We start from the raw sequence: 144,179 nt of genomic DNA, 5'->3' as shown, positions 1-144,179 counted from the left end.
CATGTAGCATCGTTAGATGACATTCGGTTGGAAGGAATTTCGAAGCGCCCGTGTAGCAGGGGTATAAGTGGTGATCACCTTCCTGCTAGAAGTTACCATAAACGAAAGGATGACAAGAAAGGGAAAGTTTTCACTCTTCGCTGAAACGTCATTTCGAGCCCTCGATTGTTCCACGGTAGCTTGAAGTGTAATGCAAATATGTTTACGCGGACAACCCATTTGTTAGAATTTAAATATACTTCAGACGGATTAATTGCGTATTTACGAAAGTACACTTTAAATAGATGGCCAGCACCAAAATGCGATCCCGAAACTCGACTTTGAGCATTAGATTGTTCAACGACAGCTTGTAGTGCGCTGCAAACATGCTAACGCGGACTGCCAATTTGCTAGAATTTCAGTGTTATTTGGACGAATTAACTGCGTATTTACGGAAGTACACTTCAAATACATTGACGACACGCAAATGCCATTTCCCGAAACGCGATTTCGAGCACTCGACTGTTCAACGGCAGCTAGAAGTGTGCAAAGACGTTTAAAAGGACTGCCCGTTTGTTAGAATTGAAGTATATTTCGGATGAATTAATTTCATATTTACGAAAGTTCACTTTTAATACATTGACAAGATGCTAAAACTGCATACATATACGTTTACAAGGGCTGCCCGTTTTCTAGAATTGAAGTATACTTTCGATCAATTAATTTCATATTTCCGAAAATACACTTTTAATACACTGACAAGATGCTAAAACTGCATACATATTTTTTCACGTATTTGAAAAGTGCTCGAAGTATGCTTGAAGTGAGGTATTTTTGGCACATTTTAAAAATATATTTCGAATACCAATCATGAAATTTCAGGAACGTATTTCCTACATATTTTTAGTGCATTCATGAATACAAAATATGTTTAAAATACAATTTAAATAGCCCACCGTATATTCCAAACGTATTAGTTTTTGCTAAGGGCATGGAAGTCCAAATCTAGAAGATCGGTTAAATGTAAGGTCACCTTGAGTGAGGTTGGATGAAAGTTAAGTGTTCATTTGTGAACTGCTCTCTATAATACTATTGCCCTCATATGCAATTTGTCTATAAGACAGGAGGCCGTGGTGCTTTCTTTCTCGCCCTTAAATTGTCCGCCACCGCTTAGACAAGGACGAAATTATTGGAATGCTGCAATTTCCTCAGCGACCTGGGGATAAGCGTGCAGTGATGGGCGCCGTGTGGACGTAAATGACTTTAGCATGGTTAATTTTTTCTTGATTACGTTTAGGATGTGCACTTTTTCATGGTATCAAAAATTAATCGGCATCATAACTTTTACTACCATTTGCAATGTACCTCTCAAGTGGATTTGACTGTAACCCCAATTATTCTGTCTGCACAAGAACTAGTTTTTTTGCAGTGGCTACTTTGTATTTCAAATTTTCCATATCCTGCTAGATTTCCATGCTCCGGATTAAACAAGTCTCCATTTCTCCAATTACGTTTCTTGTAATAGAATTTTTGTGATTTTGGGCTGCGCTCAAAGGCTACCACAGGCAAGCTGTTATAAAGCTCTTGTATTCATTGGAACACTTCCACTGCTTTGTCTAATTTCAGAGCGAACTACGTTTGCGATGCCTGATGTTACGGTATATTGCAACTGGAAAAAGCTACTGTGTTATACTGAAGCGGAAATCTTGATCTTCTACCCCAAATCTGCTGTAGTGTGCCTTAAATGCCAAGGTGATAGCTCACATGTATCGATTTAAATGAGTACACCGAAAATTAAGAATATCGCCCTCTCAAAGCAGTTTTGCGCTGTGCACGAATAACTCTCCACATGACCCTTTTCCGTGCAGCCCATTTATTTCCTCAGAATGAGAGTATCGGTAATTGCGATAAAATATTCTCGAGATGAGTTCAGCAAGGCGATTCATTGTTTAGCATCATGATCGAGGCCGCGTGCATCATGTTGCTGCCCAGCTACAATATGTTGATTTCATTTGTATTCTATTACCTTTATCTTAACAAATTTGAGACAAAAAATTCACGAATATATTCAGTATGGCACATTAAATATTAGACAGTACGCACCAAATCGACCTTCCACGTCACCTTTTTGAATTGGGGTAAAATATGACCATGGAGAGCCGCACTTTTATGCGAAGAATTTTATTTACCAATCTTGCCTTGTTGAAAAATTGCGAGGAAGGCACCTCTTCCAAAACTTCACTGTTGAAAAATAATTGCTGTGGTTCTCAGGGATTCTCTAATTGCTGAAAGCGTAACCTTATACACCTCTGCCTGAGAACGTGCATTGGGACATCGTTTATTATGCGTAATTCTTTCGGAATTTGCATACGAAGCCAATAGTTTCCTATCAGACGGATATCCGAGTGACGTAGCAGTTGAATGCTAAGCCATCAGATTTCATACGCGGCCACTGCACGTCTCAAGAGACACCTGTGCCCTGCCCTCCAGCTCCCTAAATATGGGAGCTGTACACAGCTGGCGCATTTCGTCAGCCGGTGGCCAACCTGGGCTTCCACAGACAACGGCAGCACTCCTTTGAATATGCTGCCTGCCATTCGCTTCGAGCTGCTCTTAACAACTCTGATATGTCATGGTTGCTTTAGCACATGTTTACAGCTAAATATACGTGCAAGTTGGCTTGGTGTTAGATAAAGAAAAGACAAAATTTGGCCTGATATTTACTACTGATGGCGTAAATACTTCAACACGACATAAGTAAATAGAATGCTCACGCAAAAAATGCAGTCCTTTGAAACTAGAGTTAGAATGTGGGTACCATTTTCAAGAGCCCCACAGTTTGCACTACTCGGTGCGATAACTAGGCTCAGTGTGCGACGACATGTAACAGGACGGCGGACAAATAATGCTGCTTATGCAGACGATGATTCCTGTCAAGTATATATAAGACGATCATATGGGAAGGCTGAAGATTGGTATGGTTAAGAGATTATTATTATTCTTAAAAATTTTCCGAGCGCACTTACGCTACACCTTAAGTGTATGATGCTGACGTTTAATGGGTTTAGTCAATCTCTGCTCTACTTTCATAAGCTCTGGATGTCCTCGTACAACTCCTGGCGCTATGGTGCAGCGGTTAATCGGTGCGCCACTGACCTGTGGTGGCAGGCGCTGCCGTAGGGTGTGCCTTTGTGACCCAGGTTGCCCTTGCCGAGCAGCCTCCTGCGAAGTGTCATGAATTTAATTGTGTACAGTGGGCGACGCGGTCACCGTCATGTGTCTAACATTTATGCGCCACACTTTTGTGCTGTCAAGGCGGCCTATCTGACTTTTAGGTTGCTTGTCTGGGGGTGTTTGTGGATATTTTTTGCTCCCGCACCAAGGCGCTGGCACAGTACTTTTGCGACATTAACTTCCTAATTTGCTGACCTCAAATTCATTGCGCTATGCACAAAAGAAGTGGGTGGGGTCCACAGAAGGAAATAGAATCCTGGCAAACTATTTCATTACAAGAACGACTAGGTCACGAGGTGCTAAAGTATGAAACCTCGAAAAAGGGTAGACAGGTTAAAAGTCGCAGCTATCTGAACTGGTAATTATAAGGATGGTTTGGTTTTGTTTATATTGGTTTACCGTACCAAAGCGACTCAGATTATTCTCGACGCAGTAGTGAAGGGCGCCGGAAGTTTCGACCACCTGGGGTTCTTTAACGCGCACTGACATCGCACCGTAAACAAGCCTCTTGAATTTCGCCTCCATCAAAATTCGAAGAATGTAAATGATGCAAACATATCATCGAGATGATCGATTAGTCGCTAAAGCGAGGGACATCAGAGGCCACTCGAACTACTAATCTATTCAAGGCATCCATGGCATATGCTGGCAAAACGGCATAGATGGGGAAGAATGAACTGGTATGATGCATGCTCTAATGTCGGCCACTCGATCTAAGATCGGCATACCACTACCGCTGTTGAAAAGCATCTGGAATGAGTAAGCATGGAAGTCCAAATCTAGAAGATCGGTTAAATGTAAGGTCACCTTGAGTGAGAGTGGATGAAAGTTAAGTGTTCATTTGTGAACTGCTCTCTATAATACTATTGCCCTCATATGCAATTTGTCTATAAGACAGCAGGCCGTGGTGCTTTCTTTCTCGCCCTTAAACTGTCCGCCACCGCTTAGACAAGGACGAAATTATTGGAATGCTGTAATTTCCTCAGCGACCTGGGGATAAGCGTGCAGTGATCGGCGCCGTGTGGACGTAAATGACTTTAGCATGGCTAATTTTTTCTTGATTACGTTTAGGATGTGCACTTTTTCATGGTATCAAAAATTAATCGGCATCATAACTTTTACTACCATTTGCAATGTACCTCTCAAGTGGATTTGACTGTAACCCCAATTATTCTGTCTGCACAAGAACTAGTTTTTTTGCAGTGGCTACTTTGTATTTCAAATTTTCCATATCCTGCTAGATTTCCATGCTCCGGATTAAACAAGTCTCCATTTCTCCAATTACGCTTCTTGTAATAGAATTTTTGTGAATTTGGGCTGCGCTCAAAGGCTACCACAGGCAAGCTGTTATAAAGCTCTTGTATTCATTGGAACACTTCCACTGCTTTGTCTAATTTCAGAGCGAACTACGTTTGCGATGCCTGATGTTCCGGTATATTGCAACTGGAAAAAGCTACTGTGTTATACTGAAGCGGAAATCTTGATCTTCTACCCCACATCTGCTGTACTGTGCCTTAAATGCCAAAGTGATAGCTCATATGTATCGATTTAAATGAGTACACCGAAAATTAAGAATATCGCCCTCTCAAAGCAGTTTTGCGCTGTGCACGAATAACTCTCCACATGACCCTTTTCCGTGCAGCCCATTTATTTCCTCAGAATCAGAGTATCGGTAATTGCGATAAAATACTCTCGAGATGAGTTCAGCAAGGCGATTCTTTGTTTAGCATCATGATCGAGGCCGCGTGCATCATGTTGCTGCCCAGCTACAATATGTTGATTTCATTTGTATTCTATTACCTTTATCTTAACAAATTTGAGACAAAAAATTCACGAATATATTCAGTATGGCACATTAATTATTAGACAGTACGCACCAAATCGACGTTCCACGTCACCTTTTTCAATTGGGGTAAAATATGACCATGGAGAGCCGCACTTTTATGCGAAGAATTTTATTTACCAATCTTGCCTTGTTGAAAAATTGCGAGGAAGGCACCTCTTCCAAAACTTCACTGTTGAAAAATAATTGCTGTGGTTCTCAGGGATTCTCTAATTGCTGAAAGCGTAACCTTATACACCTCTGCCTGAGAACGTGCATTGGGACATCGTTTATTATGCGTAATTCTTTCGGAATTTGCATACGAAGCCAATAGTTTCCTATCAGACGGATATCCGAGTGACGTAGCAGTTGAATGCTAAGCCATCAGATTTCACACGCGGCCACTGCACGTTTCAAGAGACACCTGTGCCCTGCCCTCCAGCTCCCTAAATATGGGAGCTGTACACAGCTGGCGCATTTCGTCAGCCGGTGGCCAACCTGGGCTTCCACAGACAACGGCAGCACTCCTTTGAGTATGCTGCCTGCCATTCGCTTCGAGCTGCTCTTAACAACTCTGATATGTCATGGTTGCTTTAGCACATGTTTACAGCTAAATATACGTGCAAGTTGGCTTGGTGTTAGATAAAGAAAAGACAAAATTTGGCCTGATATTTACTACTGATGGCGTAAATACTTCAACACGACATAAGTAAATAGAATGCTCACGCAAAAAATGCAGTCCTTTGAAACTAGAGTTAGAATGTGGGTACTTTTTTCAAGAGCCCCTAAGTTTGCACTACTCGGTGCGATAACTAGGCTCAGTGTGCGACGACATGTAACAGGACGGCGGCCAAATAATGCTGCTTATGCAGACGGTGATTCCTGTCAAGTATATATAAGACGATCATATGGGAAGGCCGAAGATTGGTATGGTTAAGAGCTTATTATTATTCTTAAAAATTTTCAGAGCGCACTTACGCTACACCTTAAGTGTATGATGCTGACGTTTAATGGGTTTAGTCAATCTCTGCTCTACTTTCATAAGCTCTGGATCTCCTCGTACAACTCCTGGCGCTATGGTGCAGCGGTTAATCGGTGCGCCACTGACCTGTGGTGGCAGGCGCTGCCGTAGGGTGTGCCTTTGTGACCCAGGTTGCCCTTGCCGAGCAGCCTCCTGCGAAGTGTCATGAATTTAATTGTGTACAGTGGGCGACGCGGTCACCGTCATGTGTCTAACATTTATGCGCCACACTTTTGTGCTGTCAAGGCGGCCTATCTGACTTTTAGGTTGCTTGTCTGGTTGTGTTTGTGGATATTTTTTGCTCCCGCACCAAGGCGCTGGCACAGTACTTTTGCGACATTAACTTCCTAATTTGCTGACCTCAAATTCATTGCGCTATGCACAAAAGAAGTGGGTGGGGTCCACAGAAGGAAATAGAATCCTGGCAAACTATTTCATTACAAGAACGACTAGGTCACGAGGTGCTAAAGTATGAAAGCTCGAAAAAGGGTAGACAGGTTAAAAGTCGCAGCTATCTGAACTGGTAATTATAAGGATGGTTTGGTTTTGTTTATATCAGTTTACCGTACCAAAGCGACTCAGGTTATTATCGACGCAGTAGTGAAGGGCGCCGGAAGTTTCGACCACCTGGGGCTCTTTAACCCGCACTGACATCGCACCGTAAACAAGACTCTTGAATTTCGCCTCCATTAAAATTCGAAGAATGGAAATGATGCAAACATATCATCGAGATGATCGATTAGTCGCTAAAGCGAGGGACATCAGAGGCCACTCGAACTACTAATCTAATCAAGGCATCCATGGCATATGCTGGCAAAACGGCATAGATGGGGAAGAATGAACTGGGATGATGCATGCTCTAATGTCGGCCACTCGATCTAAGATCGGCATACCACTACCGCTGTTGAAAAGCATCTGGAATGAGTAAGCATGGAAGTCCAAATCTAGAAGATCGGTTAAATGTAAGGTCACCTTGAGTGAGGGTGGATGAAAGTTAAGTGTTCATTTGTGAACTGCTCTCTATAATACTATTGCCCTCATATGCAATTTGTCTATAAGACAGCAGGCCGTGGTGCTTTCTTTCTCGCCCTTAAATTGTCCGCCACCGCTTAGACAAGGACGAAATTATTGGAATGCGGTAGTTTCCTCAGCGACCTGGGGATAAGCGTGCAGTGATCGGCGCCGTGTGGACGTAAATGACTTTAGCATGGCTAATTTTTTCTTGATGACGTTTAGGATGTGCACTTTTTCATGGTATCAAAAATTAATCGGCATCATAACTTTTACTACCATTTGCAATGTACCTCTCAAGTGGATTTGACTGTAACCCCAATTATTCTGTCTGCACAAGAACTAGTTTTTTTGCAGTGGCTACTTTGTATTTCAAATTTTCCATATCCTGCTAGATTTCCATGCTCCGGATTAAACAAGTCTCCATTTCTCCAATTACGCTTCTTGTAATAGACTTTTTGTGATTTTGGGCTGCGCTCAAAGGCTACCACAGGCAAGCTGTTATAAAGCTCTTGTATTCATTGGAACACTTCCACTGCTTTGTCTAACTTCAGAGCGAACTACGTTTGCGATGCCTGATGTTACGGTAGATTGCAACTGGAAAAAGCTACTGTGTTATACTGAAGCGGAAATCTTGATCTTCTACCCCAAATCTGCTGTACTGTGCCTTAAATGCCAAAGTGATAGCTCATATGTATCGATTTAAATGAGTACACCGAAAATTAAGAATATCGCCCTCTCAAAGCAGTTTTGCGCTGTGCGCGAATAACTCTCCACATGACCCTTTTCCGTGCAGCCCATTTATTTCCTCGGAATGAGAGTATCGGCAATTGCGATAAAATACTCTCGAGATGAGTTCGGCAAGGCGATTCTTTGTTTAGCATCATGATCAAGGCCGCGTGCATCATGTTGCTGCCCAGCTACAATATTGCCACGCGCCTAACGCGCCGCGCTGCCTCCGCGCTGAGTCGAAGACGACGACGAAGCGGCGGTGGGCTCTCGTGGCGCGCTGTTCTGTTCTGTGTCGTGGAAGCTGGCTCCATAATTAAAAGAAGGCTCCCGGTCTTGGGTTCTTCCCGACGTCTACCTTCACGGCTCCTCTGGTCGTGACAATGGTGGAGTTGCGGCCGATGCTCCCTACTCCTGAGGACGACTCGACGCGTCCGCCTCTTGTGACCGCCCCTGTCCAGCGTGCCAGCCGGAGGATCCGCGGCCTGTCCCCCGAGGCCCTTCCTATTGTCAACGCGCCTTCAACTACCACTCCACTCATGGCGACGCCACTGCCCGCCCTGCCTACGACTGTCCCTGCAGCCAGCCCCACCTATCTCACCCTTCAGACTCCACGCACGCCTAAGCCCTTTCACGGCGACCTGTTTGAAGATGCCAACGACTGGTTGGCTCAATACGAACGGGTCGCGACCTTTAACTGCTGGGACGACGCTACAAAGCTGCGTAACGTTTACTTCAGCCTTGAAGACTCTGCACGAACGTGGTTCGAAAACCATGAGACTACTTTCTCTACGTGGCCGGACTTCCGACGTCAGCTCCTGAGTACGTACGCCAACAGCGACCGCCGGGAGAACGCAGAGCGTGCACTGTCCTCTCGAATTCAGCTTCCCAATGAGGGTGTTGCCATGTACGTCGAGGATGTGAAGCGTCTTTGCGATCGCGCCGATCCGGCCATGCCTGAAGAAAAAAAGCTGCGGCACCTGTTGCGCGGCGTAAAAGACCAGCTCTTTTCCGGCCTCGTGCGGAACCCGCCCAACACCGTCGCGGAGTTCCTGGCCGACGCCGTGCACATGGAGAAATTGCTGCGGCAAAGATCCCATCAGTACGACCGGGAACTACGCCAAACATCGACTCTATCAACGTTGGACCGGTTCGACCATGATCCCAGGACGAATCCGGACTCCCTTCGCGAACTCATCCGTTCCGTGGTCCGCGAGGAGCTGCAGCACCTTCAAGCCACCTTTGCCCCTCGCGTCGATTCCGTCACCAGCGTCATCCGCGAGGAAGTCCGACAGGCACTCAGGGCACAAGACGCTGCAGCTGTGCCGGCGCCGCAACCGACCCCATACGATCCCGCGCCGTACCCGACTCCTGTCCAGCCAGTGTAGTGCCGCAGCTCCCATTTCGCTGGCTGGCCCCCCTGGAAACAAGCGCTGCGCGCTCGCCGACGCTCAAAGCAGGCCCAGACTTTCTCGGACAAGTCGCGACATGCAGCGTGACTCACCCCGACGCCGCGGCGCCGACACGGACCCTTCCTCCTCTCCTCCTCTCCGTCGGTGCGAACTCCTCCGCCGCTCGCCGGCTCTCGACCATTGGTCTAATTTGAACGGTGGCCAGTGATTGGAGGATTTGAACGGCTGGCTGCCGTAACCGTTACCAGCGGCTATAAAAACGGAGCCGCGCTGAACCCGAGCAGCAGACGGGCAGCAGAAGAGCCATCACGCCGGAGCTACGCTCGCCGCCGGGGCCGCCCTTCTCCTGTGTGCCTGCCCGTGGTGCTCTTGTCCCTTGTATCATGTAAAAGCCCTTGTACATACTGTACATAAAAGTCCTTTTTCTCACCGTCGCCTCGACCGTTTCCTGGCTCGGATGACTCCCAGTCCCAACAGTGGTGGCAGAAGTGGGATGCCAAAAACCCAACAGTGGTGGCAGCGGTGGGATCGACCGGCGTCAGCTACCTCGGCGCGGTGAGTGCCTGATGTTTTCCCCTCAATTCGCCAGACTGCTCTAGCACACGTGATTGTAGTTTAGAGTAGGGCTGTGTGGTGCACTGGAGAGAGCTTTGCTGTTTCGAGCCAAGTCGGAGCGCTTTGAAACGAAAGCTGGTGCAGAGGGCGTAAACGAGGCGTTGTTGGAAAGAATTACTTGCGCGTGTCGTACTAGTAGCGCTATAGTAGTGAACGGCAAGGGAATTCTAAGAAAAGGGCAAACTACAAGAGGTTATTGTGCGCGATGGAGAACTTCAAAGTGAAGGAACTCATCGAAATTTGTGAAGAGTTGGGCATTGATTTGGGCCCCGCAAAACGAAAGCATGCGATTCTTGAGATCATGCGGAAAGAGGAGGTAACGGCTGAGGAAGCCAATGAGGCCTGGGAAGAGATCATAGAACGCCGTCAGCACGAAGAGGCTGAAAAACAGAAGCAGCTTGAGCGCGAAGAGGCAGAAAAACGGAGGCAGCTTGAGATAAAACGGCATGCTCGCGCTAAGAAACTGATGGACCTGGAGCTTGAAGCACACGAGATCTTTTATGAGAGAGATAGAACATTGTTCGCTCTGCGTGAGACCAACGGTCATCAGCTGAGAGACAGGCCGCAGCCCTTCGTGATCGCCGAAGATATGGCGAAATATTTGGCGGAGTTCGAGCGCGTCTGCGAGAGAAAGCGCGTTGAGCGGAATGGTTGGGCACAGAAGTTGCTAGCCCTGCTTTCCAGCGAAGCGTATGACGTTGTCAAGCGCCTGTTGAACAGCGGCTTGGCGGACTACGATGAGCTGAAAAGCTTCTTACTGGCGAGATATAACGTGTCACCGCTGCACCTTCGCCAAAGGTACCTGCGAGAGAATAGCACCCCATCGTTTAACGATTTTCCGTACCAGTTTAAAGCCGACATTTTAGAGTGGCTCGAAAATGCTGAAGGGTCGGAAGATCGTGACGCAGAGGTAGAGTGCGTAGCTGTAGAGCAGAGCTGCCAGTGCGGCACAGAGGAAGGTAGTCCGTACGTGGCAGATGTAACTGCTGCTGTAACATTGGGAATTGCCCCGCATTCGCCAACTGAAAAAACCTCTACACCATCGGATAAGGTAGTCACAGCATCGGACGATGCACTAACAGAGGTCTCGCCCTTTGAGATTGTGGCGGAGTTACCGGAAAGCGAATCTCCTAGCGTGTCGAAAGCAGGAGAAGTTGCCGAACAGGGCAGAGAGGACGTCCGTCTGGACATTAATGAAAACGCCTGCGCCGACGCAAGCGAAGTAGATGAGGTCGGCATACCGTGTTGTGCAGCGCGTTCGGCAGAAATGCAGAAACCCGACACTTCCGATCAACGGATGCGGACGCATATAGAGTTTGCGGACGCTGAGTTGTGCGCTAGTGTTTGCAGCGAGCGATTCGAAACGAGTCCCGTGCTTTCGCACTGCTCTGAGCTTTGCGACTTTCCAGAAAGCAGCTGCAGTAGCGGGAACACCGCGACTGAGTGCAGAGCCGACCCTCATCCGAAATTGGCTGAAACGCGTCAGGAGCATGACGAGAGCTGCGTGTCAGCAGTAATGTCAGTAGAAAATACTGGTTCGTCTGCGCCTGAAGAAACTAAGGTGCTGGACGACAGTGCAGAATAGAACGTTCCATACGACATAGGGGCGGTAGACGTCAGCCCGTCCGAGAAATATGAGGACGAATGCGCACTCAGAGACGCTGACAAGGAAGAACGCAGTTTGGAGGAGGCTAGTAAAGGCGCCAAAGACAGGCCTGATCTAGGTAGCACATATGAATCAGCTGACAATCAAAGCGACGTTGTCAGAGAGCAGAAACTTAGGCGACGGAAGCAGAATGTGCTTTCACAGGCGAAAGTGAAAGGAAAGCTCACGATAAAAAGTTGCAACCGGAAGGAAAGGCACCGCCAGTTCAGGAATGTGAGCTATCGCCACAAGGTGATAGCGAAACAAGAGAAACAGTGCTGCCGTCGAAAGGACAGTAAAGGCAAGCTCAAGAGAGAGAGCTGTCACTGAAAGACGATGAAAGGCAGGCAAAAGAAAGAGTGGTGCCGCCGAAAGATGGAAGGCAGGCAGAAGAAAGACGGGCGCCGCCGAAAGATGAAAGGCAGGCATAAGAAAGACAGGCGCCGCCGAAAAGAGAGAAAGGGCAAACGCGCGAAAACGGGTTTCCACCATCGGAAGCGCCAGCGTTGCCGGCAAAATGACTTCAGTAAAGTCAGTCACGTTGTCAGCCCTGAAACTAGCGTCAGAACCAGAGCTAAAGAAATGTGCGAGGCATTACTATCGCGCAAAGCGAAGCGTGTAAGTGTGTCGCGGCACATAGGTCTGGGCAGTAGAATAAACTGCAAAAAGAAATCATACCAGAATTCGCGCGGGAAAGAGTATCCAGGGATGAAACCGAGATGCAAGAGAGCGCTGCTCAAGAAGCTCAAAATAAAGGAGCGAGGCAGGGGTGAATCTTGCCCCTAGCACAGAGAGAGCAAGAGGCGCAAAGTCATATGCTCTCATGCGGGCTCTCTTTCCGCTGCAGTCACGGGAGCAACCGCGCTCCCACAGAAAGCGGCACGCGCGCGCAAGGAAAACACGAGAACGGCTCAAAAAGCGAGAGATAGTACGAGGCCGCAGTGACAGGGGCAAGAAAATTGCCAAGAAGAAACCGTCGAAGCGCTCGGCCAAGCACAGTTATCGCGATAGAAAGCCGCGATTCGAGATGACGCCACTTAGTAGGCGCAAAATCAAAAGGCCGTGTAGAGGCGAACTACACACCGAGCGGAAAGGCAAACGGATGCGCGAGAAAGTCAAGACTCGTGCAAGGTCTGACTTGCCCCCACGAACAGAGAGAAAGAAAGAACGGTCCCATCGGAAGCGTTGCGCACTCGCTATGGGACGTCGCGACTGGCGCGCGAAGCGCAAAGAAAGGGACAAGTCGCAAGTCCGTGAAAGCGAACCTTTCTCGTTTTGTATCGCCGGTAGAAACTGGAAAGACAAGTACAGAGAGAACGAAAAGCGCGTCTACCGCGAAAGAGGCAGAGACATTAGCTTCCACGGTAGTAGAGAGAGAGAGAAAAGCGCAGCACAGCGAAAGAGGGGGTCATTAGTTTCCGCTGTAGCGGGTGTCGTTTACCGTCCGTTAGAAGCGAGGAAAACGCGAACGTAGACGCACTAAGCCGTGTGTTCTAAGCAAGTCTGCCTTCGCCTCCTCGTGACCTACATTTTGTCTCTTCCCGAACAGCTTTTAAGTTCGCTCGTAGATCGGGGAAAAATTTATGTCCTCATTTGTGGCCTCAGCTGTGTGTTCTGGCCGAGTGATCTCAAGAGAGCGAATTTATTTTGCATTCATTTCATTCCGAGTGTTTCATGTGTTTGACACTTTGTTTGAGTTTATTACTTTCAAGTTCTCGTATCCCACATGTGTCTCTTGTTGGAGAGGGAACAAAAAGGGGACAGAAATGTAGCCAACAGAGTTTTGTGACATTGAAGTCTGGTGTTTTGACGGGTGACGGAGGGCACTTGCTCGTGTTGGGTGTTGCCTGTTGTCGGTCGGTTCTTCGCAACATGCAGAACGATCAACGATCGATGCTGAGAAGCAAGCTCTTCCGAAGGACCGAGCGAAGCTGATCCAGTCACCTGGGCGACTAAGCTGCGGAGCAGTGATCCTGTCCTGACGAGAGGGACCCGTTCTCGGGAAGGAGCCTGGAGCTGCCTGCGGCTGAACACCGGACGAGAACTTGGAGGAGCCTGGCGTACGAGCGCGCCCCGCATCCGAGCCACGCGGAAGTAGCTCGTCTTCGTGGCGCATTGTCTGGCGGCGGTGGTGCTGTAGTGCCGGAGCTCCCATTTTGCTGGCTGGCCCCCCTGGAAACAAGCGCTGCGCGCTCGCCGACGCTCAAAGCAGGCCCAGACGTTCTCGGACAAGTCGCGACATGCAGCGTGACTCACCCCGACGCCGCGGCGCCGACACGGACCCTTCCTCCTCTCCTCCTCTCCGTCGGTGCGAACTCCTCCGCCGCTCGCCGGCTCTCGACCATTGGTCTAATTTGAACGGTGGCCAGTGATTGGAGGATTTGAACGGCTGGCTGCCGTAACCGTTACCAGCGGCTATAAAAACGGAGCCGCGCTGAACCCGAGCAGCAGACGGGCAGCAGAAGAGCCATCACGCCGGAGCTACGCTCGCCGCCGGGGCCGCCCTTCTCCTGTGTGCCTGCCCGTGGTGCTCTTGTCCCTTGTATCATGTAAAAGCCCTTGTACATACGGTACATAAAAGTCCTTTTTCTCACCGTCGCCTCGACCGTTTCCTGGCTCGGATGACTCCCAGTCCCAACAGTGGTGGCAGAAGTGGGATGCTAAAAACCCAACACCAGTCACGTACGCGGACGTCGTGCGCCGCGCGGCCCCATCTCCTGGGCCTTCGCCTTACACCGCACCATTGGTCGCGGTGCACTCTGCCCAGCCGACTCCTTACTGGGCGGATCGGCGCCAGGCACCGCGGAAGACTGACCTCTGGCGCACTCCGGATCACCGCCCGCTCTGCTACCACTGTGGTGAGGCCGGCCATCTCTACCGGCGGTGCCCCTATCGCGAAATGGGACTACGCGGTTTTTCTGTCGACAGCCCCCGTCCACGCCCTGGAGAGCGCCCTCAAGACATCGCCGAGTATGTCACCCGCCAGCGTAGTTCACCATCTCCTCCGCGCCGCGAGTCGCGATCGCCCTCTCCACGCCGGTCTTCGCCCTCTGGGTCCCGTTTCGCCTCGGGACAACGTGGTTCCTCGAGCCCTCGTCGGGAAAACTAGCTCCGGCGGCCTTTGGAGGCGAGGCCGCCGAACGCCGTTCCGACGCAAAGCATCCACCGCCGCAGCAACTGAATCGCCCCGACGTCGCACGCCGCATCGCTGCACAGTTTTCCCCGACGCGCCTTTCGTATCGCCGCGATGCCGCAACCCCAATCGCCGACCCGCTTCCGCCGCCGCACCGACCCAATCGCCCCGACGCCGCATCGCCGAAGAGCTTCCCCCAACGCGCTGCTTGAATCGCTCCGACAGCGCAACCCCAGTCGCCGACCAGGTTCTGCCGCCGCACCAACTGAATCCTCCACAACAGCCATCGACGGGCCGTGCTGAAGGCAGGGTCTCCTTGGATATCCCTGTTCTCGTCGACACAAAGGAGGTCAGCGCGTTGGTTGATACGGGCGCAGATTACTCTATCCTTAGCGGACGGCTTGCGACGGCCCTGAAAAAAGTGACGACACCCTGGGACGGTCCCGACATACGCACGGCAGGCGGACATCTTGTCGCACCACTCGGCATGTGTGCGGCCCGGGTTACGGTTCGAGGCTGCACATTCGTTGCCACTTTTCTCGTTCTCCGCGAATGTTCTCGCGATGTCATCCTTGGCATCTACTTTCTTCGCGAGCACGGTGCGATCATAGACCTCCCGAACCGCTTGGTGATGTTTTCTACCGCAATGGCCACAGAAGAGCCTGCGCACCAGGGTTCTCGGTCCGCCCTGCGAGTCGCCGACGATAACGTTACGGTGCCACCACGTGCCAGCATTCTCACGAGAGTTACCTGCGACGAGCCACATAGGGGACTCCGGGTTGTCGAGCCTAATGTCTCCCTCGTACTCACTAAGGGGGTTGCGGTGGCACGGGGCCTTGGATCCTTTCATGACGGTTGTACAGAGGTCCTTGTCACCAACTTCTGCAACGAACATCGACATCTGTTCCGTGGCACAGCTATCGCTTACGTCGACCATGTTCAGGAAGTGGCCGAATGCTTTTCTTGTGCGGAGGACACACCTGGAGCTGACGCCGAAGCGGTCACCAGCGTAGACATAAATCCTGGCCTTCCACCCACTGAAAAGAGGTAACTCCAGGACCTCTTGCGGGAGTTTGGTGCGTGTTTCACGTCGTCGTCCAAAGTGCGCCAAACGTCGATAGTTAAACACCGCATTATCACGCATGAAGGAGCCCGACCAATCCATCAGCAGCCCTATCGTGTGTCCCCTCGTGAGCGAGATGCTATTCAAACACAGGTCGAAGAGATGCTCACAGACGGCGTCATCCAACCGTCAAGCAGTCCGTGGTCGTCTCCTGTCGTCCTCGTGAAAAAGAAAGACGGGACCCTACGGTTCTACGTCGATTACAGGAAGCTGAACAGTGTGACCAAGAAAGATGTGTACCCGCTCCCGCGTATCGACGACTCCCTCGACCGACTTCGTCAAGCCAAATCTGCCACCGTTAGAAAACCGCCTTCATTACACCAGACGGGCTGTATGAATTTCGCGTCCTCCCATTCGGGCTCTGCTGTGCTCCTGCCACGTTCCAAAGAATGATGGACACCGTTCTCACCGGTTTGAAGTGGCAGACCTGTCTTGTTTATCTTGACGATGTCATCATTTTTTCCGCAACGTTCACGGAACATCTGCACCGCCTCAGGACTGTCCTCAAAGCCGTTCGATCCACCAACCTCTCCCTCAAACCAGAAAAATGCCACTTTGGGTTCACCGAATTGAAGTTCCTCGGGCACGCCATTAGTGCTGACGGAATCCGCGCTGACCCAGAGAAGCTTGCTGCCGTTGCTGCCTTTCCGGTCCCCTCCCACAAAAAAGCAGTCCGACGTTTTCTGGGCCTGTGCTCCTATTATCGCCGCTTCATTAGAAACTTCGCCCAGCTCGCCAGCCCTCTGACGCTGCTAACCCGTGATGACACGTCATTTTCCTGGGGCAACGAACAACAGACTGCCTTCGACGAGTTACGACGCCTACTCCAATCACCGCCCATCCTGGCACATTTCGACGAAGATGCCGATACGGAGGTGCACACGGATGCGAGCAACGTCGGTCTTGCCGCCGTTCTAGTTCAGCGGCAAAACGGTGTCGACAAAGTAATTGCCTACGCCAGCCGCGCACTGTCGCGTGCTGAGTTGAACTACTCTACCACGGAAAAAGAATGTTTAGCGGTAGTCTGGGCCGCCGCCAAGTTCCGCCCATACCTCTATGGCAGACCGTTTCGTATCGTCACCGACCACCACTCGCTGTGCTGGCTGAAAAATTTAAAGGACCCTTGCGGCCGCCTAGCACGTTGGGCATTACGCCTGCAGGAATTCGATTTCACCGTCACCTACAAGTCAGGCCGGAAACACACCGACGCTGACAGCTTGTCCCGCGCTCCCGTCGACCCTCCTCCACAAGACACCACCGACGATGATAGCTTCCTTGGAACGGTCAGCACGTCTGAGCTCGTTTCCAGACAGCGTGCCGACGCCGAGCTGCGTCTGCTCATCGATCATCTCGAAGGTGGGTGCCCTGAAATACCACGAAACCTAGCTCGTGGACTATCGTCGTTCTGCCTGCGGAGAGGGGTGCTTTATAAAAAGAACTCTACTTCAAGTCCGACTACTTACCTGCTCGTCATACCGTCTGATCTGCGGGATGAAGTCCTCCTTGCCTGCCATGATGAACCGACTTCCGGCCACCTTGGAGTTACCCGCACCTTATCCCGAATCCGGCAGAACTATTACTGGCCCAACCTAACTTCAAGTGTCAAGCATTATGTCCGGACATGCCGGCAATGCCAGCGGCGGAAAAAACCCGCGCTCAAGCCTCCTGGACTGCTTCAGTGCATCGAGCCGCCACAAATACCATTCGACAAAGTCGGCATGAACCTTCTGGGGCCATTTCCTCTCTCGTCGTCCGGCCACAAGTGGATCGTAGTCGCCACAGACTACTTGACCCGCTACGCTGAAACGAAGGCCCTTGCGCGAGGTACTGCCGCCGAAGTTGCCCACTTCTTTATGCACGACATCGTGCTTAGACACGGCGCCCCATCGGCCATCATTACTGACCGAGGCAAGGCGTTTACAGCCCGACTCCTACGTGACATCTTAGCGCTTAGCCATACTGCTCATCGACCAACAACAGCTTATCATCCCCAAACCAATGGTCTAACGGAACGGCTCAGCAAAACATTGGCGGACATGATCTCGATGTACGTCGACGTTGAACACAAAACCTGGGATGAGGTCTTGCCGTACGTCACCTTCGCATACAATACCGCGACGCAGGAAACCACCCAGTTCACCCCGTTCCGTCTCGTGTATGGCAGAGAGGTCCGCATGGTGCTAGACGCCATGCTGCCGTACGGCGACGCAGAGCTTCCCCCTGAAGCTGGCCACTTCGTGGAGCAAGCAGAGCAGGCCCGTCAGCTGGCCCGCTTGCACATCAAGGACCAGCAATCCGCCGATGCCCGACACTATAACCTTCGGCACAGGGACGTGCACTACGAGCCGGGCGACCACGTGTGGGTGTGGACACCAGTGCGCCACAAGGGATTGTGCGAAAAGCTTTTAAATAGGTATTTTGGCCCGTACAGAGTCCTGCGCCGCCTGAACAGCGTCAACTACGAGGTTGTCCCCCATGGAACTGTGGTCGCCGGCCCTCAGCGTACTGCGGCCTGAAATCGTTCATGTAGTGCGCTTAAAGCCGTACTTTTCGCGTGACTGAGCCCTGTGTTCACGCTGTTTCGTGCCTTTTCCCCTTACCCCACGTGTGAACTTGACTCTCCCTGCATGTCATCTAGCGCGCACTGTATAGTTCACCTCACCCCCAGTCTTTTTTTTGTTCCTCCTCCCCTCACTGTACATACCCCATTCCACATCGAGACGATGTTTGCTTTCGCGGGGGGGGGGGGGGGGGGGGGGGGAATAATGCCACGCGCCTAACGCGCCGCGCGGCCTCCGCGCTGAGTCGAAGACGACGACGGAGCGGCGGTGGACTCTCGTGGCGCGCTGTTCTGTTCTGTGTCGTGGAAGCTGGCTCCATAATTAAAAGAAGGCTGCCGGTCTTGGGTTCTTCCCGACGTCTACCTTCACGGCTCCTCTGGTCGTGACAATATGTTGATTTCATTTGTATTCTATTACCTTTATCTTAACAGATTTGAGACAAAAAATTCACGAATATATTCAGTATGGCACATTAATTATTAGACAGTACGCACCAAATCGACGTTCCACGTCACCTTTTTCAATTGGGGTAAAATATGACCATGGAGAGCCGCACTTTTATGCGAAGAATTTTATTTACCAATCTTGCCTTGTTGCAAAATTGCGAGGAAGGCACCTCTTCCAAAACTTCACTGTTGAAAAATAATTGCTGTGGTTCTCAGGGATTCTCTAATTGCTGAAAGCGTAACCTTATACACCTCAGCCTGATAACGTGCATTGGGACATCGTTTATTATGCGTAATTCTTTCGGAATTTGCATACGAATCCCATAGTTTCCTATCAGACGGATATCCGAGTGACGTAGCAGTTGAATGCTAAGCCATCAGATTCATACGCGGCCACTGCACGTCTCAAGAGACACCTGTGCCCTGCCCTCCAGCTCCCTAAATATGGGAGCTGTACACAGCTGGCGCATTTCGTCAGCCGGTGGCCAACCTGGGCTTCCACAGACAACGGCAGCACTCTTTTGAGTATGCTGCCTGCCATTCGCTTCGAGCTGCTCTTAACAACTCTGATATGTCATGGTTGCTTTAGCACATGTTTACAGCTAAATATACGTGCAAGTTGGCTTGGTGTTAGATAAAGAAAAGACAAAATTTGGCCTGATATTTACTACTGATGGCGTAAATACTTCAACACGACATAAGTAAATAGAATGCTCACGCAAAAAATGCAGTCCTTTGAAACTAGAGTTAGAATGTGGGTACCTTTTTCACGAGCCCCTCAGTTTGCACTACTCGGTGCGATAACTAGGCTCAGTGTGCGACGACATGTAACAGGACGGCGGCCAAATAATGCTGCTTATGCAGACGGTGATTCCTGTCAAGTATATATAAGACGATCATATGGGAAGGCCGAAGATTGGTATGGTTAAGAGATTATTATTATTCTTAAAAATTTTCAGAGCGCACTTACGCTACACCTTAAGTGTATGATGCTGACGTTTAAAGGGTTTAGTCAATCTCTGCTCTACTTTCATAAGCTCTGCATGTCCTCGTACAACTCCTGGCGCTATGGTGCAGCGGTTAATCGGTACGCCATTGACCTGCGGTGGCAGGCGCTGCCGTAGGGTGTGCCTTTGTGACCCAGGTTGCCCTTGCCGAGCAGCCTCCTGCGAAGTGTCATGAATTTAATTGTGTACAGTGGGCGACGCGGTCACCGTCATGTGTCTAACATTTATGCGCCACACTTTTGTGCTGTCAAGGCGGCCTATCTGACTTTTAGGTTGCTTGTCTGGGGGTGTTTGTGGATATCTTTTGCTCCCGCACCAAGGCGCTGGCACAGTACTTTTGCGACATTAACTTCCTAATTTGCTGACCTCAAATTCATTGCGCTATGCACAAAAGAAGTGGGTGGGGTCCACAGAAGGAAATAGAATCCTGGCAAACTATTTCATTACAAGAACGACTAGGTCACGAGCTGCTAAAGTATGAAAGCTCGAAAAAGGGTAGACAGGTTAAAAGTCGCAGCTATCTGAACTGGTAATTATAAGGATGGTTTGGTTTGTTTATATTGGTTTACCGTACCCAAGCGACTCAGAATATTATCGACGCAGTAGTGAAGGGCGCCGGAAGTTTCGACCACCTGGGGTTCTTTAACGCGCACTGACATCGCACCGTAAACAAGCCTCTTGAATTTCGCCTCCATCAAAATTCGAAGAATGGAAATGATGCAAACATATCATCGAGATGATCGATTAGTCGCTAAAGCGAGGGACATCAGAGGCCACTCGATCTAAGATCGGCATACCACTACCGCTGTTGAAAAGCATCTGGAATGAGTAAGCATGGAAGTCCAAATCTAGAAGATCGGTTAAATGTAAGGTCAACTTGAGTGAGGGTGGATGAAAGTTAAGTGTTCATTTGTGAACTGCTCTCTATAATACTATTGCCCTCATATGCAATTTGTCTATAAGACAGCAGGCCGTGGTGCTTTGTTTCTCGCCCTTAAATTGTCCGCCACCGCTTAGACAAGGACGAAATTATCGGAATACTGTAATTTCCTCAGCGACGTGGAGATAAGCGTGCAGTGATCGGCGCCGTGTGGACGTAAATGACTTTAGCATGGCTAATTTTTTCTTGATTACGTTTAGGATGTGCACTTTTTCATGGTGTCAAAAATTAATCGGCATCATAACTTTTACTATCATTTGCAATGTACCTCTCAAGTGGATTTGAATGTAACCCCAATTATTCTGTCTGCACAAGAACTAGTTTTTTTGCAGTGGCTACTTTGTATTTCAAATTTTCCATATCCTGCTAGATTTCCATGCTCCGGATTAAACAAGTCTCCATTTCTCCAATTACGTTTCTTGTAATAGAATTTTTGTGATTTTGGGCTGCGCTCAAAGGCTACCACAGGCAAGCTGTTATAAAGCTCTTGTATTCATTGGAACACTTCCACTGCTTTGTCTAATTTAAGAGCGAACTACGTTTGCAATGCCAGATGTTCCGGCATATTGCAACTGGAAAAAGCTACTGTGTTATACTGAAGCGGAAATCGTGATCTTCTACCCCAAATCTGCTGTACTGTGCCTTAAATGCCAAAGTGATAGCTCATGTGTATCGATTTAAATGAGTACACCGAAAAGTAAGAATATCGCCCTCTCAAAGCAGTTTTGCGTTGGGCACGATTAACTCTCCACATGACCCTTTTCCGTGCAGCCCATTTGTTTCCTCAGAATGAGAGTATCGGTAATTGCGATAAAATACTCTCGAGATGAGTCCAGAAACGCGATTCTTTATTTAGCATCATGATCGAGACCGCCTGCATCATGTTGCTGCCCAGCTACAATATGTTCATTTCATTTATATTCTATTATCTTTATCTTAACAAATTTGAGACAAAAAATTCACGAATATATTCAGTATGGCACATTAATTATCAGACAGTACGCACCAAATCGACGTTCCGTGTCACCTTTTTCAATTGGGGTAAAATAGTACCATGGAGAGCCGCACTTTTATGCGAGGAATTTTATTTACCAATCTTGCCTTGTTGAAAAATTGCGAGGAAGGCATCTCTTCCAAAACTTCACTGTTGAAAAATAATTGCCGTGGTTCTCAGGGATTCTCTAATTGCTGAAAGCGTAACCTTATACACCTCAGCCTGAGAACGTGCATTGGGACGTCGTTTATTATGCGTAATTCTCTCGGAATTTACATACGAAGCCAATATTTTCCTATCAGACCGATATCCGAGTGACGTAGCAGTTGAATGCTAAGCCATCAGATTTCATACGCGGCCACTGCACGTCTCAACTGCATGTGCCCTGCCCTCCAGCTCCCTAAATATGGGAGCTGTACACAGCTGGCGCATCTCGTCAGCCGGTGGCCAACCTGGGCTTCCACAGACATCGGCAGCACTCTTTTGAGTATACTGCCTGCCATTCGCTTCGAGCTGCTCTTAACAACTCTGATATGTCATGGTTGCTTTAGCACATGTTTACAGCTAAATATACGGGCAAGTTGGCTTGGTGTTAGATAAAGAAAAGACATAATTTGGCCTGATATTTACTACTCATGGCGTATATACTTCAACACGACATAAGTAAATAGAATGCTCAGGCAAAAAATGCAGTCCTTTGAAACTAGAGTTAGAATGTGGGTACCTTTTTCAGGAGCCCCTCAGTTTGCACTACTCGGTGCGATAACTAGGCTCAGTGTGCGACGACATGTAATAGGACGGCGGCCCAATTATGCTGCTTAAGCAGACGGTCATTACTGTCAAGTATATATAAGACGATCATATTCTGACGGACTAGAAGACGACGAAGCGGGAAGTGGCATGGGCAGGAGCGCTCGTGCTAGGCTCGCAGACATTAAATCATATCATCGCCATCGGTCATGGAGTCCTTTCTTCATCGCTTGCCGTCACGTAACATTTGGTGTAAGGTGCGGGGTACCTTCTTCATCCCGGTCCCGGAGCTTAGGAGCCTGCTGTACACCGAGGTCTTCTGTGGAGAGCTCACGACTTCGCACCTCCCGGCGCTTCCCCAGCCTGCCAGGTATGCCCCTACGCCGCCGCTCTTCACCGCCCCGCCCCAAGCCCCGACCAGAAGACACGACGACACAACGACCGCCGCAACTGCCCTGTGACCCCACTCACCGCCCACATGAGAACCCACATGAGAACCTAGAAGACCCAACGACCTAAGACCCCACTGAACCGAGACCGCCGCCACTGTCCAGAGAACCCATTGACCACCGACACTCACACGAGAAACAAGTACCCCAGCCCCTGCAGTTGGGTGTGCCACGTGCCTCGACGTTGACTTCCAGAAACAGGTGGTTCCTCAGTCTTCGTGGACCTGGCTTCCCGCTCATCATCTCTTTCATCGTGACGGCAAGCCCTTCATCTTCTCTTCTCTGTTCATATGTTCTGCCACGCCCATCGTCACGTCCTGCTTGTCATCGTGTGTGGCATTCTTCTAGTTCGCGCGATCGGGACGATCGCTTCGTGGCCCCGAGTCATGTGACGGACTAGAAGACGTCGAAGCGGGCAGTGGCATGGGCAGGAGCGCTCGTGCTAGGCTCGCAGACGATTAAATCATATAATCGCCATCAGTCATGGAGTCCTTTCTTCATCGCTTTCCGTCACGTAACAATATGGGAAGGCCGAAGATTGGTATAGTTAAGAGATTATTATGATTCTTACAAATTTTCAGAGCGCACTTACGCTTCACCTTAAGTGTACGATGCTGACGTTTAATGGGTTTAGTCAATCTCTGCTTTACTTTCATAAGCCCTGGATGTCCTCGTACAACTGTTGGCGCTATGGTGGAGCGGTTAATCGGTGCGCCACTGACCTGCGGTGGCAGGCGCTGCCGTAAGGTATGCCTTTGTGACCCAGGTTGCCCTTGCCGAGCAGCCTCCTGCGAAGTGTCATAAATTTAATTGTGTACAGTGGGCGACGCGGTCACCGTCATGTGTCTAACATTTATGCGCCACACTTTTGTGCTGTCAAGGCGGCCTATCTGACTTTTAGGTTGCTTGTCTGGGGGTGTTTGTGGATATTTTTTGCTCACGCACCAAGGCGCTGGCACAGTACTTTTGCGACATTAACTTCCTAATTTGCTGACCTCGAATTCATTGCGCTATGCACAAAAGAAGTGGGTGGGGTCCACAGAGGGAAATAGAATCCTGGCAAACTATTTCATTACAAGAACGACTAGGTCACGAGGTGCTAAAGTATGAAAGCTCGAAAAAGGGTAGACAGGTTAAAAGTCGCAGCTATCTGAACTGGTAATTATAAGGATGGTTTGGTTTTGTTTATATTGGTTTACCGTACCAAAGCGACTCAGGTTATTATCAACGCAGTAGTGAAGGGCGCCGGAAGTTTCGACCACCTGGGGTTCTTTAACGCGCACTGACATCGCACCGTAAACAAGCCTCTTGAATTTCGCCTCCATCAAAATTCGAAGAATGGAAATGATGCAAACATATCATCGAGATGATCGATTAGTCGCTAAAGCGAGGGACATCAGAGGCCACTCGAACTACTAATCTAATCAAGGCATCCATGGCATATGCTGGCAAAATTGGGCATAGATGGGGAAGAATGAACTGGGATGATGCATGCTCTAATGTCGGCCACTCGATCTAAGATCGGCATACCACTACCGCTGTTGAAAAGCATCTGGAATGAGTAAGCATGGAAGTCCAAATCTAGAACATCGGTTAAATGTAAGGTCACCTTGAGAGAGGGTGGATGAAAGTTAAGTGTTCATTTGTGAACTGCTCTCTCCAATACTATTGCCCTCATATGCAATTTGTCTATAAGACAGCAGGCCGTGGTGCTTTGTTTCTCGCCCTTAAATTGTCCGCCACCGCTTAGACAAGGACGAAATTATTGGAATGCTGTAATTTCCTCAGCGACGTGGAGATAAGCGTGCAGTGATCGGCGCCGTGTGGACGTAAATGACTTTAGCATGGCTAATTTTTTCTTGATTACGTTTAGGATGTGCACTTTTTCATGGTGTCAAAAATTAATCGGCATCATAACTTTTACTACCATTTCCAATGTACCTCTCAAGTGGATTTGAATGTAACCCCAATTATTCTGTCTGCACAAGAACTAGTTTTTTTGCAGTGGCTACTTTGTATTTCAAATTTTCCATATCCTGCTAGATTTCCATGCTCCGGATTAAACAAGTCTCCATTTCTCCAATTACGCTTCTTGTAATAGACTTTTTGTGATTTTGGGCTGCGCTCAAAGGCTACCACAGGCAAGCTGTTATAAAGCTCTTGTATTCATTGGAACACTTCCACTGCTTTGTCTAATTTAAGAGCGAACTACGTTTGCGATGCCTGATGTTACGGTATATTGCAACTGGAAAAAGCTACTGTGTTATACTGAAGCGGAAATCTTGATCTTCTACCCCAAATCTGCTGTACTGTGCCTTAAATGCCAAAGTGATAGCTCATGTGTATCGATTCTACTTGAGTACACCGAAATTTAAAAAAATCGCCCTCTCAAAGCAGTTTTGCGTTGGGCACGATTAACTCTCCACATGACCCTTTTCCGTGCAGCCCATTTATTTCCTCAGAATGAGAGTATCGGTAATTGCGATAAAATACTCTCGAGATGAGTCCAGAAAGGCGATTCTTTATTTAGCATCATGATCGAGACCGCGTGCATCATGTTGCTGCCCAGCTACAATATTGCCACGCGCCTAACGCGCCGCGCGGCCTCCGCGCTGAATCGAAGACGACGACGAAGCGGCGGTAGACTCTCGCGGCGCGCTTGTTCTGTTTGGTGTCGTGGAAGCTGGCTCTATAATTAAAAGAAGGCTCCCAGTCTTAAGTTCTTGCATACGCCTACCTTCGCGGCACCTCTGGTCGTGACACTGGTGGAGGTGCGACCGATGCTCCCTACTCCTGAGGACGACTCGACGCGTCCGCCTCTTGTGACCACCCCCGTCCATCGTGCCAGCCGGAGGATCCGAGGCCTGTCCCCCGAGGCCCTCCCTGTTGTCAGCGCGCCTTCAACTACCATTCCACTCATGGCGACGCCACTGCCCGCCCTGCCTACGACCGTCCCTGCAGCCAGCCCCACCTATCTGACCCTTCAGACTCCACGCACGCCTAAGCCCTTTCACGGTGACCTGTTTGAAGATGCCGAAGACTGGTTGGCTCACTACGAACGGGTCGCGACCTTTAACTGCTGGGACGACGCTACAAAGCTGCGTAACGTGTACTTCAGCCTTGAAGACTCTGCACGAACGTGGTTCGAAAACCATGAGACTACTTTCTCTACGTGGCCGGACTTTCGACGTCAGCTCCTGAGTACGTACGCCAACAGCGACCGCCGGGAGAGCGCAGAGCGTACACTGTCCTCTCGAATTCAGCTTCCCAATGAGGGTGTTGCCATGTACGTCGAGGATGTGACGCGTCTTTGCCATCGCGCCGATCCGGCCATGCCTGAAGAAAAAAAGCTGCGGCACCTGATGCGCGGCGTCAAAGAACAGCTCTTTTCCGGCCTCGTGCGGAACCCGCCCAACACCGTCGCGGAGTTTCTGGCCGACGCCGTGCACATGGAGAAGTTGCTGCCGCAGAGATCCCATCAGTACGACCGGCAACTGCGTCAAACTCCGACTCTATCAACGTTGGACCGGTTCGACCATGAACCCAGGCCGAATCCGGACTCCCTTCGCGAACTCATCCGTTCCGTGGTCCGCGAGGAGCTGCAGCACCTTCAAGCCACCTTTGCCCCTCGCGTCGATTCCGTCACCAGCGTCATCCGCGAGGAAGTCCGGCAGGCACTCAGGGCACAAGACGCTGCAGCTGTGCCGGCGCCGCAACCGACCCCATACGATCCCGCGCCGTACCCGACTCCTGTCCAGCCAGTCACGTACGCGGACGTCGTGCGCCGCGCGGCCCCACCTCCTGGGCCTTCGCCTTACACCGCACCATTGGTCGCAGTGCACTCTGCCCAGCAGACTCCTTACTGGGCGGATCGGCGCCAGGCACCGCGGAAGACTGACCTCTGGCGGACTCCGGATCAACGCCCGCTCTGTTACCACTGTGGTGAGGCCGGCCATCTCTACCGGCGGTGCCCCTATCGTGAAATGGGACTACGCGGTTTTTCCATCGACAGCCCCCGTCCACGCCCTGGAGAGCGCCCTCAAGACATCGCTGAGTATGTCACCCGCCAGCGTAGTTCACCGTCTCCCCCGCGCCGCGAGTCGCGATCGCCCTCTCCACGCCGGTCTTCGCCCTCTGGGTCCCGTTTCGCCCCAGGACAACATGGTTCCTCGAGACCTCGTCGGGAAAACTAGCTCCGGCGGCCTTTGGAGGCGAGGCCGCCGAACGCCGTTCCGACGCAAAGCTTCCACCGCCGCAGCAACTGAATCGCCCCGACGTCGCACGCCGCATCGCTGCACAGTTTTCCCCGACGCGCCTTTCGTATCGCCGCGATGCCGCAGCCCCGATCGCCGACCCGCTTCCGCCGCCGCACCGACCCAATCGCCCCGACGCCGAACGCCGCATCGCCGAAGAGTTTCCCCCAACGCACCACTTGAATCGCTCCGACAGCGCAACCCCAGTCGCCGACCAGGTTCCGCCACCGCACCGACTGAGTCCTCCACAACAGCCATCGACGGGCCGTGCTGAAGGCAGGGTCTCTTTGGGTATCCCCGTTCTCGTCGACACAAAGGAGGTCAGTGCGTTGGTCGATACGGGCGCAGATTACTCTATCCTTAGCGGACGGCTTGCGACGGCCCTGAAAAAAGTGACAACACCCTGGGACGGCCCTGACATACGCACGGCAGGCGGACATCTTGTCGCACCACTCGGCATGTGTGCGGCCCGGGTTACGGTTCGAGGCTACACATTCGTTGCCACTTTTCTCGTTCTCCGCGAATGTTCTCGCGATGTCATCCTTGGCATCGACTTTCTTCGCGAGCACGGTGCTATCATAGACCTGCCCAACCGCTTGGTGACGTTTTCTACCGCAATGGCCACAGAAGAACCTGCGCACCAGGGTTCTCGGTCCGCCCTGCGAGTCGCCGACGATAACGTTACGGTGCCACCACGTGCCAGCATTCTCACGAGAGTTACCTGCGACGAGCCACATAGGGGACTCCGGGTTGTCGAGCCTAATGTCTCCCTCGTACTCACTAAGGGGGTTGCGGTGGCACGGGGCCTTGGATCCCTTCATGACGGTTGTACAGAGGTCCTTGTCACCAACTTCTGCAATGAGCATCGACATCTGTTCCGTGGCACAGCCATCGCTTACGTCGACCATGTTCAGGAAGTGGCGGAATGCTTTGCTTGTGCGGAGGACACGCCTGGAGTTGACGCCGAAGCGGTCACCAACGTAGACATAAATCCAGGCCTTCCACCGACGGAAAAGAGGCAACTCCAGGACCTCTTGCGGGAGTTTGGTGCGTGTTTCACGTCGTCGTCTAAAGTGCGCCAAACGTCGATAGTTAAACACCGCATTATCACGCATGAAGGAGCCCGACCCATCCATCAGCAGCCCTATCGTGTGTCCCCTCGTGAGCGAGATGCTATTCAAACACAGGTCGAAGAGATGCTCACAGACGGCGTCATCCAACCGTCAAGCAGTCCGTGGTCGTCTCCTGTCGTCCTCGTGAAAAAGAAAGACGGGACACTACGGTTCTGCGTAGACTACAGGAAGCTGAACAGTGTGACCAAGAAAGATGTGTACCCGCTGCCGCGTATCGACGACTCCCTCGACCGACTTCGTCAAGCCAAGTACTTCTCTTCGGTCGACCTCAGAAGTGGTTATTGGCAGATAGAAGTTGATGAGAGGGACCGCGAGAAAACCGCCTTCATCACACCGGACGGGCTGTATGAATTTCGTGTCCTCCCATTCGGGCTCTGCTGTGCTCCTGCCACGTTCCAAAGAATGATGGACACCGTTCTCACCGGTTTGAAGTGGCAGACCTGTGTTGTTTATCTTGACGATGTCATCATTTTTTCCGCAACGTTCACGGAACATCTGCACCGCCTCAGGACTGTCCTCGAAGCCGTTCGATCCGCCAACCTCTCCCTCAAACCAGAAAAATGCCACTTTGGGTTCACCGAATTCAAGTTCCTCGGGCACGTCATTAGTGCTGACGGAATCCGCGCCGACCCAGAGAAGCTTGCTGCCGTTGCTGCCTTTCCGGTTCCCGCCCACAAAAAAGCAGTCCGACGCTTCCTGGGCCTGTGCTCCTACTATCGCCGCTTCATTAGAAACGTCGCCCAGCTCGCCAGCCCCCTGACACTCCTAACCCGTGATGACACGTCATTTTCCTGGGGCAACGAACAGCAGACTGCCTTCGACGAGTTACGACGCCGACTCCAATCGCCGCCCATCCTGGCACATTTCGACGAAGATGCTGACACGGAGGTGCACACGGATGCAAGCAACGTCGGTCTTGGCGCTTTTCTAGTACAGCGGCAAAATGGCGTCGACAAAGTAATTGCCTACGGCAGCCGCACACTGTCGCGCGCTGAGTTGAACTACTATACTACGGAAAAAGAATGTTTGGCGGTAGTCTGGGCCGCCGCTAAGTTCCGCCCATACCTGTATGGTAGACCGTTTCGTATCGTCACCGACCACCACTCGCTGTGCTGGTTGAAAAATTTAAAGGACCCTTGCGGCCGCCTAGCACGTTGGGCATTACGCCTGCAGGAATTCGATTTCACCGTCACCTACAAGTCAGGCCGGAAGCACACCGACGCTGACAGCTTGTCACGCGCTCCCGTCGAACCTCCTCCAGAAGGCACCACCGATGATGATAGCTTTCTTGGAGCGGTCAGCACGTCTGAGCTCGTTTCCAGACAGCGTGCCGACGCCGAGCTGGGACAGCTCATCGAACATCTCGAAGGCGGGCGCCCTGCAATACCACGATACCTAGCTCGTGGACTGTCATCGTTCTGCCTGCGGAGAGGGGTGCTTTATAAAAAGAACTCTACTTCAAGTCCGACAACTTACTTGCTCGTCATACCGTCCGATCTCCGGGATGAAATCCTCCTTGCCTGCCATGATGAACCGACTTCCGGCCACCTTGGAGTTACACGCACCTTATCCCGAATCCGGAAGAAATATTACTGGCCCAACCTAACTTCAAGTGTCAAGCATTATGTCCGGACATGCCGGCAATGCCAGCGGCGGAAAAAACCCGCGCTCAAGCCTCCTGGACTGCTTCAGTGCATTGAGCCACCACAAATACCATTCGACAAAGTCGGCATGGACCTTCTGGGGCCATTTCCTCTCTCGTCGTCCGGCCACAAGTGGATCGTAGTCGCCACAGACTACTTGACCCGCTACGCTGAAACAAAGGCCCTTGCTCGAGGTACTGCCGCCGAAGTTGCCCACTTCTTTATGCACGACATCGTGCTTAGACACGGCGCCCCATCGTCCATCATTACTGACCGAGGCAAGGCGTTTACAGCCCGACTTCTACGAGACGTCTTAACGCTTAGCCATACTGCGCATCGACCAACAACAGCGTATCATCCCCAAACTAATGGTCTAACTGAACGGCTCAACAAAACATTGACGGACATTATCTCGATGTACGTCGACGTTGAACACAAAACCTGGGATGAGGTCTTGCCGTACGTCACCTTCGCATATAATACCGCGACGCAGGAAACCACCCAGTTCACCCCGTTCCGTCTCGTGTATGGCAGAGAGGTCCGCATGATGCTAGACGCCATGCTGCCGTATGGCGACGCAGAGCTCCCCCCTGAAGCAGGCCACTTCGTGGAACAAGCAGAGCAGGCCCGTCAGCTGGCCCGCTTGCACATCAAGGACCAGCAACCCGCCGATGCCCGACACTATAACCTTCGGCACAGGGACGTGCACTACGAGCCCGGCGACCACGTGTGGGTGTGGACACCCGTGCGCCGCAAGGGATTGTGCGAAAAGTTTATAAATAGGTACTTTGGCCCGTACAGAGTCCTGCGCCGCCTGAACGGCGTCAACTACGAAGTTGTACCCCATGGAACTGTGATCGTCGGCCCTCAGCGTCAACGGCCTGAAATTGTGCATGTAGTGCGCTTAAAGCCCTACTTTTCGCGTGACTGAGCGCTGCGTTCACGCTGTGTTTCTTACCTTTTTCCCCTTACCCCACGTGTGACCTTGACTCTCGCCGCATTTCATTCAGCGCACGTTGTATAGTTCACCTCACCCCTATTCTTCTTGTTTTTGCTCCTCCTCCTCTCACTGTACATACCCCATTCCACATCGAGACGATGTTTTCTTTCGCGGGGGGGAATAATGCCACGCGCCTAACGCGCCGCGCGGCCTCCGCGCTGAATCGAAGACGACGACGAAGCGGCGGTACACTCTCGCGGAGCGCTTGTTCTGTTTGGTGTCGTGGAAGCTGGCTCTATAATTAAAAGAAGGCTCCCAGCCTTGGGTTCTTGCCGACGCCTACCTTCGCGGCTCCTCTGGTCGTCACAATATGTTCATTTCATTTATATTCTATTATCTTTATCTTAACAAATTTGAGACAAAAAATTCACGAATATATTCAGTATGGCACATTAATTATCAGACAGTACGCACCAAATCGACGTTCCGTGTCACCTTTTTCAATTGGGGTAAAATAGTGCCATGGAGAGCCGCACTTTTATGCGAGGAATTTTATTTACCAATCTTGCCTTGTTGAAAAATTGCGAGGAAGGCATCTCTTCCAAAACTTCACTGTTGAAAAATAATTGCCGTGGTTCTCAGGGATTCTCTAATTGCTGAAAGCGTAACCTTATACACCTCAGCCTGAGAACGTGCATTGGGACGTCGTTTATTATGCGTAATTCTCTCGGAATTTACATACGAAGCCAATATTTTCCTATCAGACCGATATCCGAGTGACGTAGCAGTTGAATGCTAAGCCATCAGATTTCATATGCGGCCACTGCACGTCTCAACTGCATGTGCCCTGCCCTCCAGCTCCCTAAATATGGGAGCTTTACACAGCTGGCGCATGTCGTCAGCCGGTGGCCAACCTGGGCTTCCACAGACATCGGCAGCACTCTTTTGAGTATACTGCCTGCCATTCGCTTCGAGCTGCTCTTAACAACTCTGATATGTCATGGTTGCTTTAGCACATGTTTACAGCTAAATATACGGGCAAGTTGGCTTGGTGTTAGATAAAGAAAAGACATAATTTGGCCTGATATTTACTACTCATGGCGTATATACTTCAACGCGACATAAGTAAATAGAATGCTCAGGCAAAAAATGCAGTCCTTTGAAACTAGAGTTAGAATGTGGGTACCTTTTTCAGGAGCCCCTCAGTTTGCACTACTCGGTGCGATAACTAGGCTCAGTGTGCGACGACATGTAATAGGACGGCGGCCCAATAATGCTCTTAAGCAGACGGTCATTCCTGTCAAGTATATATAAGACGATCATATTCTGACGGACTAGAAGACGACGAAGCGGGAAGTGGCATGGGCAGGAGCGCTCGTGCTAGGCTCGCAGACATTAAATTATATAATCGCCATCGGTCATGGAGTCCTTTCTTCATCGCTTGCCGTCACGTAACATTTGGTGTAAGGTGCGGGGTACCTTCTTCATCCCGGTCCCGGAGCTTAGGAGCCTGCTGTACACCGAGGTCTTCTGTGGAGAGCTCACGACTTCGCACCTCCCGGCGCTTCCCCAGCCTGGCAGGTACGCCCCTACGCCGCCGCTCTTCACCGCCCCGCCCCAAGCCCCGACCAGAAGACACGACGACACAACGACCGCCGCAACTGCCCTGTGACCCCACTCACCGCCCACATGAGAACCCACATGAGACCCTAGAAGACCCAACGACCTACGACCCCACTGAACCGAGACCGCCGCCACTGTCCAGAGAACCCATTGACCACCGACACTCACACGAGAAACACGTACCCCAGCCCCTGCAGTTGGGTGTGCCACGTGCCTCGACGTTGACTTCCAGAAACAGGTGGTTCCTCAGTCTTCGCGGACCTGGCTTCCCGCTCATCATCTCTTTCATCGTGACGGCAAGCCCTTCATCTTCTCATCTCTGTTCATATGTTCTGCCACGCCCATCGTCACGTCCTGCTTGTCATCGTGTGTGGCATTCTTCTAGTTCGCGCGATCGGGACGATCGCTTCGTGGCCCCGAGTCATGTGACGGACTAGAAGACGTCGAAGCGGGCAGTGGCATGGGCAGGAGCGCTCGTGCTAGGCTCGCAGACGATTAAATCATATAATCGCCATCGGTCATGGAGTCCTTTCTTCATCGCTTTCCGTCACGTAACAATATGGGAAGGCCGAAGATTGGTATGGTTAAGAGATTATTATGATTCTTACAAATTTTCAGAGCGCACTTACGCTTCACCTTAACTGTACGATGCTGACGTTTAATGGGTTTAGTCAATCTCTGCTTTACTTTCATAAGCCCTGGATGTCCTCGTACAACTGTTGGCGCTATGGTGCAGCGGTTAATCGGTGCGCCACTGATCTGCGGTGGCAGGCGCTGCCGTAAGGTATGCCTTTGTGACCCACAGTTGCCCTTGCCGAGCAGCCTCCTGCGAAGTGTCATAAATTTAACCGTGTACAGTGGGCGACGCGGTCACCGTCATGTGTCTAACATTTATGCGCCGCACTTTTGTGCGATCAAGGCGGCCTATCTGGGTGGCGCTGATGAACACTCTCAAGGTTAGGTTACTTGTAAATATAATTACCCCCGAAAGCAGAAGGTTTGACCGCCGTCGCCGTAGCTCAGAGGTAGAGCACCGGACGCGTAATTCGGAGGTCGTGGGTTCGGATCCCACCGGCGGCATGCGGTTGTTTTTTCTTCTGCTTTTCTAATCAATTAGCTTTAAGCGATAACATATTCAGTAATATTCTAAATTGATCAACACCACGAAATAAATAAATTAATTAAAAAAAATCCCCTGTGCCCCTTCGTTTCTGTGGCTGTTGGCTTCTGTCATATTTATAACGAGCCCCTCACCCCTTCTCTTGTTTGCTTAATTGCTTAGCGAGGGCCTCGGTTCTGGCAGCCTTGATGCCATAGGATGCATAAGAGGGTTCTCACGCAGCTCCCGCCCTCTCCGTTCGATGAGGTTCTACGTCACACCTGCGGTAACTCAGGACGTTCTACGTCCGCCGCTTATGAACGTGGGTGGCGCTGATGAACACTCTCAAGGTTAGGTTACTTGTAAATATAAATACCCCCTTAAGCAGAAGGTTTGACAGCCGTCGCCGTAGGTCAGAGGTGGAGCACCGGACGCGTAATTCGGAGGTCGTGGGTTCGGATCCCACCGGCGGCATGTGGTTGTTTTTTCTTCTGCTTTTCTACTCAATTAGCTTTAAGCGATAACATATTCAGTAATATTCTAAATTGATCAACACCACAAAATAAATGAATTAATTAAAAAAAATCCCCTGTGCCCCTTGGTTTCTGTGGCTGTTGTCTTCTGTCATATCTGATTTTAGGTTGCTTGTCTGGGGTGTTTGTGGATATTTTTTGCTCCCGTACCAAGGAGCTAGCACTGTACTTTTGCGACATGAGCTTCCTAATTTGCTGACCTCAAATTCATTGCGCTATGCACAAAAGAAGTGGGTGGGGTCCATAGAAGGAAATAGAATCCTGGCAAACTATTTCATTACAAGAACGACGAGGTCATGAGGTGCTAAAGTATGAAAGCTCGAAAAAGGGTAGACAGGTTAAAAGTCGCACCTATCTGAACTGGTAATTATAAGAATGGTTTGGTTTTATTTACATTGGTTTACCGTACCAAAGCGACTCAGGCTATTATCGACGCCGTAGTGAAGGGCGCAGGAAGTTTCGACCACCTGGGGGTCTTCAACGCGCACTGACATCGCACAGTAAACAAGCCTCTTGAATTTCGCCTCCATCAAAATTCGAAAATGGAAATGATCAAAACGTATCATCGAGATGATCGATTAGCCGCTAAAGCGAGGGACATCAGAGGCCACTCGAACTACTAATCTAATCAAGGCATCCATGGAATATGCTGGTAAGAGTGGGCTTAGATGGCTAAGAATGAACTGGGATGATGCATGCTATAATGTCGGCCACTCGATCTAAGCGCGGCATACCACTGCCGCTGTTGAAGAGCATCTGGAATGAGTAAGCATGGAAGTCCAAATCTAGAACATCGGTTAAATGTAAAGTCACCTTGAGTGAGTGTGGATGAAAGTTAAGTGTTCATTTGTGAACTGCTATCTCCAATACTATTGCCCTCATATGCAATTTGTCTATAAGACAGCAGGCGGTGGTGCTTTCTTTCTCGCCCTTAAAATGTCCGCCACCGCTTAGACAAGGACGAAATTATTGGAATGCTGTAATTTCCTCAGCGACCTGGAGATAAGCGTGCAGGGATCTTCGCCGTGTGGAGTTTATTGACTTTGGCTTGGTTAATTTTTTGTTGATTACGTTTAGGATGCGCACTTCTTTTATGGCATCAAAAAATTAATCGGCATCATAACTTTTCCTACCATTTGCAATGTACCTCTCAAGTACATTCGACTGTAACCCCAATTATTCTATCTGGGCAAGGACTAGTTTTTGTGCAGTGGCTTCTTTCGATTTCATATTTTCCATATCCTGGTAGATTGGCACGTTCCGGTTTAAAAAACCTCTCCATTTTCCCAATTACATTTCCTGTAATGGAATTTTTGTGATTTTGGCCGTCGCTCGACGACTACCAAAGGCAAGCTCTTATCGTGCTCTTGTATTCATTAGAACACTTCCACTACTTTGTCCAATTTCAGAGCGATCTACGTTTGGGATGCCTGATGTTACGATATATTGCAACTTGAAAAAGCTACTGCGGTATACTGAAGCGGAAATCTTGATCTGCTACCCCAAATCTGCTACACTGTGCCTTAAATGCCAGAGTGATAGCTCATATGTATCGATTTTAATTGAGTACACCAAAATTTAAGAAAATCGCCCTCTCAAAGCAGTTTTGCGTTGGGCACGAATAACTCTCCACATCACCCTTTTCCGTGCAGCCCATTTTATTCCTCAGAATGAGAGTATCGGTAATTGCGATAAAATACTCTCGAGATGAGTTCGGCAAGGCGATTCTTTATTTAGCATCATGATCGAGGCCGCGTTCATCATGTTGCTGCCCACCTACAATATGTTGATTTCATTTATATTATATTACCTTTATGTTAACAAATTTGAGACAAAAAATTCACGAATATATTCAGTATGGCACATTAACTATCAGACACTGCGCACCAAATCGACGTTCCATGTCACCTTTTTCAATTGGGGTAAAATATCACCATGGAGAGCCGCACTTTTATGCGAGGAATTTTATTTAGCCATCTTGCCTTGTTGAAAAATTGCGAGGAAGGCATCTCTTCCAACACTTCACTGTTGAAAAATAATTGCCGTGGTTCTCAGGGATTCTCTAATTGCTGAAAAGCGTAACCTTATACACCTCAGCCTGAGAACGTGCATTCGGACGTCGTTTATTATGCGTAATTCTTTCGGAATTTACATACGAAGCCAATAGTTTACTATCAGACGGATATCCGAGTGACGTAGCAGTTGAATGCTAAGCCATCAGATTTCATACCCGGCCACTGCATGTCTCAAGAGACACCTGTGCCCTGCCCTCCAGCTCCCTAAACATGAGAGCTGTACACAGCTGGCGCATTTCGTCAGCCGGTGGCCAACCTGGCCTTCCACAGACATCGGCAGCACTCTTTTGAGTGTACTGCCTGCCATTCGCTTCGAGCTGCTCTTAACAACTCTGATATGTCATGGTTGCTTTAGCACATGTTTACAGCTAAATATTGGTGCAAGTTGGCTTGGTGTTAGATAAAGAAAAGACAAAATTTGGCCTGATATTTACTACTCATAGCGTAAATACTTCAACGCGACATAAGTAAATAGAATGCTCACGCAAAAAATGCACTCCTTTGAAACTAGACTTAGAATGTGGGTACGTTTCTCATGAGCCTCTCAGTTTGCACTACTCGGTGGGATAACTAGGCTCAGTGTGCGACGACATGTAATAGGACGGCGGCCCAATAATGCTGCTTAAGCAGACGGTCATTCCTGTCAAGTATATATAAGACGATCATATTGTGACGGACTAGAAGACGACGAAGCGGGCAGTGGCATGGGCAGGAGCGCTCGTGCTAGGCTCGCAGACATTAAATCATATCATCGCCATCGGTCATGGAGTCCTTTCTTCATCGCTTTCCGTCACGTAACAATATGGGAAGGCCGAAGATTGGTATGGTTAAGAGATTATTATGATTCTTACAAATTTTCAGAGCGCACTTACGCTTCACCTTAAGTGTACGATGCTGACGTTTAATGGGTTTAGTCAATCTCTGCTTTACTTTCATAAGCCCTGGATGTCCTCGTACAACTGTTGGCGCTATGGTGCAGCGGTTAATCGGTGCGCCACTGACCTGCGGTGGCAGGCGCTGCCGTAAGGTATGCCTTTGTGACCCAGGTTGCCCTTGCCGAGCAGCCTCCTGCTAAGTGTCATAAATTTAACCGTGTACAGTGGGCGACGCGGTCACCGTCATGTGTCTAACATTTATGCGCCGCACTTTTGTGCGATCAAGGCGGCCTATCTGGGTGGCGCTGATGAACACTCTCAAGGTTAGGTTACTTGTAAATATAAATGCCCCCGAAAGCAGAAGGTTTGACCGCCGTCGCCGTAGCTCAGAGGTAGAGCACCGGACGCGTAATTCGGAGGTCGTGGGTTCGGATCCCTCCGGCGGCATGCGGTTGTTTTTTCTTCTGCTTTTCTAATCAATTAGCTTTAAGCGATAACATATTCAGTAATATTCTAAATTGATCAACACCACGAAATAAATAAATTAATTAAAAAAAATCCCCTGTGCCCCTTCGTTTCTGTGGCTGTTGGCTTCTGTCATATTTATAACGAGCCCCTCACCCCTTCTCTTGTTTGCTTAATTGCTTAGCGAGGGCCTCGGTTCTGGCAGCCTTGATGCCATAGGATGCATAAGAGGGTTCTCACGCAGCTTCCGCCCTCTCCGTTCGATGACGTTCTACGTCACACCTGCGGTAACTCAGGACCTTCTACGTCCGCCGCTTATGAACGTGGGTGGCGCTGATGAACACTCTCAAGGTTAGGTTACTTGTAAATATAAATACCCCCTTAAGCAGAAGGTTTGACAGCCGTCGCCGTAGGTCAGAGGTGGAGCACCGGACGCGTAATTCGGAGGTCGTGGGTTCGTATCCCACCGGCGGCATGTGGTTGTTTTTTCTTCTGCTTTTCTACTCAATTAGCTTTAAGCGATAACATATTCAGTAATATTCTAAATTGATCAACACCACAAAATAAATTAATGAATTTTAAAAAAAATTCCCTGTGCCCCTTTGTTTCTGTGGCTGTTGGCTTCTGTCATATTTATAACGAGCCCCTCATTCCCCTTCTCTTCTTTGCTTAATTGCTTAGCGAGGGCCTCGGTTCTGGCAGCCTTGATGCCATAGGATGCATAAGAGGGTTCTCACGCAGCTTCCACTATCTCCGTTCGATGACGTTCTACGTCACACCTGCGGTAACTCAGGACGTTCTACGTCCGCCGCTTATGAACGTGGGTGGCGCTGATGAACACTCTCAAGGTTAGGTTACTTGTAAATATAATTACCCCCGAAAGCAGAAGGTTTGACAGCCGTCGGCGTAGCTCAGAGGTAGAGCACCGGACGCGTAATTCGGAGGTCGTGGGTTCGGATCCCACCGGCGGCAAGTGGTTGTCTTTTCTTCTGCTTTTCTAATCAATTAGCATTAAGCGATAACATATTCAGTAATATTCTAAATTGATCAACACCACAAAATAAATAAATTAATTAAAAAAAATCCCCTGTGCCCCTTGGTTTCTGTGGCTGTTGTCTTCTGTCATATCTGATTTTAGGTTGCTTGTCTGGGGTGTTTGTGGATATTTTTTGCTCCCGTACCAAGGAGCTAGCACTGTACTTTTGCGACATGAGCTTCCTAATTTGCTGGCCTCAAATTCATTGCGCTATGCACAAAAGAAGTGGGTGGGGTCCATAGAAGGAAATAGAATCCTGGCAAACTATTTCATTACAAGAACGACGAGGTCATGAGGTGCTAAAGTATGAAAGCTCGAAAAAGGGTAGACAGGTTAAAAGTCGCACCTATCTGAACTGGTAATTATAAGAATGGTTTGGTTTTATTTACATTGGTTTACCGTACCAAAGCGACTCAGGCTATTATCGACGCCGTAGTGAAGGGCGCAGGAAGTTTCGACCACCTGGGGGTCTTCAACGCGCACTGACATCGCACAGTAAACAAGCCTCTTGAATTTCGCCTCCATCAAAATTCGAAAATGGAAATGATCAAAACGTATCATCGAGATGATCGATTAGCCGCTAAAGCGAGGGACATCAGAGGCCACTCGAACTACTAATCTAATCAAGGCATCCATGGAATATGCTGGTAAGAGTGGGCTTAGATGGCTAAGAATGAACTGGGATGATGCATGCTATAATGTCGGCCACTCGATCTAAGCGCGGCATACCACTACCGCTGTTGAAGAGCATCTGGAATGAGTAAGCATGGAAGTCCAAATCTAGAACATCGGTTAAATGTAAAGTCACCTTGAGTGAGTGTGGATGAAAGTTAAGTGTTCATTTGTGAACTGCTATCTCCAATACTATTGTCCTCATATGCAATTTGTCTATAAGACAGCAGGCGGTGGTGCTTTCTTTCTCGCCCTTAAAATGTCCGCCACCGCTTAGACAAGGACGAAATTATTGGAATGCTGTAATTTCCTCAGCGACCTGGAGATAAGCGTGCAGGGATCTTCGCCGTGTGGAGTTTATTGACTTTGGCTTGGTTAATTTTTTGTTGATTACGTTTAGGATGCGCACTTCTTTTATGGCATCAAAAAATTAATCGGCATCATAACTTTTCCTACCATTTGCAATGTACCTCTCAAGTACATTCGACTGTAACCCCAATTATTCTATCTGGGCAAGGACTAGTTTTTGTGCAGTGGCTTCTTTCGATTTCATATTTTCCATATCCTGGTAGATTGGCACGTTCCGGTTTAAAAAACCTCTCCATTTTCCCAATTACATTTCCTGTAATGGAATTTTTGTGATTTTGGCCGTCGCTCGACGACTACCAAAGGCAAGCTCTTATCGTGCTCTTGTATTCATTAGAACACTTCCACTACTTTGTCCAATTTCAGAGCGATCTACGTTTGGGATGCCTGATGTTACGATATATTGCAACTTGAAAAAGCTACTGCGGTATACTGAAGCGGAAATCTTGATCTGCTACCCCAAATCTGCTACACTGTGCCTTAAATGCCAGAGTGATAGCTCATATGTATCGATTTTAATTGAGTACACCAAAATTTAAGAAAATCGCCCTCTCAAAGCAGTTTTGCGTTGGGCACGAATAACTCTCCACATCACCCTTTTCCGTGCAGCCCATTTTATTCCTCAGAATGAGAGTATCGGTAATTGCAATAAAATACTCTCGAGATGAGTTCGGCAAGGCGATTCTTTATTTAGCATCATGATCGAGGCCGCGTACATCATGTTGCTGCCCACCTACAATATGTTGATTTCATTTATATCATATTACCTTTATGTTAACAAATTTGAGACAAAAAATTCACGAATATATTCAGTATGGCACATTAACTATCAGACACTGCGCACCAAATCGACGTTCCATGTCACCTTTTTCAATTGGGGTAAAATATCACCATGGAGAGCCGCACTTTTATGCGAGGAATTTTATTTAGCCATCTTGCCTTGTTGAAAAATTGCGAGGAAGGCATCTCTTCCAACACTTCACTGTTGAAAAATAATTGCCGTGGTTCTCAGGGATTCTCTAATTGCTGAAAAGCGTAACCTTATACACCTCAGCCTGAGAACGTGCATTCGGACGTCGTTTATTATGCGTAATTCTTTCGGAATTTACATACGAAGCCAATAGTTTACTATCAGACGGATATCCGAGTGACGTAGCAGTTGAATGCTAAGCCATCAGATTTCATACGCGGCCACTGCATGTCACAAGAGACACCTGTGCCCTGCCCTCCAGCTCCCTAAACATGGGAGCTGTACACAGCTGGCGCATTTCGTCAGCCGGTGGCCAACCTGGCCTTCCACAGACATCGGCAGCACTCTTTTGAGTGTACTGCCTGCCATTCGCTTCGAGCTGCTCTTAACAACTCTGATATGTCATGGTTGCTTTAGCACATGTTTACAGCTAAATATGCGTGCAAGTTGGCTTGGTGTTAGATAAAGAAAAGACAAAATTTGGCCTGATATTTACTACTCATAGCGTAAATACTTCAACGCGACATAAGTAAATAGAATGCTCACGCAAAAAATGCACTCCTTTGAAACTAGACTTAGAATGTGGGTACCTTTCTCATGAGCCTCTCAGTTTGCACTACTCGGTGCGATAACTAGGCTCAGTGTGCGACGACATGTAATAGGACGGCGGCCCAATAATGCTGCTTAAGCAGACGGTCATTCCTGTCAAGTATATATAAGACGATCATATTGTGACGGACTAGAAGACGACGAAGCGGGCAGTGGCATGGGCAGGAGCGCTCGTGCTAGGCTCGCAGACATTAAATCATATCATCGCCATCGGTCATGGAGTCCTTTCTTCATCGCTTGCCGTCACGTAACATTTGGTGTAAGGTGCGGGGTACCTTCTTCATCCCGGTCCCGGAGCTTAGGAGCCTGCTGTACACCGAGGTCTTCTGTGGAGAGCTCACGACTTCGCACCTCCCGGCGCTTCCCCAGCCTGCCAGGTATGCCCCTACGCCGCCGCTCTTCACCGCCCCGCCCCAAGCCCCGACCAGAAGACACGACGACACAACGACCACGGCAACTGCCCTGTGACCCCACTCACCGCCCACATGAGAACCCTCATGAGAACCTAGAAGACGCAACGACCTACGACCCCACTGAACCGAGACCGCCCCCACTGACCAGAGAACCCATTGACCACCGACACTCACACGAGAAACAATTACCCCAGCCCCTGCCGTTGGGTGTGTCCACGGGCCTCGACGTTGACTTCCAGAAACAGGTGGTTCCTCAGTCTTCGTGGACTTGGCTTCCCGCTCATCATCTCTTTCATCGTGACGGCAAGCCCTTCATCTTCTCTTCTCTGTTCATATGTTCTGTCACGCCCATCGTCACGTCCTGCTTGTCATCGTGTGTGGCATTCTTCTAGTTCGCGCGATCGGGACGATCGCTTCGTGGCCCCGAGTCATGTGACGGACTAGAAGTCGTCGAAGCGGGCAGTGGCATGGGCAGGAGCGCTCGCGCTAGGCTCGCAGACATTAAATCATATAATCGCCATCGGTCATGAAGTCCTTTCTTCATCGCTTGCTGTCACGTAACAATATGGGAAGGCCGAAGATTGGTATGGTTAAGAGATTATTATTATTCTTACAAATTTTCAGAGCGCACTTACGCTTCACCTTAAGTGTATGATGCTGACGTTTAATGGGTTTAGTCAATCTCTGCTTTACTTTCATAAGCCCTGGATGTCCTCGTACAACTCCTGGCGCTATGGTGCAGCGGTTAATCGGTGCGCCACTGACCTGCGGTGGCAGGCGCTGCCGTAAGGTATGCCTTTGTGACCCAGGTTGCCCTTGCCGACCAGCCTCCTGCGAAGTGTCATAAATTTAACCGTGTACAGTGGGCGAGCGGTCACCGTCATGTGTCTAACATTTATGCGCCACACTTTTGTGCGATCAAGGCGGCCTATCTGACTTTTAGGTTGCTTGTCTGCTTCCTGAGGGGACGCCAAACCCTGACCAACTCGCCAGGGAGGTAGGTGACTCGGCGATGATGGTCGTCGTAGCGGGTTTTGGAGCGGTTCTGTGAGGTGAGAGTTTTTAGGCGGGCTAGTTGGCGGGCTTCCTCAGCATTGCAGAGGATCTCAGCCAGTCCAGGGTCATCGTCGGTGGAGAACGGAAGTATAGTATCCAGGGTGTGTCGTGGAGAGCGGGCATAGAGGAGGAAGAACGGACTGTAACCCGTAGTTTCGTGTTGAGCGGTGTTGTATGCGTATGTGATAAAAGGTGGGATGGAGTCCCAGTCTTTGTGGTCAGGAGCGACGTACATGGAAAGCATGTTGGTGAGTGTCCGGCTGGTTCGCTCCGTTAAACCATTGGTTTGTGGATGATAGGGAGTAGAATGTCTGAACTGCACTGTGCACAATCGAAGGAGTTCTTCAACAATATCGGCGGTGAACTGGCGGCCACGGTCGCTGATTGCGATTCGCGGGGGTCCATGGCGCAGGATCACAGAATGCAGCAGAAAGACAGAGACGTTAAATGCAGTAGCCGAGGAGAGAGCAGCTGTCTCACAGTAACGAGTGTTGTAATCTGTACAGACGACAATCCAACGGTTGCAGCCATGGGACTTGGGAAAAGGTCCCAAGAGGTCTACCGCAACCTTCTCAAAAGGAGATCTGGGAGGCGTCACTGGGTAAAGAAGACCAGGAGGAGGACCGGTAGAACGTTTGTGACTCGCACACTGAGCGCAACTATCCACATACTCCTCAGTCGTATCACGCATACGTGGCCAGTAAAAGCGCTCTTGGATGCGGTGGAGTGTCCTCGCAGAACCCAGGTGTCCCGAAGTGGGATTCTCATGCATGACACGAAAAACAGTGGAGCGTAGACTGTCAGGCACAACCAGAAGGAAATGGAGACCAGTGGCGGAGTAGACCTTCTTGTAGAGAAGACCATCGCGTACACAGAATGCACAGGAGGTTGTAGGAGCCTGCGCAGCGGTAAAGAATGGCGTGAGATGCTGATGCTTCTGTTGCTTCTCGTGGAATGTACGGGGATTAGGGAATTTAGGTTCTACGGAAGCGATGTAGTGGTCAAAGTCGTCAGCGTCACATTCCGTCGTTGCAAGCGGCAACCGAGAGAGACAGTCCGCGTCAGCGTGTCGGCGTCCACTCTTTTACGACACGGTATAGTCAAACTCTTGCAAACGGATTTCCCACCGTGCAAGACGGCCAGATGGGTCACGGAGGTTGATCAGCCAACAGAGCGAATGGTGGTCGGTAACCACTGTGAAAGGTCGCCCATAGAGGTAGCAGCGAAACCGCTGAACGGCAAAAAATACCGCAAGGCACTCCTGTTCAGTAATGGTATAGTTACGATCAGATTTGCTCAGGCAACGGCTGGCATAAGCAATGACGTGTTCCTTGTCGCCATAACGCTGAATTAGCACGGCACCAATGCCAACACCACTGGCATCAGTATGCACTTCTGTTGGGGCAGAAGGATTGAAATGGCGGAGAATTGGATGCGATGTGAGGAGAAACTTAAGGTGACGAAAAGAAGAATCGCACTCAGATGTCCAATCATAGGTAGCGTCTTTGTGGAGCAGGCTCGTGAGCGGGTGAGCGATGTCAGCGAAACGGGGAATAAAGCGGCAAAAATACGAACAAAGTCCGAGGAAGCTGCGAAGTTCCTTTGCAGTCTGAGGTGTTGGAAAGGATGCTACAGCCGCGGTCTTCTGCGGGTCAGGGCGGACACCTTCACAGTCGACGAGGTGTCCGAGCACCAACGTCTGACGTTCTCCGAAACGACATTTCTTCGAATTAAGCACCAGACCAGCGGTGCTCGGACACCTCGTCGACTGTGAAGGTGTCCGCCCTGACCCGCAGAAGACCGCGGCTGTAGCATCCTTTCCAACACCTCAGACTGCAAAGGAACTTCGCAGCTTCCTAGGACTTTGTTCGTATTTTTGCCGCTTTATTCCCCGTTTCGCTGACATCGCTCACCCGCTCACGAGCCTGCGTTTCAGGCAATCCAGCACAAGGGTGAGGCGTGCGTTGTGCTCATTGAATGTCCGGCCAAAAATGACGACATCATCGAGGTAGCACATACAAATATGCCATTTCAAGCCCCGTAAGATCGCGTCCATAAATCGCTCAAAAGTTGCAGGAGCATTGCAGAGCCCGAAAGGCATTACGTTAAATTCAAAAAGGCCGTCCGGTGTGATAAAAGCGGTCTTCTCTTTGTCCTCGGGATGCATAGGGATCTGCCAGTAGCCCGACCGTAGGTCAACGGATGAGAAGTACGATACAGAGAACAAGCAGTCAATGGCATCATCAATCCGAGGAAGCGGGTACACGTCTTTCTTTGTTACAGCATTCAGGCGGCGATAGTCCACACAAAAGCGCCATGTACCATCTTTTTTTTTTGACCAGAATGACAGGAGCGGCCCAAGGACTGCAGGACTCTTGTATAACATCTTTTTGCAACATAACCCGAACCTGTTGATTGATGACCTGGCGTTCTGTTGGGGACACTCTGTACGGCTTCTTGTCGAATGGGGTGTGAGTAACCGGTGTCAATCCTATGCCGTGTACGTGACACGGGAATGCTATGGGAACCACTGGGCTCTGAGAAGTCAAAGATAGACGAGTATTTGACCAGCAAGGCTTCTAAGGCATCACGCTGGACACTGTTCAGAGACTTGCTGATCATCCGACGCAGCTGTGAGTCAGGGGCTGGAGTAGCAGCTACTGCGTCTGGTGCGTCAGCAACCAAAGCCACCTAGTCAGGGCCATCTTGATTACACGTGGCGATCTTCATGTGAACTGGTAAAACCACTGGTTGCAAACAATAGTTGATGGCCCACAACTGTGCCCTGCCCTGGAACACCGACACCAGGCAATGCGGAACCAGAATGAGTTTCTTGGCGCAGTTAGAATAGAGAGGCGCCACTGTGGCATCGAAGGTATCGGAAGCACGGCTGGGGCATGAAACTGGGACGCACTTGATAGAAAGCGTGGCCACACTGGTATCCTCGGATACGCAAAACACATCTTCCCGAGCTGGCGTCTCCTCGAAGAGTCCAGATGGAAGGGAACCAGCAACGCAGAGTTCCCCAGAGCGACAGTTGACAGTTGCGCCACACATTCGTAAAAAGTCAATACCTAAGATAACGTCACGCGTACATCTCGGAAGCACTGCAAACTCCGCTGTAAAAACGGCTCCGCCGAGGTACACCACAGCACTGCATATCCCCAAGGGGCACAACAACTCAACGCCCGCGCCATGAAAGTTAACACTGCGGTCCCAAAGAAACATAACTTTGCGGCCTAACTGGATCTTGAATGACAAACTCATAATTGAGACAGTTGCACCCGTATCCACTAACGCCATTGTGGGCGCACCATCTACAAGCACATGAACTGTGTTCTTCAGCATAACAATTGAGGGAGGAATTTCTAAACGCAGCGCACAGTCTCCAGCGGCCTCACCTACCGCGGCCGCGCTGACTAGTTTCCCGGCGAAGGCGATGGGGAACGTCGCCGGGGTGACGGAGAACGGCGCACAGAAGAGGAAGGGGGTGGTGAGAAACTTCTGTCGGAGACGGGAGAGTGGCTGCGTTGTCCGTCGGGCAGAGGATAGTCGCTCGAGGTCAAGGGCCGTTGCCGAGCAGAGTCGTACGAATTGTTAACCGACGGAGGAGGATGGACGGGCCGCTCGTATCGAAGTGGTGGACGGCGGCGGCAATAGCGAGCAATGTGCCCCTCGATGCCGCAGCGGCGGCACACGGGAGCGGTGCGACGAAGAGCTTGTTCTCTTGAAGACTCTGACGAGGCAGGAAGCAATGAATACCCACGCGCGTCTTCAGGCCTTCTGAATGGGCGCCGGAAGGAGGGTGCAGGCGGTCTTGAACGATGTTCATAATCTGGATCGTAGTTCAATTCGAAGTCCGCCGAGCGTGGGTAGGAGTGATAGGGATGACTAGGTCCACCGAACCTGGACGTGTGTGCAGTGTTTACTGAACCCAGCCCAGGCATCGAGGGGACTACTAATGGAGAACATTGATAAACGGGAACATCAGACGGCCCAGATGGTGGACACCGTGCATGGGGCTCGACTCTCAGAAGTTCCTCGCGAACGATCTAGCGGATCGTCGTTGAGAGATCCGTAAAACGCTCTTCGACGCTGGCCACAGTCGGAACGTTAGCCAGCTGCCCACATTTAGGCGTAATACGACGAGTCTTCAACGTCTCGAATGTGCGGACGTGCCGAATGACGTCTGAGACGGCCCCCACGTCATCTTTGGTGATTAGAAAATTATACACATCTTCTGCAATTCCCTTCAGAAGATGTCCTACTTTGTCGTCCTCGGTCATATTAGCGTTCGCTGTTTTGCATAACTTAAGTATTTCTTCTATATAGGTCGTGCAAGTTTCGCCCGGCAACTGAGCCCTGTGTGCCAGCGTTTGTTCGGCCCGCTTGTGGCGCGCGAGGCAATCGCCAAAACACTGTCGCAGTTCGGTTACGAAGCGGTCCCAGGTGGTGAGGGAGTCCTCGTGGTTCTCAAACCACACCAAAGCTGTATGGGTCAGGAAGAAAACCACCTTGGCAAGCTGAGTGGCGGCGTCCCAGCGGTTATAGCGGCCCACCCTTTTATAATGGGTCAGCCATTCCTCCCCGTCCTCGCCTGCTGCTCCGGCGAACCTGCGAGGCTCCCGATAGTGCTGCGTTGAACCGGTCGTTGTGGCCACACGCTGGTCTGCAACTTGGAACGCAGCGTCACTTCGTGCTGCGGATGGCTCTTCGGGAGACTGCATGGTTTCGGTCAGCGGTTCCAGGCCGGCAAGGCGACGACGCCGGCGGGGCTCCAGTTGTTGCTGCGCCGTTTTGTTGCTAAGATCGTTACCCAGCACCTCCATCACAATGTTACGGCTATAATCTTTACAGCCGGGGTGTTCTAGCTGGTTCAACAGGCCAGCGGCGAGAGGTTGGATCGGCGAGCGGGAAACAGCGTCCAACGGGGCACAACACTCTCAACCTCTTCTACTTTTGTTCTCCGGCCTTGCCCTTCCTGCGTTTCTCCAATCCCGTAACAATATGACCGTGGAGAGCCGCACTTTTATGCGAGGAATTTTATTTACCAATCTTGCCTTGTTGAAAAATTGCGAGGAAGGCATCTGTTCCAAAACTTCACTGTTGAAAAATAATTGCCGCGCTTCTCAGGGATTCTCTAATTGCTGAAAAGCGTAACCTTATACACCTCAGCCTGAGAACGTGCATTGGGACGTCGTTTATTATGCGTAATTATTTCGGAATTTGCATACGAAGCCAATAGTTTCCTATCAGACGGATATCCGAGTGACGTAGCAGTTGAATGCTAAGCCATCAGATTTCATACGCGGCCACTGCACGTCTCAAGAGACACCTGTGCCCTGCCCTCCAGCTCCCTAAATATGGGAGCTGTACACAGCTGGCGCTATTCGTCAGCCGGTGGCCAAGTTGGGCTTCCACAGACAACGGCAGCACTCTTTTGAGTATGCTGCCTGCCAATCGCTTCGAGCTGCTCTTATCAACTCTGATATGTCATGGTTGCTTTAGCACATGTTTACAGCTAAATATACGTGCAAGTTGGCTTGGTGTTAGATAAAGAAAAACAAAATTTGGCCTGATATTTACTACTGATGGCGTAAAAACTTCAACACGACATAAGTAAATAGAATGCTCACGCAAAAAATACAGTCCTTTGAAACTAGAGTTAGAATGTGGGTACCTTTTTCAGGAGCCCCTCAGTTTGCACTAATCGGTGCGATAACTAGGCTCAGTGTGCGACGACATGTAATAGGACGGCGGCCCAATAATGCTGCTTATGCAGACGGTGATTCCTGTCAAGTATATATAAGACGATCATATGGGAAGGCCGAAGATTGGTATGGTTTAGAGATTATTAATATTCTTACAAATTTTCAGAGCGCACTTACGCTACACCTTAAGTGTATGATGCGGACGTTTAATGGGTTTAGTCAATCTCTGCTTTACTTTCATAAGCTCTGGGTGTCCTCGTACAACTCCTGGCGCTAGGGTGCAGGGGTTAATCGGTGCGCCACTGACCGGCGGTCGCAGACGCTGCCGTAAGTTATGCCTTTGTGACCCAGGTTGCCCTTGCCGAGCAGCCTCCTCCGAAGTGTCATGAATTTAACCGTGTACAGTGGGCGACGCGGTCACCGTCATGTGTCTAACATTTATGCGCCACAATTTTGTGCGATCAAGGCGGCCTATCTGACTTTTAGGTTGCTTGTCTGGGGTTGTTTGTGGATATTTTTTGCTCCCGCACCAAGGAGCTGGCAGAGTACTTTTGCGACATGAGCTTCCTAATTTGCTGACCTCAAATTCATTGCGCTATGCACAAAAGAAGTGGGTGGGGTCCACAGAAGGAAATAGAATCCTCGCAAACTATTTTATTACAAGAACGACGAGGTCACGAGGTGCTAAAGTATGAAAGCTCGAAAAAGGGTAGACAGGTTAAAAGTCGCAGCTATCTGAACTGGTAATTATAAGAATGGTTTGGTTTTGTTTATATTGGTTTACCGTACTAAAGCGACTCAGGCTATTATCGACGCCGTATTGAAGGGCGCCGGAAGTTTGGACCACCTGGGAGTCTTTAACGTGCACTGACATCGCACAGTAAACAAGCCTCTTGAATTTCGCCTCCATCAAAATTCGAAGAATGGAAATGATGTAAACATATCATCGAGATGATCGATTAGTCGCTAAAGCGAGGGACATCAGAGGCCACTCGAACTACTAATCTAATCAAGGCATCCATGGCATATGCTGGTAAGAATGGGCTTAGATTGGGAAGAATGAACTGGGATGATGCATGCTATAATGTCGGCCACTCGATCTAAGCGCGGCATACCACTACCGCTGTTGAAAAGCATCTGGAATGAGTAAGCATGGAAGTCCAAATCTAGAACATCGGTTAAATGTAAGGTCACCTTGAGTGAGGGTGGATGAAAGTTAAGTGCTCATTTGTGAACTGCTCTCTCCAATACTATTGCCCTCATATGCAATTTGTCTATAAGACAGCAAGCGGTGGTGCTTTCTTTCTCGCCCTTAAAATGTCCGCCACCGCTTAGACACGGACGAAATTATTGGAATGCTGTAATTTCCTCAGCGACCTGGGGATAAGCGTGCAGGGATGGGCACCATGTTGAGGTAATTGACTTTGGCATGGTTCATTTTTTGTTGATTACGTTTAGGATGTGCACTTCTTTTATGGCATCAAAAAATTAATCGGCATCATAACTTTTCCTACCATTTGCAATGTACCTCTCAAGTAGATTCGACTGTATCCCCAATTATTCTGTCTGGGCAAGGACTAGTTTTTGTGCAGTGGCTTCTTTCTATTTCAAATTTTCCATATCCTGGTTTTGGCAAGTTCCGGTTTAAACAACCTCTCCAATTTCCCAATTACATTTCCTGTAATGGAATATTTGTGACTTTGGCCGTCGCTCGACGACTTCAAAAGGCAAGCTCTTATCAAGCTCTTGTATTCATTAGAACACTTCCGTTGCTTTGTCTAATTTCAGAGCGAACTACGTTTGCGATGCCTGATGTTACGATATATTGCATCTTGAAAAAGCTACTGCGGTATACTGAAGCGGAAATCTTGATCTTCTATCCCAAATCTGCTACACTGTGCCTTAAATGCCAAAGTGATAGCTCATATGTATCGATTTTACTTGTGTACACCAAAAATTAAGAAAATCGCCCTCTCAAAGCAGTTTTGCGCTGGGCACGAATAACTCTCCACATGACCCTTTTCCGTGCAGCCCATTTATTTCCTCAGAATAAGAGTATCGGTAATGGCGATAAAATTCTCTGCAGATGAGTGCAGTAAGGCGATTATTTAGCATCAAGATCGAGGCCGCGTGCATCATGTTGCTCTCCACGTACAATATGTTGATTTCATTTATATTCTTTTACCTTTATCTTAACAAATCTGAGAGAAAAAATTCAGCAGTTAATTCAGCACGCACTTTAATTATCAGACAGTACGCACCAAATCGACGTTCCATCTCACCTTTTTCAATTGGGGTATTATATTACCATGGAGAGCCGTACTTTTATGCGAGGAATTTTTTTGACCAATCTGCCCTTGTTGATTCATTGCGAGGAAGGCATCTCTTCCAAAACTGCACTGTTGAAAAATAATTGCCGTGGTTCTCAGGGATTCTCTAAGTGCTGAGGGCGTAATCTTATGCCCTTCAGCCTGAGAACGTACATGGGGACGTCGATTTATGCGTAATTCTTTCGGAATTTACATAACCAGCCAATAGTTTCCTATCGGACGGATATCCGAGTGACGTAGCATTTGAATGCTAAGCCATCAGATTTCATACGCGGCCACTGCACGTCCCAAGAGACACATGTGTTACCTGCCCTCTAGCTCCCTAAATACCGGAGCTGTACACAGCTGGCGCATTTCGTCAGCCGGTGGCCAACCTGGGCTGCCACAGACAACGGCAGCACTCTTTTGAGTATGCTGCCTGCCATTCGCTTCGAGCTGCTCTTAACAACTCTGATAAGTCATGGCTGCTTTAGCACATGTTTATAGCTAAATATACGTGCAAGTTGGCCTGGTGTTAGATAAAGAAAAGACAAAATTTGGCCTGATATTTACTACTCATGGCGTAAATACTTCAACGTGACATAAGGAAATAGAATTCTCGCACAAAAAATGCAGTCCTTTGAAGCTAGTGTTAGAAGGTGGGCACCTTTTTCCAAGAGCCCCTCAGTTTGCACTACTCGGTTCGATAACTAGGCTCAGTGTGCGACGATATGAAATAGGACGGCGGTCAAATAATGCTGCTTATGCAGACGTTGATTCCTGTCAAGTATATATAATGCCAACTTATGCGAAGGTCGAAGATTGGTATGGTTAAGAGAGAATTATTATTCTTACAAAGTTTCAGAGCAGGCTTACGCTACAAATTAAGTGTACGATACTGACATTAAATGGGATTAATCCAATATAAGCATATTTTGTCAATCTCTGCTTTACTTTCATAAGCTCCGGATGTAATCGTACAACTCCTGACGCTATGGTGCAGCGGTTAATCGGTGCGCCACAGACCTGCGGCGGCAGGCGCTGCCGTAAGGTATGCTTTTGTGACCCAGGTTGCTCTTGCCGAACAGCCTCCTGCGAAGTGTCATGAATTTAACCGTGACAAGTGGGCGAAGCGGTCACCGTCATGTGGCCAACATTTATGCGCCATACTTGTGTGCGATCTAGGCGGCCTACCTGACTCCTAGGTTGCTCTTCTGGGGGTGTTTGTTGATATTTATTGCTCCCGCACCAAGGAGGGGGCACAGTACTTTTGCGGCATGAGCTGCCTAATTTGCTCACCTCAAATTCATTGCGCTATGCACAACAGAAGTGGGTGGGGTCCACAGAAGGAAATAGAATCCTGGCAAACTATTTCATTGCAAGAACGACGAGGTCATGATGTGCTAAAGTATGAAAGTTCGAAAAAGGGTATATAGGTTAAAATTCGCAACTATCTCAACTGGTAATCAGAAGAATGGTTTGCTTTTGTTTATTGTGGTTTACCGTCCCAAAGTGACTCAGGCTATGAGAGACGACGTAGTGAAGGGCTCCGGAAGTTTCGACCACCTGTGGTTCTTTAACGCGCACTGACATTGCACAGTAAACAGGCCTCTTGAATTTCGCCTAAATCAAAATTCGAAGAATGGAAATGATGTAAACATATCATCGAGATGATCGATAAGTCTCTAAAGCGAGGGACATCAGAGATCACTCCAACTACTAATCTAATCGAGGCATCCGCGGCATATGCTGGTAAGAATGGGCTTAGATGGGAAAGAAGGAATTGGGATGATGCATGCTATAATGTCGGCCACTTCATCTAAGCTTGACATACCAGTACCTCTGTTGAAAAGCATCTGGAAAGAGTAAGCATGCAAAGGCTCTGGTTTGTTTTCGAAATCCGCACAAAAAGGTCACATTAAAGGAATCTGTTATTGTGCACGGTACTTTCTGCCCTAGGTGTCAATGTGTTTCACTGCCCTTGTCTGAAAGAGTCAAATATCTAGGTATTCATCTCGACGCCAACATGTCTTGGTCTTTTCATGTTGAGCATCTCATCAAACGACTCCGTGTAACTTCTATGTATCTTTACAGAATGAAATTCAATACTTCTGTTAGGTTGCGTCAGCTTGTGTTTAAGGCTATAGGAGAGTCTATATTAAGGTATGGTGTCACTGTTTATGGCTCATGTGCGTTGTCTAGAAGGAGCCAAATCGATAGATTACTACACAGAATTTCCGCAAACATTTTGTATGGCACGTCTAAGGAGACCTTAGATAGTGCTGAAAGAATGATTGCAGCTGATGTGTACTTCATTCAAGATTTATTTACACATGTAGTAATTAGTAGAAACTACTTTTCTAATAACTTTAAGCTTCCTGTGAACAAACCTAAAATACTAAGAAAAGTAGAGTCGTTTAAGGTTCCCAAGATATATACACACTATGGAAAAAGGTGCCGAATGTTCTACATCCCATTCCTTTTTAACCAGCTTCCAACAAAAATACTATCATTGCAGACTATCAAAGAGGTCAAATCACAAGTAAAATCCTGGCTAGTTACGTCTAGAACCTTTAAAACGGTACACTGACATAATGGCTCGAAACACTTTGAAGGTCTTGTTGATATGTGTTACGAAGCACGGTTGCTTTTTTGTTGTTGTTGTTGTTGTTGCATCCTCATAATCTATGTATTTAACCTACTTTTTCAGTGTGTACAAGTGTGATTGTTGTTCCTATCAATATATGTTTTTTTTTTCTTTTTTTTTCTCTCTTTTATATTGCAAACCATGTAATTTTGTCTGTACTGAGTCTGCACTTTGTTTGATTGCCGTGGCCCGCCCACAAGCGCCCTGTCTTGCGCTTCCGCGGGCACACATACTTCCATGTGTAAATATGACAAAATAAATATGTATGTATGTATGTATGTATGTCGAAATCTAGAACATCGGTTCAATTTGAAGGTCACCTTGATTGAGGGTGGATGAATGTTAAGTGTTCTTTTGTGAACAACGTTTCCAATAATATTGCTCTTACATGCAATTTTTCTATAAAATTAGCAGGCGTGGTGCTTTCTTTCTCGCCCTTAACCGTCCACCGGCGCATACATAAGTAAAATTACTGGACTGCTGTAATTTCCTCAGCGAGTTGGAGATAAGCATGCAGCGATCGACGCCGTGTGGGGGTAAATGGCTTTGGCATAGCTAATTTTTTGTCGATTACGTTTAGTATGTGCACTTTTTTGTGGCATCAAAAATTAATCGGCATTATAAATTTTTGTACCATTTGCAATGGACCTCTCAAGTAGATTTTACTGTAACCCCAATTATTCTATCTGGGCAAGAACTAGTTTTTTGTACTGGCTACATTGTATTTCAAATTTTTCATATCCTGCTAGATTGCCTTGCTGCGGCTTAAACGAGCTCTCCATTTTTCTAATTACGTTTCCTGTAATAGAATTTTTGTAATTTTGGGCGTCGCTCGAAGGCTACCACAGGCAATCTGTTATAAAGCTCTTGTATTCATTAGAACACTTTCACTGCTTTGTCTAATTTCTGGGCGGACTACCTTTGCGATTCCTGATGATACACTTTATTGCAAGTGTAAAAAGCTACTCCAATATACTGAAGAGGAAATCTTGATCCTCTACCCCAAATCCGCTAAACTGTGCCTTAAATTCCAAAGTGATAGCTCATATGAGCTATCACTATATATGCACCGTCTTTACTTGAGTGCACTGAAAATTTAGAAAAGTGTCCACTCAAAGCAGTATTGCGCTGGGCACGAACAACTCTCCACATGACCCTTTTCCGTGCAGCCCATTTATTTCCTCAGAATGCGAGGATCAGAAATTGCGATAAAATACTGTCCAGATGAAGGCAGAAATGCGATTCTTTATTTAGCATCACGATCGAGGGCGCGTACATCATGTTGCTCTCAACCTACAATATGTTGATTTCATTTATATTATTTTACCTTTATCTCAACAGATGTGACCAAAAGAATTCACGCACATATTCAGTATGGCAAATTAAATATCAGACCGTAAGCACCAAATCGACGTTCCATCTCACCTTTTTGCATTGGGGTAAAATATGACCATGCAGAGCCGTGCTTTTTTGCGAGGAATTTTATTTACCTATCTGGACTTGTTGAATTATTGCGAGGAAGGCATCTCTTCCAAAACTGCACTGTTGAAAAATAATTGCCGTGGTTCTCAGGGATTCTCTAAGTGCTGAGGGCGTAACCGTATACACCACAGCCTGAGAACGTGCATTTGGACGTCGATTTATGCGTAGTTCTTTCGGAATTTACATAAGCAGCCAATAGTTTCCTATCAGACGGATATCTGAGTGACGTAGCAGTTGAATGCTAAGCCATCAGATTTCATACGCGGCCACTACACGTCTCAAGAGACACCTGTGCCCTGCCCTCCAGCTCCCTAAATACCGGAGCTGTACACAGCTGGCGCTATTCGTGAGCCTGTGGCCAAGCTGGGGTTTCACAGACAACGGCAACACTCTTGAGTAGGCTGCCTGCCATTCGCTTCGAGCTGCTCATAAAAACTCTCAAACGTCATGGTTGCTTTAGCACATGTTTGCAGCTAAATATACGTGCAAGTTGGCTTGGTGTTCACAAAAGAGGACATAAAGAAAAGACAAAATTTGCCTGATATTTACTACTGATGGCGTAAATAATTCGACGCGACATAGGTAAATGGAATCCTCACACAAAGAATGTAGTCCTTTGAAACTTGTGTTAGAACGCGGGTACCTTTTTTCAGGAGCCCCTTAGTTTACGCTACTCCGTGCCATAACTAGGCTCAATGTGCGACGAGAGTAAATAGGACGACAGCCAAATAACGCTGCTTACGCAGACATTGATTATTGTCAAGTATATATGAGACGATCATATGGGAAGACTAAAGATTGGTATGCTTAAATTATTATTATTATTCTTAAAAATTTTCAGAGGGCACTTATGCTACACCGTGAACAGAGATACACCACTGCCTTTTTTGTACTACTCGTGTCTTTATTTTTTCACTGCGGGCATGTAGAATCATTTAATTTTTCTGCCGGTCCTGCCATCCCTGTTTGCCGGACAACGGCAGAGGCATTTGCGGGGAGTGTACAGGCATAGTTTGCGTTTTTTCCTGCTGTGCATTCTGCATCAGAGCACAGATGTGCGCCACTTCAACCGCGGCATTTTGGTGTAGCTCTTTACGGATGTTGAATTGCGTCCTACTTGCGGACACTCACCTTTCTAGTAGTTGGTTTTGGCTTGTGTGCAAATTGCGATGCTCCTCCTGAATACGGTATTGGGCGGGAAAATGTCGTTCAGAAAGAAAAATTATGCAGGTTCTGGTACGAGCTGGTCTGTGTTTGTGCAGTCTTTCGCGGGGACCCTCAGATAAATCTCTGTATTAATATTCTGTGACTGTGTATAAGAAACTTCTTAAAACAAGCAGTGCTTTTTTTTGGCTGAAACAATGAATGCTGCCACATTGTTGCAGTTTTCATTTTCTTCAGTTGAATCGTAATATGAGCCTAAAAAAATGAAGTCAAAGCACTGGAATAAGTGGCAGTCAAATGTAGACCTTCCAAAATTATCGCCTTTCCGTAACCAAGCCCCTGTACTTCTGCGTATGCCGCACCTAATCGTATTCTGACGCGTCGCAAACTGGAGTCGCGCGAAATCGTGAAGGATTCCCGTGTCTTGCGCAATGACTGATGCTCTGCGTATCCATAAACACGAAGAAGCAGCGACTGTTGCGTCTTTCTGTAGCCCAAGGCACCAAAAAAGGAGACAGCTACTAATGCTGTCGCGGCTTTCGAGGTGTCTCGCCTGCACCTAGTAACGACGCTGGGGTCCGCAAAAGCGCCATAAGTCTTTCCAGACTACGCGGTCGATCAGCAGCAGCGTAAGCGTATAACAGCTACTCATTAAGCAGACTTTTTTTCGCTCCTACAAGGAAAGGAACAAGAAGGCGCGCTGCAAATCACATGCTCTCAGGGACATACAGCCCACGCACGAGAGTCCTACCATTTATCTGGAGCCAAACTGCAGGACCCTATTAAAGCCACACCGTGGTGCCATGTATTTAGTGCAGGCGTTCGTAGAAGTAGCGCATAGTGCAAGTTCCCTCACTAGCTCACTGACCGCAAACGCTTACCTGGAAGTTTCATGAATACAATGAGAAGCAAAGAGATAACCAAAATGCTGTGAAGCGGTGATAAAACGCGGAAGTATTTGTTTGTCTAGTGGCATTAGTTTGGCATGCACGTGGTAGAAGCCTCCAAAGCTGGTGTGTTAATACGTGAAGGACGACAGGACGTGGAAAGATAGTCACGGAGGTAAGCAGCACTTCTTGTTATGATAGGTGGACCTGAGCTGCACTCTAACTCGATCGAAATTGGAATTTTCACCGGAACAGCGCGCACTAAGACACGGACACGAAGGGAGACACGACACACACGAGCGCTGACTTTCAACTGGTGTTTATTGTTTGGAACGAGACATATATACAGCTCCAACAACACAAGGAAAACAACCATCCATTCATAGATTTATAGTCAATTCATGCATGTCGCACTTAACAAGGACGATAACAACATTATCATTTTCCCTTCGCTAAAAATATCAATTCTTTAGAACCGACCGATAAAGAGGGGCTGCTGACGCATACGTCTTTAGACCAGGCGATGTGAGCTGCTTCGATTATTTCGCGTGTTAATTGGTCACTGTGTTTACTTAAAATTTGTGTGCGAGTGATGTCAGGGTGGCAAGTTTTGCTTTCATAGTCTCTACAATGGATCCCGAGATGCCTTTTACTGTGTTATGAACGTTATTATTGTGCTACTTCAGGCGTTCATTGAGGCATCTCCCCGTCTGACCCACGTACAGCTTGCCGCATGACAAGGGAATGGCATACACTACACCTTCTTCACATGACACAAATCGATTTTCATGCTTGATGTGGCAATCTCTGGGAACGAAATCAGTGTTAACCACTGATTTCGAAGCCACTGTTTGGACCTCTTCCCACCGCAATCGCTACACTGCTCCGTCCCCGTCGCCAGCTCGTGCATCATGAATGCGCCTGAACAGGCAAGTACCTACAAATAGCATTCGCTTCCCCTCTCCTTTATAGCGGGCACATCAAATAGACTCCCCTCTATTAGACAACAAACACGACGTACTGCTTTTCGAAGTAACAGAAAAGCACTAACATGGCAGCTTCTTTTTCCTGTTAAAGATCAGCGCAGAACAATGATTTCTGTTGTGAGCTAGAAGAACAAGTTTTCCTTCTTTTTCTTTTCATTTCAATTGCGTTATCTTTAGCCGCTTAGGTAATTTGAACACAACCCATGATCGTTGATCAACCACCGCAAAAAGAGAATTAACTAGAGTAGAAAGCGGTCAGCCGTGAAGTTTCATTTTTGACAAAATGGGGACCACATTAATGTACAGTCTTCTAACAGGACCAATAAGGCATAAAGCTAGGCAAGTACCATTTGATATGAAGACTTAATAGGAGATACCAAAACAGAAAAAACCTCGTGACAACTTGGACCAAATTTTTTAATCGAGAAAAGAGAGAGAGGCACAAGCCTCAAAAATCTGAAAAGCTCTTTCGTATTGAGCATCAAGGAAAAAAACTAAAGGTTGCAAAGAAGAAAGGCCAAAACAGCTAAAACAACGCTTCCCTCCAAGCCGTCCTGGTTCTTATCCAGTCTGCAGTATTTTGGCCCTGATTGATCAAAGATCATGGAAGACCAACTTGCTCAACAGCAACTGTTGCTCAAATACACTATCCATACCAGATAATTACGGTGGTTGCACCTAAAGTAGTTCTATAGGTGCATGGCTTCTTTATTACCTCATTTATGCTGTTCAAAATGTACGTATTTGTATATAAACTCTTCTTCTATAATCATTAACGTTTCGTTTCTGCAGGTAACTCACGCAGTTTTTGCAGATAACTAATCCGCTTTTTTACTTAATGTGAAAAACATATTCCAAGGAGCAACAGACCATCATTGAACATTTGAAAAAGGAGAGATGCAAGCTGTCTGACTTCCACAAAAGGCTGCTGAATGCTTTTGAACATAACACTATAAACAATAACAATGCGGTCCGATGGATTAAGAAGTTAAAGGAAAGGGTACCAGTGTTGAAGGCATATCATTGAGTAGAAGGGCATCAACTGCGACCGCTGACATGAGTCATCTTGGGGTAGACAAGTTGACGGCCGCCCAAATGCGCCATTTGGGCTGGAGAATAGATTGATTAGTATATTTGCATTGAGTTAGAGTTGATCTACATGTCACTAGAATTTGGACAATATAGGTCAGTTAAAATAGGCTATACCAAATTTTAGATTACGTTCGGTACAACCGTCGTGCAAATGTGAAGCGTAAGCGACCTGATTTAGACACTCTTCGTACGAGTCCTACAGCACCAGGAAGTTTTTCGCCACCTTGTGAATGTATGTCGCGGTTTAATTCGCAGCAAAATAAAGCATGGGAAATAGTCTATTTCACTACAGGCAGAATAGACCATGGGTTGAATGCCGAGCTGCAGCAAGTAGCCGGAATTCTTGCTCGTTAAAGGCGACCGACCCTGTGTGCAATGATGATTGTTGCATGCTAAAGACGTGCTTCTTTTGTCGAAACGTAGTCCTAGTACTCCAGCAGGTAGTTTGTCAAATTCCCGTAAAGTGCTTCACTACTTGTATTCACCGTTATTTCACAGACTACTATCAATATCATTATGTGTTCCTCATGCCCATCAGGCGCTAAACCATTAGAGGGAAGAAAATTAAATTGTATTTAAGTATCTCGAAAGGATGATGTATTTTACACTCATTCTGACTGATTCCAATGAGAAGAAGGTGTGCTGTGAACGAACACATTTTAACCGTTTTAAACATGTCTTGTTTGAAAAAGAAGGGACACAAATATATATTCATGTAGTTGTATCGGCAGATATCCAGAAACAGAAAGAAGCAGGCTTGCGTCCAGTTCTAAGAGTGTTTAATGGGAGTTTTTACAATGTTGCACAGAAAGCAACCTGGTGGCGGCCACAACAGGAAGCGCGCTTGACGCATTTCGGTATAAAGAATAGGTGTCGCGTTCAGCTGCGAACATTTTAATGTGACAGAGAGGCAAGACAACCTTCCCATAAAACCCATTACAATCTCGAGCATAACACGCAGAGTTGGGTGCGGTTTTAGTATTATGAGAGAGACGGGGGCTGCATTTTTAGCTATTTTCTTTCCATTTCATTTTACACGCGCGTAAATTGTGACACCGCCAACAGCAGGTAGGGAAGCAAATGACCAGGCCTAATTTTGCATGCGGGAGTGAGTTGGCTGGCATTTCTGCATAAATATACTTGTTTCTGAAATTTTTAAACATTGAGCCTTGTATAGAACCTTTCCACAGCTTGGAGTTCACGCCAACCAGTGCAGTGCCGGAAGAGTCCAGTATGAAATGGAAAGCTCTAAAGCAGAAATTTGTCCAGTGAGAAGATTATGTAAGCGGCAAGCATGTATTTGTTTCACTTAAGCGTTGACGGGTTTCTACATTCGTGTAAGGAACTGAGAAGTGTAACGAAACCACAGCCAAAGTTATTACGGCTTCAGCTCCTTATGAACTTATTCCCGTACATATCAAGGCATGCACTAAAAAGGTGCTGACTCATCGCAATGATCCAGAATGCTCGAAATAATTATTTTATATTTTCTGCGCGAAATTCAAATGGTATTAAAGCCTTGCTCGAGCCTTTTATCGTGCTGTCGTCTTTCTCGTCTTCAATAGAGTCCCTAACTCCGGCGCTCATTATTTAAATGGCAGAATGTTAACTCGTTCGGCTCCTCATCTGCTTTGAACTCAGTCTCAGGAGATGCGTCCTCCTTGGTCCTCAATACTATACAGTTCACGCTTAAAGGAACGCTTTCAAGCTTGCCTGGATAGGCCTCTTTATAAAATTGTTTGAGTTAAGATTTTAAAAGCGAAGTCTTTTGATAGTGCCACCAAAATATTGTCAGACACTGATTGCGAAGCGATATTTTCGTGTGCGTTTTTGTAGTCACTTTATTCCACCACATCATTAGATAGGGTTTATTTCAACAAAAATAGCCTGGTTTCAATGCGTACGACATGTCATCCCGGCTACGTTCAATGCGCGGCAAGTTGATCGCAGATCAAATGATTTACCCGGTGAATAGAACATTCTTAGGCCGCCAAGAAACACTCGAATTTCAGGCTCTAGTTCCGGGCTTCCTAATGGCCAAAAGTCATTTCGCAAAGGACATCTGCCGCCTTCAAAGCTCACTAAAGAAGCCACGAGGGCTCCTGCTTCTGCTGAACCGCATATGCTATGGCGATGTTTTATCGAACGCCGTGGCACCAATGTATTCAAAGGCGCGCATTCCTGGTTTCAATGCGAGAACTGATCACGCCGACTCCGTCCAATGCGTGGCAAGTTAAAGGATTAAAGCATTTAGCCACTGAACATAACATTCTCAGGCAGCGAAGACACGCTCGAAGTTTAAGCTCTCATTGCTTTCTTCTGAATGGTAAAACGTAGTTTCGCAAATAGGGCATCTGTCGCCTTCAACACTCACTGCAGATGTCACAAGCGCTTTGCCTTGAGGGGAACCGCATCCGCTGTGCCGAAAGTTTGCCAAGCGCAGTGGCACCAACTTGCACAAAAGCGGTCATTCAGCTTCGTGCCGACATTTATATTCCCCCTTTTCCTTCGTGTCTTGCGTGCAGTCGATGCGAATGCGTTCTATCCCTCTACAGCAGCGTAAACTTCGGGAGAGCCGCCACCCATCCACCATACTACGGGCACTGCTTCAGTGTACGTCAGCGTCCGACTCCACTGGTCAAGAGCTCACAGCGTGGCTAGCCGTCATATCCATTCACTGAAACATTTCGCAGCCTGGGATGGTCACTCTGAGCGCGAAGAAATGAGATCCGTATGCCACCAGTGGGTAAGCACGCACAACGTCCGCAGGTTGCATACGATCGCACGGACGGATGGATGGATGGATGGATGGATGGATGGATGGATGGATGGACGGACGGACGGACGGACGGATGGATATGGATGGATATGGATGGATGGATGGATGGATGGATGGATGGATGGACGGACGGACGGACGGACGGACGGACGGATGGATGGATGGATGGACGGATGGACGGATGGATGGATGGATGGATGGATGGACGGATGGATGGATGGATGGATGGATGGATGGATGGATGGACGGATGGACGGATGGACGGATGGACGGATGGACGGATGGACGGATGGATGGATGGATGGATGGATGGATGGATGGATGGATGGATGGATGGATGGATGGATGGATGGATGGATGGATGGATGGATGGACGGACGGATGGATGGATGGATGGACGGATGGACGGATGGATGGATGGATGGATGGATGGATGGATGGATGGACGGATGGATGGATGGATGGATGGATGGATGGATGGATGGATGGATGGATGGATGGATGGATGGATGGATGGATGGACGGATGGACGGATGGATGGATGGATGGATGGATGGATGGATGGATGGATGGATGGATGGATGGACGGACGGACGGACGGACGGACGGACGGACGGACGGACGGACGGACGCCTTTATTTTTTTATATTATACCTGAGTCAGGTTGGTGCCGTAATTGTAAGCGAAAAATGCAAAAACTTTTCTACATACAGTACACAAAGTATGCCAACAAAAACATATGTCCACCATTGCTAAATTAAGCACTCAATGCGTGGAAAAATTCGCTGTCTGATTTGGTTGAAATATTTTTAGATGATTGAATGGTTTATCAGAACTAATCGCCATTTACATTTTGGGAAGTCAGCATTAAGGTGTCAGATTTGTTTTATTATAGAAATCTAGACGTGACGTTGGGATAACCGCCAATAGATCGTCTTGAACCAGCGTAGAGTATTACGGATCCAGTGCAGAAGCGCGTGCTGTCGGGCTAGTTAGTAGTGCAGTATGTAAAGAAATCAGCGCGATAAAACATATACTTATTCTACTCCTTCATTGCCTCTGCGCTGCTTCGCAATAAGGCTGTTTATAGTATCTGTAGTAGCACTTGTTAATCGTGTGATGTACCTCCTGTGTTGTATACAGCCATTATTTTCCTTCTAATTTCTTTACATAATAGCAGAAGGTCTGTCAAGAAAATACAGCGTTATTATCTACAAAGTTTATTTACTGACAGCTTCGGCAGGTGTCGTTTAGTGGGTGACATGAAATTTTAGCAGTCTAGCTTCCACCAACGTTTCTTTGGGATGAGCGCGTCCACTGCGCGGTTGTCCCTAGCTTGCAGACGGAGAAAGCTGCTAATGCACCACTAAAGACTAATACGATCTGCCGGGCTAATTGGTTGCGATCCATATGTGTCAGCAGCCCGAACACAATCAGGAAGAAGATGCAGATAGGAAAGAGCGCTGAACGTCTGCCTTTCGGTGCTACAATGCGTGACCAGGTCCACTCCGTCCGCGGTACAAAGATTCGCTTCTCCCGCTGATGGGAGGCGAGAAACCTGGTCAACATTTCTGGCGATGTCTTTCTAGTCTCCACGGCGAACTTGCGTCCGTGACTAAAGAAACGCTGGGCCTCCTCTGGGATGCTCCTGACACTTCCTACGAGGTGGACGGGATTTCCAGTTTTTTTCTTCTTTGGTGGCACGAGAGCACACAGGCCTGGGAGTACCTGCTTTCAAAGGCACTCTGTCGTCCAGTTGGCTTGCGTTACAACCTGACGCCATTTCCTTGCTGCTGGTGTTGACGACAATACGAGCATCATTAGCCGCATGTGTTCCCTACGGAGGCTCGCCTGGTGCTGCCATTCCGAACGTAAAGTTTTGCACAGGTGGGTAGCATGACCGACATAGGGCTGGAAGCCGCCAAGCAGCATCAGAAGTTCGGGAGGGAGTACCTTGCGACAAATCTAAAAGCCGACCATTCTTTTCTGGCAGGAGGATGCTGTGGCGAGGTATACTACGTAGCAGAGATTACCTTAAGAATAAAGGAAGTGGCCTGTAGAACAATAAATGAACCTGACCTGCCGGATTAGTTGGTTGTGGCCCATATGTGTAAGCAGCGCCAACCCAGTCAGTAAAAAGATGCAGATAGGATAGAGCACTGAACTTTTGCATTTCGGCGCTACAATGTGTGACCAGGTCCACTTCGTCCGCGGTACAACGAGCCTCTTCCGCCGCCAAGGCGACGCGAGGAACTTGCCTGACCAAGGACAACATTTCCGGCTACGTAGGATACCTCGCCCCGGCATCATCCTGCCAGACAAGACTTCTTGGCTTCTGAATTCAGCGCAAAGAAAAAAAAGACTGCAAATCCCGTCCACCTCGCGGGAGGTGTCAGGAGCACCCCAGAAGAGGTCCAGCGTTTCCTTAATCACGGGTCAAGTTCACAGTGGAGCCTAGGAGGACAGCGCCGGAAATGTTTACCATGATCAGGCATTTTCCTCTTCCCCCTGCGGTGGAAGACGATCGCTGTACCGCAGACGAGGTGGACCTGGTCACGTGCTGTACCTTCGAAAGGAAGGCATAGGCTCGGCGCTCAGTCTTATCTGCACCTTTATCCTGATTGTGTTCACGCTGCTGAAACATATGGAGCACTAGAGAGCAGGCGGCGCGTGGTGTGTACCACTGTGCTGACGATGCCGACCAACAGGAATGTTCCCCGAGGGCTCGAAAAGTATAGGCTCGAAAAAGCTGACGAAAGACTGACGGCCTGCTTTGGTCGCTTCTATTAGCATTGTGTTTTACGAGCCGTAGTTGATTTTTAACACTCCATCAGGAAAGAAGGAAGGAAAAAAAGGAAGAGGGTTGGCTTCTTCTAGCTTTTCTTTTTTTTCTAATTTCGAAGATTTGTCGTGTGGCATAACAATACGATGTCGAAAAGCTGGAGTAGGCCATGGAGATTATGGTCTTCAAGAAAAGTTTAGCAGGCTCCGGCTATTAGTTGTGTCCTTTTGCCAGAAGGACATGTGTTCAGTTTCCGTTTTCAATTCCAGCCGAACGTCGTGTAGGAACAACTTGTCTTTCTCATGTCAGGAATATTTTACTTCGCCGGACTACAGCACCAATAGGAACAATAGTCTCGGAAAGCTTGCGAATACAACACGCTAGGCCGAGCCAGTATCGCCGAGGCGGATTCTGGAATGAAAGGTGGCGGCAAGCTGGGCGACTCAGGCCAAAGACTGATGGCCCACGACGACGACTGACACAGGACGCCAATAGAGGACGCCGATGTCAGTGCACGTTAAAGAATCCTAGGTGGTCCAAATTTCCGGAGCCGTTCACTGCGGTGTCTGTCATAATAGCCTGAGTCGCATTGGGACGTTAAACCCCATAAACCAAACCAAATCAAAGAGGAAGCCGATGATCTAGGACCAGAATGCCAGTGATTACCCAGCGCCTCCGCCAAAAGTTACGTGGCGGCGAGCCAAAGATTGAGGCTCGATGAAAGATAAACAAGAGATGGTTTATATGGCCGCTGGCCCAGCGCGAGCGCTCCGTCCCGCGCCACTGCCAGCTTTGTCACCTTCGTCACAATACTGAGGCACGCGTGTTCACCGCCCACCTTACGCTACTTTGTTTAGTCTTGTGTGAACTCTTAAATATTGCTGATCCGACGAGTTTTTTTTCGCTTTGTGTCATCTTCGTTTTTCTTTGCTCCGGCCAGCGGCCGAGTGTTTTTTTTTTTTTTCAGAATCTAATGGAGTCAACTTCGCAACCTATACCTTTTTTTCTTGTCTTTACTGTGCTCCTACCAGACTTAGCAACGTAAAACTACGACGCGACACTGAAACCAGCACAGTGAGAGGTGAGATACCACTAGAAAGTGTGATTTTTATGTCTACTACATCTTCTGCTTTGATTGGAAATCATGCTTGGAGCGTAACATATCTGAATTGTCATTGTGCGGCAGTTTACCGCTTCTCGCTGCCTAGGTAGATTTTATTTTTGCTTTGAGGTGGCCGCAGAAATTGACTCCTACTCTTTTGCACTGTTGATTCGAGGCATCCCAAGATGAGCAGAGGACGAAAGGCGAACGAACGACAGAGCTGTCCAGTTCAGAATTTGCTTTTGTAGTGCATATGATATCCAACGTGATCAACACTAATGGCCAGAAATTAACTCTGGCTCAAGAAATATCTTAAAGCGTGTACTTCAGATCCAAATCCGCAAGACCTGCCTCATTTGTGACATGAATCGTGAACAAAATTTCTGCACTAGGCACGAACGTTTGCACACTCTCCGGTTCCAGCAGTCGAAGAAAGCCGGCAGAGCGGAAAATTGACAAGATTATTTATTAATCATGTGATGGGCATATAAACAAATTTTGCACGAATGCATAATGCGCAGAAAATTTTCTCGAAGAGAAAAGGAAACGGAATGCTGTAAAAGCCGTATGAAAATATTTTTTCATCTCATCTAGAAAATGTACCCGTGATTATTTTTCACAGCTCTTTACTGTAGCGAGTCAAGGCATTCATACTGCGTTCATCTCAAAGTTGCGCCCTATTTGTAACGTTCTTTTTTTCGTGGTTTCAAATATCAGTAGTGGCATTTTTGCATTCCTCGAATGTTTTCACGATTAATAAAATATTTATTTATGCTTGATACTTTTAACAAGTACACATCTTTTTGTAGTTTTATTATTAGTTAATTGTTTTGCAGTGAATTTTCAACTGCTTTTAGCTTCTTACGCACCTTGAGCAGGAAGTCCCAATTCAGTTTATGGCAATTGGGACTTGTTTCAGGAAATGATTATTATGTAATATATTTCCCCAATAATGAAACAGATATGTTTGAAATCAACACCACGCACTCATCATATTCTGCATGTGAAAGCGATTTTCTAAATGCAGAGTTTTCGCCTGAAAGGAAGACGAATTATCTCGCTGTGTTTGTACTTGTACTTCCTCGCTACGTTATACAAAACACATGAACTGAGCTACTATTTGCTGGACATTTCAAACGATAATTCGTCCCCTATCTGGACGTTGCAAGGGTGCAGAACTTTCAAGTTAATGGCTGCAAATAGTTTCCATCAGATAATACCAAAAGTTGAAGAACCAAGCCATAGGAAAGCTTCCATGCTATTCCTACTGGCCGAAGAATAAAGGAGGGAGAGTCCATGACGTAGAAATCGGGGCGGGCGGCAGTTTGGGAGGAGCAGCCACGTGTACGCAGGAAATTACGGAGAGCAACTAATGGTGAAAATTACATTCATTACTGCCGCTGGGGCTTCGGCTAAGCAGGGATACACTATGGGAGTGACTCTTTCTCAGGTTGCGATTGAGTTGGTAAACTGTGGTTATGGTGTACAAATCAACGTGAGGTTTTCACGACAGACAGCTATCAGGGCGCGGAATTAAAAATAATTATGTCTATTTCGGCTTGGAATATTGGTAGAATAAATTATTCGTTCTGATAAGACGATTAAAATGAATCGTCGTAAATAGATATTGACATAACATTCTCAGTCTATATACGTTCAAGTACCACTCCGAAGACAGAGTACAACTTTCATACTCGTCATTTCACTTATCTTGAAGGGACGGTACGCTGGTTTACCTTACCGATGTTGCACCGAGGCTTTCAAGGACAGCAATGTAGAGGCATCCGGATTTATTTCTTACACCGGGTTTTCTTGTACATGCTCCTTTACCATGCTTCACGCGGGTGCTTTTCGAATTCGAGCGCCCGAAAACGTGGCCAGGTTTTGTTTTTGCGGCCTTGGTCCCAGCGGCCTAATTCCAACGCCACTAAGCCAGCGCGGCGGGCTTTTATTTAGAAAGGTTGACAACAAATGCGTATTGAGTCCTCCCATCTATTTAGGCTTTCAATTATTTTTTGCACAACAAAATTTAGCAAAAAGCTCAAAATAAGTAGGGCATAGTTCTTTGCTTTGCTTATGCAAATATTAATGGTGGAGGGGCGACTCCAGTACAAAATTGCATGCATTATAAAAAAGGCACACTCCACGCGAGCTGTGCAAATGAAAGGATATTATCGCAATCAGTCTCTCTCTTTCCACAAAAGGTACTGCTGCAAATAGACAAATTCTAACGTGCACGAAGCCGGTAAAAGAATATCAAATTTGGATTTCACCCAAAACTGGTAGGTGAAGAAATTAGTGCATGTACGAATGAAAACATCAAGACTATGAAAACTAAAATGCCCACAGTTATTCCAGTTTCTCTTTCCGCCGTTGGATGTGACGACAGCAGTTGGACGACGAACTTTGCCATCTGCCCGTGGTAAATTCTTAATGCGTTAATTCACCTAATGCTTTCATCTTTCTCTCGCGGTGTCCGCGGATTTTGTCAGCCCGGCTGTCGACACCATTACAAATCTCGCGACTGCAAAAATAAATCCTACAAAATTTTGTCACTGCATTATTGGCAAGCCCAATATTGGATCAAGGTTTTCCTATGCAATGATTTACATAATAATAATTCGACCGCTTTAGAGCGAAATATGAATTCGTACGTTACTTCCCAGGTTTCTGGAAACAGACAGAATGAAACGTCTTTGAGCACAACGAAAACAGCGCAAACTTCACGAAGGACGCAGAAAGTGGGGAGACGAGACAGAGTGAAGTTTGCGCGGGTTTCGTTGTGATGGAAAACCAGCTAGCTCGTGATGTGTTCTTCAAGTCTTTGAGCAAGAAATACTTCAAAAAAGTAATTTACATGGGCCCAAGTGTTGGACTGCAGTGAAGAAGTAGCATTTTCAGCCCTTGAGTAATGAATCAAAACTTCAGGTTTCCGTTTATCGTCCTCGGGTAATTGCAAGATGTAGAAATGAAAACATCACAACTATGCTATGAAAAGAGAAGCACTCAAAAATCAGCACTGGAGCGCCGTCCCTGTCTTGTGTTTGTCTCTCCTGGCATCTTCGCGCAATTTTTTCTTATTATTTCGGATGAGCAATAAAAGAAGTGGAAAGATGACGAGAGATATATAGCATTACGTTATCACTGGCTTATTTTCATTGTAGTTTCAAGAAGATATGGTTCACAGTAAGATCCGCTCTGTCTTTTCTTCCCACGCAGAAACCAGCAGCTATATGCTGTCGAAGGCGGGAATGGTGAATTCCAGTGTTGTCGGACACCTACCAGAAACCAGGTTAGGTTGCTAGGCACAATCTCATGATAAACCGTGTGCAATCGAATGCTCAGAAATTAGCTGCTGCGCTGCTTGCCTTTTTTGTCAAACTGCAATTTTTGTAGCATGCTGCCTACTGAAGGACGAAGTGCAGCAGAACTGGTTTTAGGATATGTATAGTACAGAGAGTATCGATCAACTGAGCATAGGTCACGAGAAGGGAGGAGTTCAGGGGAAAAATAAAATAACAATGCTGCTCGTGTGGCAGAAACAGATCTGTAGCTACATTCTTGATTTTCCGGAAGGGGCGTTACGCCGGTGTCTACCGTTGTCAGGACATGCGGCTCGTAGATCTTCCTCTCCTATCAGACCACCCTGAAAAAGCTTTTTTTTCGGTTAGTATCGGCGCCATTACCTGGCTCAAATAAGCTCGGTCATGTTGGAATAAAGCGTTTCAACTCTGATCCTTTCTAGTGTTCGAAAACACACAAACTGGATGATACCGTACTTTGCGCAACGGAGTGTGGGAAACCTGCGCTGTAGTTTCCCCTAGATCATTAGCGCTGCTTAGTGGCCATCGCCTCACTTAGTGTGCAGCATAAATGTTTTATTACCGCGGATAGAAGCTTTGTAGAGCAAGTGAAATATGACGCAGACATACTGCAGTGTTTCCAAGTGCTCTATTAAGGAGTACCAGGAGGAAAATGCGGTAGAAATTGATTTAACATGTCGGACGAGTATACATATGCGCGTGAGACTGTTTAGTGCACCAGTTTAGCTTCGAAGTGTTTATTTCTTCAATTCGATGCCGCTTCGTCAGTCGTATCGCACATGAACTAAGCTGCGCAGACCAAATGACAAACCTTGGCAACCAACGGTCAATGCCAGAACATAAACGAAGAAATATCTGGCCAGCACGGTTTGACAGAAGCATACCTCTTCGATAATTTATGCTCCACAAAACAGGTGTTCTGTACCCTTAAAAAATTCAGCGGAAAATAATTGTTCGCTCTTTACTTCAACATCACTTCCACATCAATAAAGTGGATTCGTTTTTCAGTTGCTTCAGCATTAGTACTTGGTTGCGGGCACACTGCGAGGACTTAGGTGCGATATTTGTTTCACCATACATGCTAATCTTTGTCACTTTTCACTTCGCGCATTCTTAATAGCTCAATAATCATCATTATCATCATCATCATCATCAGCCTGACTACACCCACTGCAGGGCAAAGGCCTCTCCCATGTCTCTCCAATTAACCCTGTCCTTTGTCAGTTGCCGCCACTGTCTCCCCGCAAACTTCTTAATCTCATCCGCCCACCTAACTTTCTGCCGTCCCCTGCTACGTTTGCTTTCTCTTGGAATCCACTCCGTTACCCTTAAGGACCAGCGGTTATCTTGCCTTCGCATTACATGCCCTGCCCAAGCCCATTTCTTCCTCTTGATTTCAACTAAGATGTCATTAACCCGCGTTTGTTCCCTCACCCACTCCGCCCGCTTTCGATCTCTTAACGTTACACCTATTATTTTCCTTTCCATAGCTCGCTGCGTTGTTCTTACCTTAAGCTGAACCCTCTTTGTTAGCCTCCACGTTTCTGCCCCATAGGTGAGTACCGGTAGGATACAGCTGTTGTATACTTTTCTCTTCAGGGATTTGGTAAGCTACCATTCATGATCTGAGAGAACCTGCCATATGCGCTCCACCCCATTCTTATTCTTCTATTTATTTCCCTCTCATGATCCGGATCTGCGGTCACTACCTGCCCTAAGGAGACATATTCTCTTACTACTTCCAGCACCTCCCTACAAATGGCGAACTGCTGTTCCCTTGCTAGGCTGTTGAACATTACTTTGGTTTTCTGCATGTTAATTCTTAGCCCCACCGTTCTGCTCTGCCTGTCTAACTGATTGATCATGCTTTGCAGTTCTTGTCCTGAGTGGCTTAGCAAGGCAATGCCATCAGCGAATCGCAAATTACTCAGGTATTCTCCATTAACTCTTAACCCCAACTGTTCCCATTCCAGTCCCCGGAATACCTCCTGTAAGCAGGCAGTGAAGAGCATTGGCGAGATCGTGTCTCCCTGCCTGACACCTTTCCGTATTGGAATTTTATTGCTGACTTTATGGAGAACTATAGTAGCTGTGTAATCGTTATAAATATCTTCCAATATTTTCATATAGCACTCTTCTACACCCTGATTCCGCAATGCCTCCATGACAGCTCAATAATAGCTTATATTAATATTAATAATAATACCTTAATAGCACAAGTAAAACACGCAGAAGTTAAAAACTGCATTAGTGCAACGCAAGAGAAGCAGAGTGTAGAACTATACCGAATTTGAAAAGGGCGGATCAGGAAAGCATTGTTCTATGAAAATTCAAGGAGCAGGGACGTACTATTTAAAGCTATATCAGCGTGCATTGCAACGTGCGGCTACAAAGAGAAATATAACCAAGAAGAAGGCACACCTGCTGTGTATGGTAAAACTGTATAAAAAAGTTGAACACCTTATTCGCAAATGTGATGGCATCCATCCGGAGGTTGATGCAGGTACCGTCACTCTACCTGACGCCCTAGGTTTTAGAGATAGGAATGGTCATGTAAGTGGATCTGCGATGGAAGTAAGCAAAAAGCGATTGGAAGATTGTAGGCTTAGAAGCCGAGAGGTGACATAAGGTTAGAAGTGTAGGACTGAAAACGTATTTAAAGAAAATGACGAAATTGTAGTCCAATTTATGACACAGGTAAATAATAATAATAAAAAGGGTGGGCAACGCAGGTTTCCTGTGAAGCAATTCTTGGTCGTAAAAAGAAGTACTGTAGCGAACCACGACGGCCGCGCCTGTTACCGCCAGGGCAGATCACTCACGACTCGCTGACGATGACGAAGCACCGATGAAAGACGAAGAGCGACCGTGCTGCACGAGATCGGTTCGGGTGAACTAGCCATCATCTGAGCTGCCCGCTGTTTTGCTCGACCATGTTGTGTCACTCACTGTGAACTCCATCCCCGTGCTACCTGTGCAGAAACCCCCTTCCAGTATGATTACTTTCTTTCACTCAGATTTACAGTGAGATCTAAAGTCTAGCGAAACAAAAAACGACAACAGCGTTACCAAGTAAGCAAGGGACGGTGCGCGAGGGAGCTTGACGCACATAGTGGAGATAGACGCAGGTGAAGGGCCGATGCATTTAGTTTTGGCGGTACTACAGTATACCAGCAGCTGAAGTAATCATCAAATGTTGCCATCCAACACAGAAACTGAGAAGAGCACTCGACTGGATTTATTTCTGTGTAACATGGTATTTACGACCAATACAGAGCAAGTGCGCTTTCGGTACGCAAGGCTGTTCAAGCTTTGCATTTTCTCCCATGTGAAACTCTTGTATAGGGCCCTGTTGAGCAAGAGCCCACAGAACAGCGTTTGTAGTCGCAGGCACGGCAGGGTGACCGTGCAGGGAGCGGTATCCTCGGCCTTATAACGCAAATGGCAGCAGCGTAAGCGCTAAGCGTGTTCTTTTCAAGTCTTAAGCTGTGGTCGGAGGGCATTCATTTTAGCTGCTAACACGTGGCCTGCACAATATTAGGTTTCTTTTTTTTTTAATGCGATGTTTATTGCCTCAGGGCATAAAACGGCATGTAATGATAAATGAGGATGCCTAAATAAATGAGTAAAGGTTCGCTGATCTAATGAAATCGAGCAGTGAACGATGATGAGGTCATTGTGTCCAAGCAGTGTATGAAGCACTGTTATCGGGCGAAAGACCCACTGCCGCCAGGTGCCGAATTCTTGTCGGCTACAGCGCCGGGCAAACCCACAACAGGTGGTGAATGTCGGCTTCAAGATTTCTGTTCTTGCAGACTGGACACCCGGGGCGGGGAAATACACCTTCGATTTGCGGCCACTTTCGTGTAACGGCCGGAGTTAGGGCAACCCCGACCCGGATCCTCCGAAGCGCAACCTCCTCTGCACGGGTAAGACCACGGGGGAGGGTTACCGCACACGGAGGGATTAGAGCACGTGTGCGGCGCCGGAGGTGTTCCTTTTTTGTTAAAAGGAGGGTGGTGTCATCCAGTGTTAGGACTCGAGGCGAAGACGAAGTTGGGGTCACAAGGTGGGTCGCAGAATCTGCACGGCTTTGCGAACTCAGGAGGTCTCGTGGGACCCACTGAATCCGGATTGGCTGCGGGATGCGTGCCGCGAGACGATGGATGTCCTGGCAAATGCCTGGGGTGCGACTGACGCGTCGTAGTAGGCGAATGACTTGAAGAGCGTCGGTGCGGATGACAATGCGAGCCGTAGGTAGTAGGGGAACGGCGGCCACTGAGCATAGTGCCTCTTGAACGGCAAGCATCTCCCCACAGAAGGAGGAAGGAGGTTCTGGGAAGCGAAACCTGGACGTTTTGTTGAGGGCAGGCTTGCAAGGGCAGTAAATTGCAGTAGTGGTTTCGCAAGCCTGGATGCCTGCGTCAACGTATAAAACGATGGAGCCATGCGGCAGATGGGCGTCTTCTTGTGTAATTCGTTCGCGAAACGACGCCGCCGCGAGGGTAGATGATGGCCGACGTAGATCTGTTGGTTTGTTATCGCTTAGCTGCACAAAATGCCAAGGAGGGAGAACTGGCGGAGGCGGCTGTCGAATGGAGTGCGAGGAAGCATACGCCCTGAGTGCACACGTTGTGTGTGTAAGGTTAGACTTAAGCCGGCGAGCATCACGTCTTTGCTGCACCAGCCCATCTAGAGTATTCAGCTGCGCATGTTCTTGGAGCGCCACGATCGGGGTTATGCGGGGAAGGCAAGTGATGACCCTCATTGCCTCTCGAATAACGGCTTCAAGGCGATCCCACTGAGCCCTCGTCAAATGCTGGAATTGGGCTTGGTACACGAGGCGCGGTTGCACAACCGCCCGCACCAACTGCCTTGCAACATGAGAGCGGGCGCCGCCTGTTTTAGGAGCAATTCGTATAATAAGACCTAACGCCTGAATCGCTTGCTTTTTAGCTTGAGAAAGCCAAGCAGTCCCTGTTCCTGACTCGTGAATCGTCAAGCCCAATATTTTGACTATCGAACTTTCTTGAAGTGGAGCTGAAGTGGAGCGTGGTGCGAAAGGTGTCCCAATTGACCACAGAACACCTACGGCGTAATCGGCGGGCTCGTAACGGATGAAGACCGATGATGATAGGGTGGTGGTCACTACCCCAGCAGTCAGGCTCCAGGTGCCACGAGGGAGTGCCGGGACCGGACCACCACGTAAGGTCCGGAGCATACGTTGGACTGCGAGCATGGCACACAGCCCGCGTTGCTGAATCGGGATGGTTGAGTAATACAAGTAACGCATCCGCGAAGGCGTCCCGCACACGCCTACCACGGGGGCAAGAAGTGGGGTATCCCCAGTCTGGGTGAGGGGCGTTAAAGTCACCACCGACTAAGATAGGGCACCCTGGGTGTTGTCGTCGCAGAGTTAATAACCACCCCAGATTAATGCGGGAGGATGCTCCACCGGCGGGCCTTACATAGCATGACACGACTACAACAGTTGCCTTGGGAAACTTCACGGCCACTGCAACTACCTCCTGATATGAGGTGCACCATTTTTCTAGGGAGAGGCGAACTTGAGGAAAGCGCGTATCGACATATACCGCCGCCTTTCCTGGAGGAGCTGCAGTGTGCACACGGCGGTCGGTCATTGATGGAGACATGTATCCATTAAAGCCCGGAATGGATGGCAAGGCATTTGTCTCCTGCAGTAGCAGGGCCCACACCTGGAGCTTGTTCATGCGAAGTCGATATTTGAGCTCTCCCAGCTTTGTGGAGAGGCCTCTGCAGTTCCACTGGAGCACGCCACAACAACGTGTACTCGCCATTTTCGATTAAGCGTCCAAGCGTTGTAAGAGAACGGATGTCAGGTTAGATAACTGGGTTACCATAAATCGGAGGAGGGATGTTGTAGAATTATCCCGCAGTGCAGCAGAAGACCTGGTAGAGTCAGCAAACAACGCGTGAGGGCTGGACGTAGTCGACGGTGCGGCAGCACTCAGTGGCGCGGCGTTGGATTCCGCTGTTGTTCTTCGACGAGCAAGCAGCTCATGGCGCTGTCGTAGCTTAGAAACCTCGGCTAAAAGGCGTGCGATTTGGTCGTCAACTGCTGCCATGTCCTCAGGCAGTGGCTCCAGCATGCTAGTATTGTTTGTAGCCTGAAGGCGACGGCGATCCTTGCGCACTTTATCTCTGTAAGACAGTTGAACAGAGGCTGCAGGCGGATTGGACTCGGAAAGCTCTGGCCAGTCGTCGTCATCCCACTGGAGGGCCGCAAACCTGTTGGATGTCTGTATCGGTGCTGCATTTTCAGGTGGAGGCACGAGTTTATGTATCCTACGCCGAACCTTTTCAGTTGCCTTTTGTTTTGTTGGGCAGGTTGGAGAGGTGATCTCATGGTCGTCGGTCTTGCAAAGTCCGCAACGGTAAGACGGCGTGCCTTGTGGCGTAGCCTGATCTTGAGTTGTAAAAGGGCATGATCGGCGCATGTGGCCAGATCTGGAGCAACTGTAGCAATAGACAGCGCTCGGTTTGTATGGCCGAGGTCGCAGAATACAGCCATAATAGTAAAGGCGTTCTGGAGGAGTTGGTGGACCTTGCAGTGTAACGATACAGGAGCGCCCTTTGCCCATATATCGCGCTTGGATAACACGGTGCGAAGGGCAGTATAGCTCACGCTGCAGGGTTGCCTGGTCTTCGGCGACGTCGACGTTGTACACAACACACCGTTGTAGGTCCGAACCTTCTACAAGGTACACCTGGACGGGCACCGAGATCTCGCTTGTAATCGATATACACTTGAGCGTTTGCAGACGCTCGACGGCAGCCAGAGTCGGGAGCCACACAGCGATGGTATTGGATTTCGTTCTAGCCGTGAAGCCACGAAAACCTTTGGTTCCAAGACAAGCGTCCAGGTTTGCCTGAAGGATCCTGTTCGGGATGTCTGTGAGGCTTGTGTTTGCCAGAGCTTTAATGGCCACTTTATACGATGCCGATCCAGGCGTCGATACAACGGGGCTGGCATTCGCTAAACAGGAACGCTTGCCTTGTGAGCTGTTCTTGGCCGAAGATGAATCCTGTGCAGTGTCCCCTGATGGACGCTATTGAGAACCGCGAGAAGCCGGAGTCATGGGTGCAGGTGCTGAAGTCATGTCCATTGGAGAGCTCTCCTCCTCACGCAGCGCGGTTGAGGCCCCGTCCAAAAGTGGAGGCTGGGTAGCCATTGCCGTGTTCCGCCCAGAGGGCAGATCGCTCACGGGCTGAGAAACATTAGGAGAAGGCGGGATGTGCGTTGCCGCTGATGGACCGGGAGCGGGAACCAGGAGCTGGGACCCAGGCTCAGTTGTCAGAAGAGGTGCTGCTGAAGCCGTCGCGGCAAGCGACACCGGCGGAGTTACCCCCGCCAGCGCGTCACCGGAGGCCCTAGGCCTAGTCTCGGAGCCCAGTCCAGTTGCTGGGATGACTCTGGGACATTCCGTCAATGCCACACAGCCAGACGGCGCATGAGCTTCGGAAGCTTCTTCAGATGGTATGAAGTCAGTTCTCTTGGTATAAGGAACGTATTTACGCGGATGGCGAGATTTTTCACTGGAGCGATGTGCAGCCACCGTAGCAGGGACACTTCGTCTTCTTTGTCTCCATATTAGGTTTCGAAAGGCGCATTATATCGAACAGCTGAAACGAGCGCCACTTTCTGCGGCTAGTCTGTTTTATGAAAGCAGAGAAGGTGATGGGAAGTGACAGAAGCACTTATCGGTTTCTGTTGCATAAGAAATGCGCCAAAGATTTAAAACAGAAGGACCCGACAAGATAGCACGCACCACCAAAGCAGCTAAACAAAAAAACTCTGCCTCTCTCGTAACCGAGAGTAGAGTAAGCATGAAATGCTTACGGGCATAATGCGAAGCGCACGCGGACACGACGAGACGCAGGCCTGACAAGAATGTATATGCAGCGCGTTCGAAACTGTCCGAAGTACGTAGAGGCGAAAGCGTTTTCAGCACCACTTTGCGTATGTGACAATGGTGATGTTACCACTGGATTACGTCACACATAATTCATGACGAAGTAATGACAAATTACTGATTAGTGTGTAATGACTGATTAATGACTAAATACTAATAAACTGCAAATTAATGACGCTTAAGCTTCGCCTTTGGGAGTGGAACGCGACAGCGTGTTGTAGCGCTGCCAGGTAGTCCGCGGAACGCCACCACCCGTTCGGCGTGATGCCTCGTCCTTTGAACGCGACGCTTTTTGAGGAAAGGAAATTACGCAGTAATTCTCTGCCATCTCGGTGGACACCCGAGCCGCACCTTACAGGAAGGTAGGAACGCCACCACCCGTTGGGCGCGATGCCTTGCCCTTTGAACGCAACGTTTTTTGAGGACAGGAAATGGAGCAGCAATTCTCTGTCATCGCGGTGGACACCCGAACCGCACCGTAAAGCATTTCATGCTTAAATATTGTGGCATGTATGTGCTTTTTTCTCGCGTTATTAGAAATTGGAAATTATTCCGTGCATTATCAAACCCACAGCTCGACTGATATCTTGATAAACATTGAGAAGGCACTGGCAGCAGTTATTTTTTGTGACTCGTTTGAAGACCAACCGGCGCTTGCATGCCGGTCGCGTAGGAGGGCTTAGAGAGTCTCGTTAAATCTCGTTAAGTCTCGTACGGTGCCCGGATGTTCTCGTTTCAGAGCCTGGATGATGGCTCTCGGTCTCGGCGTGACGTCACCACACTGCCGACAACGGGAGCTAAAAGCATTTCATGCTTAATAATGTTACACTTTGCTTTTTCTCCCAAGAACCACTGTGCGGATTTGTTTCTATGCTTGACATTGAAGAATGAAATTGCACCTACTGCACCTCCGAGTTTGTGTAAACAAAGTGAAGACCCCTGGATATGCTAACCGAGTCCTACTCCTGGCACTTACACACATTAACCCGTTTTGTTAAACTGACAGTGACAGCAACACAGGGACATACAAATCACGTGTTCGTACACCATTGAAACACGTGCAGCGCTAAAAACTCTCTTGAAGCACCTCATGGCCATCACAAGTATACGAAGGATATGCTCTGCCTCTTTCTGAGTGGCTGTCTTTTGTAGAAGCAAACAAGAGTTCGTGGTAATTCGAAGTTAGAAGTGCGTGAACAAGACCACTGTCAATTTTTCTTACACTCTTCTTTTCCTTGTACACGTTTGATTTCTTATGTGTTTATTGTAGTTCTATGAGGTTATTGGCTATTTGTAGCCTCCTCGCACAATAAAAAGTCCACATGTAAATCAGCGCTTGTTTTAATCCTTAAGAAGTATCGCCGCTAGTAAGTATGAACTGAGCGGTTTTCTATAAATCAGTTTCTTTGTGTAGACGGACAGTGCACCGTCTAGAAACGTAGGAATTTGCACACAAAATTGTTTCCCTCGCGCACTTAATCTAACACGTGCATATTGTGCTCTAAACTTATGTAAGTATGCTTGGACAGCAAGCATCCAAGAGCATTTTTGTTTTCAAGTGAATGCAGTAACTTGTCAAAGTAAGAAGCACCTTTATAGATGTTTTAGCATCAAATAGAAACAAAAAAGCAGTATACTTCCACAACGCGTAGAATTACAAAAGTTTATTTAGAATATTCTATTACAACTTCCAAATTTGAACGAATATTGTTGTCAGACAAATCTGCCACTCTAAAGAAATATATAGAGGAATGTAAAGAAGGTTCAAGGTGTAAGAGATGAAAAGAAAAGGGAAATTTTTCTCTAACACTTCCAAAAGCGGTGGTCGTTGTGACAGCGAATGCTAAATAGGCATGTTCACATTTAAGCGAAAGTTTATTCCAGAATGTAGAAACAGTCAGCCATACGCACGTAGAACGGTAGATGCAGTGCCGGTCAAAAACTTTTATACCACCTGGTTTGGCTATGGTCTTAGAGGAGAGGAATTCCTACTAGTCAAAATCACTGTACAGTTCAAAGAGCTTCTACGCTCATCTGCAGTTCTTGCTGGTAAACGTATTTATTTTACCAAAAAAAAACAAAAATATGGCTTGCTTGCTACATCAGCCAGGCGTTGGGTATGATGAAGCGCCGCGGTTTGCATGGCTGAAGGTTATGACTTGAGAAAAAATTATTCTACTTGGGCCGTCATGCGCTCCGAAGAATCGGTGAAAGGGCTTCCACAGGCAATGAACGCTATTTGGTTTCCAGACGCGCGTAGGGGCAGCACTGTAAGGCGCAAGAGTAGATTTCGCCGATTTCTGTTATTTTTAAATTTCCTCCGCTACCAATCAGAGGGGCTGGAGAAATTGCAAAGAGAGTTGTCGAAACAGCGCGATGCCTTTACGCTCACCCGCTGTCGAATGTGCCGACACACGATTTCCATGCGTCATGCGGGGCATTTTTTTTTTGTTCTACGACGCCACGTAGCCGTGATGATGAATTGAGCGACGTCGCATCCGCCAATTTTCCTCGCGTGCGTCTGCTTTGAAAGTCAATGCCGTCACGGACAATTTTGAAAGACGTTGCTCGGGTAAGACGGCATGCGATGTCGTGGGCGTTTCAATTCAGCGCTGGAGCTACCGTCGCCAGCTTGTGTAGAAATGAAGAAGACAACTAACACTGCATGAGTACGCCCAACATTCCCAATTCTCGGAAGGGTAAAATCAATTGCATCCCGCAGAGACTGAGATATATTATGCGTGGTGAGCGACGCCCAGTGCTTTCTGCTCTCACTCATATGTAATCTTTCACTTATATGGAAGCAGTGACAACAGCGAAAATGATAAATATTACTACAGATTACAAGAAGTCAGTTTACGTTCGGAGAGCATGAGGGAACGGAGAAAAAAAGATAAGTCAGACACATAATAAAACAAAACTAAACTATACCTGTACATGTGTGAAGTGTGATATTTGTCACTACAAACCCGTCTTGCTGATGTAGTTGAAAGAACGTAGAATGGAAGGCATGTGAGCGCAGAATTCTGGGCCAAGCAGTAACCTGAAACCTTCCGATGCAGTATATTTTATGCTTACGAAAGAGATGCTGCTCTTGAAGACACAGCTGTTTCATTTTTTACGCATATTTCCAGTAACTTCACGGAATCAAGCACGCCTCGCTAACGGTGAAAAATGAGTAGGAAGGGTTCTGTACGTCCAAAACAGAAGCAGAGTGTATGACGCTCTTGAATGCTTTTGAGGTTAACAAATATTTCAGCAGATGCAAGCAAAAAAGAGAGAAAGGAGTTGCACCTAAGCTCCAGAGAGCAAACGCGCATTCATCACTCCTTTGGTTGATCGAATGGAGGCGAATACCAAATTCTAGCCTATCAGCCATGCGTCGCTTTGGTACGAAGAGGAACAGCAAAGAATTCGCAGCGCACCACGAACATCCCTGTCAGCCTATCCAGCGGCCCTCACAAAAGCAGTTTGGAGGCTGGGCAGACAAAAGTAAGCCACACAGCATGTCTGAAGGCGAGTCTTTCGCTTCCCCAGTACAGGGCTCCCCGTTGGGATACGAGCGCTGGCCACGCGAATACCAAGGGACGCAGGTGCCGCGTAGGCAGCGGAAAGAGTAGATAAAGTAGCGAGCCGAGTAGGAAGACATGTTTTAAAAAGAAGAAGAAGGAAGACACGACATGCACTCACTTAGTTTTCTCATTAATTCTGGCCTCGCTTTGTTTGGCAACTGACTTTCCTGCTCACTGTGCATGCGTTCAGTTTCTACGGTGTCTGCTCGACGTACAGTTCAAGGGTAAAGTTAATGCAGTGCTCGGGAGTTGAAATCAAATACTCTGCGATGAATCCTCTTCTTAGTGTCTTGGTTGTTTCTTTATTGTCGTGGCACACCGAAGGAAATACTGTGCCTTGCTCGTAACGCGAGGAAGATATTCTAGGAAGCCTAATGTACAAGTGTATGAAGAAAAGGAAAAGAACCACGTGTGCACCTACGCACACGTTCTGGAGGTATAATGTTGCTTGCGCAACGTTCTTACGTCCTCGTCTTTTTGCTAGCTAGCATGAGATATTGGCTACACTGTGCAACTTTTTTTCCCATTTTTTCCCCTTTGCCTAATTCATCTTTTCGGAGCTGGTTGCTGCTGCCCTTTGTTGGCTGAGCGATTCGGCGGCAGAAAATTTTCGATCGTGCTATTTATTCAGATATGACGTAAGTTTGACGCTTGTCTGTATCTGTGCTTTCCTGCTGCGTGGAAGTGTGCATGACGTCATAGGCTCGCCGAGGTCACACTGAATAATTTGGCAGCATACATAATGGTGACTTTCTCCTTGGCAAAGGCGTGCTGGCTAGGGAACTTGAGCAGCTGGCAGAGCGCAGTTAAACTTGCACGGCCGGTGCGCACATGGAGGCTGTATATCACGGTTAGTTCCTCTCATTTGCATCAGAGCTGCAAGACTGAGCAAGGTATGCAGTAAAAACGGGAGGCAAAAGACGGAACATTATGCAATTACGAACTTGAACAGAAGCAGAGAAAATAAAAAGAAACGGTGAAAAACGTGAATGCATATTGTTACCAAGAAGATGAAGAAGCAGGCAGTGGTGCGGCATGGAGCGCTCGCACTAGGCCCACGCACATTAAAAATGAGATTTCATCGGTCCTCATGTCGTCCTGTTCCTTGGCTTGCCACCTCGCATCAAAATATTGTGGACAGGGGTTAGATTTTGCCGTTCAAGCAGAACAAGCGAAAAAGATACGCCGAATTCAGTTTCAGTTTTAACTGACGAAGGTCTATCTTCGTGGCATGTAGATCAGAGATAATTTTATAGTTGCAGGAAGTTACCCAACCAAGGGGGGGGGGGGGATTATTCATGTACGCCAGCCAAGGGCGTGGTGAGTTGGTTGTATACCTCTGGATTCAGCAGCGCAGTCCTGCATTTTACGGCATTGCTCCGTTACCTTGCCCGCCTATGCCTACAAAGAGACTCCACGTTTATACACGCAGAGTGTCGAATGGTATCGTAGCGTTGTTCGCTGTCATTGAACCATAGGCCAGATACTAAATTAAGTAGTTTCCTCCACTCCATATAATGCTCTGACGCTAAACAATGCTTAAATATGGCGAAAAAGTGTCATGCTCTAGCTACTATGACTGTGGCAGTTTCATCGCGTTAGTCAACACGCTGATTAAGCGATGTCCCGTCGTCCTCTTCCTCAAATCAGTGTAACATTTCAGGGCTAATATGACATTCTGCATTTACTAAGTCAAATCCCACTTAACATGCTATGTGATGGTTAAATCATTTACGTTCTGTAACTTCCTGCAATATAAGTGGCATATTCTGGAATAACAACAGTTCTAAATGCGATTATTTCTTCGTCATTTGTTGGTAAATTGAATGCTTGAGCTGACAAAAAAGTTGAGATGAACTTGTGAATTTTGACACCACAGTACAATGCCGCATAATAGCATCGAAAATTGAGTAATTCATCTTAAGTAAAACATTTTCGCAGAAAAAAAGGAAACAAAAATTCAATTGAATAGTCCGCGCATTCCTTCGAAGTAAAAACCAGAAAGCACAAACCCGAACTGCAGTCGACCGTTACGGCACTCAGGAAAGTGAGTCAGTAAGTACAGGTCCGGAGGCTGAGCAGGGGCAAGAACCAGACGAAGCTGTCGCGGCAGATTCCAAGAGTGATCCTTCTGATCGTTTTCTTGCTCATCGCCGGCTCGATTCGAGTAAGCAGCAGCAAGTCGAGGAAACACAGACGACAGGCTCCACTCATCACATGGTGAGCGTCAAGGCACAACTAAAGCGTGAAAACGTTTGTAGAGTGAAGAGAATTAGGGGATGCGGTGCTATAGGTCAAGATTCTTAATTGCGCCGAACCCCATGAACGACTCCAGAATAAGGAATAGTCCGAACAGTCACGTTGCAGTCGAGCCTCTCGCATTCTAAAACTCCAATACGGCAAACCACCTTCTACGTTCAAATGCGGCGTGTCAGTACCTTCTCAGTAAGACTGCGGCGGTGAAGTAGAGTCCACACCGATACTATAAATTATAAATTAATGCCATGATGCCGGAGATTGCACCTGCCTGCATTGAAGTTCTGGCGAGCTTGGATACTTTGTTTTGCCAGATGTCAACCGCTGGGCGACAAGATGAGCGTTGTCGTAGTTGCAGACATATGACTCCTAGGGTAACATAGCGTCACACTTTACAATCACTTGTTTCGCATGCTCCAGGCGGCACCGTAAAAACTCAGTTGCTTCTTCAATCGCATCCTTTGTGCTCAGTGTTCACATGCATAGAGATCATGTCAGCCATGGGCGTTAAGGTTTTTTGCGGTAGTTCTGCTCTGGTCAGTGTGGGTTAATCTCAAGGCCTCAGACATAAGTTGTGACAGAAACTCGGCGCCTCGGTCAGAGATCAGGGGCGCTATGCCGGAAGGCCCGAGTTTGGCGCTCGCCCGAGTTTCATCCGAGTTTGCGATGACGGCAGTCAGTGAACGAAGATAGCGCGGAACGTGCGCAGGCAGCGGACAACAAAATGTAGAGATAAAGCCACGTAAAGGCGATACAAGCGCACCCTGCGCGCCTGTTTCACACTTCAAACCCAATACACTGCGCAATACCAGGCCGCAGCGCTACCTGAAGTTATCAGCGCCATATCAGCAATCGCGAAATCGTGACTTCTCTGCTATCTATCTGCACACTCGCCGCTAGCTGTTTGACACGCCTTTTCGGGCGCGTCAAAGGCGTGTCTTCTCTTTCAGGCTCTATCTGTCTCTCCATTTCCGAAGACGAACAGTGCGCACTAGGTGCACTCTTGTATCAACCCTTTCTCTTCTCTCGAATACGTTAAAAGACAACAGATAATGTTATGAACAATTTGTTCATTTCCAAATTTGTTTTAAAATCTGAATCCAATGAAGCGTTGTTGAAAAGCACAGCTTTAGGAAATTAACAAAGATTTGACACTTTCTGCCGCTAGTGGCGATAGTGAGGCCATTGCTTGCAGCGTGGCTTGCATACGAACTAGAGCGGCAGCCCACCGTGTCGAAAACGAGAGAGCTCCTGTGCTGACACGCCGCCGGTAGCGCTGCCTTCGACTGGAAAGACTGGGCAACTACTACACGCTGAATCTGTCTTATTTTTCGGCCATTGCGATAATATATTTTATTGTGTCGTATATCAAAATATAACAGTCATGCATCTTCTGGCTTGCATAATAAACAAAAGCAAAAACCTGAACTTCACTGCACCCCCGCGTCACTGCTGCTCTCTGCAGTGACCTCAGGTGGAGCTCTCCTCTGCTACGGCCGCTGCCGCACCCCGCTAAGGCCAACCATTGCTTTTAGTACACTCTTGGCGAATCTCAGCGGTAGAAATTCGCCGTGCGAGCGGCTGTGATGCGGTGTGAGAAAAAAAATTGCTGTTTGGCTGTATTCAATGATTCATTACGTATGCCTGTTGTGTGTGACGCCTCTTTAGTGCACTGCGGATGCGAAGAGCGTGCTACCCAGCGACACAACTCATCCTATGTCATCAGACGCTGACTAAAAGCTGTGAAGGGGGTGGCGCGCGTATCTGCGTAATATTTGTTAACGTCGCGCACTTCAAGGTTTTGCGGACTGGTTTGGTCACTAACGTCGATCGCCGTTGTATACCGCAGGGGCATCGCATTAATATCATTCGGGCAGGTGAGCGATCCTGTTTGTAATAATGGAATCGGACTTATAACAGAGAAAGGTGTTACGGTTGTGAAGTACGCATGCAGTGCTTGCGTGCTGGAAATTACAAACACTTTATTGCACTGGGTCTGGAGCAGCGATCGTTCGTCGATCCCAGATGTGTTTGACGCATTGATGCTGAACTTTATCACCGATGAAAGGACGGCCAAGCCAAACACCTGTGAAGCGATGTTGTTGGAGTATATAGGACGTGCTCCAAGCACCGGTTCGTCGTCGTGCTCCGTGTTTGACTCCTTGCAAGCAGGTGTGACGCGCCGTCAGCGTTGTGCTGTGTCTTACGTGGTTGCAACAGGCTATAGGGTTGTGCAATTTTGGTACGCGAGCGAAGAAATCGGCGGCTTTCGCCACGTTGCGTGTCCTTCGCAGAGGTGCTTAGATTTATCAGCGATGACGTCCGTTTTGCCTGTTATATTTCGATGGTCAACATCGTCGATGTCTGTCAGCAATCAGCACAGCCGCGCAGCGTACCTGTAGCCGGCAGGGATGTTGGGAGTGGCCCACCCATAGCGCGTACGCCTATAATTTATGTACGGCACGCCGGGGGCGTGACCAATGGTTTTGATTGACAGGTGAACTCGGAGCTAAACTCGTGAACTGTGAAGTGCCCCGAATTCATCTCGGGACTGTCATGGCGGCAGCAGCAGCAGCCTGGGTAATCGCTTCCTTTGACGGCAAATGTCAGTACGGCCGGCTGGACCCATTTACTGCCTTGGCCGACGACGAATTCCAGCGACATTTTCGCCTGTCCAAAAAATCGGTACGATGGTTGTGTAAATAGTTAGGCGACGACCCACGCCTGCGGAGAGTGCGTACCGGGCTTCATTCGCTTTCGGTCGAAGAGCAAGTCCTCTGCACCCTCCGGTTCTTTGCGACCGGGAGCTTCCAGGGGAGCGTCGGCGCAGACCGCTCTATTGGACGCTAATAAAGTACTGTGAGCCGCTGTGTGAGGGACGTCTCCGACGCGCTTATCGACGCGGCTGTGCAGAAGCGGTGGCTCGCTTTGCCCACGACTGCGGCCGAGCGTGCGTATGTTGAGGAGCGTTTCCTTCTGCGCGGCGGCATCACAGACGTCGTGGGATGCGTCCACGGGACCTACATTGCGTAAAGGCCCCTTCGAAGTCCAGCCCTGACATGGTGAAGGCCAACTATTTAACGAGGAAGGCACATTATGCATTGAACATTGCAATCAGTAAAAAATAATTGTTCTCGCCAAGTCCTTTGTGCTACTCTACAGCACAGTGCCAAAGTCGGTCCCAGACTCTTTTGGCGAAGACTGGATCAGCCGCTAACCGGTTCCACAGAACAATTCATAACATGCCAGGTACCTTAAGAGAGGCCCACAAAAAAAAGTGGGCTCCTCGGCAAGGGCGAAATCGAAAGTTGCAGATGGCCACTTGTTAATCGGGCCACTGCAGAGCACTCACCACTGTGCTAATTAATTAAATCCGACGAATGAATATCATCTTTCGCACAAACCTCTCACTTGCATCTAAAAAGTATAGTCACAATGCTGCAGAATCGGGAAGATAACCGCCACTGCTGACCAAAAGCCGGTGCGAGCTCATTGACAATGAATTTCGGACAGCTCACATTAACGCGGTATGCATGAAATCAACAGATGCATGCAGTTCATTTCAGAACACGGCATAATATTCAAGTGATTCTGAACAAAACGAGCTTTCTGATTCAAGTCACGCGAAATTCAACTTGCGATGAAAAAAAATGTGAGATAAAAAAGTTTCACCATGCGGGATTTGAACCCACGCGCTACCATTGCCTGTCGACTCTCCGGAGCGACGCGTTAGACCACACGGCCACAGAACAGCGCTGAGCGCGGAGTGATACACCTCTCTTTATTTTTTTTTTGCGGACTACTTCCGTAGCCTTCACAGCGTTGCACATATACCTCGTTGCCATTGGCGGTCAGCTGATGACGGGCGTTGGCAGCGTTCCCTCGCGGTACAAAGCAAAATTTATAATGCATAAATCACTCCAAAGCGCTTTAAATCCAAATCTTGCACGCTATAAAATGCTTATAAAGGTGTATTAAGTGCATTATAAAATTCAACAAACCTCGTTTGTCTAATTGCACACGCAGTGCACTTGGTGGAGCGACACACAAATGAAAAGTGCACCGGCGGTTGGCTCACGTGACGCGTTGTTTGTAGACCGCCCAAGAAGCCGATGAGGGGGCGCCGATGTGATGATAAAACACGGAATACATCCAGATAACCCAATGAAGTTTGAGGCGTGTCGAGGGTGGGATTTTGTCTTGCTACGATTAGTTCACTCATCTGAGGGTGTCGCCAGAGCTCGGGAAGATTCCGAGTTTCAGCAAACTCGGGCCTTCCAGCATAGCGCCCCAGGAGTTCTGGGACACCGTGGTGATGGTGGGACTAGATAAAAACTTCATTATATCTGCATCTGCTTATGTAGGCAATATTCGAGATTTTGCATAACGTGTGAGGGAGTCCTCTGCCACAGCGATGCATCTGTTCCCCGACTTCGACCTAGGGAAAGCTCCCAACATACCCACGCCTATTTCTTCGAACAAAGGCGCCAGCTGCGTGATGAGGTTAAGACGTCCTACAGGCTGCACGGCCGGAGTGTTCACATTTCACGCTCACGGCAGGCCCTCGTTTAATAATGAATGGTCTTAGCCAATTGTGACCAGTCAATTTTTAGTGTTTCACTGACTCCCAAATGCCTTCTGGCTGCATAAACAAGGCAGCCTTCCATAATTTCCTTGAGCAGGTTGGCGAGCACAACAAGGAGCCATGACTACGGACAAGCTGCGAAGTTCTTGTAGAGAAGATTGTGCTGGAGGTTTAATGTGGGTAGTACGCGTACGTAGAAGGGCTTAACTGTGCCTCCTTGACCCTCCAAATGTGCGACCACTTTGCAGAGTTGTCCAAACACGCCTGCGCTGTCATATCGACGGTACCCGTTCCTCCCAGAAAGACCACTTGACTGCCGTCGTTCGCATATGAAGATGCTTAATCGACACGATGTCCTAGAAGCAGTCTGCATCTTACGTGCAAATATAACGAATAAAAAGTGAAACAGGCACCGAACGGATGCAGACAACTACACAGGGCAGTACTTTCAACAACAGCCCTAAGTTATCTGTTGCCTTCGTCCCGTGTCTGTTGCCCTTTTCAGTCGTTGTGTCTCACCAACTGCCCAACACCTTTAACCTCCTAAGTTACATGAAATTCTTACATGCATTTCGGGCGTCGCTTCGTGCGACTTGCGGCTCTGATATGACAAAGTGAAGTTCTTCTGTATAATCGCGACTCTGTCTCAACCATCGCCCTCTATAACTACATTCTCCCTTCTACGTCGTCGCATGGCAAAGTTTCGAGAGCGGTAATCATCACACAGTCCGTTCTATTTGTTTTTGCAAATGAACGTCCGCCTAGCCGCCGCGGTGGCTCAGCGGTTATGGTGCTCGGCTGCTGACCCGAAAGACGCGGGTTCGATCCCGGCCGCGGCGGCTGGAATTTCTTTGGAGGAGAAATTCTAGAGGCCCGTGTACTGTGCGATGTGAGAGCACGTTAAAGAACCCCAGGTGGTCGAAATTTCCGGAGCCCTCCACTACGGCGTCTCTCATAGCCTTAGTCGCTTTGGGACGTTAAACCCCATAAACCAACCATAAACCAACCAACCAACGTCCGCCTGTCTCTCGTCATCACGCATTCAAAGGCGTTGGGATTATGCGGATGAATTTGACATGACTTAAAGCGCAACACGTTTTGCTGCCTCTTATATCACAGCAACCTTGTAGGACACAGTGGGATAAACGCGACATATAATTGGAAATTGCAGCATTTATTTTTATTCATACGCTTGTACTGACTTATATCTCGCAAAATATTGCCCACTCTCCTGGCATCAACCTCATCAAATATGAAAACGCCGTGTTAAGTGAAACACAGTAAAATTATTGACCAGAACCGGCGTATTCAGCACGGCATGGCGGTGGCTCAGTGGTTGTGGCACTCGTCTGCAGACCCGAAAGACGCGGATTTGATCCCGGTCTCTGCGGTCGAATTCCTATGAAGGCGAAATTCTAGAGTACCATGTACTGTGCGTTGTCAGCGCACGTTAAAGAACCCCAGGTGGTCGAAATTTCCGGAGTTTCACTACGGCGTCCCTTACGGCGTCCCTTCACTACGGCGTCCCTTATAGCCAAAGGGGCTTTCTGACGTTAAACCCCCATCAACCATAAAACTTATTGACATTTAAGTCTTCAAACCGTCGCTTTTTTTCTCCTCCGCGAAGAAAAAATAAGACTGTGCAGGGGGTAAAATGAGACACCATTCCAAAATCTTGAAAAACTTGCTGCTTAAACCTTCATTATGATGCTTTCCAGCATGCTGACCTTACAGTAGTTATACTACTATTCTATTTTGTTAAGTGTTCCTTTTTTTAGCTGATGTCCCCTTCCTCCCTCCCCCGCCTGTCGCGGTGCCCACATGTGCTTTTAGGTTAAATAAATACGAATGAAATGAATACACAATGAGTTTGGTTCATAGAGAGTATGATTGTTTTGCGAGCCTATTAAAATCAGAGGCTCTGAACTAACACTGAGCCTGACACTGTTTAGTTCCATGGCCTGCTACACTTCACGCAGTTCTACCGCCTGGCTCTGCGTGTAGCCTGGCTACGCGAAGTTTGTGAATTTCGTGCGTTCGTCTGAACTTCTTTCCCTTTTTTTTCTAACAGCCCTGTTGAATTGAGAAGCGATTTGGTTCTAATTATAGCGCGTTAACACGAGGTTTTTAATGGGACTGTAGGCCGGACCAAACCGAGCTTTCTCCATCGTCACTGCGTTGTTCAAGTGCAGCTAATCTTCCCTGCCCGACACACCCGGTCTCTGGAGTTCACAATGCTTTTTTATCCCGTTCTTGCTCTTCAGAGTTTGTCGCTTTCTTTTCCGCTTTGTTATGGGCGCCTCTCAAAACATCAAAAACGCTTGATGCCACCAGCGCTGCATACTTGCGCTTCTCAAGAGCTTTTTCATGTATTCTGCCAGCTAGTCGGCATTCAGTATTTTTCTTGTCTATATATGCTGAGACTATTCTAGAAGACGATGTAATGAGGTTAGAGTTTTAGAGCATGCGGTAAAGCCATTAATTTTACTTTAGCCCCTGCACAGCATCAAGACGTCGCGTTTTGCCCCTCCTATAGTCTACTGTTAAGACGCTTCTCTCTTTGTAGTTTGAGGTCCAAAATTTCTGCATCTTATTATTGAATAATTCCGAAAACGAATTATAGTTCCTAAATAAGTACGTTAATTTAGAAGACTAGGCTGAGTGAGTTGCACAGTATTGAAAAACGTGGCATCTAGAATTTAGCGTCTTTTCGAGCTCTTTCGGCTCCACGAAGGCTCACTATGCAATTTTTCCATCTGCTTTCAAGAGATGAAGCTATTAAACCTTAAGGATATTTGTAATGGACATGTGGCGGGTGACTGCGTTTTAAGTATAGAGTTAATATAATTATATATTTAGATGTTAGCTGACGCTATGTAACAAAAAGGGGGTTTTGTGCCGGGTCGCGTTTTTCCCAACTGTTTCTTGAGGTGATCCATTGCAGCTTCAAATAAACATAGCCGACAAAGTGCATCGCGCAATGTGTTTTCCTACTCACACCGTTATCCAGTGTAGCAAAGAAAGGATCTTTGTGACCTAACACTTTCGACTACAAAGTATTCCGCCTTGAATCTTGCGCGAAAATTAATCTAGTAGTGACAAGTAACAATATCGTTTGTGCCCCTGAAAAAGTGACATAAATGATCTCAGCAGGGCTGGAAGCACCGATTTTAGCGTGCGTATCGAGCTGCCTTTAGATTCTCACATTCCGAGCAGAAAAACCGGCCTTTTTTCACAGACGTAAAAGCGTAGTTTGTTCTTGAAGATTGTTTATTGTGGCTCAGTTTCGTAATGGGATAATTTGATCAATAAATCTTGGACTTATTGAGATATACCAGAGTCGAAATTTAGGAAGACGTATCATGAATCAGTTCTCGTGCCAGTGCTCCCCGGCTTGCACTGACGTTGTTGCAAAAAGATCGCATTCCTTCCGACCAGAGTCGGTGTGCCTTGATCTCTTACTTTAACGCGGTACAGACCTACCACTCCCGGAGCAAAACATCTCCTTTGTCTCCAGCGCAAGAGAGCAAGATGCGTTCTTAACTTCAAACATTTACGGCTTAGCTTTGTAAAGCTAGATTACTCTTGTGGAAGTTATCGAAGACGACTCTTGATTCCAGAAGGAGGAAGAAATACTTTTTTAAAATAGGATTGCAGTCAAGACACAGACCAGTTTTTCGGCTTTTCTTTCATTATATTGCTGAAAAAAAATTATCCTTTTTGAATTCCTGAGCAGGGTGTATATATGAATTTTTCTGATGCACTTTGATACAAGACTAGCATGTTTTATACCTTTTCTATTATTTCCTCACCAGGTCCTGCCATCTTGAGCGAATTTTTTTTAAAATCCTTCCTTGCCGCCTAATGCCTCTTCACCAGTAGTCTTAACGTTGTTTTGCAACCAAATGCATGGATGTTGTTGATGGAAACCTTGCAGCGAGAGGATCTATTCAGGTATCACTAGTAAGGAAAAGGAGCCAAAAAGAAATTGTCTCACTGTGGAAAAGTGCAGCCGAAACACCGGCAAGAAATCAGTGCTGATAAAATGTGACCCGACTCCAACTTGTTTGCCTGCCGGCACTCCTTAATTTCAGCAGCGTTGTCACGCTTTCAAGGCTTCTAAGACTGAGGACTGCAGCGAGCACAACAATGGGGTCCTTGAGCTTAGACGCAGGCTGAAAGAACCCTCGAAACTTTCCAAATTGACGCTCGTGTCTTCTGAACTTTTTCCCCTCAATCCTTTTCTACTATGCTTCCCCTGAGGACTCACGAAATCACTCACGAGAGTAAACAGGCTCGAGAGTCTCTGAGAACAGAAGCTTCAAGCAACGTTTGAGTGAAACGTTACTTCAGTGCGTTTGAAGAGGTAATTGAAGAAAGCGCCAAGCACTTGGCGTACTTCACGCTCAAGCAGACGGGAATGAAAGAGGTCGCAACGAAGAACGTTAGATACGTAGAACTACACTGGATGCTTGCGAAAAGAACGTATTGAAGACATTGCTTCTCGCTCATTGGTTTGGTTTTGTGAAGCGGCATAGAGCTCAAATAAACGAACCGTAATGCAAGGTTACCCGGAAAATAAAGCAACAAAGCTTTCTGTCTTTCTCCCTCTAAATGTAGAAAAAGCCGTAACAAAACCGTAAAAAAAAAACAGCAATGCTGGTCCCGGCCACGGTGTTGGCTAGCTGTGGGGCTTGCTAACTGTTTCCCACGGTGTGCTAACTGTCAGCATGACCATCAGGTCAAAAACTATATCGCAGAAAATGTGATGATCAAGCGCTTCCAGGGTTTCTGTGAGCACGTGCTTAAATTCATCTGGCGGCCGTTCACAGCAGATTTGGCGAAAAGTAAGCGAATATTCATCGGGTCTTCCCTTCTGCGAAGCCTACTCATGGCGAAATGCATGTCGCGGAGCTTTTTAGACAAATGTATTTGGAGAATATATAAATACGCCTACGCTATGGTGCGTAAGCCGTGAAACTCGGCGAGAGAAAGCGTACATGCATTCTTATTTTACTGCGTAAGCAGTGTGTACCCGATTCCCTCCGTAATTAAGTACACAATTGTAGACCCTCTCAAAGAGACACTGTAAGGAGGGTGTACTTCAGGGAACCATCCGGATAAAATGCGTAAAACATGAACGATAAATGGTGATTACACGCATTCGCGACGGAAGCGAGCAGTCATCGAAACCAAGGACAATAGGGGATGTCTTCTTTTTTAAACTTTCATTTTTCATCAATGGGAGATTAATAAAAGCAGAATAAAAACAACCGCACGCCACCGGTGGGATTCGAACCCACGGGAAATTGCTAGACCACCGGTCAGGAAGTTCGGAATGCACGGTTTCGGATCCCACCGGCCGCATGGTTTTTTTCTTCTGCTTTTATTAATCCCCCTTTCATGCAAACTACGAGCTAAAAAAAAAGATATTCCCTATGGAAGCATTTGTTGGGCGAGTAGGTGTTCTCGATGATCCATAACTACAGCGCAAATCTCTGTCCTGTCTGTCCTGTCGTTTGCGCTGTAGTTATGGATATTCCCTATGATCATCGGTTTCGTTGACTGTTTGTTTCGGTCATGTATGCCATAACGAGCACTTCTTTTAAAAGGTACGCTAGAACTTCAGTAGCGTAGCTAGCAGACTCCAGACAAACCGCAACCCAGCAGAAAAGCAGCTATGGGATGAAATTTGTTTGTATCGCAGCTAACACAGCTACCAGTGACTCTGTATTGGGCAAATATCCTCAAAAATGATTAATTTTTGACATTAATCTATATCAGGGCTTGTTATGAACGTGAACAAACAATACTAGCGATTTTTCTGACGCCGGCTGGCGGCATTCAGGCTTGCTGGCAGGCCGACCCCGAGAAGCACGCCCCTACGTTGCCATAACGCTGGCGCACGACACGCTCGCATTATGCGTATTGTCTGCGGGATGCGCGCGTGCGACCCGTCGTTGACATCGGTTGGACGCAGGCGGTTAAATGCGATCAGTCGTTGCTATGCCGTTCGCAGCTGCGCGTCGTACGCCTGGTAAGTAGCAGTCGTGCTGAGAGCCCGCGGCACTACTTCTGTCTGCGGAAGCCCCGATGGTGAGCTTCCTGAACCCGGTCGTGGACTCGACTCGTCATCTCCATCTCAAGGGGTAAGTTGACTTGCAGCCCCCTCCTCACATTATACCTAATTCTCTTTCACGTATGGGGAAGCATTTTCTGCAGGAAAGAACAGAAGCGCGGAGCCACATTCCGCAGTGCGCGCCACGACAGTTGACTCGTTCGTATTGAGATCGAATAAACAGAGTCATCGAGTTGGACTCACCGTCATGCTCATGTGAGCGAGGCTAAAGCCCCGAATACTGGAGCCACGGAGGATGAAACTGCAGAACCGAAACCTGTCGCAGGTGACATTTTACACGGAGTAGCAATGCATGTGTAAATCAATGCAAAACTTTTTAGTTTTGAACTTTAGAACAGATCTATTATTTTACAGAAAACGAAAGTTAAGAAACTTATTGCGTTTCTACACTCAACTCAACAGGAGCGCGCAACTAGAACAGCGCTCTGCCCCGGGGGCGGATCGGGGGACAACGGCGACGGCAACGTCGCAAAAAACAGGAACGGGCGCCAAAGAGCTGTGCTCTGAAATTAGAACCGGGCAGCTTCGTTGTCTTTTCACTGCTCCTTAAGCTTTTGAGTGCTTGTTTTCTTGTTTTTAATGATGAATAAGGCATTATTATATATGAATTACCACGTGGTATTCTCCTGCAGCCGCTAAATAATTTGTAAAGCGAATTTCTTTCTCGTGCTGCTTTAGTTTCGGTTTCAACAGCCGAACGATGACCCATTATTATAGACAGGGCAAAGGACGCCGCATAAATAAGAGCAGTGCAATATGGCGAAGCGCATAGCGCATTTCACATCCCAGAAATAATGCACCGGAGCCTTCAACGTTTCTTACTTAGTTTTCTGTTATTTAGCTGGCTGTCCCTCGGTCAAAAAGTTACTCTATACATCATTGGATGCTTTAATGAAGAATATTTTCTGGTGACCATAGCATTGACCTGTAATAAAAACATTAGCTGGGTGATTCACCCAGCCTTCCTACGGTTTTTTTGACATCCGAATCGGTTAGGCCTAGAGCAACCACTGAAACCCGCAACTTTTTGAGATCCTCTGGTAGACGAAACACCGAAATATTAACGGCTTGGCGTTCAATTGACGATATTGTTGACCTGGCATTTAAAGGGTACATATTAGAAAATATTGCCAACGGCGTGCTGGTCTCTATGCCATGCGCTGGAACGCCTAGATCCAAGCCCACTGACTCAAATAATTATTCTCGGCCACTGATCGCGGCGATCGTCGGCGTCGTAGTCCTCCCAGACACTGCTACGCTTCTCGAGAACTTATGGACCCTATAATAGGCTGTATCATTGCCAAACGTTTGTTGGCTTTGCATGCTGACTTCATTATCTTGCTATTCCCTTTTCTCCATCTTTGTATCCACCTATCTCTTCCCCTAAGTACAGGGTAGGAAACTGGTTCAATCTTCCGGTTAACCTCCTTTCCTTCTCCCCTTCTCCTTTTCCTAAGATACCCGGCATACAAATAAATTTGAAGTGAAGAAGAAGTGATGTGCACCCGTGGCCGCACACACCATGAGTCAATTCCGCACACAACTTCCTACCCGTTTCATCATCACACGCTGGTAATTGGCCGTTTCAATCAATACCAACACCCGTGTTTCATTTGGCTGGGATGTCCTGCACGTTGCCTGCCTTTTTATGAACATTTTTGTGGAGCTAAAAAATCCTCTATGCAGAAGAAACGACATGCCTTTAAGGAACATTCACTTAACATAATATTTCCCATCTTTTCAAGTGAAGGTTCTCTGTGCGCTTGGTTGGACCTAGCGATTACACTTCGAGGTGCGAGCGTTGTGAGAATAAAGATATCTCAAAGACTTGAAAGCGACATTTCTACTGGTAATGTTACCATCAAGCTGTAGCTAGCGAAATACGGTGGCGTTTCGTTACTAGATTAAGAAATGATGACAGAAAAGGAAAAAATAAGAAACAAAGATTTAAAGAATGAAAAGAAGCAAAAACAAAAGAAAGAAGGAAATAAATAAAAAAAGCAAGTAAGTAAGGTAAGAACAAGTACACTCAGCAGCGCCTCCATTGATGAAGCTTGTGGAGTCCGCCATCAAAAGGCCACTTTTAGGGTTTCCCATCTGCAGTGTCCGGCGAATTTGCGCGCTGCGTGTGCCCCATTGAGATGCACGGGCCAGCACGCGCCGAAAGCCTTCCTCACGGGACTCCTCACGCTGCGTGCCCTCGTTCCCAGTGGGATGTCCCAGACCGCATGGAAAGCGGGGATGAAAGGAGTGAAAGGGCCGGGTCAGCTGGCCGCGCATTCTACCGTGCAGCAGTTGGCGGGTTTTCGCTCCGTCGACCAGCGCCCCATAACCCGCGGGCCGCGGTGGCACAGCGCTCTGATACGCGCGTCACGTATTCCTCGCCACCGCAGGGAACGTCGCATGCAAACGCGCGTTCCACGCGATGCCGCCCGAAGGGCGTTTCTCGCCTGTCACCACCAACCTCGCCAACGCCGCTCCTGATTTGCGTCCTTTTCTGCATTTTCACTCCTGCATCCTTCGTACTCTAACTTTCGCGTTGGAAAAAAAGAAACAAGGCCTTAACACCCCTGAGAGTGTAATTTGTTTGAAATTCTATTTACCCTCCGATCATTCAGCCCTGTCATCATGAACAGCAGCACACGGGCGTCTTAATGGAATAGCTTGGGCAGTAGTGCAACGAGAATGGAATTACATGGAACAAGCGATAAATGCCGCTATGCACTTTAGAGTTGAAGCAGGCAAGCTACAGACACGAATTGCAATGGTAAATGAAATAATGGTAATTTCTTGAAATAAATGAATCATGATACCTTTATCATCATACCTTTATCGGCACACGCAAAATTATACGCAGTATATGTTCGTTCATTTCTTCTTCGTGCGTCTCTTCATTGTGATCATCCATAACAGCACTTGCTGGGCGTCTTGGTAAATCATGCGTACAACTACACAGGGCAAATACAAACAGGAACAAGTAAGGAAACACCAAAAAGCACTTGTGGTGTTTCTTTATTTGTCCGTGTAGTTGCGCTGTGTAGTTGCAATCATCTTCCATGTCAGTCACCCGATGCTGTCGATACCTTCCCCCAGTTGGTTCCAACGGGATTGTCTTACTCTTTATGCTGCGCAGGAAAGGGTAAGCATAGTGCCGTGGTACTGTGACCTTGTCATGTCATTACCCTGGGAACCAATCAGCGACTTTTGTGACCAGCACATGACGAGAAATCGAATGAAGTGAAGTGTCACAGGCGCATTCGGAAAATCAATTCAATTTCATACAATTAATTTAAATGGCACCTGCTACGGTGGGCAGGGGTTCACCTCAGACGGTTCCAAAGTTGTGATAACGTGACAACATGACGTGAGGTTCTCACGTTATTGCTCTGTCGGCCAATCAACCACTTCTGTAACTAATAGACACAAAGTCACTTGATGCAAAGGCTAGTGCTATCGCGATAAATGTAATTATTTGAAGGCATGATTTTTTTTTCTTAACCTTCCATAATAATTATAATACGGGAAGGGCTGGCATACCGCTTATCCGCGTTTGCCTTGACTGCAGCGCCACCATTTGTGATCACTGCGCCAAAGGTGATTGGCTGCTAGTGCTAATGTACTTTCTTAGTCGCTCCTGTGCTTTCGGAATACACCACCTATTAGTGGAGCAATGAAGAGTTTAGAGTGCCATTGCTGGTACTTCTGTGAAAGTTCAGCATTCGGTAATGGATTATGACAACTGCGGCGTTTTCTTAATAGGTAGCGGATTTACGCCTCATGATCAGAGCTATCCTTCTATTGTATTTTATTCCTATCTTCTATTTTTCGTGAGGCCCTTTAAATTATATTTTAACAGAAGAAAATTTCTAATAACGCTCAAAGTGAAATGATTGCAGCTGTGTGAAACAAACGTAAGCACCTGAGTTGAACAGATCAGACTCGCATTGCTATCCAGTAAGGTAGCTTAACATTACTAACAAGAGGTGACTGAAACAAATATGCTCTCTATTTAAAAGTGTAGTCACTGGGAAAAAAATGGGCCTGTAATTTAGATGCCTGTCGTTTTAGAAAAACATTGGTTATAACCGAATGCATCATATCGGGGTGCGCATAATTATTTCGGGTTTGTTGTAAAAACTTCATCATCCTACTCGAAAATTTATTTTGAAGCCATGCACCTCACGCTCAACAAGAAAGTGCTTCCTTGTTTCCACGGACTCATTTGTCATAACTGCCTGCTTCTCTAATAACGTACTTCCATCATTCTGAGTTATAGATTACGCCAAGCATTAACGGGTTCAGAATGGAAATTCTGCGCTAGCGGAACGTATATGTAAACGAGTTCAGACTGTAATTCGGTTAGATTCATCACATGTTGTAAGTTCCGTGCATCTTGAGCGCTGCATTATCAACAAGCTAGGGTAATATTGGCGACGGGTTAGACTAAGGATGGTTAATAAAAGTACACAGAGGTTGTCTCCTAAACAACTAGATAGCGGGTTGCACGCATATTTCTTTTTATTGGAACAGCTACAATGCTTCCACCATTACTTCGCTCTGCTCACATAGCCTGCGCTCCATGAATTGGTTGCAAAGCCTGCCGATATATTGAAATGACTTTTTGAACCATCCTTCGAAGCAACGAAAGCAGAAATTCTAGAATTGATTTTCCTGCCGTCGGCGCAGTCACGCCGTTGCCCCGAATGCCTTTTTGCGTTCTGTCACAGAGATCCAATTTCGCACTCTAGCTACAGCAGTATTCTCGTATTCCTACTGTCGAGTTCATTTTTACACCTGAGTTCGCGCGTTTCTTTGGACTCGAGATTAAATTTTCTCGGGGCTGCATTGGCCATGCCTCGGTACACTCTTTGCAATCTATGGTTCACCGCCTGTGCCTGACACTTTTTCTGACTGTAAAACGCAATCATACGAACAGAAACCCCTGCGAATTTTTACTGGTGTGTGTAAAATAACACTCGGAATTACTGTGTGCTCGCGAGGTGCCCATCAGGAAAATCCACAAATAGACCTTTGCGACAAATCACTCAGAGACCTCCAAGAAAATTAATTTCACGCCCCGGAGCAATCAGGTGGCAACGGTGCTATCGTGTTTGTAACCGTAGAAGTAACTCCGCGGTGTGGCTTTGAGTGCTTACTCGTGAGAGAGCGAAGAGTTCTTTGTAGTTATAGACATACCAGTATTAACTCTTCAAACTGCTAGCCAGTGACCTCTGAGCAACTTAACAGTACTCACTGCACAGTAATTCTAGCTGCGAAATTTGCCCTCACTTCGTGAACGTTTCTGAGCTCTGTAACGCCGGCTGTCTACGTGTCGGTTTCGTCTGGCGAGTAATTCAGCCACAGCTGCATCTTGGCAATCGATCGCAAAGATTAGATGGTGGCTATTATATTGCGTAAATGGTCACGCCATTGCTGACATGGCTGCGGCTCTGAGCCTCACATTTTTTTCATGTTTACACGCACGTGCTGCCATATATTAGGCCGGTGAAAAAGTACGGGCAATAAATGTCCATGTTGCATCTGTGGTGAGGAACCCTTCTATTTGCGTGTGCGTGCTCACGAACGCAGGCTGGCTCGGATAACTGAGGGTGTTTCGAAAGCAAGGTAAAAACTCTTTTGATGTTATATAACAAGAAAGCGCTACAGACAATGCAAATGGAATTGAACAGTGCAAACGCTCGCAGACGCTCGATGAAGGAAGCACAAAAGGAGGCGGCACCTGGATACTGAGCCAGACACCGCTACGGACCGATGCTAACTCGACCACCGCTTCGTCCTTTCAGCCCCGCGCTCATCGAATGCCCCGCTTTTTATTACCAACTTTGTCCATGGCCGCCCCCTGCTGATTCTCGTAATGCAGTTTAAAGGTTTCAGTCCTCCCGCATAGCAGACCATTTGTCTGCTGTGCATTTGACGAGAGCCTACAGGTGGCGCTTCTCGCCTAGGGACAGCGGGCCCTACAGTGGTCACCTCACAAGTCTGCAGTCTGTACATCAGTCTAGTTTTGAATTGACATTGAATGAAGAATCAAGGTTCAGGTGCGGGCACTTTCAGTGAATTTGTTTGTGGTCCTGCTGAAGTGTAAGCACAAGGGATGTAGCTTAGGGAAGTCGGTTTCATAAAGCACATTAAGGACCAGGTCAACTCGCGCAATTTTTCTCGTCGTTAAAACCCAACCAAGCACATTGAGAAGGAGGTAATGTCTGGCGGTTTCATACAGTGGAAGCCAAACGTTCCATAACGTGGACATGCCTTCCATCCCTGTGCTTACACCACACGCGTGCCCCGCTCACTGCAGCAGCTTATTCGCTCTGAAAAGCCCCCCCCCCCCCCCCCCCCCCATCTATACGGGCGCCCCTTGATTTGTAAGCGGCCCCCACGAACTACGTGAATTGCCTGTTTGCGAAAATTTGCGCAGTCGATTAGAGAAGTTTGTCGGATGTCGATAAGACTCAGTTAATTCAGATGATAATGTGTTCAACCAGACGCCAAAAATATGCATGAATTAATCTAGCTCACGTACCCATCAAAAAGTGAAATAGGAATGGTGTCGTAACAATGCTGCACGAATTACGCCTCCATAACTGGCGGATAATTTATGCAGTGCAATATCGTGGATACGTTTGATTATATATACGAGCAGCAGCGGCGGAGAGGGGCGGACGTCGAATAATCCGTTCTTGGCTGTGTTTTACAGTCGCAGACGCTGCAGTGTTTCCGCGGTGCATCGGACAAGAATCTCACCGTGGCCTGTTTTCCTTGGCAAGACTGAACTGCAACACCATTTTCAAGCATCGTTTCCATATCAGCAAGATGGAGCCAATCAACGGGAGCCGACGGCTGTGACGAAAGCTGCGGAATCTTTTGCAACGGGGGGCGTACTTCGCCAGGCACTTTGGCAGCAGCGGCGGAGAGGGGCGGACGTCGAATAATCCGTTCTTCGCTGTGTTTTACAGGTTGGTCAAACCTTTTTATATTAAGTTCGTGCATGTTGCTTGGCTATCTGCCGCTGCTGCCAACTTGCTAGTCGATATTGGTCACCATGACTCGGTGTTGCAAATGTCGCGAAAAGTTAAAGAATGACGATAATGCCATTACATGCAGTGAGTGTGAATTTTGTTTTCATGGCGCGATATGTTCAGGCATGAGTGAAACAACATTTGCTTCAAAACGAGGGTCGACTAAGAAGGCTTGGAAGTGTGAAGCGTGTAAACGTTCGACTGGAGGCAAGAGTGACGCCTCAAACGGTGACTCGAATACGGATGCCGACCTGAAAGTCCTTATTGTAGAAATGAACAGGAAACTGACTTTCCTTCTCCCTCTCACCGAAAAGCTAGATGCAGTAGAGAGCTCAATCCAGATGCTGCATGAAGAGTTTGCCACTATTAAAGAGCGTCTTGATACGCAGGATAAGGAAATCAAAGGAATTAAAGACATAATTCGCAAGCTCGAGAGAGACGCTGGCTCAAAAGATATAACTCAGTTACAACTCAGTGTCCATGACTTAGAATGGCGCAGCAGGCGCTTGAACATTGAGATTCATGGCATTCCTGAGGCGGAAGGAGAGGACCTCTTGTCAAAAGTCAACGAAGTGGCGGACAAGATTGGCATGAATCATCTCACTGAGGCGGACACCCTCGCGCTTCATAGGATGTCGGCGAAACCAGGGAAGACAAAAGGTGTGATTGCCCGTTTTGTAAGGCAGGATCTTCGAGACGCTTGGCTGCAGAAAAGGGTGGTTCTTAAGGAAAAAGGCGACTCAGTGTACATCACAGAAAACATGACCAACTATTCGAGAGTGTTGTTGCAAGCCACAAAAGAGTGGGCTAAACAGTCTGGCTTTGCATATGTGTGGCATGTCAATGGGAAAATTTTGGTGCGTAGAAAGAGTGGCGATGGCGCTAAGGTTATCAAGAGCGTAAGTGACCTCTCCACACTTGGTAGCTAAATGCCTTTTCGTGTAGACGGAAACCCATGATCCTTATCTTGAAATGGCGCACCTAGGGCATGTTACCTTAGAAGAACTCTTAAGAGAGCTTGGCGGTCAGACACATGGTTATCTTCGTTGCTTTCACTTAAATGCACAGTCTGTATTCAACAAGGTTGCTGAACTAGAATCCTTGTTAAAAAAGCTTGAGAATTGTTTTGATGTTCTGATGATAACAGAAACATGGCAAACAAGCAGTTCTGACACTTTTGATCTTCCTAATATGACAACTTTTTCTGTTAATAGAACCACTCGTCGCGGTGGTGGTGTGTCTGCGCTAGTAAGCTCTCTCTTACAACCTGCCTTGCTTTCAGAATTTTCTTGTGTCACAGATAATTTTGAGATTATTTGTCTGCAAATCAAAGACGTTGTAATTGCAACTTGTTATCGCCCTCCGGATGGCTCTCTCCTTGATTTTTTTGTTTTTTTAGATAATCTATTGTCATTTGTTAACCAAAGCAGATACAATGTGATACTTGCCGGTGATTTTAACGTTGATATGAGTAGCAATTGTACGAAGAAAACAGATTTTGAAAATGTATTGCTATCTAATGGTTGTATAAACCATATTGTTTCTCCCACACGTCTAACGTCGTCCACGCAAAGAATTCTAGATTTAGTAATAACAAATTATGATGCTAACCTGGTCAGTTCCGGTGTTCTCACTTACCCTATTAGTGATCACCTGCCTGCGTTTTGTAGCATAAAATTTAGTACTCGGGGAAACTTCCACCATAAAGTGTCTAATCTTTTTCAGCCTGTTACACCTACACTCTTAGAAGCTTTTTATCATGAGTTGGAAACAGTTTGCTGGGACAACATACTTCAGGAAACAAATGCGAACGTAGCTTATGACGCCTTTTTGAGTTTGTTTCTTTCGGTATACCAACGTCACTTCGTATTCAAACGCCACACGGGTAATAAGAGATGTAGAAAACCGTGGGTGACAAAGTATCTATTGAAGAAGATTGAAAAGAAAGAACGCCTGTTTAAAACATTTATGCGAACTCGTACAGCATCTGATCTCGCTACGTTCAAAAAATTTCGTAATGACTTGACTAAGCAGCTAAGAAAAGCAAGAGAACTATACTATCAGAACATGTTCGGTGCCAACGTAAAGCGGACTGACTTAATGTGGAATAACTTAAATGCACTGATGGGTCGGAGCGAGAAAAAACAGATAGTTGAAGAAATTTTTTACGAAGGACAGATATTAAAAGGAGAAGAAATGGTAAATATCTTTAATGACTACTTTGTTAACAGAGATTTTACTAAAAACCCGACAACATCATACAAAACTTCAGGGCAGAAAAACTCTAGCACAATATTTTTTGAACCAACAGATGCAAATGAAGTGTGTTCTCTCTTTTTGAGTTTAAATAATTCTCATAGTGTTGATGCCGATGGTATACAAATTAGACCCGTGAAGTATGTGATACGTATAATCAGCCCCATTCTAGCGCACAATTTTAATCTCTGCATTTCTACCGCTGTTTTTCAAACAAAAATGCAAGTCGCCCGTGTGATAGCCTTATATAAGAAAGGTGATAAAAATGATGTATCTAACTACAGACCGGTGTCAATTCTTCCTGCCTTCTCGAAAGGTCTAGAGAAAATCACCCTAGATAGAATATCGCGCTTCTGCAGCAAGCATAATATTATAACTACTTCGGATTTTGGTTTTAGAAGGGACAGGTCTACATAGCTGGCGCTGTTGGACCATAAGGAATATATTCTAAAACAGTTTGAAGAGAAATGTATTGTTATGGGTATTTTTGTTGATTTTAGCCAAGCCTTCGATTATATTAGTCACACTATCCTTTTTGAAAAATTGCATCATTATGGTATACGGGGACATGTTTTGGCTCTGCTCAAAAGTTACCTATCAAATAGATTTCAATATGTCGACATAAATGGTCTCATTTCTCACAGCAAAAAAATAATTTCAGGAGTCCCACAGGGTAGCATTTTAGGCCCTGTCCTATTTAATTTGTACATTAATGATATTGTACACATCTGCTCAGATACCAAGTTCGTTATATATGCCGACGATACGAGTGCTTTGGTGCCATCACGTTCTGAAGCTGAAGGAATTACTAAAGCAAATAATGTTCTGCGCAAATTGGAATCGTGGACTTCCAGCAATAATTTAAAACTTAACGCAAACAAAACAAAGGTGGTAATTTTTCGACCAAAAAGTAAACAAATTTCGTTACAAGGAACGGTAATGTTTATATCCGCAGCCATTGATGTGGTAGATGCTGTCAAGGTGTTAGGGGTATATTTTAATTCAACTTTACAATGGAATAATCATGTAAAAAGTATAATCAGCAAACTGAGCTGCATAACTGGAATTTTAAATCGCAACCGCTTTACTCTTCCAAAAAAAGTTAAACTAATGGTCTATAACGCTCTCTTTGTCTCCCACCTAAACTACTCTCATTTAGTTTGGGGAACAACAACGAAAACTAATCTGTTGAAGCTTGAAAGGCTACAGAAAAAAATAGTACGAATAATTGAAAACGTTGAATACACAGCACCTTCTTCACATATCTTTGCTTCGCTTAATTTATTAAAAGTAAGAAATATATACGAATACAAATTATGCAGGCAGTACCGTTTAAGCGTCCAACGAAAGAGTACAGTTTTTACTGAAATGGCAGAATTAAGGCCCAATTATCCCACCTACAGCACCAGAACTCCAGAACGATGGAAAATTCCAAAATGTCGCACTGCCTATGGACAACAAACACTCCGGTATAATCTTCCGCGATTATTGAATGCTGCAGAAAAAGAAGCCGCTGATGTATCCAATATGTCTCTTCCAAATATGTACAAATATTTTGCTACTCATACTTTTCTTTTTTTTGCGTGAATGAACGCACAGATCTATCCTTATGTTCAATTGTTTATGTTCGACTGTTTATTGTTCGACTGTTTATTGTTCGACTGTTTATTGTTCGACTGTTTATTGTTCGACTGTTTATTGCCCCACTCTGCTGCTGTATACACTGTAAGGGGGCGGAGGATTTTTCAAGCCGCAAATGTACGGCTTTTCCCTCTGCCTCCTTCCACTTCTTTGTGGAGAATAAAACTTGTATGTATGTATGTATGTATGTATGTATGTATGTATGTATGTATGTATGTATGTATGTATGTATGTATGTATGTATGTATGTATGTATGTATGTATGTATGTATGTATGTATGCATGCATGCATGCATGCATGCATGTATGTATGTATGTATGTATGCATGCATGCATGCATGCATGCATGCATGCATGTATGTATGTATGTATGTATGTATGTATGTATGTATGTATGTATGTATGTATGTATGTATGTATGTATGTATGTATGTATGTATGTATGTATGTATGTATGTATGTATGTATGTATGTATGTATGTATGTATGTATGTATGTATGTATGTATGTATGTATGTATGTATGTATGTATGTATGTATGTATGTATGTATGTATGTATGTATGTATGTATGTATGTATGTATGTATGTATGTATGTATGTATGTATGTATGTATGTATGTATGTATGTATGTATGTATGTATGTATGTATGTATGTATGTATGTATGTATGTATGTATGTATGTATGTATGTATGTATGTATGTATGTATGTATGTATGTATGTATGTATGTATGTATGTAGGTGCGCAAGGCCGTGTGTACCGTTATAGATGGGGCGTCTCAATTCAGCTACTATGGCGGCATTTCACAGGCCTCCTCCTGGGGTCACCCTAAGTAGAGTGATGCTTGTCTTAAAATTTCAAAATAAACTCTCTCTTTGTTGCCAGTGGTGGCACTCTTGTGCGAGACAAACAAAGTGCATTTTCTTTAGTCTGGAAAGAAAATAACAGACAGCAGCAAACAACCGCTCACTGTCGTTTGTAAACGGCCAACTAGAAAGCGTAGTGTTAGGCCTCCGACGCGCGCTTTAAATGGAATTTAATATACATGACATCGACGATGAAGTCTCTTGTACGATGGACGACTGAGAAAACTAGACGTCCGGGTAAGCAATATCCGGCTACTGCCATCTTTTCACACTGCTTCGCAGAAAGCATGCTAAAAAGGTTTGCTACATTATCGCCTGAGATTTAACACAGGGGATTACTGTGCTTATTGGCCCTTTTAACTCCTCGAAAATACATTAACAACGTGCTACTTTAAGTATGAATACAGATTTATAATCATATGCGCCGGTGCAAAGCGAAAATGAACTTACGTTTTTTTCTGTACATTACGTTAATGTGCAGTTAACAACGTTTTGCACCTTCTTAGCAGCGGATGGAAGGTGGCCATTTTTTTTAGCCTCATCTGTGCACAGCCTCATATTTCTGACAAAAAGGCTGCCTATTTATTTGTGTCGGTAGGCAGCCTCGTCACAACTGATTAGTGCCAACTTCCTGAAAATTTCCACTTTTTTAAACTATACATGTAGTATATGAGGCAAGTGCCTTCATGATGCGTTCTTTATGCCTAACATATATGGTCATTTTATTGAACTTTTTCTTTTTTTGCGAGGTGCTCTTCTAACGCTCTCCAGAGAGAAGTACGGTGGGTCAAGCTGTTTACAGAGCTCTTTCACTGGCTTTCCTCGTGCCTTATATTGGGAAAAAAATGAGAGGCAATTCAAATTGCGGTGGATAGCATATACGCGTGATGCCCCCTGAGAGTCAAGTAACCAGAACAGCAGTATGCAAGGCACTTACTAAAGAGGCCTAAAGCGATTCAACCAAGAACTCAGAAAGCAATATCTAAGAAGAATGATCACCTTTTAAAATACAGTACCTAGTTGCAAAATGCTACACAACACATCCTATGAGATGCGAAATAGGTAGTGTGCTAAATCTTCAATCTAGCATGCTTTTTTCTAAAACCAAGGCATTTGTGTATGATAGATGCCGAGGAAACAGAAAAAAATAAGGTAAGTGCAGGCAAATTAAAAATGGATTCACTGAGCCTAATCAGACACCACATTTCTTTTCAGAAATTGTACTTCACAACAATAAACCCATGCAAGGTAGCTGAATTTCTAAGGAAGACTCAATTACTCCTTGTTCCATTTCATGTGGCTCCTCGTCGACTGCACAGAATTGGCCGTGCTATGGAAAATTTCACTTTTCAGCTGTGAGCAATGTGTCTAGTTGCAGCGCTAATCTTTGGTGCATATTTTTCGCCAGGTGCGTGGACGCTAGGACAAAGACCGCTTTCAGAACGTTATAAGTATAAAGAAGAAAATAGGAGGATACCAGTAGAGAGAAGCTAAACCAGCAGCCTAAAAGATGATGCTATTCCAAATATCTTCAAGAATGCCCAGCATGCCCACTCAAACGATCAGCATCCAAATAAGACACTCGTATAATGGACAAGAAGAGTACTTGAAGACATAAATCATATCTCGGTGCATATCTCGGTGCACACTTTTGAGCAAGCAAAGAACGACGATAATCCCAAATATACACGAGCGTAAAACTTTATCCCTCAGTGGATGAAAGACTGCGGTATGTTCATCAACCGCATCACTTATAATGTACTATTTTTCGACACACAAATACCATATATTCTGACCTCTATTTTACCGAAGCTTTCAAAGCACAAAATTCAAAAGACGAAAAGGACTGAAAGTTTCCTAATCATTGTCAAGTATGCGTGAGGTGTTTCTGAGCATATTGGGGCACACACATTGGAACTAGCCAACAATACTGCTAATTAAACAGTCATGAGAAAGACTGTCTGCTTCTTGATGTCTGCCGCTGCAAGATGGCGGAGCGCCAAGAGGCTCTTAGTTTTCTTATACGTCAGACGTCGCAACACATGAAAATAGAGCCTTGTTACTCAAAAGACTACATTTGTTTCAGCTGTGCTGCATGCATCGTCATCACATAATTATGAAGTTGTGAGAAGACGTAAAAGAAATCGAGGAAGAGGTAACGAAACGTTACTCACAGTCAAGCCTGGTAAGCTCCTCTGAAAATCTAACTGGCAGGTGCTTGCACAAGCACAATGACGAAAAGAAAACAAAACATGCTGCGTCCTTGCGCGCTTTGCCTGAATAACGAAGTACCACAAAATGCAACCTCAGATTCAAATGCTCAAATCCTGCTGACTAGTGTTGATTTTTCACTTTGTTTTTCACGGCCAGTTTCCGTTCATAATAAAGTTTTTTTGCCCATTGAATGTTATTTTTAGCGTGCAGGTCGGTGCGTGTAAACACACATGCGAAAAACAGATCCACGAGTATCATTAGCCGCCACACCTAAAATTTGAACTGCGCTCACTGTTATGTAGACAATGAAAATTTACGGGATTTTTAGCTTCGGGGTTAATCACCAGTTTTCATGCGCTAGCCAAGTTAGCCCTGGTTTTGCATGGTTTATCTTCACTTTTTATGGATTTGGTTGATTTGAACTGACTTGAATTGGTTGATAACATTATTTGACTTTTATGTGATTTAAGTCTACATCATATTCATAGGTTCGATAGAATCCTGTAAGGCGAGGGGCAAGCATATTGGTAAAATAAAACGTACACTGGCCAAAGATGGTTTTTAAAAAATGACGTTTCGGAACCACTACGGGTCCCTTGTTCACAGTGAAAGATGGACGGAATGGGCCGCTTGTTATCTGCGCACTTGGCAGCGCAGTGAGTGGGCGTTGTTATCCGGGAGATTACCCTTCGTCCTGTAATAGAATTCTCCGTAGTCCGTATATAAAAAAAGATTCTACCTGGATAACTACGCCCAATCACTGCGCTGCCAAGTGCGCAGATAAGAAGCGGCCCATTCCGTCCATCTTTGACGGTGAACAAGGGACCCGTAGGGGCCCCGAAACGTCATGTTTTGAAAACCTACTTTGGCGGGTGTACGTTTTATTTTACCGCTAAGTCTACATCTTATAGCATCGTTTTAGACTTGCACAGCAGTATAATTGACCACTCTCTGCATTTATAGATCGCTGGGAATCCTCATGCCACTCCTTCCGCAGTGGTGCAGTGGTTAAACGACGCGCCATTGCCCTGCGATGACAGGTGCCGTCATCAGTGGGGTTTGTGCGACCCGGGTTGGTCTTCCCGAGAAACTTCTAATGATTAAGCAATAATTAAACTGCCAGCTGCCACGGTGGCCAGTTTGCTCCAACTTTCGTGGGCAGGATGTGATAACGTCACAACTTCACGAGAGATACGTTGCCCACCTGCCATCCAGACGATTGGCACTCAGCTCTTCCCGTTCGTGGAGAGACCCACAAACAGACAATAGCTTTTCGGTGCAGTGTAATGCTTTGCTAAAAACCTTGGGAATATCTCGGCAATGCCCAGCTTGGTTTCTCTGCAGCACTTGAGTCTCGCCGGGCGTGCCGCGTAGGGCTCAGCAACTGCGCACTTTCTCCACTCAAGATATCAAAGTTAATTAGTCGTGAGGTTTCACTTCTCATCGTTTAAATTCGGCGCGCATCATTAGACTGTGGACCACCCACACCACCCATGAGGGCACCATCGAGGCAGGTGAATTGCGAGGCAGAACTCTAGCGCAGCTCTGCCTGCTGCCAGACCGGCGACACAGGCACAGGTGTTAAGGTACTATCAGCAGCGAATGAAACGCGAACAAGAAAACTGAGCTGGCAACACAAAAACACCATCATATTTGCTCCTAGAGAGGAACTACAAGCGAGATTGAATAACATTTCTCAAGAAGACTGTTAGCGCTTTCGAAATTCAAATAACCTGAGCTTGTATCGAGCTTCCCGTGGCTAAGAGCTTTTTATTTTGCTGTCCTTGGCTCAGTTGTCTTGTTTGCGTTTCATTTGTTGCTGATAGTACACATCGTTTGTTAATTAATCCATCCATATATATCGAAAATTATTGAGCTGTATGGCCTGTCTCCTAATCGGGAAGTTGGAGCAGAGGACACCAGACGCAACTAAAGCTAGCAGACGAGCTCCTTACGCTGCCACTGCAGGGAACCCACTAAATTGAACGGCGTAACTGTGGCACATCTGTGAGTATAGCCAGACTAAGCGTTACGGCGCACATTGATTTGGCGGGCCAATGACATGCTTAAGTTATCGCTTAGTAAAAGCAAGCAGATAGGTGAATATCCTAGCAAAAGCATCGACGATCTTTATGTGCCTTGAGCAAGATAAAAGCTCACGCATGTCCCGGTGTGGAAATCAATACACGGCACGAATACTAGCATCGACCAACAGATGTACACGGCAGATGTCATAAAGTCTTTACACTTGGTGCACCAGCAAGGTACATGAGGAATGTAAGTTAATATAAGGTTATGACTAATGTAAGGTAATGTACATGAAAGTACCCATATTCACAGTAGCCTGCTTTTGAAAATTTTCACGCCTTAAAGAAGAGTGTTCCAAGAGGCAGGGGACAAGGAGTAAGGGCATATGACGCCGTTGCTATGTGGACAGGCTTTTGTTTTCAATTCAGCTTATCTTTAACACAACCTCAATTATTTGTCTAGAAGAGGTAACGCTTCAGGAGTCACCGGAAAAGCGTGTACAACACAAGGGCCCATTTCTCACTCATTTTGCTCTCATCAGTTACCACGTAGATACACACCAAAGGCTCCGCTGTCTTCATTTCTTTTCTTTTGCTTCATGTGACATGATATTCGCCGCAGATGCCAAAGGAATCATGCCTGCAGTTGCGAATGACTCGCCGCGATCACAGCCGACATACTGCTAGTGATCGTCGTCTGAGAATGAAAAATTTACTATCATCACCAGAAGCATCCTAACTACCCCTTCTGAAGGCCAAAGGTATCATATTTGTTCACTTAACATTGGCCTCTTCCTCGTGTGCCAGCCTTATTCCGGCAAATTTCCTCATTTCATACACACATTTAACTTCCTGACGCCCCTGCTAGGCTTGCCGTCTCATGGAATCCAGTTCATTGCCCTTAAGAACCATCGATTATCTACCCTTTGCATTAAATGCTCTGTCCACGGCCATTTCGTCTTCTTGATTTCGATAGAAAATTACATATGATCCAAGCGATTCAAGCGGAAACTATGCGGTAGCAATAGTGTTTCCCCCGGGTGCAGCCGGCGCTGTAGCTGACGGTTTTGCACTGCGCTAGCGGGTGAAGTGATCCAGTCTGTCAACCGCTGTTTGTCACGCCGTAACCCAACTCCACTCTCTAATTCCAGTCCAATACAGTGAGATATGGCGCACCCACTCTTCGCCTCCTCCACCCGCTAGCCTTCGCCTACCACCGTTTATTCGCCTTCCCGATCCCACTTCCCTAGCTCTTCTCTAATCTGAAAGCAGAGAGGTGGATTTCTTTCTGTTCTTAGGGCCACCCGCGACCTGAGACTTCAGACGGAGGCACTGATTTTTCCAACCTAGGGGTACTAATGTTATCGCGATAGAACGCCGTAAAGGCAATAGCACGCGCACACAGCAACACAGCCCACCGCCAGCCTTATTCCTTGCTCGCATCGGAGAGGGTCGAGATCGGCACACCGGATGCCCCTGCGTGGACGACCTCCGGTTCAATGGGCACAGCCCATGGACGTAGGACGAAGGGAGTGTCCCCAGGGAACGATTAACATTCTCTCGTGTTTGCTGAATGTGCCACGACTCCAGTAGAAGCCTCCTGCGTGGGTTAGCTTCAGTTTCCAATACAATGGTGCTGTCGAAGACAATTGGGTGGCCACACCCTTCGCAGTGTTCGGCCACGGCGATGCGTTGCCGATTCATGTGACGGACGTCCGCTTTGTGTTGGCTCATCCTTTCCGCGAAGTTCTTCGTTTCCCCTATGTACGGCGCCGGGCAGACGGAACACGGAATTTTGTACACGACGCCCTGGGCCTTTTCTCTGGGCTGCCGGTTTTTTGGGCGGGCGAGAAGGCGACCGATAGTGCTGGTCGGTTTGTGCGTTGTCAGCACCCCTTCTTTTCCGAGAATGCGAGCCAGTTTATCGCTCACGCCTTTCATGTACGGGATGCAAACAGGTTTTCGCTTCTGGCACGCGCCTGAGGAAATAATAGATCGGATTTTGTTTTGCCTTTCTTGTATCCTGATAATGCGCCGGATGAATGAGCTTGGGTAGCCGTTCTTTTGGAGGTCAGAAATGATTCGGTTCTTCTGTGTGACCACCCAATTGACTTCGACAGCACCATTGTATTGGAAACGGAAGCTAACCCACGCAGGAGGCCTCTACTCGAGTCGTGGCACATTCAGCAAACACGAGAGAATGTTAATCGTTCCCTGGGGACACTCCCCGCGTCCTAGGTCCATGGGCTGCGGCCATTGAGCCGGAGGTCCTCCACGCAGGGGCTTGAAAAAGCCAAGCTGCGCTTGCCCGTAGTCACACCGTGAAGAAGGGGCCGAGCCGGTCCCCAAAAGTCTTGTTTTTCCTGTATTTTACTTGGTTAGCGCCACTTACCTTCTCCTAACAATAAATTTCCCAACAAGACAGACTTCTGTGGAATGTTTTCTTTTGAGTCTATACGCCAAGACTTCGGCATCGAGACCATGCAGCTAGTAAAGCGGTACATCAACGTCACCAAGAGTATTGCTGTCTTCCGGACACATCTCAACTTCAACAAGACCTGCAAAGAAAAGGATGTGATACCAGTGAGCCTTCGCCTAAAGCACCCTGTAACCACCGCAGAAGGCCTACGGCTGGTGTCCAAAACGGAGCAACAGTTATTAAGTGCGCGGATACACGAGTGCCATTCCGTTCTCCGCAAAAAGGAGCTGGACCGGTTCTTTGCCCGCGTTCGCCATGGAAGCGGCCTGCACTGCAGCCAACAAACATCGCGCGTGTCAAAACAATTAGTTGTTTGCCCTACAGCAGCGGCAGAAGAAACAGCTTGACCCTCATAACTCCGGCTTTGTAAAGAACCTCTCCTCCCGTCGCTTTACAGCGCCCGAATCCTATGTTCTCGCAAAAGGACATGGGTTCAACATATCATCGGTTCCCACCGTCCCACAACTAGTCGCGGCTGATGAGGACGCGATCCAGCACCTGGAGCCGCACGTCAGGGAAGAGGTCCGCCTGAAAGCGATTGGTGTCATCGCCAAGGTACCCCCCAGATTTCCGAGCAATCTGTCTCAACTGGAACAAAAAGCCCTACGCGTTCTCAGGGACGACACCGACATCGTTATCCTTCCGGCAGACAAGGGCAACTCTACAGTGGTGATGGACCGACGCGACTACGAGGAGAAGGCGTCAGCCCTTTTGAGCAGTGGGGCGTATGAGAAGGTTCGCAAGGATCCGACTTCAAACACTCAGGCAACACTCAACAATACCCTGGCAGAGATATTCAAGCAGCACCCTGATTTCAAATGGCGTTACCTCCGCCTAATCTCCAGAAACGGCTCAGCTCCAGGCTTTTACGGGCTACCTATACTCTGTTTCATACATCATGTGCAACGCTATGAAGGCTACGGAAGTAGTCCGCAAAACAAAATAAAGAGAGGTGTATCACTCCGCACATATCCATACTGCACGTTCAGTATTAGAGACAGCATCAGATGAGACAGGCCAAGTAGCTCTGATTCAAATTAACATGACGAAGGCGTTTGATAAAGTTCGGCACGATTTCTTGTTCGCGGTCTTGGAGTGTGCAAATATTGGTGATGTCTTGCTCAAAGGCATAAGGCTGTGCTATAAGAACTCCTATACAAGGTAATTGTTAATCAGGAGCTAACGAAACCAATACCACTGGAAGCATCTGTTCTTCAAGGATGTCCACTGTCTCCATTGTTGTTTGCCCTATATCTGGAACCCCTGTGTCTCAGTATTATTAACTGCGCAGTTATCCGCGGTTTCTCTCTGGCTCAATGCGAAGTTAAAGTTTTAGCCTACGCTGATGATGTCGCCCTCTTTTGTTCTGACAAAAAGAGTGTACTTGAGGCTTTACACTTGACTAAACAGTGCTGCGATGTATCAGGCGCGGCTCTTAATTTAGAGAAATCCAAAGGCTTTTGGTTGGGTCACTGGGGAACTAGGCCAAGCCAGTTCGGTGGCATATGCTGGGACTGTAGCCCTCTTGAGTACCTAGCCGTTCCGCTGCACCAAGTTCGCAACAGTACAGCCTACTGGGATTCACAAATTGTAACTCTACGGCGGCAAGCATAGGCTTGGATGGTTAGGGAATTCTCAGTGTTTGCGAGGGCACAGGTCTGTAACATATTTTTGTTTACAAAGCTCGCGTATGTCTTTCAAGTCCTACATTGTGCGAGGAGGAAGGTGCAAGCAATACACAGAGTATTTGCAACATTCGTGTGGCGCTCTCAACGGGAGCCCATGAGGCGTGACAACTTGTTCCTTTCCTTAGAGGGTGGTGGAGTGGGCCTTGTTCACCTGTTCGTGCATCAACTTGTTTCCCGTTTTTTCTTTTTCAAATCGGCAAACCACCCGTTTCTGGTAGCTGTGCTCATTAGGCGGCTTAGTTTTCATTTGCCTTACTTATTCGCACCGACTGTGCAGGCTCGTGAGGGGACTTTATGGGGATTCCTTAAGGAGGTTGCTGACACTTTCAATTTCCTCACTGTGCGCTTCTCTTTAGATTACCTCTATAGCCTCTCGAGAAAACAGATGACCCAGGCTCTCACTGAGTCTGTTCCCTCCACCGTTGTATCGGCAGCCTTATCTGGGGTCTTTGGACATCAGTGTTCTAAAGCGTGTTAGGCGGATGTGCATTCAGGCAGCCGCTAAAACGTTCTTTTTCAAACTACACACAGCGACGCTGCCTGTCAAGACATTTATTAATGACAAGGAGATGTTTGTACCCTGGAATGTGAATTGCCGTCTGTGTAACGTGCCTGAGACAATTGATCATTGCTTCATCCTGTGCCGTGATGCCATGTTCTTTTGGGACATACTACAACGAACTCTTAAGAAGGAAATTGAAATTACACCATACACTATTAGATTTCTGCCTGTTGGCAAAAACTCTGTTGTGCCTTATGATCTGTTTGTGTTGATGGGACTATTCAGTCTTTGGAAAAGCCGTATGATGCACAGACATGCCGAGCCACCACGATCGTCCAAATCTGTGTTTCGTGAACAGTGTGCTTTGGTGAGGAGTGTGTATGCTGCACGCGAAGAACCTCCAAGCTGCCTGCCGTGCCTAGATGCATGTGTGTGCTTCCCTGAATTTTGATGTTTTGATGGGCATGCAGTGTTGAGTTAACCAAATATTTTTAGGGGAATCCCCCAAGGTGGAGTAGATTTGTAATAAGGGAGTAATTACTCATTGACGTCCACCCGAGCGCAGCCATACGGCCACAAAGGAAAGCTATACAGCTTTCACAGAAACTTCGTAGTTAAAGAAAAATTCGTCCTGGTCTGGGGTTCGAACCCGGGACCACCGCCACACCGGAGCAGTCGCTCTACCAATTGAGCTAACCGGGACGGCAAGCTTATCGTAGGGCGAGAGCGAATTGATCTATAACTCGAAGTGGGAACAGTGTTGACCAAATATTTTTAGGGGAATCCCCCAAGGTGGAGTAGATTTGTAATAAGGGAGTAATTACTCATTGACGTCCACCCGAGCGCAGCCATACGGCCACAAAGGGCTATGGCGGGCTCGTATTAAACAGCCCGGTAACTTGAGACGCGAACCAGGTTGATTGAAGTTTTCCCCCTTTTTACGGAAGTTCTTCCATGCAATAAAGGAAAAAAGGCTGTTTTGTGGCCGTGTAGTCTGACGCGTCGCCCCGGAGAGTCGACAGGCAATGAATTCGGGTGCATGGGTTCAAATCCCGCGTGGTGAAACTTTTTTTTCGCACATTTTTTTTTCTTTTTTTTTTCACCGCAAGTTGCATTTTGCGTGACTTGAAAGAGAAATCTCGTTTTGTTCATAATCGCTTGAATATTATGCCATGTTCTGAAAAAAAAAAACTGCATGCATCTGTTCATTAGATGCATATCGTGTTAATGGGAGGAGTCCGAAATTCGTTGTCAATGACCTCGCACCGGCTTTTGGTCAGCAGTGGCGGTTTTCTTCCCGATTCTGCAGCATTGTGACTATACTTTTTATATGCAAGCTCGAGATTTGAGCGATAGATGACGTTCATTCGTCGGGTTTAATTAATCAGCACAGTGGTGAGTACTCCGCCGTGGCCCGATTAACAAGTGGCCGTCTGCAACTTTCGATTTCGCTGTTGCCGAGGAACCCACTCTTTTGTGGGCCTCTCTTAAGGTATCTGGCATATTATGAATTGTTCCGTGCAACCGGTTAGCGGCTGATCCACTCTTCGCCAAAAGAGTCTGGGACCGACTTTGGCACTGTGCTGTAGAGTAGCCCGAAGGACTTGGCGAGAGCAATTATTTTTACTGATCGCAAAGTTGAGAAGCAAGGTGTCTTTTAATTTAGAATGCTGGTTTAGAATTTAGAATACAGGAGCGCAGAAAACATAATCTATACTTCTTAATAGCCTATTTACTAACTGTGTAATATCTTTCGTTCTTAACCAAAGCCCATTTTGCTTTTTCATTGATGATAGCTTTTACACACACCACCTCGATATGGCCTGTTTCCCGTGTTGTGTTAAATTTAGAACATAGTGTTGATTCACACAGTGACAGAAAATATTACTGCCTCAAGAGTTAGATTTGTTGTCGTGCGCAAATGTATATGAAGGCAATACAGAGGCAAGTGACCTTGTCACTATTTCCCTGCTCTCCTAGAAGAGCAGAAGCTGCTCAGGCAGGATTTTCATGCAGCCAGGTAAAAAGAGTTCCAAGCTTTGGGAGCGTCAAGTAAGAATGCAGAAAAAGGGTTACAACGCTAGGAAGAAATATTCGATAAATGAGACAGGACAATAAATAATGTTGACCCCGCAGTGTTTGCGAGAAATGGTTTATTCTGGAAACACTCAGTGACCCCCTTGCCCGAAGGCGCAGCCAATCCCATTGTTAAACCTTTCAGGAAGGCATCCCGAGATGACTTCACAGTCTTGTCCTGCCAGACGTATTATTTTGTGCGCCATGCGTCGACCCAGGTTTCATCTAGGTAGATGATGCACCTGTAAATGCGAAACAATCGAGTGCACGAGTTAATTCTTGTAAGTAAACAAACATACTGCAGCATGTAAGCAGGCAACGCACTGCAACAAACACACGGCTGACCACTGTCTCACAAACAGACGCTCAAAGCCAATCGAGAAAAAGAACTATCTCGGCTTTATTGTTCCCTTGTTCGAGCTTATATTTCGCGCCCAGGCGGCATTTGGTAGCCAGTTTATATTCACTACATGTTTGCGTGGGTTACTTGACTAATTCGGTAACATTTGAAATCTCTTCACTTGTGGCGACTGCGAATAAAAATTCCCAACGTTCGCAGTAGTAGCACCAGTAACTCGCACCACCGGAGCAACGGGCAGTGTATGGTGGGTGTTTATTCGTTCCTAACGGTGACGACGAGATGACACAACCCATTGCGGTGCTACGTCATTTTTGACAGTTTTGTTGTTTTCGCTTGCCGCACCAATTCGGATTAAATCTGACGCATGCAGACACTTGCCCCACCCAAACGTAGCGCAAAACTGGCCGTGAAACGTCACCTCTGCGCAAAAGGTCCGCAACAGCAACGGGGTTAAGACGATTTCCTTTAAACGTGTCATTCTGAAGCAGCACTCACTGTTACAACTACGAGGTTGCAGCGCTAACACCAAGCACTATGTCAAGCCAGTCTAAACGTGCGCCGTAAGAAAATAAGCAAGGAACGACTCGTACCTGCCCTGTTCTCGGAATGCCTTGATCGCCCGCACGTACGTGCGACGCCAGGCAATGATGTGACTTCGCTCGATCAGCGCAAGGTTCCGTTTTCTTTTTTCACATGTGAATCCGATGTCCTTCATCAACCTCCACAACGTCGTTTTCTTGAAGTTCGGCAGGTCGTCGTCCTCATTGACAGCCTTTAGCACACTGTCTAGTGTTGGGACTTCCCTCTTCGCGTACATACTGTGCACTTTCAGACGGATGGCATGGACTGTGAAGCTGTCATTCTTGACTGTTCTCGAGCTTGAAATCTTCACGTCGCGAAATCTGTTCTTCGGAGACGCCAAAGGCCAACAACGGACGCTCCGCCTTGATTTTGGCAACGGAACGGGGAGATACTACAGTTTCCTCGCTCACAGCACTCAGTAGTTCTCGTTCACACTTCTCCGGAAAACGGATCCTGGTACGGGAGTACACATTTTCAATTACTTGCTTGGCGTGCCTTGACGGCTTGGATGCACGAACCTTCGAGAAAATGCGTACAGGAGAGGTAGCCAGGGCTGCTGAGCAAGACGCCATTTTCTCAAAAGTGAAAGGGAGCCGGACGGAAAGAGTAAACACGGCCAGGGTTACAGAGACAGCGAAAACGTGAAATGGAAAAATACGACAAGCGCAAAATACAAAATCACAGGTCTCGATAGATTCACTCGCAATAGCAGCGTTTTATGTCACGCTGATGACAAAACTATAATCCTCGAAGCCTGCCGACAAAGCATTTGTTATTTTTCGCTCACCACAAGCAACGCACTATTTTGTGTCATGGATGCAAGTAGCGCTAAAAGGAGCACTAGCTTTGGCAGCGTTGCACCTGATGTATGAAACGGAGTATAAAATTCACAAACCTGGCGTCCCCCTTCAGCCAATTGTAGACTTCACCCTGTCTCCTCTGCGACGTCTCTCGGACTACCTCCACAAGGTACTGGCGCCGCTAGCCGGCACAACACCCACGCATGTACAGAATTCGCGGCATTTTGTCCAACTTGTCTCGAACCTTACCGTGGAGTAAGACGAAAGCTTAGTCTCGTTTGACGTGGTGTCGTTATTTACCTGAGTACTGGTTCCCCTTGCTGTGTCCGTTGCTCGCCGCGCACTCGAAAACGACCAAACGCTGCACGAGAGAACTCCACTCAACGTCGATGAGGTATGTCGCCTTCTCGACGTCTGTCGGCGCAGTACCTTTTTCACCTACAACGGAGAATTTTTCAAGCACACAACCGGAACTGCTATGGGGGCATCGATTTCAGTCACAGTGGCTAACCTAATCATGGAAGATGTCGAAAGCCGGGCCCTCTCTTTCTTTAATCCCAAATCGAAGTTATTCCTCCATTATGTAGACGACTGCTTTTGTGTGGTGAAAACTTCAGAGATAAAAAACCTCCAGAGTCATCTAAATTCAGTTGAACCGGCCATACAATTTACTGTTGAACATAACAGCAGGGCAGCCTGCCTTTTTTGGATGTCCTACTTACAAGGCACGACAAAGGCCTGCGGTTCTCGGTACACAGGAAGCCAACCCGCACAGGACGGTACCTACATTTCGATTCGAATCATCCCATCCCGCACAAAGCATCTGTCGTTACATCATTACTGAAGAGAGCCGACTCCATATGTTCCTCACGTGAAGAAAAAAGGAAGGAGAAGAACCGAGTCATTTCTGACCTCCAAAAGAACAGCTACCCAAGCTTATTCATCCGGCGTATTATCAGGAAACAAGAAAGTAAAAACAAAATCAGATCTATTATTTCCTCAGGCGCGTGCCAGAAGCGAAAACGTGTTTGCATCCCGTAAGTAAGAGGCGTGAGCGAGACGCTAGCTCGCACTCTCGGAAAAGAAGGGGTGCTGACAACGCACGAACCGACCAGCACTATCGGTCGCCTTCTCACCCGCCCAAAAAACCGGCAGCCCAGAGAAAAGGCCCAGGGCGTCGTGTACAAAATTCCGTGTTCCCTCTGCCCGGCGCCGTACATGGGGGAAACGAAGAACTTCGCGGAAAGGATGAGCCAACACAAAGCGGACGTCCGTCACATGAATCGTCAACGCAGCGCCGAGGCCGAACACTGCGAAGGGTGTGACCACCCAATTGACTCCGACAGCACCATTGAATTGGAAACGGAAGCTAACCCACGCAGGAGGCTTCTGCTGGAGTCGTGGCACATTCAGCAAACACGAGAGAATGTTAATCGTTCCCTGGGGACACTCCTCTTTCTTTGGGGGAGAAATTCTAGAGGCCCGTGTACTGTGCGATGCCAGTGCGCGTTAAAGAACGCCAGGTGGTCGAAATTTCCGGAGCCCTCCACTGCGGCGTCTTTCATAGCCTTATTCGATTTGGGACGTTAAACCCCATAAACCAGGCAACCAACCAACGAACGCGCAGAAATGCACTGGATCTTCAATGTGTTTACCGTGTCGTAATGCTGAGCGCAGAGATGGTGAAGTGCAGTCGCCTGAGAGCACTGCGCATGGCAGATATTTTCATTTTAGCGGCTTCATCTCTGCTGTTCATATCAGAGGCTGCCAAGTAGTAAAAGAAAAAAACCGGTTTCAAGTTCGCTGCTCAAGGAAGAGCGCGAATCGAGGTTAGCTTCTTGAACGCTTCTATTAATTTTCCTGTAAGCACATATTACTGTAGACGTCTGGCCACAGTTTGCCTCAAACTTACAATAAATAAACCGCCTATTATAACATTTTGTTTTTCTTCTATGCTTACACACTGTCTCCTAATCAAGCTCTGCGCTGCCGGCGTGCTAGACCGCAATTATGGGTGGTTTTCTTCTCAAGAATACGATAATGCTGCAGACGGCGCAATAAAATTCGGCATTCGTAATTTTCAAATAGGGGGCTGCGAATGGCCAGCATTATTTTCCGTCCTGTCACCTGAGCGTGTGGGAGGCAGGCTTCCCGGTCACCCGCAGTAGGTGGCCTGTTTCGGAGAACGCCGACAGCACGCTCAAAAGCAAGGAAAGAGATCGTACAGTTAATGCTGTAAGACATATGCGCTTTTGTGGGCAAGGCTGAAGCATTATTCGGTTTGTGTACTAATATTTCGGGCGCACTGCAAGCTGTTCACATGTTAGAGTGGTGGACAAGGTCACATTAGGCTGTAAAAAACCAGCGGCCAACGAAGGAAGAGCGGGGCTCCTTCGACTTCGTAGGGAGTGAGGTTCAAGTCTACAGTTGGGCTAAGATAAGACGCATAGATCAGGCACTGTCAGTGCACAGAAATATTTCACGCACATAGACTGAGACACGAAGTGAAAGAATATTTCGCTCATGTGCTGTCACTTCCACGAATAGGATCTCTACACGAGCCGATATTCGAACTAGCGAGCTGCGTGCCCAAGCCTTGTCCTAGAAGACGCCGCGATGAGCGCTTCGGATAGCACACTTGCACGGTCGACCGCTCACGGCTGGGGCATCGATGGCACTTCATTTCTGCGATAAACGCAGACGGGGCCGGTGAAGCGGATATTGAACGGCGGTTCGGGTTGAAGGACGCGTGGATCGCGTGGCGCCGTGTTTGTCTTCTGTCTGGTCGCCGCCGCGCTCCCGCCGGAAGACGGGCAAATATTGAATCTCGCGAGACGAAAAATGATAGAAAATTGGTGACCCCTTCCCTCGAGCGGGTATGCATGAAGTGTAGGTATAAAATCAGATGGCACCATGCTGGCGTGTTTGCTGCGCTCTGAACTATTGTAAAACATTTTTTTATGTAGACAGTATGGGGATGCAGCCCTAAGTGAACGTACGCGGTGGCGTTACCTGCCAACGGCGCATTTAAAATGACATGTGCGCCACCTATAGAAGAAAAACCCTACAAGAGAAAAAACACAATGAAACGAATCAACAAGATAGACTGGAACAAAAGTTGAACAGTTTCCTTTTTCAGTTGACATCCTTGTTGCTAAATGTTATTTTTGTTCTGTGAAGTTTTCATTTTTAATTAATAACAAAGTGCTTAGGTGAAGTACCAAAAATGGTACATCATTACACAGCGCTTCCGCTACACGCAGAAACGTATCTGAATGCATGTTTCTTATTGCCACCTTTTCATTATTTCCACGTGTTCACTAAACGTATCACACAAACAAAGACAAGAGCGTTCTTTTGACCATACCCTTTCCGCGGCCGTTCTCACCAATGGAGCTGCAAAGTAATATTCGTGCCCCTTCACAAAAAACGTGAGAGCTATTTAAATAGAATGGCCAGGACACTTTGTCAACTAAAGTGTTGAGAGGTGAAAGCCGAGTGTAGTAAGCCGTGACGACTTCCGGTGGATGTGACGTCCCATCGTTCCCGTGGCTCTATTCATACCCAAATTGTACATCTCTCTGGGGATTTTAGGTGTTAATTAGGCCTAATTACACAATTTTCCACGTAATTTGACACAAATGCGACGTTTTTCCTACCATTCTTTGACAGTTCTCACTATGCCGTGACGACTTCCGGTTGAAGTAACGTCACACCGTTCTCGCGGCTATATAGACGTCCGCGCTATTTCGAAGCAACTTTGACATTTCTGCTAATAATTAATTAACTAATTAACCTAAAGTCATCAAATTTGGCTTCTAGGCTAATTTTCCCCCTCTATCTGAAGCAATCATTGGTTTTCTTCTAACTTTTTAGTTCCGGAGTTAAGTGCGCGTGACACGCTTTGTTAACGGACGACAGTATGAGCCTTTAAAGGCTTTCGCCTTAAAAATGTCGCCGCAGCCGAACAGCACGCTTTCGCTGAAGAATGGTTTCGAAAGCGAATTAACACGTTCAGTCGGACTTCTGTTTCTTACATAAAGAGGTAAGATTTTGTAGCGTCAAGGACAATGCCCAGCTTTGGTAAGTCGTGTGAAAATAATCGTTGAGGGTCCCACATTGTTCACTTAAAGCTATAGTGAGGTCAAGTTCAAGTTGTCCCGTGTCGACTGATCACTGCGTCCTAACTACAAATAAGGAGCTTTCAGTAGAAATGAAGCTTCTAAAGATGCAAAAGCTAAAAAATAAGACGCGCCTATGGTCACCATGGCCCGTTTTTGGAAGCGGACTATGGGAGAGAGATTCTGATTTTTTTTATAGGGGATCACGGACGTCAAGTTCCACTGCCACTGATTTATTTATTTATTTTTTACAATACCCTCAGGGCCCGCAGGGCGTTTAAAGGGGGTGGGTGAAAAAAGAAAAAAATACAATCATAGTAAAAAGTACAGGCAGAAGGCAAAAAATCATGACGCAGACATTTGTTCGATGATATGCTTGGTGGTAAGTGGCTTGAAAGATGACGCGTCTTCAATGCAGGCGATACCTGAATTGTGATCGCAAAATCATTTTCGGCATTGACTTAAGTAACGAGTTCCTGTCGAATGCTGTATTGTAGGCTTTCGTACTCAAATCTAGTTTTATCGCCAAATAAACCCTCTTTGGGCCTCGAAACATGAAACGTGTGGCCATAAAACTCTGACCACCGCACAACAGCGCGCTGGCGTTGAACCATGGCTTCACAAGCGAGTTATTCTCTTCGGTCGATCCTGACAAAAACAGGCAGACTTTGGAAGAGGAACACAAACGAGTTTCGATTATTATAAAATATGTAATGGTCGTCACCTCAGTGCGCTTTTAACCACGACCCGGAAATGATCAGATAAATAACTTTAACCGTTGCGTAAACACTCCCAAACTTCGTATAGCATCAATCGCACGCTATCCTAAAAATGCCTCGTCTCGTCTCCCGGCGACTTACTAAGAACACACATGCCGTGTGCGCAACAAATGATACTGTCTTTTTCAGGCGCGTTAAACAGTGCATTAAAAATAAACGTTGCAAAAGATTATGGCAACATCATATGTTCGATTGTTAATTGCCTTAGTCGTGGACAATTATGTCACTTGCCATTACGTCTTTCTGTGTGACTTGTTTTCGAGCGGTGCGTCTTATTAGGGGTCAGAATCACAAAGAGCATGAAGGAGAGCACCGAGAAATTTCTGTCCTCAACACGTTAAGCTTTTTTTTTCTAGCGAGTTAACTTATATTTTAATATTGTTACGTAAATGTAGGCACACAAGAAGTAGTCACTGAGGGATGCTGAGAGCAGCTCACAGCAGCTCAATCGAACCACTGCCGGCCAACGGCGCACAGATCACACTTCGTCCTCTTCGCGCTCCGTGCACGAGCCCAGCACTGTCTTCTTCGTTGTCCACTGACACAACTCCCGGCGGCGAAAGCATCGTCCCGATGCTAAGTGGAAGACGGAGCAGGTACACGGTATGGCTTGAGGCGAACCACGTGAACAACGTCAGTGGTAGGGGGGGTGGATGACGACGGAGGGTCGAGGGGGGCAATCTCATAAGTCACGTCGGTCACCTGACGGAACACGCGATAAGGGCCCTTATACTGATGTAGGAGTTTTTCTGAAAGGCCGACACGGCGAGAGGGATACCAAACGAGGACGAGTGATCCTGGCGTGTAGTGGACTGGGCGATGTCGGCGGTCGTAAACTGACTTCTGGTAGGCCTGGGAGGCGGTGAGACGGTCGCGGGCGATTTCGCGGGCCGAGGTTGCTTGAGCGATGGCGTCACGTGCGTACTCCGTGGTCGAGGCCGAAGAAAGCGGCAGGAGTGTATCCAGTGGCAACGCAGGATGCCGGCCATACAAAAGATAGAAAGGCGAATAGCCCGTGGTGTCATGCCGCGATGAATTGTAAGCAAATGTTACATAGGGCAAGGCAATGTCCCAATCACGATGGTCGGGTGCGACGTACATGGATAGCATGTCAAAGAGGGTCCTATTCAGGCGCTCGGTAAGCCCGTTCGTTTGAGGATGGTACGCTGTACCCAGGCAGCACAACAACATTGGCCGAACGTCGCGCAAGTGTTGGCAAAACTTGGCACGAACATCGGTCCTACACTGGCATTTGGGCCGAGCGCTACCACTTCACACATTGGCCTTACTTTCATGCCAGTTTTGGGCCAACGCTCGGCCGATCAAGCGGCCAACGCAGTCCCGATGTTCGTTCTGCAGCATGGACCAGCAAAGGTCTCATACTGGCATCCAACTTTCAAACATTGGTAGCCAAATTTCAAACATTGGTAGCCAGCTTTCGAATAATGGTTTCCAGCTTTCGAATACTGGCATCCAGCTTTCGAATAATGGTTTCCAGCTTTCGAATAATGGTTTCCAGCTTTCGAATAATGGCATCCAGCTTTCGAACGCTGGCACATGCAATTAACCCACTCGGCAATGACCGGCACTGTGGATGGATGTACATACATACCATTCTACCTAGCAAATATTCATAAATGAGGTTGCGAAAGAATTCCAGAAAAAAGACCCGTTTATTGCTTTGAGTCACAAGAATCACGCTTCTAGCGCACACAGGATGGTTTGCGCTACCACCAGCCACCGTGGGGAGTAAAGAAAAGGGGCCCAAGAGCATGGTGGCAGAGGCTGTGGGAAAACAATTTATTTTCAAGTTTGGTGCGTGCCGATCAGGTTGGACAAAGCATCTCGGCAAGCTGCTGCGGCACGGCTAAGGCATCCATAAAGCGCTCAACGGAGCTGTCCTCCATTGAACTGATCAGTCATATCCAAAGTAATCGTTGCACTCCACTTGCAAGAGGACTGCTGGACTGCATTCAAAGAAATTCCTCGTCCAGTTCTTGCACGATGGCCTCACGAAGCGCCAAGCCTGCAAAGAGATGCATGATGTCATGGTAAGTTGAATTATGGCCATCACAGAACAAAAACAAAAATGATTAAATAACACCGCATTTTGTGAAACACAGTCATCGTGAAGACACTAGCAACATATTTTACAGGATAATTTTTAATTTATTCTTAAGAACCAGCACCACATTAGTTGCACAAAGTGGAATTTAATTTACTAAACTTCCCTTATACCAAATGGTTTAATTTAGTTTAATGCGTCGTGTCGCACTCCCAGTAAATATATTCAATGCGAGATAAGCAAATTAATGTGATATTGAAAACAGATTAATGTATTATTTTGTTTTAATATAACTCGTATCTCTAAATTGCGAGGTAATTTTATATTCCAGTAAACATGCACAGGTTGTAGCGTCTCTTTCACATGGACGTCAAAACAACATTTTTGATTAGTTTTATTTAATGGGGTTAAAAATGCGGCTTGCGATTTTTGACGAAATACGCTGAACGCGAGGAACTCAGGGCACCTTTGTTTTACCTTAGTTGCTTCGCATGCATGCTATAGTTGGATTCGAAACTGCAACTTGAAAACCACACAAAAATACTAGTCTTATAGTCCAGAGTAATGCCCTTTCTCATTGCGAGAGAACTTGGGCAAAAGCTTTAACCAGTAATTGCGGATTTTCTATTCAGTCTGCAAGAGTAGAAGGCAAAAAGAAACACTACGAAAGTATTACACATATCCTTACCAACTAGTCTGCAGTGGAAAATTAATTAAGCGGTTCTGATTTCCGTCGTGCATAAGCGATAAAGGACATATTCCCGAATGCATCCTATCTCAAGTCATATGAGTTCAAACCCGCTGTTAGCCAAAGTAGTGAATCTTTAGTGAGTTCATCTCACCAAAGACGAAAAATTAAATTCTCACCATTCGGCCACAATTCCACTGCTCACGACGTCAAGCAAGCCATTTCGCAATGAGAGTGGGTACACAGAAGTCGTCCTCGTGCTTTTTGACTCGCTCTCTTCTCCTGCCTAAAAAATAAAGGCGCATGTAGTCGAAGCAACATATACTACAAAAACCACTTTAACTTCCAGGCGTATATCAAGGTAAAAGAGTTTTAGTACTTACAAAAGATCTTGCAGGCGGTACGAACAGCGTCGGAGCTCTCCTAATATATGAGTGTGGCTTTTCGCGTGCACAGACTATGAACGGTACTAGCTCGAGTGTCCATGCATTTTCGTCGCGTTGGTTGTGCACGTGGTTGAGCTCCGCCGTGCATTCAAGAATGTCTTATTGTGATGAGTCGCGCGGTTCCAAGACGAGCAGTGGAGACGATGGTGTGTGTGTGTGTGTGTGTGTGGGGAGGGGGGTTGGCTGGAGGGGAGAGAGTAATTTTCCTTTACACAGGTTTTGTGGTTCCGAGAAAAGTCATCGAGCTGAAAGGTGGAGACAGGGAGGTGGAGGAACAGCGAAGCGCGTAGCTGCGTGCGAGGGAAAACAGGTTTGAGAAAGTGACAACCAAAAAGAAAAAATAGCGCTTCGCGGGGTGGGGGGTTAGCCCGCTCCCTGGAAAAGGGCACGGCCGGCAGAACAGGTGGGGAGATATTGGACTTGAAGACTTGAAAGAGAGAGGGAAAGAGGCCAAAACACGTGAAAAGGGTTTGGAATTTTTGGAGAATGAGTCACATGGCCACAGGCAGTACAGAAAGCAATATCTACAAGAGAGAAGTGGATGGGAAACACGGAAGCGTCAAAGTATTGCTACAAAGCTGCAGCAAAAGCCTGAAAATTTTGAAGTGAAAAACTTGGAGCTTCAAGATGCATTTCGCCAAAACGACTTGAGACACTCGCGTATTTTGTGGGGCCGTATGATGTGGCTTCTGTCAGTTCAAGATAGCTTAAAATGTTACCACATAACAAAAATATAAAGCAAAAAAAATATCCAAGCAGAATGCGCGCTCTTTCATAGTTTCATGTACCGTACATGCGCCAAACAAGCTAGGTTAACATACGTCTAACGCCAGTTGTCAGTCCATTTATTCAGTGGTCGTCGAAGAATCCTCAAATTGTTTGTTGGGGTGGAAGTTTCGCGCAAAAAAAGCAAAAACAAACAAAGGCATGTTGAATTGTGGTTCGCAACTACTTTCGATGGTTTTCATCAATAAAGGTGATGTTCGAAAGAAAAAAAGAACCTGGGAGTAAATATGCAAAGACGTGAGCAAGAGCTATATAGCCCCCAATGCAAATTACGCAACAGAAGAATAAAATAGTCAAAAACAAAAATTTCCAACACAACGATTTGCAGAAAAGGAAGGAAATAGCAAATCAGAAAACACGGGAAAGGCGCGATCACAGGGCAAGACGTAGGGAAGCGTAGGAATCGCTTAGCACGTGTCCGCGTGCGTTTATGAAGCATCCGCCTAATATTTCACGAGCGCAACGCATAATTCGAAATTACGAGGCGACTGCTTCGTTTCTGGACGTTGCCAAAACTGAGCACAATTTCGGTTTAGCGAATGCACTTACGCTAATCTATTACGTTTGTATCGCGATCTCCCTGAAGCAGACACCAGCTGCGTACTGCGGCAGTGAATTCCTGGAGCGAATAAAAAAAAAGTGATTTTTTTATTCCAAAAATTTAATCAAATGAAACTTATTTGATTTTTGTTGAAGGCACCTGTTGACAATTTTTGTTGAAGGCGTGTCGGGTGTAATCAGAACGTTAATTCTGATCAACAGGACTTCGATCGCAATTCTCCTAAACGTATTATTGCTGCTCACTGCGCAACCAGAGTGCAGCTTTTCCAACGGAATCATGGGTAGCTTTGCTCACAAACTGCAAAAGTGTTCGGTTAAAATATAATAATAAATAAAACCAAATCTTTGAACTCGCATGTTTTAGCGCATTCGAAAATTATGAACTGCCGATATGGTACTCGACAATAAAAATAATTTTGAACCCATTTTAATGGATGACACAATGTTTACCAACGTTTGCCAGTATACTTTGAACACTGGATAAGCGGTGGCAATCCTAGGCCAATATAGCCAGCTCCCGGAAATGGCATAGCCAATTCTGGCAAAGAGTGGAACAACACTGGCTAACATGGCCCATGATAGCCAGGATTCGATGATGGCACAGCCAGCAATGGCAAACAGTGGGGCAATCCTGGCTAACCTGGCCCATGATAGCCAGGATCTAATTATGGCTCAGCCAATACTGGTAAAGCGATGGACAACCAGGGCCATTGTTGGATGTGCTAAGGAGTGGCAACTCTGGGCCTAGTTAGGGCCAGGCTTTGACAGTGGATTTCCAATATTGGCCCGCTGCCGTGTGCTACCTGGGTAGTGAGTTTATGCTGCGTGGAACAGGACCGAAGTATGTCGTCAACTACCCGGGACAAAAAGTAGTGGCCGCGGTCCGTCAGCAATTGGCGTGGGGCACCGTGATGAAGGATGACATTTTGCAACCGGAAATCGGCGACATCGGTGGCGCAACTGGTTGGTAAGGCACGTGTGATAGCGTACCGAGTGGCGTAGTCAGTCGCGACGGCGATCCAACGGGTTCCGGAACTGGACGTAGGAAAAGGTCCGAGGAGGTCTAGTCCGACACGATGAAAGGGTTCCAGAGGTACGTCGATAGGCTGCAGAAGGCCGGCAGGCAAAGTGGAGGGCCGCTTCCTTCGTTGACAGAGGTCACAGCTGGCAACGTAACGGCGAACACTACGGTAAAGGCCGGGCCAAAAGAAGCGGCGTCGGACCCGATCGTACGTGCGGGAGACACCGAGGTGTCCCGCGGTGGGCAGGTCGTGTAGTTCCGCGAGGACAGACGAGCGGAGACGCTGAGGAACGACGAGCAGGAGCGGAGGGCCGTCAGGGCGAAGGTTGCGGCGGTAGAGGATGTCATCCTGAAGGACAAAGAGTTGGAGCGAAGGATCGGGGTTGGCACAGGTGAGGCGGTCAATAAGGGGACGCAAGGAGGAATCTTGCCGTTGCTCGGCCGCGATGTTAAGCAGATCAGAGATAGCGAATAAGCACGGGCCGAGGTCATTGTCTCCAGGATCTGGCGGCTCCACAGGGTGACGAGACAGGCAGTCAGCGTTTTGATGTAGGCGCCCGGACTTGTAAACAACGGTGTAAGAGTACTCTTGCAGGCGCAATGCCCAACGACCAAGCCGGCCTGTGGGGTCCTTCAGCGAAGAAAGCCAGCAAATAGCGTGGTGGTCCGTCACAACTGAGAAAAGGCGGCCAAACAGGTAGGGTCGAAATTTAGCGACCGCCCAAACAAGGGCGAGGCACTCGCGCTCCGTTATGGAGTAATTGCGCTCGGCGGTGGAAAGAAGACGGCTGGCGTACGCAATGACACGGTCTTGACCTTGGTGACGTTGGGCGAGCACAGCGCCGATACCATATCCGCTGGCGTCTGTGCGAACTTCAGTGGGTGCCGACGGGTCGAAATGGGCCAATATAGGAGGGGAAGTGAGCAATTGGATTAAGGAAGAAAAGGCCTCTCCTTGGGCGGGGCCCCAGGTAAAAGGGCTGCCTTTCTTAAGGAGGTCGGTGAGGGGACGTGCGATGCCAGCAAAATTTTTGATGAAACGTCGGAAATAAGAGCACAGGCTTACAAAGCTGCGTACGTCCCTGGACGATTGCGGAAGAGGGAAGTCTTTGACAACTTGAACTTTAGCAGGGTCCGGCCGGACACCCGAGGCATCGACCAGATGTCCAAGGATGGTCAGTTGGCGACGAGCGAATTGGCATTTCGACGAGTTGAGCTGCAGCCCGGTTTACGGAAGACAGAAAGAATGCTCGTCAGTCGTTCGAGGTGCGTGGAAAATGAGGGCGAAAAAACCACGACGTCGTCTAGGTAACACAGGCATGTAACCCATTTAAATCCTCGAAGCAAGGAGTCCGTCATTCGAAGGTAGCTGGCGCATTGCAGAGACCGAACGGCATAACTTTGAACTGATATAAGCCGTCTGGTGTGACGAATGCAGTCTTTTCACGGTCTTGGTCATCCACAGAAATTTGCCAATAGCCGGATCGAAGGTCGATGGAAGATAAAAATTTGGCTCCGTGAAGGCAATCCAAAGCGTCGTCAATTCTGGGGAGAGGATACACGTCCTTTTTCGTGATGCGGTTAAGCTGCCGGTAATCAACGCAAAAGCGCCAGCTCCCGTCTTTGTTTTTAACTAGGACAACTGGTGAGGCCCAAGGACTCGACGAGGGCTCTATAATGTCTTTGGTAAGCATTTTGTCCACCTCCTGCTGAATGATGTTCCGTTCTGTACTGGAGACCCTATACGGACGTCTGTGGATAGGAGCGGCGTCACCGGTGTTAATGCGATGCGTAACCACAGAGGTCCGAGCCAAAGGGCGGTTGTCGAAGTCAAAGATGTCGTGAAATGAGGAAAGAAGACACCTGAGGTCGTGAGTTTGTGCTGGTAAGAGGTCAGGGGCAATCATTTTTGCGTATTGGTCAGATGGTAGGACATCGGACTCGGTGCATTTCGGCGAGGGAGGTACACAGCCGGTGACAGCTGATACAACGCAGTCGGAAGCAGGGCACAGAGTGGCGAGCGACATGCCTTGGGGAAGCGGCTGAACGTGCGATGAAAAGTTGAGGATCGGAAGGGACGCTCGATTGGCAAACATAGTGACCACTGTATGTGCAAGGGCAACACTCCATGTGAGAGGCACATCAAGGGTTGGAGTAACGATGTATTGGCCATCGGGAACTGGTGGGACGGAAGAGAATGATACGTAAGTGACGGCTTCGGGGTTCAGGCGGACAAAATCCACGGTACATAGGCGATGGACAACTGGAGCCTGTGGCTCCTCGCTAAAAGGTAGGGCGAGTTGAACGACACTTGTGGCGCAATCAATAGGGCAGAATGTTCGGAAAGAAAGTCAAGGCCAAGGATGAGGTCATGAGGGCAGTGTTCGAGGACAGTGAAGAGAACCGAAGTATGGCGGCCGGCGATTGACACACGGGCTGTGCACATTCCAACGACAGCGGAAGTACCGCCATCGGCGAGACGAACAACAGCGGAGTGGGAAGGAGTGAGCACTTTCCTTAGGCGACGGCGTAGAGAGGCATTCGTAACGGAGACGTGCGCTCCCGTGTCGACGAGAGCGGTAACAGGGATCCCGTCCACGTCTACGCTAAGTATATTCCGTCGGGCTTGTAGAGTCAAAGGAGGATTTCCAAGGTCGGTCGTCCGAGCAGCATCACCTCCATACGCTGCAGCCATCAGTTTTCCGAACGGGATCGAGCATACGGGCCAGGAGATGATGGGCGTCGAGTTTGGGGCGACGGAGATCGACGACGGTAAGGAGACGACGAGCGGTTAGTTGGAGGGGCCTGAGCGTCGGAGCTTGCGAGCTGTGGTTCATGGGGCGACGACGAGCGGCGGGGATAGAAAGAATCAGGATAACGGCGGTAGGTCGATGACGGACGGCTTCGGCAGTGTCGGGAGATGTGACCAACTCGGGAGCAGTTAAAACAGATGGGCCTGTCGCCAGGTGTTCTCCACTCATCCGGGTTGCGGCTGCGGCGAGTGTGGTACAGATGTCGGGCAACGAGCACGGGAGACACGTTGCGAGCATCTGGGCAACTAATGGAGCATACAGGTCGGATCCCGAGATTGGCGAATTCTTCTCGGACAACAGCCTGTATAAGGGATACTGCAGGGGCACTGTCCGGTACCGATAATTGGGAAATTGTGGGAGACACTGCCTCTAGTTCCCGGCGTACAAGTCGTGTCAGGCTGTCGGATGTTGGCAGGGAGCACGGTTGGGATGAGTCTACGCAGGACGACGTTGCCGCCGTGTTCGGCGACCGCGTGAACTGAGGGGAAATACGGCGGCTTTTCGCTTGTTCAAAGCGGCGGCATTCTTTTAAGATGGCGTCAACCGTTCCACAGTCCTTGTACACCAACAAGTTAAAGGCGTCGTCTGCAATTCCTTTGAGAACGTGACCTACTTTGTCAAAGTTAAAGGCGTCGTCTGCAATTCCTTTGAGAACGTGACCTACTTTGTCACTCTCTGACATGGCGGAATCAACTATCATGCAGAGGGCTAAAATGGCCTGAATATAAGACACATATGACTCTGTTGAGGATTGTGCGCGGCATGCAAGCTCCTTCTTCGCAGCCAGCTGACGTCCGAATGGCTTACCGAACAATTTGGTAAGCTTCTGCTTGCACAGGTCCCAACTGGTCAGTTCTTCCTCGTGTGTCTCGAACCAGACCCTTGCAGTGCTCGTCAAGTAGAAAATGACGTTGGCCAACTTCATCGTGGGGTCCCACCGGTTGTGTGTGCTCACACGCTCGTACAGCGAGAGCCAGTCTTCGACGTCCACGCCATCGGTACCGCAGAATGTGCCCGGGTCTCGAGGGTGGGCTAGGACGACAGTTGGCGTGGCAGGCGCGTCGGTAGCTATCTCGACGGATCGGCTCCTCGGCTCGTCGGCTCGTCGGGTCAGCGGCATGGCGGCTCGCACCCCGCACCTCCACCAAGAGATGTTACGTAAATGTAGGCACACAAGAAGTAGTCACTGAGGGATGCTGACAGCAGCTCACAGCAGCTCAATCGAACCACTGCCGGCCAACGGCGCACAGATCACACTTCGTCCTCTTCGCGCTCCGTGCACGAGCCCAGCACTGTCTTCTTCGTTGTCCACTGACAATATACTTGCGCTAGCTACGCTATTTTCACTGCAGAAACGTTTCAGATGGAAGTAGGTCTGCGTTTTAGACATTTAAAAAGCAGCAGCTGCTGCACATAAGACTCACAGCATATTTAGCGAGCTACTTTTCAAGCGCTTAGCTACGCAAATCTTCTGGCCAAAACGAATACACTCAGTGCTTTCATAATCCTCAAGCGAGGCATCAAAATATGATTCGTTTACAACCGACAACTTCCGCCTGTGGGCTTCTTATAGGATCAAGCTGCCTTGGCAACGGAAAGCTCTCCTTTCTATCAGTTCACCAATGCGGATGTGGTTCGTGCTCATCATTCCTCTTTTTGGCTACATTAATTATGTATTTCAGTTCGAAACCTGTGAATGCTTCAAAATTCGGTAAATATACAGCGAGCCTAGCGCTGGGTGATGTTTCAAGATCCAAATTCGAGAGTTTGCACTCCTACAAGCGGTAGCGACGATATAATTTGGAATTTCAGAATGTCTTAGGGCCTTCTTGTTTGATTGGTCAGTCTCGGTATCATCTCTATTTTGTCTTTCCGCTTGACGCATTCGTCACCTTCGATAAATATTGGCTGCAAATGAAATATAAATACAAACTACCCTATTTTTAATCAGTATTGTCTTTGCAAATGAAGGGATTCTTTCAGCACCACCCTATGCCTAATTACAGGACTATATTTTGTATTCCTAACTGCAGAATATGCCCTTTCAAGTCTATTGGAAGGCTGAAGCCATAATAAAATATTTAACATAAAAACATGTTCTTAGTAATTTTCGATACTAAAATTTTCTAATTTCATTTGGCGATTGCTCGCAGCCTATTGAAAATAAATATTTTCATCGAAGCAGACACTATATGATCACTAGGCTTGCATTCGAGACTTTCTGTGAGCCCTGCGTGACATTAGGAAATATCTTACTGATGCCCAATGAACTATTTACATTCGTAATGAAGAATACAGGACAAAAAAAACAGATGACAAAAAAATAATTTCTAGCTTTTGATTGTACAACGTTCATAAGCTAATAAGAAACGTTTCTTCTGATTTCGTTTATGATATCCGCTGGAGAGGTGTAGAAAGAAAGATACACGCGAAATATCTCAAACAAAAGTATGGTTTTCAACACGCAGTACAGCGGTCGGACGATATGTTCTATTTTGCCTTGACCCTTCTGTCCTCTCCTGGCATCTTGTCAAAATGCAGCAGAAAATTCATTTTAAACGCCAGCACAGAAGATGCAATGCTTCTCTTGACAGTGGTGGCACGCTAGGCAAAACTAAACGTAAATCGTAATTAACGCAAACGCAACAAGTGACCTTCGAAGGCTATTTGCACCCTTCATTCTTCAGATCACTTGCAGTTAAAAGCCCAGCTTATTTCTTGCATTTTCCCACCAACAAGAAATCGCTACAAACTACACTATAAAAATAAAAGCGTAGTCGGAGAGCCAATGCAAATTCAGTTCTCAAAACTCGCATATATTCATTAGGTTTCAACTCTGCACGCCACTTGCCGAAAATGCGTGCCGTGCGCAAATTGAACGGACTGACTGCTGAGGAAGATACTAACGGGACGACGAACGGCAGCATAGCAGCTCACAAAAATTGCGCGGGAAGACCTTGACTGCCATAGTACTAGATTTCTCGCAGCGCAGGATGACGTGTGAAGCCACTGAGAGCGCCGCCGTGGTCCGTGCCAAGAATAGACTCTTCTTCACGTGAAGAAGGCTTCCTAGAACCGAAGTGATTGACAGCTCATGAAGTGCGCAAACATGTAGTACGCACTTCCATACGTGTAGAATGTTTGTTATTAGAGTTAGCGTTAAGCAAGCATATGTAATTTCATTTCGTTGTTCTTTCGAGCTTATATGATGCTGTGTAAGCATCGGCGGCACAGCAAAACAATGAGTTGCCAACAGTAGACGCGCCGTCCCCGCTGCCAGCCAGTAACAACAAACGTAGTAAACCACGGGTTTCTATATTAAGCAATATGCAGCTGCCACTTGCAACAAATGAGGCTAGTGTATGCGCAAGCAAACAAAAAAAACGCAACGATTTTAAGTTACGAAGTATCGGCCGAAAGATATACAAGGCTGGGCACTTTGTTGGCCAAAAACGCAATTTAGACTGCTCTACGTGTGCTTTAAGGCTTATCGCTGCTTGTTGCTAAAGCATAAGGCTACCAAAAATTATTATGATTTGCTCTAAACAGCAATTCGTTTAAGAAAACCGCGAGCGGCTAACCCAAGTAATTTTTGTGCTCCATGTATAATGCTTTTGTTTCATGGTCGGGGGGGCTACTGCGGGGACCTCGTTATACCTGCTCTCGGCTCCCAAACCAAAGGCCATGGGTTTGAATTGACGTTGAATCATGTATCTTTCTATCTGTTTTCTTTAATTTGTTACGTTTGACTGGTGCGGTTCGAAAACTGTCCGGCTCTAAATTACCCCAGAAATCACGCTTGGTTTGAATTTTTTTTTACATGGCTGCTCCCATGGCTGCTCCCAGTTCTACCCTTTTCAATGGTTAGCCGATTGGAAACCAATGGTTAGGCCCTTTGCAGTTAGTCCCGAAAATGACTAATCGCTGTGACAGATTAGTCCCAGAAATAACTAGCCTGTCGCACCTTTTAATTGCGTTTTTCTTACAGTGATAGAAAAGAAAAAAATAAGGGACAAACTGCAAGCATTATTTGAGACTGAAAAGGAAAATAGCGCTGCAAAAAGACGTACACAAGAGAGACTGACAGAGGACTTGCGCTCAGTCAGTGTCAGTCTCTCTTGTGTACGTCTTTTTGTAGCGCTATTTTCCTTTTCTGTCTCAAATAATGCACCATCTAGCCCAAATTGATGTTCTTCTAAACTGCAAGCAGTTTCCACCGAACATCATCACGTTCAAGAAAGATGCCCTATCTATTCACCACAATAGTTTAGTCTAAGATAAAGAGACCATCAAACTAAATTACAGCTCCTCAAGTCTTTTGAAGTCATTTTTCTCAAATAGCATTGCTGGGCGGACAACGACAGCTTCGGAAATTTTTATTCTTATACTGCCCATCGAAAATTGATTTTTAAGCTTTTTTCTGCATCAGAATTTTGTGCCGAAGAAGATAACCTGCTTATCATGCTTACCGGTTAGAATTTGATTGAAAAAGATCGTATCCTGAAATGCTAGCGGCAGTGAAGATTTTTTTTAACTGGTGTGTTTTTCAGTAGAATAAGTCATAAAACAACAATTTCTTCTCCTCACATGTTCTAGTAACTCTCCTGGAGTCATGTATGCCAGGAAAGTTCAGAAATTGAAAGCTCTCTTCACCTGTCAGTATTCCTAAACTGACCCACTTACAAGCTGATCGTGATGCCAAGAGCTTTTTCTCGCTCATGATATAATATCAGAAGTTCGTCTACGTTCTGATGTCATAAGAGTTCATCTTTCAGGAAAGTAGATCAAAGTCAGCGCGATCGTTCAAATGGTTATCTATCAGTCCTGCATCCCCCTCAGCAGGTAAACAGGTAGTCAAGCGGTTGACTTATGACTTCGAGCTCCTGGCGTTTTGAGATATTCAAAAGGTGACATATCAGTCTTGCATATTCTTTAGTAGGTAAATTGGCAGACAAAAGTTTGTCATATGAGTTAGAGCTGCTGACCTTGTGATATGCATCAAAGAAATCAATATAAGCCGAAAAAAACTATCTGCACATCCACTGCAATATACATTTCTATCCTATAAACCTTTGGTTTGGGATTTTCAGATTTTTAAAACGCTCTGCAATTGGTAGAAACATTTTACGTCGGAAACAATTCGGTAAGAATCTTGGTTGAGTAGGCCCACTGCCACGCTTGTTGGACTTGGTCCAGTTGTATTCATGTAGGCAAGAAATGGGAAAGCCTGAAACGAGCTTTTTTTTTTTTACAATTTGACCTGAACACTGCCACACTTATGATTTGAAGTTGAACGAGGCGTTAACGTGGATTTAGCTTTCTCTGCCGCCTGTTTGTGCTCAGAGCTGTCAGAACATCATCACATAGAGGCAAATTAGCAAGTATTTCCTAAGAAGGTATTTCACCGATATATCGATAACGCTATGCAATCATTTTCACATATTCCGAACTAGTTTTTCGCACAAGGAAATGCCGCTTGGTAAAATAGCCTGGCCTAAACATGCAAATACGAATTTTGTCTATGGCCTTGTTCTGCTTTCAGGGTGTCAAAACTGCTTCAAAACTTTTGGAACGGGTGTGCGCACCGCTGTCCGACTTTTTGATTGTTCACTTCACTGAAGCGTACGTGTATCTCTAGATTTGTTTTTAATGCTCTCTTTCATATATTCTATGCGTTATTCTGCCCCTTACAGTTCCCTTTTTATCTCACAGTTTCATTGATTTGGCAGCATGTACTTCCTCTTGAAAGCTTATATTAATATTGAAGTGTTGTGGTGAAAAATCTGATATCATTACATGATTTATAAAGGACTGCTAAAAACCCAAACTCGACTTTTCTTCGAACTCATGCGTAGGAGAGTGCCAAGTGGTAATAATTCGCCGTGTAGGAGTAGCGAAGTGGGTACAAAGCGACACCAAGACGCCCGTGATGCTCAAGTTCGAATACAGGCGAAACCACAACGACCTCAAGCTAATGGGGCTGACCACGTTCTCCCCGTCATATGTTGCAATGTAAAGCTCTTACTGCCGAAGAAGACTGAATGTTACTGTACGTCTGTTCATGTACGAAAACAAAATTTAAAGTGGATCTGACATGACTCGTTCTTTTGAGTTGATGTAGTAGCAGCAAAGGACGACAACCATTGCCTGCGTACTTAAATTATCGCATAGCCTGAAAAAATAGTGCATCATGCCTAAGTAACTTCCAGTAGTATTATGCGACAAGCGCAAGTTAGTTGAGCCTAACCGCATCACTAGTCCCATGCACTAGTCCCATGATTGAGGCCAAAAGTTTATCCAAGGCAAAATATCCAGAGATAATTACTGACTGGGCTGAAGGATGGCTTTGTAGCTACTGGTCTCTCGTAAAAAAAAATGTCCGTAAAAGATATTGGACGGTGATTCAGAGCTACGAGCATATTAACAAAGCATATAAATCACACACTAAGTTCCAAACACACAAAAGCACAAAAAAATCCGAACCTTTGACCTAGAAGTTCAGAACTTACAGCGGAAGCACTGACCACGCCACGGGAAAAGTAGACGAGTCCCAGGTGATCATTGAACTCTACTTTATATGCTTTAGCAACCGTTCTGTAGTGTTATCAGTGAATGAAGTTGCGTGGTTAGCAAAGCCTGCAAATAGATATCGACATCTTTTTCCTTTTTTGTTTGCGCATTGCAAGTACCTTATTTTCTGAACGACCCCACATGCTACCTGTATATATGAAAGAACCCAACAGGCGCAGACACCAAGTAGATCAAGGGATGTTTTTTTTTTAATTTGCGGCTTTCATCAATGGGAGAAAAATAACAGCAGAAGAAAAAACAACCACATGCCCACCGGTGGCATATGACTATTTTTTCTTCTGTATGGGAAGAGTGGAAAGTGGTACGACGTGTCACGTGGTGACTGATGAACTGCATAACGCAATCCCCCCTCCCGATCTGAACACGGCAGTGAAAGCGGCTGCTCCGTTTAGGTGAAACACTAATCCAAAGCAAGCTCTGGCGCATTAATGACACTGATCATATGTGAATATTTTCTGCGTTTGTACGTAGTGCCTTTTGGCGAAAAATCCGCGGCCTCTTTACGTGTATGAAGCCTATACGCTCCAGAGCCCCTGTCGGATCGCAACGGCTTGGGACGTTTCAGAGCATGCTCCGGGGCCGGAAGATGCTGCCATCGGAGCACGCGGTGCATATGGAGGTACCGAGCGATAAAGAAGTGTCTTCAATCTACGAGTCTCCATCATCTTCAGAGCCGGCCGCGGTGCAACACAAGCAGAAGAGGTCGCCATCGCTCTCGCTGCCTCATATTCCGATTCAAAATACATAATCACCGACTCGCGAGGGGCCTATAGGAACGTCGAACAGGCTGCACTCCCTTCCTAGCCTATCGAATATACGAAAATTGCATACGGGATACGGACCCCGCACACCGTTACCTTATATGGGCCCATGCTTATTAGGGGTTGGCAGGAAACGAGGCAGCAGACAAAGCCGTCCGCGCGCCCTCTCACCGGGCTGTTTTCGGAACCCCACCCGATCAGGACGCCCGGTTTAAACCTTCGAAGATGTTGCAACCTACTGTCAAGACATTCATTGTCTTTACCATCGCCCATGTAAAGGCCTCAGGAAGGCGGATGAACGGCTCCTTCTCCCCCTTCTCACCAATACATTGCTGTGCCCGGCAGCACTAAAACATTTTGACCCCTCCTTTAACGGCAGCTGCCCCTCCTGTAGTGCGGTGACTTCTGACACCTATCACACGGTGTGGGCCTGCCCCTCCAACCCGATTGCGAGGCGACCCTGCTCGGCTGCCACGACTTACAGGCCCAACAAGCCTTAGTCGGGCGCGCCCGGGCGGCGGCCACCGCCACTGGGGCCGAAAATAGGGACCTCCACCTAGCGCTTATAGGGATCGGTCCCTTACGGGCTGATCCAAACATACCTCCTGTTCCTTCCTAATAAATGTTTACGCCACCACCACCCACCCAACTACCTAAACCTTCCAGAACCTATGCCCACAAGAAGTGCACGCAAGAGCGGAAAAAAAAATGGGAATTAAAAGTCAAGTTTAGGCACACATAGGGACCGCGAACAGTGGAAAAGCGAAATTTGCAACTAATACTGCTAACAAAGGTTTTTCACATCATATCGTGCGAACAAGGGTGAGATTTTTTTTATACGAAAAATCGTAGATGAAAAAACTTCACATGAGAAAAGTTTATTTAGAGGCACATCGCTGTTATTCCTCTAGCACCTCATATTTTGGCCACAGGAAATCTAAACACCAAGCAGAGCGACGGATAATGAAAAAATTCCACATCGGCGAGAGGTTACATTTCAGTTCATAGGGTGACTTTGGATCCCTGTTGCTGTCAGGCAAGTGCTAGTGATGTATTTTTGTTTATTGCCAATTGAAAGCAATATAGTGGGTATCCTTAAGGAGTCAGAAGAAAATGAGTCAGAAGAGCACAGCAGTTTAAGGACGACCAATGTTTCATTGAAAGTGTCAGCAGGTGTTTTTAGTACGATTCCGAATTGGTTTTCATGGACCAGACTAACTTTGATTTGCCGTCAAAATTACCCCAAAACCGCACGCTTTTGGAAACAGCTCTTCGTATAGGGCTAGTCAACTGCGTTTTACACTGATATAGTAAAATTAATTTGTGTTATGGAAATTTATTATTGGGAGCCCAAACAAAGTTACCCTCGAATGAAGGGCGCGAAGGCCATGCATCGCACTAACAAACCTCCAAAGCGTTTAATTGAAACCTCTGCTGTTCGATAAGCTACCTGATGGAGCGCCTACAGCAAGCACGGAGATGAGATTCGATGATCAGGAGTCTAAGCGTTGGATGCTACGCATGAAGTCTCCAAATTAGGCGCATCTAGGGTTTTGTGCTGCGAACAAAATAAAGCGTTACATGCTTACTCTGAACAAACAAGGAATGCTACTGCATCTTATATTTCTCGGTAAGGCGTAAGTTCAGTTATAATCACGTCTAATTGTATTAAAAAAAAACACTGAGCTAAAAAAATTGAACACACCGCCTTATTTCCCGCCTTATTCGAACATACACTTGCTCAGCGGCGGTGGCGGAAGCAACAGCGGCACAGAGTAACTGCAAATCCTTCACTTTGCAGTTCTTGGCCAGGCTTGCAGCGATACACTTGGTGAACTAAAGTGGCAAGAGCGACGACGATCAGCCCCGCAAGATAACGACACAAGCAGCGCCAGCCAGGAGCATATAAAAGGACAAGGCTCACCTGTGCCCCCCACACTTGCTCAGCGGCGGTGGCGGAAGCAACAGCGGCACAGAGTAACTGCAAATCCTTCACTTTGAAGTTCTTGGCCAGGCTTGCAGCGATACACTTGGTGAACTAAAGTGGCAAGAGCGACGACGATCAGCCCCGCAAGATAACGACACAAGCAGCGCCAGCCAGGAGCATATAAAAGGACAAGGCTCACCTGTGCCCCCCCCACTTGCTCAGCGGCGGTGGCGGAAGCAACAGCGGCACAGAGTAACTGCAAATCCTTCACTTTGCAGGTTGGTGTGCTTTCACTTATTGAAGTCATAAGAAACCTTCTGCCAAACGCCGCCGCCGCTTGAGTCTGTGCTGTTGCTGTCGTTGTTTTCTATTGTGCCGCATGCTTTTCCATCGCGAGTGCTATGGGTGATCCTGTTTGTGATATATGCCTGGTTTGTAATCAGTCACTTCCAGCAGAGGGCTCGTCCCTTACCTGCTCAGAATGCCGATACGGTTACCACTTAGGCGCTTGTTCTAATACGACGAAAGCTGCCTACAAAGTAATGACAGATATCGATAAAAAAAGTTGGAAGTGTCAAACATGTGTAGTTTCAGCTGCTCGAGGCTCAAAAATTGTAACAAAGGTACAGAAGGAGCAGTCTCTGACAGAAAGGATGCTAATGGAAATCAACAAAAAGCTCTGTGAACTACCGGAAATCAAACAGAAGTTAGATATCCTTTTCCAGGTAAAAGAGACAGTGGAAAGTATGGAAAAGTCTGTTCAGCATCTTTCAGATCAGTATGATGAAGTGCTGGCCAAAATGCAGCTTCAGTCCACTGAGATTGTCACTTTATCAAAAACGGTTGAAAAGATTGAGGCTCAGATTCAGTCAGAGAACACTAACCCCGAAGTCTGCGAACTACGACAGCAAATAAACAGTCTGGAACAGTACAGCAGGCGGAATAACTTGGAAGTACATGGACTTGCGCAAACCAAAAATGAAAACTTGTTCCAAAAAATCAATGCTATAGCCCAGGACCTAGAGCTTCCTCAGTTGACTGAGCACGACGTTGAAGGCCTTCATAGACTGCCCGCTAAACGTGGCAAAACCCCGGCAGTTCTGGTTCGCTTTTCCTCACGTGTAATGAAGGACCAATGGATGGCAAAGAAGCAAAGTATGCGGGAAGCTGAATCCACAGTGTACTTTCTTGACAATTTAACAGCGCAGAACAAAAAACTCATGTGGATGATGAGGACAAGGGCCACAGAAAAGCAGTACGAATATGCTTGGCACAGTAATGGAAAGCTTTTTGTGCGCAAGTGCCAGGGTGAAACGGCAATACGGATCGCGTGTGTTGCTGACCTGGAAAATATCATCTGAGCAGGCACCGCCTCTACTTCGCCTTACTGATCAGTTTTTTTTCATTATTTTTCTTTTATGGCATCACAAACAAAGCCTCTTTACTACAATGCTTTATCTTTTAACTCTGCGGTGCGCAGTTGTCTTGTTCACGAAAATGACAGGATGTCAGTCTTTCATGTGAATATTAGAAGTCTAAAAAATAAGCACTTTGAAATGCAATCAGCTTTGGATTCCCTGAATCACAGATTTGATATACTAGCGTACACCGAAACATGGTTCACAAATCAAAATGATGTTACCTTCTTTCGTGGCTACAAGTTTGAAGGCGTGTTCAGAGAAAACCGTAGAGGAGGTGGCGTCGCATTGTATATTAAAGAAAACCTTGACTATGAAGTTTTATCAGATTTTTCTCTTGTCGATACCCACTACGAATCGGTTGCTATAAAATGTCATGGAACACTGATCGCTTGCATTTATCGGCCCCCATCTAGTGAAAGTGCCGAATTTATCAAGTTTGTGCGTGATCTTCTTGAATATGCTTGTATCGTAAATATCCCTGTTGTTTTGGTTGGAGACTTTAACATTGATCTTTTGACAAACAGCTCCCCGCGACGTCTTTTTTGTGAAGCTATTGATGCATTTCTCTGCACCAATGTTATTCAGTCACCAACAAGAATAACCTTAGAGAGGGACTCATTATTAGATTTATGTGTTACAAATCATGAGTTATCAAGAGTGCTATCAGGTGTGCTGACATTTGATTTGAGCGACCATCTGCCTATATTCTGTTTTTTTCCTCGGGCGATAAAAAAAAGGAAGCAAGTACCAACTCCCCAGATAGTATATCGCAGTTTCAATCAAGAAAACTTAGCTAGGTTTAGATCCATGATGGAAAGCACTGCCTGGAGCGAAGTTTACAATGAGTTAAATCCTAGTATAGCGTACAATATCTTTCTTCAGTTAGTAAAAAGCAAATATGATACCGCATTTCCTTTGACAGGGGGAAAACCTCACAAAAAGTCTCGAAAGCCGTGGGTTACGAGAGAGTTATATCGACGAATTCAAACCCGTGACAGGCTTTTTGACAAATTCATCCAATCAAAAGATCCAGTCATACTTAAGGAATACAAAAAACTTAGAAATAAGTTAGGCTCTGATATTAAAAAAGCTAAGAAACAGTATTATCAGAATAAATTTTCAGCAGTCTCCAATTGCCCTAAGAAAATATGGGATTGTTTGAGCGACCTCATGGGAAGGGCGACAACCCATATTCCCAGCACATTAACATTCAATGGTGTTGAATACAGTGGCGCTGCTTTGGCAGACAAGTTTAATGCTCATTTCCTATCCTCTGGCGAATCATCTCAGAAGCAGGACAGAAATCATGAAATTGCTCAGTATATTGCCTCTCCAATTGGTAATTCCATATTCTTGAATCCTTGCAGCGAACATGAAGTATTCACATTTCTTAGAAGCCTAGACAAATCCACTGCGGCAGGCGCAGATGAAATTAAGGCCGAGCCTATTATTGCTGTTGCCGATCTAATTAGCTTGCCCTTGCAGCATATATGTAACAACGCGTTAGTTCAAGGTATTTTTCCAGATGGTATGAAAATTGCCAGAGTGGTGGTTTTACACAAAGGTGGCCCTTATGACAATATAAACAACTACAGACCTATATCTGTACTCCCTTTGTTTTCTAAACTGCTGGAATATTTGATCAAAATCAGACTGTGTAAGTTCTTTGACGACAGACAAATTTTTGCTAACGAACAGTTCGGATTTCGTGAGAAGAAGTCAACAGAAATGGCATTGCTTAGTATAAAGGAAAAAATATTTTCAAATATGGATGACAAACAATTTACAGTTGGACTTTTTTTAGATTTCAGGAAGGCATTTGATTCAGTTAAACATGATATTTTATTTTATAAGCTACCGTTTTATGGCATTCGAGGAGTTGCCTTAAATCTGATCCGTACTTATCTTTCCGGTCGCGTTCAGTATACATGTTTGAATGGTCATCAATCACAACCTGGTCAATTAATATACGGTGTCCCACAAGGGTCTATTTTGGGTCCAGTGTTTTTCATTCTTTATATCAACGATATAATAGCCATCCCTCGAACTCCCACAATAATTTTATATGCAGATGATACCAGTGTGTTTTTTTCTGGCATGCATCTTAGTAATATTCAGGCTGAGGCAAATGCATGGTTACAAGAATTGTCTTTATGGTTGAATATAAATAAACTAGAGTTAAATGTTAATAAAACAAAGCTTATTGTATTTAAGGCACGTAACAAGCCTGATAACAGTGAAATTAATCTTAAATTCAAAA

The sequence above is a fragment of the Amblyomma mixtum genome, chromosome 6 (genome assembly GCF_055824585.1).
Source record: "Amblyomma mixtum isolate Tamu chromosome 6, ASM5582458v1, whole genome shotgun sequence".
NCBI lineage: Eukaryota > Metazoa > Arthropoda > Arachnida > Ixodida > Ixodidae > Amblyomma > Amblyomma mixtum.
Note: the sequence above shows the minus strand (reverse complement) of the source record.